At 38.1% G+C, this 126902-nt stretch overlaps 5 protein-coding genes and 2 long non-coding RNA genes across 13 annotated transcripts; 5 read left to right on the top strand and 2 right to left on the bottom strand.

Moving 5' to 3' along the window:
* Nucleotides 1-7503: 7503 nt before the first annotated feature.
* LOC136266696 (uncharacterized) lies at nt 7504-26550 on the bottom strand. 2 transcript variants are annotated; one of them, XM_066061692.1, is made up of 11 exons: nt 21554-21605; nt 21465-21502; nt 19084-19233; nt 12590-12775; nt 12474-12544; nt 8599-8715; nt 8365-8548; nt 8217-8316; nt 8058-8161; nt 7862-8002; nt 7504-7810 (listed from the first exon to the last, which is right to left on the bottom strand). In XM_066061692.1, exons 2-11 carry the CDS (start codon nt 21468-21470, stop codon nt 7691-7693), a joined length of 1179 nt encoding a protein of 392 aa, XP_065917764.1. In that variant the 5' UTR covers nt 21471-21502; nt 21554-21605; the 3' UTR covers nt 7504-7690. The 2 variants fall into 2 exon arrangements, with proteins under 2 accessions (XP_065917764.1, XP_065917763.1); XM_066061691.1 differs by lacking the exons at nt 21465-21502; nt 21554-21605 and adding an exon at nt 26034-26550.
* Nucleotides 26551-30450: 3900 nt separating this feature from the next.
* LOC136266494 (autophagy-related protein 16-1-like) lies at nt 30451-102513 on the bottom strand. 2 transcript variants are annotated; one of them, XM_066061509.1, is made up of 20 exons: nt 102444-102513; nt 84169-85089; nt 71069-71094; nt 66298-66439; nt 66023-66087; nt 65358-65448; nt 64933-65010; nt 64170-64222; nt 60405-60507; nt 58127-58238; nt 57772-57842; nt 53188-53259; nt 52024-52086; nt 51913-51970; nt 50178-50238; nt 49728-49781; nt 36525-36586; nt 34672-34798; nt 34185-34271; nt 30451-30753 (listed from the first exon to the last, which is right to left on the bottom strand). In XM_066061509.1, exons 2-20 carry the CDS (start codon nt 85075-85077, stop codon nt 30663-30665), a joined length of 2325 nt encoding a protein of 774 aa, XP_065917581.1. In that variant the 5' UTR covers nt 85078-85089; nt 102444-102513; the 3' UTR covers nt 30451-30662. The 2 variants fall into 2 exon arrangements, with proteins under 2 accessions (XP_065917581.1, XP_065917583.1); XM_066061511.1 differs by lacking the exons at nt 71069-71094; nt 84169-85089; nt 102444-102513 and adding an exon at nt 69626-70239.
* Nucleotides 78658-79181, top strand: LOC136266926 (uncharacterized). The gene is made up of 3 exons (XR_010706379.1): nt 78658-78775; nt 78830-79040; nt 79093-79181. It is a non-coding gene; the product is annotated as an uncharacterized lncRNA (long non-coding RNA).
* LOC136266925 (uncharacterized) lies at nt 79290-81291 on the top strand. 5 transcript variants are annotated; one of them, XR_010706377.1, is made up of 5 exons: nt 79290-79479; nt 79735-79799; nt 80269-80480; nt 80899-80963; nt 81023-81291. It is a non-coding gene; the product is annotated as an uncharacterized lncRNA (long non-coding RNA). The 5 variants fall into 5 exon arrangements; XR_010706375.1 differs by lacking the exon at nt 79735-79799 and adding an exon at nt 80144-80208 and having other exon boundaries at nt 81023-81290; XR_010706378.1 differs by lacking the exons at nt 79290-79479; nt 79735-79799 and adding exons at nt 79860-79888; nt 80144-80208.
* LOC136267491 (uncharacterized) lies at nt 91674-94887 on the top strand. Its single transcript, XM_066062658.1, has 2 exons — nt 91674-94556; nt 94621-94887. Exons 1-2 carry the CDS (start codon nt 91674-91676, stop codon nt 94885-94887), a joined length of 3150 nt encoding a protein of 1049 aa, XP_065918730.1.
* On the top strand, nt 94978-97146 carry LOC136267490 (uncharacterized). Its single transcript, XM_066062656.1, has one exon. The coding sequence runs from the start codon at nt 94978-94980 to the stop codon at nt 97144-97146; it is 2169 nt and encodes a 722-aa protein (XP_065918728.1).
* Nucleotides 102514-112553: 10040 nt separating the features above from the next.
* LOC136267489 (uncharacterized) lies at nt 112554-114278 on the top strand. The gene is made up of 5 exons (XM_066062655.1): nt 112554-112633; nt 112695-112710; nt 112993-113304; nt 113356-114025; nt 114070-114278. Exons 1-5 carry the CDS (start codon nt 112554-112556, stop codon nt 114276-114278), a joined length of 1287 nt encoding a protein of 428 aa, XP_065918727.1.
* The last annotated feature ends 12624 nt before the right edge of the window (nt 114279-126902 follow it).

Raw genomic sequence — 126902 nt, 5'->3', positions numbered from 1 at the left:
ACAAGCAGTAGCCATTTGAGCAATTGTTTCTGACAAAAAGTGGCCTAAACAACCAATTTCAATGGGAACAAGATTGACAGTTAACCCAGAAAGCTGGAGGTCATATTGCAAGGAGCTATATCGATCTTCCTTTCTAGCTCTAGCAGCAAGAAGATGTTGCTGGGTATTAGTTGGTACTGTCAATTCGAACAAACAAATGGAATCATTAGAAACCAATACCAAGTCAGGCCTGCTGAGGGTGGAGGAAAGATTGGTTGGGATGGTACTAGGGGGGCTGGAACTAGCTAGATAACCTGGAAGGTCAGCGTAAAGTTTGAATGTTTCAGGTAAATGCTGTTGGAGCCCATGAACAAGGACCTGTAAAACTGAATCATGTCTCCAGGTATACCTGCCTTGATCTAGAGCAGCAGGACAGCCAGTCAAAATATGGTTTGTTGTGGGTTGAGGAGCTTGACAAAGAGCACATCTAGGATCAGTAATGATGTTCCATCTGGCCAGGTTCATAGGGGTTGGTAGAGTGTCACAACCAGCACGTAGCAGGAAGGACTACTGTTTTTCAGGGAGGCCATACATCAATCTCTTCCACAGAGGGCAAGCTTGCTCCAGAGTTACAATATCTAAAATTTATTTTGAACATTTAATTATTCCAGTTTTGATTTCCAATATTCAATGTGAGCAGAACGTAAGTTGTGGCGAGCATGGTTCTTGAAAGTTGCAGAGTGAATGTTGGCAACTGAAGCCTTAGCAACAGATAAACAGTCAAGGACAGTGGAAGAGATATCGGATCTGTTAGCTAAAATAGAATGTCGCAGCTCTATAATCTGTGGATCAACTGACCGTTCAATAGCCAGAATGTATGAAAGCTTGGCTGATTGCTTCAGGTGTGGTAAAAAGGGGAGATCCAACACATCCGGGTGGAAAACAGTTCCAGGAGTACAATTTCTGGGGAGGTTCAACCAATTTTTCACAAATTTCAATACTGATGACTGTGCTGAAATAATAGAAGACATGGTAAGCCTCTCAACAGCTAAATGAAAATGTAGAACAGAAGACACAAAGTTTTTTAAGATCCATATCTTATATTCTCCCTGAACAGAACACTTATTGATGGATTGTAAAAATTGTAAAATTTGTTGCTTCATGTTAGCAGAAGCTACCGATTGAGCAATAGTTGGAGAAACACCAATAGTGCGACCCAGAAACTTAGTACAATCTACATTACAGATATTAATGGTATTCCCAGCCACCACTGAAAATACAGTAGAGGAAACCATATGATGACCATTAAAGTAAAGGGAAATACACTTCGGAGGTTGAAATTCAAAACATATGTCTATTGCCTTTAGGACAAGTGATGATAAAGCCTGCTGATGAGACTTGACATCTTTGGAGATGACAGTCAAGTCATCAGCAAAACCCTTTGCTCTATGCATTGATGAATAACAAATCTTAGGTAGAGCAGCAGCTGCACTAGTAGAGGTTGATGGTTGGGTATTAGGTTTATCAGAGTGATAAACTTTGCGATATCTGCCTGCATAGCACCATTCCACAGTGTGAAGATCCACAGACTGCTCACTATCACCATTATCATAAACTAGATCACAGGAGCCATCACAATGATAAGAGGTCACGATTGCTCTGTACCAACCAGATGGTGAATCATCCGAGGAATCAGACCATAACACATAGATTGCAGTCTCAACAGGAGGCAGCCCAACAGAGTTGGCAGTCTGTAGGTGAGCAGAGTAGCCACAATACTCTGATGTGGAGAGATAAGCTAATAACGGATTAATGGCTAAGTTGAATAACAAAGGTGATAAAGTATCACCCTGGAAAACTCCTCGTTGAATAGAAAATACCGAAGTGTTCCAGTTCTTGGTAGACACATATGCTGACAATTTTGAATTTCTCTATTAGGTACCTTCTTCTAGACTAGCTGATCTGACTCCAGGGTGACTTTTTTTGTAGCTGAACTCCCTACAGAATAACTTGTAATGTAATATAATTCTATAATGGACTAAGTTATAAACGTAGCTGAATGCTCTATTAGGGTGACTGTTCTATTAGAGTATCTCGATCTCGCATATGCTACACGTAGTTGACTTTGGAATCATAACTCAGTGGTTTGTAATCCGATTCTACTGTACTACAGCAAGTACTTTCTATGATAATTATTTCAGCTACACACCAATTTTCAGCTCACTGCTCTGAGCGGTTTGCCTGGTAGGCGTGAAAACTAATAGTATTTTTATTCATAAAAATTAATCGCGTAATTTTGACACAGGTTGGGCTTTGTGTCATATCTCGATGGCCTTTAACTGGATTCCTTTCAAACCACAAAAAGGCACTCCTACGATAGTTACTCTATCTACATTGCAATTTTCAGCTCATTCCTTCAAGCGGTTTACCCTGTGGGCGTGACAGACCTTCGACCTAATTTTACGCATATAATCGGTCATAACTCCGTGAATATTCATCGGATTCCTACCAAACTTTGGTACTGAGATTCGCCTTAATGAGCCCTTTACGTGTGCCAAATTTCAGCTCGATTGGAGCACGCATTCGTGTTTTATGGCGGATTTTGCAAAGTGTGTGAAAAGAAGAAGAAAAAAACCCAAACTTAGGCCGCTCATATCTCGGAAATGGCTAGAGCGATTTTCTTCAAATTTGGAATGTGGACTCCCCAACCTAGCCAGCACTTCTGTAAACAACTTTGGTTTCAATCGGATAAGGAATCACGGAGCTACAAAGGTGTGAAAATCGCGTTTGCTTTCTTCCTGTAAATATACTCACGGTGTGGCGCGCCGGCTTCTTGGGCCGCACGACACACTACCGTGTGTCTTGATTCAGTGACTGCTCTATTAGAGTTTCTGACTGCTCTATTAGAGTATCTCGATCTTTTTTAACGGAATTGTGCATTCTGCAGATTTTCCTACTGTTAAAGCTTTATAGACTAATCACCTAAAAATGCTAGCATAATTCTTGATTCCCACACATATCTATTATGCCGGCATAATCGCCGCTTCCCTACCAATAATTCAATTCAATTCAATTCAATTATTAGCTTTATAGTGCAATGTTACAGGTGTACATGGTTGTACAACAATAAAAGTGAGTTTGTATACAATTGCACTAAAGGTAATCTGGTAAGTACCAGATCCCATAACTTAAATTAAGTACTTATCATTACTTATATAATTACAATTAGCTGCTAAATGTATCAAAGTTAGGTGGCTTGGGATGTTTGGAGCAGATGCTACAAGGACATGTAAAATGGAAACTATGCTGGTTGTCTGGATCGAAGTTTCTTATAAAATGCTTCCATAGGATTTTAGTTAGGGACCCGCCGATTATGCTGGCATAATAATGAGCATAATAGGTGCCTGAAAGCATTGAGCATAATGCTAGCATAATAGGCAGAACACTTGTGCATTACCATAAATTCTTGCTTATCAAAATATATATCACAGAAAAAGATCGATATACTCTAATAGAACAGTCAGAAAATAATAGACAGCTGACTGTTCTATTAGAGTATATCGATCTTTTCCGTGACTTGGATTTTGACAAGCAGGGATTTAGAGTCTATGCTTCAGCAACTTACTGTTTTCCCATAAAGTGCAAATTTACTATAAAAACATGAGAACTGAGGTATAAATATTGAGCATAATTTGAGCATAATAGGTAAATATTGAGCATTAATTTAAGCATAATAGGCAAAATTTTGAGCAGTGCAGCATAGCATAATAGGTAAAATAATGAGCATAATCGGCGGGTCCCTAATTTTAGTTAGTTGAAATTTAATGGTAACAAAGGGTTGAGTTAGGTCAATTACTGGTAAGCTGTTGAAGGTTCAAGGAAGTCTGTTAAAGTAGAAGTTTCTTTGTTGATTAGATGATGTAAAAACATGTTCAAGTTTGTTACTGGAAGAAGACCTAGTAGAATGATGACAGAATTTGATGAAGGTCTGGATCTTGAAATGATCAGATGGATTTTGAATTGATTTTATGAAAAACAGAATGTCACACTGGTCATAAATATACATCAATGGTAGTAGGTTGAGCTTGATAAGGCGAGTTTTATAATCAGAAACATAATCGTTGAGGATGTATTTGGTAGCTCGGCGCTGTATTCTTTCAAGAGCAGAGATATCTTGGATAAGGTGGGGATGCCACAATGGGGAACAATACAGGAGCTGAGACCTTACTAGTGCTATGTACAGAGTTCTTTTAGTTGTAGTGTTAATAGAATGGCTGAATGTACGTCTAAGCAATCCTAGGGTTCGATAAGCTTTGGATGAAATGTGGTGATAGTGGTTTCTCCAGGACAGGTCAGTAGATAGAATGATACCAAGGTCACGATGGGTGTTACCAGATATTATTGAGGAATCGTCAATGTTGTAAGAAGTTGGGAACTTTGTATTAAAGGAGAGGTGAATAAATTTCTTAGTGTTAAAAGATAGGTTTGAGTCTTGAGACCAGTCAAATAAGGAGTTGAGGTCATCCTGGAGTTTGATGGAATCAAGTAGTTCAAAAATGAGTTTGTAGCATTTAGTGTCATCTGCAAAAGATAAAGCATTGGAGTGATGAATGGATAGATACAAATCGTTGATGAAAACTAAGAACAAAAGTGGGCCAAGGATGCTCCCCTGGGGCACACCTGATAAAACTGGAAGTAGAGTTGAGTAGGAACCATTGAGTCGTACACATTGGTATCTATTATAGAGATATGATTTGAACCACCACCACAGGTAGCCAGTAATGCCAATTTGCCACAATTTTAAGAGTAGTTCATTGTGAGGAACTCGGTCGAAAGCTTTGGAAAAATCTAAATAGATTACTAATATCACCTAAAATCCAGCCTTCACGCTTTTCAGTATTAGATAGAGCTCAATAATATGCCTTCATGGCAATCTTCAATAGAATATATATATTTTTTGTTAATATAGATGACTTTATGCTTGATACTTTCAGCCACACATAACTCGGCTACAATCTTGATTTCTTCACTGTTTGACATCACTTTTCACTGCTTGAAGGTTCTTCGTTTACTAGTTTGTTAAGCTACTTTACTGTAGTTGTACCCAGTTAAACTGATAGTAGTTATACCGATAGTAAAGTATCACTAACTTTAAGTACATGGAACATATTGTTTTACTAAGTTTTTAAACTCTCAGTAAAACATCAGTGAATGTGGGTTTACTGAAAAACTACTAAAATAACAAATAATTAACTGTTCCATATACTGGGGATATGCCACTCTAGTAAACTAAGAAACTTTAAGCAGTGTCTGCCTGAGACGTGCTTTTTCACCAATCACGGCAGCTACATTGCGTGCATCATGGACTTAGTATTCTCCACTACCAATTCGCAGTAATTTTTGGTAGCACATCATGGCTTCAGCACCAACTTTCATGAGAATCATCCATGACTTTCATAGTAGGCGGATTGATTGCAGAGGTGCTTCTTTCATTGTTCTTCATTTGAAAAATGGATGGAACAACAAAGCAGAAAATAAAACAGTATGGCCCACTTCACTTTTCAGTAATTGATAGTCAGACCACATGTTTAATATTAGTTTTCATGGCTCCATTCTTTCCTTTGTTATGTGCTAGTTATATTTATGTAAGTAAACAAACAAGTACATATATATAGAAGGAAAAGTTAGAAATCGTACATTTGAGTATGGATAGGAATAAAAAAATCAATGAAACAGGGAGGTCATCTATATCTGCAGCTACACTAGTGAACATTAAAATCATTTAATTCATAACCGTGTTTTCAGTCTTGTAGCTGGTAAAATATGGGTTGTAGTATAGCTGCAGTGTAGATGACTTCCCTTGTTTGGTTGCTTTTATAATCCTTACACAAATTTCTAATACTTGTGTAATTATATGCTGTGGCTATGCAGCCACTTCAATTCCACCTTAATGTGTTTTAATTTTACCATTAATTTTATGCTATATATATGCTGCAGTGCTAAGAACTTCATTTCCTATGCCTGGAATTGTTATTGTGTTCATAATTTTTAATGTTATTTATTAGAACAGCCTAATAGGTTGTTTTTTAGCTATGCTCTGAGAGCACAACAAAAAGTAATATAATACAAGTACCTACTTACACAACAAAACAAAATTACATCATTTAAATCTTTCATAGTTTTAGTGCTGTACATGCAGTGCTTTTGGCAACTGGCCTTTCCCCTGTATGTCAAAGATGGTTTTCCATAATTAGTTCTACCACTGGTCAAATAAATTGTGTAAATTTCTACCAGAGCGACCAGTAACATCCACAGCGTACAAAAAAATTCCATGTAAATGAGATTCTTAAAAACCTGAAAGTATGCCTTTCAGTTAAAGATACATACATCATAAGATAGAAGAAAGGAATGATGATGTAAACATATTTCTAAATGATGAGTGCCAGTAGAAGAATTTGATGGTATAACCATAATGCATACAGTATCACAACTAAGAATATAACCTTGATAAAGCAACTGTATATGGAATTCTAGAAGAAGCTGGCCTAACCTGATTTACAGTAAAGACTAAACATGAGCTTTGCCAAGTTTTATGTTAAGTTGATCCAACCACACACTCAAATACTTAACCTGCTGTATTATAGTACCATCCAATATTATTGTGAGATTCAACCCTCCAGTTCTCTAGCAGGAACCAATGAGCTAGGTAAAAACTACCATCATAATTATATACCCTATAACACATGTAAAACTCCCCAAAATATTTAGTGTATACGCTTGTGTATACCCAGGCCTTCTTTTTGTGGACAAAATCAAGTAATAAATGGTGCAAGACCTCTCAAGGTACACACATTTCTGTCTACGAGGATTTTGACTCCAGCTATTATTGGGATACTCTGTGCAAATCATGTTGTACTATTACATCTGTACAAGCATCACTAACATTATTGTATCTCATACATTTTAGAGCCTTTTATATAGCAATGATAAAGCCAATATTCATTACACATATAACACTATGGGCTATGGCCTTCATTGTATGGTTTACCTGAAGTGGGGATTCTTCTCCACAATATCAACATTATCAATAGCTTATTACTACTAGAATAGCGGCACAGTAGTAAACCATTAGTCACCTCAGGCAACATCCCACCTTGGTGAAACTGTAGTGCTAATTTAGTATTGTTAATACGGATATCTTTAAAATCCATTAACTGTTCAAATTTTACCATGAACAGGCACTGTACATTCATACTTTGATGTGAGGAGTATGTAGAAAATGAATTCCATGCAAACATGCATTCTATTTATGTAATTCTATTTATGTAATTCAATAATTCAATATACCATACGTGTAGTTGTACGTGTGTGATTTTATTACCTTTCTATGATAAAAATAATGAATGCTGCATAAGCTTGCAGTATTTCGTTGATACTGCCCCATTATTTTTTAATGAAAATTCTTGTCTACACAGTTTAGTTAGTCAAAAAACATTTGATATACTTTTTGTTATTTACAGTGCACGTGCATTATACGCTTTGAACACAATAATATTGTGGTGTCAAATCAAAAACAAAATGTATGATACATGCTCATACAGTGTGATTAATTTGTCACATAACATGACTAATATTTAATGTTGTATAGCTACAGAACATGTACCCTATAACAATCTTAGTGCAAAATAGCTTAGCTTGTTACAGAAATGCTTCACACAAAACTAGCATAGTTGTACTCCCCAATTTGGCAAAGCAGCAACAGGATGAACAAAAAGCCAACAATTAATAGATACACCATCCAAGGGTACACAGGTACTCCAAATATCTTACCCTGTAGAAATGTACAAACCTCATTATGATTAGTGATACTTTTATCTATTACCTTCAATTTGATTGACATTGTGAAAGTAGAGAAAGAGTCTAGGTCATGTTGGGTTGAGTCTATATGGTAGAAATCCCCCCTCCCTCTTATAACTGGAGCACATTCTAATAGATTTTTCCCTGCTTTGGTAATCCGAGCTGCCTACAAGTAATACCTTAACTGAGTAAGCCAATAACAGGAACATGGTTTCTATTACCTGTATCAATGGAATAAACACAAGTAATGTCCACAACATTGTTGATATTGTGGCTACTGTAGTCTGGCAAGCGTTGTGTGTATTTCTCCCCAATTCAATCACACCTGACATTAAGTGGACAGGTGTGGCTTTATGTGTATAATATACTTCCTTACTTACCACTCAATGCAAAGCTTCCTAGATTAAACATGATTAAAGAAACAATGTTCACAATTGCTCCATTTATGTTGTCCAGCAGATCTTTAGCAGCATTGATTTCCTATAAGAAAGATAACTTGGTAATCAGATACATAACTTGACTGCTCACTTGTATGGCACCATCAATGGTAACTTCATTTTGCACAATCTTGACACTGAGTCCATACAATGCATAAATAATGAGTTCACTCTGCACACAATAGTTGACTATTGCCATGATGTACACTGAGTCAAAGAATATGAAGCCTAACAGACTAATGATGACTAAAACACACTTTCCACCACCACTAATTCTGTGTAGAATATTTTCAAAATTAGTTATATAGCATTGACTGTTTCTTACTCCATTAAAGACCATTTTACAATGACATCTTTATCAAAGAACTGGAAAGCGAAAGCATGTCCAACTCGCAAGCAAAATGATACAAAAAGGTATGTCATACCCAAAATGAAAAATATTCTAAAGTAAAAAAAAGAATGGACACAGATTTTCCACAACTGATAATTCTGATAGAGTAAATGCAATAAGGAAAGAATATTATTATTATATAGTATGTCTACTATAAGTCATGGAGATCATCACTTGCAAACTTGCCCCCACTTTAGAATGGCACTAGAACAACTGATGTGTGACATGATGTGTTATGTCATAACATGTGTTATGTGTTGTCGCAATATGAACCTATGATGCAATCTGTATATTGTGTTACCATGGCATGATATATACTATAATGAGGTGTGTGTATGTCTGAGATGACGACATGAACTGACAATGCCTCAACCAGCTACTTAATTTTTCTCCCAAAGTATGCTAGTTCAGTATGGTCCCTAACAAAGCACACACTTAAAAATTACCTCAAAGAGTAGGCTTGTGCCAATTATGCCAGTATAATTTCAAGCATAATAGGCTAGCAAAAGCATCAAGCATTATGCCAACATATCAGAATGATTTTCAAGATTTTTAATTAAATGCGCAATGCGTGCACCAAAATACAGCAAACATGAATACACTACACCTTAATACTGCATTTAATATCAAGAAAATATGCAATGTTATAATTTTTATTGTTTCTTGGCTGATTATTTACACTTCATGAAAAAATCGAGATACTCTATTAGAGCAGTCACTTACTCTAATACAACAGTCAGGAAAGACTGATATCTATATCTATATATAGTTGAAAATCTAATTACTTACATTCCATTCAGGTCACTCATTTATCTTGCCAACCACTGGAAGTATTGAAGTGGTTTTTGTGTCTCACGAAGTGCTCATCATCTAATTTCAGCAAGTTTATTAAAAGACGTTTCTAACTGCTGCCGTTTGCCGTCTACAGCACGTTGAATGCATGGTTGTAGAGCAAAACTCACTGGAATTTTTGTACAAACCACATGGTGAACCGCAAGTAAACACCTAAGCCATTCAACTTACGCACACCTTTATAACCAGGTTTTACTCATGAACCCTAAATGTAGGTAGTTTGGTTAAATGGGTAGGGCATATACTTCACAACTGTCATGTAGTGAGTTCAAGTCCCAGATGGAGCAACTTTTTTTTTTCACTTTGGCAATCTTTTTAGCTACAACTTTTTTTTTGCTTTTGGCTACCTTTTATATGCATACTTTTTGATGCGCCTTCTATTCTGAAGCAACATTGTTATGTCGTGTTACATGTGTAACTATAGCTAAATACCAACATTTTCACCAAGTGCTTTTATAGGTGTTAGCACTATACAGGTGAATGACATGACTACAAAATATTATACAGTTATAGCAACAATTTATAATGTGCTATAAACTCCTAGGAACTGTAAGTATTCCTTTAATGCATTAGCTGGAACTTACATGGTTCAGTGCTGTACACATGCTTTTTAGTATTTTTAGTATGTTTGCTTATATATATATAATTAGTATACTAAAATAGTATAACTATATTATATGGGCAGACATGCACAGGTGACATTGTATCACCCTACTTGAAACACCATCACATTTTATAGCGTTTTGATATGTACTTCCAATAATTTTCAGCTTGGTACAACTGGTTTTGTCTTCTTTCACTGTGTAGATTTCATGGCACCTTTCCATTTTATTTTGCAAGACTGTACCTTTTTTCAGTTTTCAGTGTTTGTAAGCTTTGTGTCACTGTACATAATAGCTGTGTCCATTGCACGTGCATGCAATATATGATTCATTTTGGATGGTACAAATAGCTACCAAACTTTGCAATACAAAGTCTGAGACTCATGTTAAAAAGTCTAGCTACTGACTAGAGGAATAAAGTCATGCATGTAGAGGATAACTTAAGATTGAGTTTCCTTTAATGTTACAGTTCTCTCTCTTCTGCACTTATATAACAGCTTCAAACACCAAGCACTAAAGTGCATACTTGATGTTGAATTAAAATGAATGGGATATGACTATAGTATCAGTACAGGGAACACATATTATAGAAATATGATCTGCCATAGCTCCATTTTAAATAAGCATTAAGTCAATATCATACATATAACTTAATGCATGTTTTGTTACTGTACGTTATTGATAACCAGGACAGGTACCATGTATATATGCTATACATTATACTACTGTACATGAAATTAACACTGCATATTGATAGCTTGGTTCCCATTTTAAAATTTTATTTTATTGGAGAAATAGTACTGCATGTAGGGCAGGTAGCAATGCTAGTACTCTAATAAAACAACCAGCTCTAGAGTATAATCTTGATTTTGAAAGCATAATTTTGAGCATAATTGGGAGAATTTTGAAAATAGGCTATTTTCAAGGCATGATTTGCTCAAGCCTATCAAAGAGCACACTTGCTTATGAGGAACACTCTTAAGAAAGACACTATTAACATAGGAAAGTTGGTGAATACTCAAGCAAAATCATTCTCAAGGTACACATAACATACATACTGCTTCCTTGATTATCTGACCGATCAGGACATGTTGAGATAATCAAAAAGTTCAGAAAATCAAAGCCTATTCATTTATATACAGAGCCCTGTTCAAATACTCTAATAGAGCATACATCTTAGACAAAATACTCTAATAGAGCAGTCATTTCTACTGTTCGGATAACGAAGTGTTCAGATAGTAGAGGTTCAGATAATTGAGGGAAACTGTACCTACAAAATTTTGAGGGACATAATTTTCACGGATTTTGTGGCTAGAAACCCATGGAATATGCTTTTATATCTTTCTATCATTCTTTCTAGCAAATCTTTTTTTCTTTCCTTACCTATTATTTCTGAAATATATTTAAACCCTAAACTTTCTCCTGTTATTCTGGTTTATACCAGCAGTGTTTGAGAGGTGTTTCCAGGTGAATTTTATGTTATACTGTAAGTTAAACATATGAATTATTTCTGAAAATTGTTCTATTATTCCGGAATGATTCTTTTTACCACCTAACTATTATTCCCTAAATTATTCCAGGGTCCCTGCTAAACTGTCTACAAAATTTTCTTCTAAAAAAATAAATAAAATTAGCTCTATACTAGGCAACTACAAGTGGTCCACAAAAATAAAACTTCAAAATTCCTGAAATTCATCAATCCACAAAAATTAAATACCTTGAAATTGTTTGTGTACAGCAGTTTTTTTACACTGATTTTTGTATGATTTTTCACTCTACCTCATTGTTAATGACTATGTGGTTAACTCTATTGAAGCACCCACACACAGGCTTAGTTACACACTATAAGGATATCTTCTTCACATTATTAGCACCTTATGAAAACATTGCACACTTTAAAAATTTAATTACGGCATTTCATCACTGTTTGATAGTAGGTACTGTTGCTTATGCTACTTTATCAGTATTCACAACACACACACACACGCCCACGCATGCACATACACAACCATGCATGTACACACACACACACTCATGCACGCACATACACAATACAACTATCACCACATATTATAATAGGGATATATTTATAATCAATCATATTGTATGGTATTGTAATAGGTTATTATCTGGCATAACATGTTATGTACAATGTTAACTGTGCTGTTTACTCCAACAATTGTAGCAAAAATAAATATATATATATATGAAGAACTTGTAGCCAGTCACTAAGGTTAATGCACTGTTGCTTTAGTGTAGAGAAGAATTAGTCTTAAGTTTATTAGACTATTTTGATAGCCTGTTATGAAATGCAGCCACTTGCTCTATATTGCTAATGCAGTAAAGTTTACTCACCTTATTGTGCGCAAGGCATCGAAATATTTTGAATGTAGAGAAGTTGTAAAGTTAGGGCAGTGCTTTACAGCCTGTCAATGGGAGTCAGTAAAAGTAAACCACTAAGTTACACCCACCATGTCAGCTAACTTTTCAAGGTTATCCTGAACATCCAAAGTGCGATAACAATAGACACCATAGATGTATGTTACTAGCAGTAAAATGTCAGGGATGACAAAAATACTAATCATGTTTTTATCACAGCTTATTTCACATGTTCCATTAGTACCATTAGTTCCGTTACCACAATCAGGAGGTGAAAACTGTTGAAAACAAAAATGCATACTTTATTAAAGTAGACACATGCCCAAAACTGACAACATGCCAAATGTGTGAGTGTGCGTGCTTGGTGTCTTCAAGAGAATCATGTAAATGTCTCAATTTGTCTGCATGTAAGTAACAGATTTTCAAACCCAAACACTTCATGTTATTGCAAACAGCCAAGCTGTAAAAAAAGAGTGCGGACCCCAAAAAAGGGAAGGGTGAAAAAAAGATGCGAAATCCAAGGTGGTGACCAAGAATAGGCTTGAGCCAATCATGCTTTGAAAATTGCCTATTATGCTTTTGAGCAGTGCTCAAAAATCCAACCTATTATGCTCAAAATTATGCTCTCAAAATCCAGAATATGCTTGAGAGATGACTGTTTTATTAGAGTATATCTGCATTCCTGACTGCTATATTAGAGTAAGTGACTGCTTTATTAGAGTATCTCGATCTTACTTCCATAAAGTGTGAATAATCAGTCAAGAAATAGTAAAAATAATAACACTGTAAGGTTTTTGATATAATAATGTGCAGTGTGTTCATGTTGTGCAGTGTGTTCATGTTGTGCAGTACTTTTGGTGCGCATTGCGTGTTTTAATTAAAATTCTTGAAAATCGTCCTACAGTATTATGCTGGCATAATGCTTGATGCTTTTGCTAGCCTAATATGCTCGAAATTATGCCGGCATAATTGGCGTAAGCCTAGCCAAGAAATGGCTGTGATGGTAGGTTAATGGCAAAAATTTTAATTACAACAATGCAGGTGAATTTGCGTTGCCTCCTCCAACTAGGATTTGGCACCAAATTCACCTGGATTGTCATAATTAAAATCTTCGTCATTAACCTACCATCACAGCCATTTCTTGGCCGCCACCTTGGATTTCACATCTTTTTTCACCCTAGCCTTTTTGAGGCCGCACTCGTATTTTACAGCTTGGCTGTTTTGGTTTAGATATATCACTTCTTTTTGTATTGCAAGCCACAAAGCCAGCCATAAACTGGCTTTGGTGCTTCCTTTTAACTTGTTTTTTTCTTTACTGCAGGAATTGTGGAACAAAGGAAGTAATTGTGTGTATAGCTTTTGTCTGATTAAATATTTGTATATTTAACACTGAATGATTATCACATACTGTAGTTAATAAGGTGAATTCTTACAAAACTGAACTGTAGTTGAAATTCTCATTGTTTGTAGCTGAACTGTTTTCAGGGTGATTTGTTTCTAGCTGAATTCTCCACATGGTGGTTTCTTTGTAGATGAACTCTCTACAAGGTGACTTCTTCTAGCTGAACTCTCTACAGGGTGATTTTTTTGCAGCTGAACTCTCTACATGATGGTTTCTTTGTAGCTGAACTCTCTACAAGGTAACTTCTTCTAGCTGATCTCTCTACAGGATGACTTGTTTGTAGCTGATCTTTCTACAGGACGATTTGTTTCTAGCTGAACTCTCTACAGGGTGATTTGTTTCTAGCTGAACTCTCTATAGGGTTATTTGTTTGTAATTGAACTCTCTACAGGGTGATTTGTTTCTAGCTGAACTCTCTATAGGATTATTTGTTTGTAATTGAACTCTCTACAGGGTGATTTTTTTGCAGCTGAATTCTCTACATGATGGTTTCTTTTTAGCTGAACTCTCTACAAGGTAACTTCTTCTAGCTGATCTCTCTACATGTGAGTCTTTTCGTAGCTGAACTCTCTATAGGGTGATTTGTTTGTAGCTGAACTCTCTACATGATGGTTTCTTTATAGCTGAACTCTCTACAAGGTAACTTCTTCTAGCTAATCTCTCTACAGGGTGACTTGTTTGTAGCTGAACTATCTGCAGGGTGATTTGTAGCTGAATTCCCTACAAGGTGATCCTTCTTGCTGATCTCTCTACAGGATGACTTGTTTCTAGTTGAACTCTCTACATGGTAATCTGTTTGTAGCTGAACTCTCTACAGGGTGATTTGTTTGCAGCTGGACTCTCTACATGATAGCTTCTTTGTAGCTGAACTCTCTATAAGGTATAGCTTCTTCTAGCCGATCTGTCTACAGGGTGATTTGTTTCTAGCTGATCTCTCTACAGGGTGATCTGTTCTTAGCTGAACTCTCTACAGGGTGATTTGTTTGCAGCTGAACTCTCTACATGATGGCTTCTTTGTAGCTGAACTCTCTAAAACGTAACTTATTCTAGCTTATCTCTACAGGGTGATTTGTTTGTAGCTGAACTACCTGCAGGATGGTCTAGCTGATCTCTCTACAGGATGACTTGTTTCTAGCTGAACTCTCTACATGGTGACCTGTCTTTAGCTGAACTTTCTACAGGTTGATTTGTATGCAGCTGAACTCTCTACATGATGGTTTCTTTGTAGCTGAACTCTCTACAAGGTAGCTTCTTCTAGCTGATCTCTCTACTAGAGACCCGCTGATTATGCTGGCATAATTTTGAGCATAATAGGTGCCTGAAAGCATTGAGCATAATGCTGCATAATAGGAAGAATATTTGAGCCATACTACAAATCTTTGATGGTCAAAATACATATCACAGAAAAAGGTCAATATACACTAATAGAACAGTCAATAACTCTAATAGAACAATCAGGCAGCTGACTGTTTTATTAGAGTGTATCAATCTTTTCTGTCACATACATTTTAAAGAGCAATGATCTCCTTCAGTCATTTCTTATGTGCACATAGCTGTATATTTATTGGGAATTGAGGCATGAAGCTTGAGCATAATTTGAGCATATATTTTTGAGCAGTGCAGCATAGCATAATAGGTAAAATTTTGAGTATAATAGGAGGGTCCCTACTCTCTACAAAGTGACTTGTTTCTAGCTGATCCCTCTAAAGGCTGACTTGTTTCTAGCTGAACTCTCTATAGGGTTATCTGTTTGTAATTGCACTCACTACAGGGTGATTTGTTTACAGATGAACTCTCTACAAGATGCTAGCTGATCTCTCTATTGTGTAACTTGTTTGTAGCTGAACTCTCTACAAGGTGACTTCTTCTAGCTGATCTCTCTACAGGATGATCTGTTTGCAGCTGAACTCTCTACAAGGTGATGTCTTCTAGTTGATCTCTCTACTGGATGAATTGTTTCTAGCTGACCTCTCTACGGGGTGACTTGTTTCCAGCTAAACTCTCTACAGTGTCTTCTGTTAAGTTTGTAGCTGAGCTCTCTCTTGTTTCTAGCTGATCTCTCTATGGAGCTATAACTTTTTTGTATAGCTGAACTCTTTACAGGGTGGTTTTTTGATTGGTTGTTGAACTCTCTACGTGGTGACTTGTTTGTACTACAGAGTGAATCGTTTGTAGCTGAACTCTCTACAGAGTGACTTACTTGCAGCTGAACATTGTATAAAGTAATTGGTTTGTAACTGATCTACATAGGGTAGCTAACTTGTTTATATAGATGAAATTTCTACTGAGTAGTTTCTTTGTAGCTGAACTCTCTACACAGTGACTTGTTTGTAGCTGAATTCTCTACAGAGTGACTTGTAATGCTGTAGCTGAACTCTCTACAGGGTGACTTGCTTGTAGCTGAATTGTCTATAAAACATTAACTGGTTGTAGCTGAACTTTCTACAGAATAACTTGCAATGTAATATAATTCTATATGGAGTAAGTTAAAAGTGCAGCTGAATGCTCTATTAGGGTGACTGTTCTATTAGAGTATCTCGATCTCACATTTGCTACACGTAGCTGGCTTTCAAATCATATTCATAACTCGGTGGTTTGTAATCCAATTCTTCTGTACTACTGCAAGGACTTTCTATAATAATTATTCCAGCTACACACCAATTTTCAGCTCGTTGCTCTAAGCGGTTTGCCTGGTAGGCGTGAACATTAATAGTTTTTTATTCATAAAAGTCGATCACGTCACAGGTTGGGTTTTGTGTCATATCTCGATGGCTTTTATCTGGATTCCTTTCAAACCACAAAAAGGCACTTCCACGATAGTTACTCCATCTACATAGCAATTTTCAGTTCATTCCTTCTAGGGGTCTACCCTGTGGGTGTGACAGACCTTCAACCTTATTTTACGCAAACAATCAGTCATAACTCTATGAATGTTCATTGGATTCCTAACAAACTTGGTACTGAGATTTGCCTTAATGATTCCGTTAAGTATACCAAATTTCAGCTTGATCGAAGTATGCATTTGCGTTTTATGGCAGCTTTTGTAAAGTGTGCGAAAAGAAGTAGAAATAGAAGAAAAAACCCAAAATTTGGCCGCTCGTATCTCAGAAATGGCTGGAGTGATTTTCTTCAAAATTGGAATGTGGACTCCCCACCTAGTCGGCACTTCTGTAGCAAATTTAGTTACAATCAGATAAGGGATCACGGAGCTACAAAGGTGTGAAAATCACATTTTCTTTCTTCCTGTATTATACTCACGGTGTGGCGCACAGGCTTCTTGAGCCACACGACACACTACCATGTGTCTTGATGAACACTTAATAAACTGCGATAGCAAACACCCATGCAGGCTAGCTTCCTTATATGCTATTTTGCTAATTCAAAGTAGTGTGTGCTCATCTCTGAAAATATTTAATTGGTTTTCCAATCCAATTGCTGCATTAGTGTTTTAATATAAAACTTCGGATTTGGCCTCTTATGATAACAGGAAATCTAATATAAAGTTCTTTGACTAGAATGGTTTAGTTATTGTATATATTATATAAGGGATTAGGTGGGACTTATCTGGCATTGCCTACTGCTTAACAAGATGGGTCTGATCACTCTAGAGTTATAATCATGCATGGAATGCAGCTGAAAAGAATGACTTCCCAATAATGCATTAATTTCTGACAAGTAAATACAATGTAATGCTTGAAACAGTTTAACAACAGCACACTTCGCATTTTACCAAGATTCTAGTAGGCAGTAATAAAATTATCAGTTTCAGCTACAAAACTTTAAATACCTTCCTCTTTTCTCCTTTTAAAGAACACCCACTTGGCAATTACAAGACATAGTTTATTCACAAAATTTTACGACAAATATAGCACTTGGCCTTGCCTCTTGCAATATTACCACTCTTTGAGTGCTACGTATATTTGATGTATAGTACAAGCCTAGGTAGTGCTTAATTGGTATAGAGAACTGTCAACTTGAGGTACACACAAGAGCGACAAGACACACGAAACAATTAGAAACTCACAAAGCAGTCTTATCATTGGTAGAATAGGCATTGTACCTATGTTGCACCTTTTCTGCACCTGTGTTGAGCCTACATTAATCTTGGAGATCTTTTCAACATCTAAAAGTTTTCGATTGTGGTACATTCAGTCACTGATCAAAGTGGTCATTCTGCCTCAGTCTTAGCTGTGTTCCACCCATTATGCAGTATTATGTACAAATACGAAAAGTGTTAATCCAGTCACATGACAGATATTAAAGTACTAAAACCACATGATGTGTTCTGCAAATGAAAGCCTATACACTAATGGAGAAAAGAGATGGGGTACAAGGGGACAAAAGAAATTCCACGATACCTACTACACCATGCATGATATTAAGGGATAGACCCTCCATTATGCACTACTAAAATAATAATGATACTGCAATAAAGCAGTCTTCCCATCCTAGTTGTCTGCCATTCCAATGAACTGGTGCTGATAATGATTAGCTCCAACATGGCATGGTCTGGGAGTACTAGATTAACCATGTAATCCTCTGTAGTAACTGTAGCCATGACCACTGCCTTAAGAATTTGTATAAGAAGACATGACAGAGAAAGCATTAAATTAGCTAAGAAGATACTGTGTTTTATAAGTGTAACCAACTCAAATGTGTTATAGTAATGTTTATTGAATTAAAGTGAACACTGGCAGCTAAGTGTCCAGTGTTTAAGAATTATGACCATCTCAGCAAAACCTAGTCTAGTTCGCACAACTTTAGAATTTCTTTTATTTTCTCAGCATTATCTGCATAATCCAAGGAATAATTCACCAAAATTTTAGTCGATTATGGTGAGTAGTTTTGGAATTACAGCACTAGAAAGTAGGAAAAGCAAGGAAATTGATTTGTACAGTGACTATACTAAAAATAAACTACAGGTGTTTAGATTAGCAGCTATAACGTTTGGATGAGTCTGCAAAGTTGGAAATTAGTTTCAGTGTTCACCATGGATTGGCAGATCAGCCAAGGTATAATTTTAGCCCTGCAGCCACTTGTGCATAGATGTATTTAAAACTTGCACAATTTTCTTTGTAGCAGCGTAATTTCATTTTCTCAATATGCATGCTTGTGTGAACTAGACGGGATTTTGCTGAGATGGTCACAATTAGCACACAAACTAGCTTTTATTCAATCACTTACTTCATTCCTTCTGAAACAAGAGAGCAATTCAACAACTGAAGTAGCCAAAATCATTAAAGCTACAAAAATCGTCCAAATCCATCTCAAACGGTTCTTGCAACGGTCTTGATTCTCATTATGATCTTGATTTTCAGGGTACCACCAACCAACCTACAATAGTTTCACATGATATTCAGTAGCAGATGTATCACACTTATATACACCCTGAATCTGAGATCGGAGGAAGGCTGAACCCAGAGGGGAAGGGTTTATCAATGGTAATCTCAAGGTCGACCATGATATTCTTATTTTAGGGGATGGGGGGGACATTTATCCTCTCCTTGAAGCTTTTTTCCCCTTCTTGAACCTTTTCTCTTGAAAGTACTACAATTTTCCTGTTTTACAGTCAGCCATTTGATCAAAAGTACCTCGAAATCCTATCTTATAATTATTCCCTAAATTTTCTCACTTTGCTAAGGATCACCTGCACATTCAATCTCATGTTAATTGTTTTTTTGTTTTTATTAAATCTCACAATTGCTATATTCCAAAGTTCTCTGTTTACACTGCAATAGTTATATGAATAAACTTCCTTCTTTTGATTACTATTCTAAGTTCTATAAAGGAATTCAATTTCCTTGCTACCCCATGCCCCCTACCTCCACTGGAATTTTATCGCATATGCCCCTCTTAATTATATTTTCACTACCTGGGACTTTTCCATTATCACAGCATTTACCCACTGCCAACCATCATCAAGATTTTCAGAAATATCTATAAAATTTGTTCAGCAGTTGAACTCTTAATGGCTTAAGCGTGGTGCAAGCTATTAGCCTGCACTGACATGGGTGGTTAGTTGTACTCATGTGGGTAACTGTCTGCCCATTAAAGGTCATTAACCTCAATAGGCATGACACACATCAGTGTGTTAGGTGCCCTCCAAGGTGAGTATTTATGTAATAGTTAGACTTCAGACCACAGGGGTCTAAGTAATTTAGTAACCCGATGGCCCTGTGTCGTGGCGCCTGAGCGAAGCGAAGGCGCTACTACAGGGCCTGAGGGTTACTAAATTACTTAGACCCCTGTGGTCTGAAGTCTAAGTTATTTAGACCCTTTATGTAGTTGTTGTACCTTAACATTGTTGACAGCTGCTTGTGACAGAGAAATGTAGCGTTCATAAGTAGAAACAAGCCATTACTCCACCCGTAACAACAGTTACGGGTTTAAAATTAATTTTCAGGTGGCGATGCGTTGCCAACGCTACCAGTCCGGGTGCGCGTAATAAACATGAAAAGGGTCTAAGTAAACATGAAAGGGTCTAAGTAAACATGAAAAGGGTCTAAGTAACTTAGACACCTCCAAAATCCACCAAATTCACCACAAAAAGGGTCTAAGTAACATATAAACCATGGCTACAAGGTGTATTGCACTTATATATACCCTGACTCCAAAGTCAGAGGAAGTTTAGCTATTGATATACCCCATGGCAAAGCTGAGGGATTATCAACAGTAAACTTCCAATGACTGAGGAGGAGGGATGTATATAAGTGCAATACACTGATGGTTTATACCATGTGTCTAAATTAACCTGCACCAGACAACATACTAACAACCCATACACACACAACTAACTTAATTAAATAACTTAAAGTAGTTTACAAAATAGATTAATGAACGACTGCTGTACGATAGTACTGTATAGTAGGGGTTGGTAAGAAATCAGATGGTTTCGTCGATTTTCGCACCTTAAAAAACAGCTTTGCAATAAGTTTTTCCCAAAAAAAAACACATGGAATGCATTAGTACTGTTATAATGATGCTGTACGAAGTGAAAAGTAGAATGTTTCGATGTACAGTGAGTTTTAAAATTTTCAAAATTCACCTACATCAAGTTTCATCTGCCTGCCTGCTGTCAGACCTGGTAGTGCTAGGTGTACAGATCCAGAAATTTCAGATAGCCAAGGTAATGATGGCGGATTCACGAATCAGTTGTTCTGATTACGTTCTGTCCGCTGCACCATGCTGTTTACTTTCATCATTCATTTATTTCTTTGTTCTTCTCGAAGGATAATTAAGGCGCTTAATAGTTGCGGCACACGCCACAACCCAAACATGTCATTTTAACAAAGTATGAATGCGTGTGCGTACAGTGGTGTAGCCAGACTTTTTGCCATGCCTGGGCACTGGGTGGGCAAGCTATTCCACTCCGTGCAACCCACATACACATGCCCATCTTCGTATGGACATCAGTAGATATTCAAAATGTGCTGTGCATCACCACCTACGCATATACTCTACCTACACTAAGATAATAACCGACCACTAGCTAGCTATCAGTGGTGTCTTAAAACCAGACTAGCAGGAAATTTGCATGAAAGCATGGAGCACTTATAGTAGAATACCTGCATCACGTGATGACTTTAAACTGGAGATAATCAGTCTACAAACAGAAAAAAGAAATAAATGCTGACTGTATACAAGTACTCCATACCGTCTGAGCTATCAGTCTAAGCCCCAGTATCCATACACACAACTTGAACGGGTTCCCACATTTCATAGTATCAATTCGAGTTTTCATCAAGGCTTTCATTCACACAGTCCACACTTCACCACAAACACAAAGACACACTGTCTGCACTGTCCCTATCTGTACAGAAAAAAATTTTGTCTTTAGTCCTTTATCACAATGCTAACCCGCATTTTAATAATGTGATCTCGTTTCTATTTATTGCTTTCATTAGCCATTAATACCACAATTAATAACTTACAGTAAAACCCCAGGGGGAAACCTGGTTACTGCTGGCCAGCCAGAAAGAAAGTGAAGTGGACACACAGTAGGTTGTGTTAGCTATTCTTGTATATTATAATTAAGTGATTGTTCATCTGTGATTCATCCCACCTCCTCAATTACTCTGGGTAGCTAATGGTAGGGCAAAGTGACTTGAAGCCCGGGCAATGTCCTGGCTTGCCCAGGTCTGGCTACGCCACTGTGTGCGTAAGATGAGGGTGAACGGATGAAGTACCCAAGGAGTTGTCTCTAGCATTTATTAATGATGGGGTACTCTTACTTACCAGTTTAACTTTTTTGTGAGGTAGCTAGCTAATAATGTCTTTGTGGAGCAGATCCACCTTGGGATCCGGACTTCTAAAAGCAAGGGTTCCGCTCTTATAATGGTGGACTCTCCAGCGATGTTTTACTGTAAAATCATCAACATTTGGGCCATTAGAAATACACCTGAAGCCTTAAACAGTTGCTGTAATGGCTTCAAAAGACAAAACGATAATTATTTTAGAGGCACTTATTGCGTACAAAGGTGAAAGAGCTGCTTTAAGTGGTATTTATACTATGTGGAAAACAAAAGCAGTACAATAAAGCTAGCTAGCTAGACAAAAAAGTTAACAAACTAGCTATTTAAAAAAATTTAAATTTCAAAAGGAAGTAGGGGTTGATATAATATATGATACACACTACAAAAAGTACGGAAACAAGTTTAAAAATGTTACAGCTGAAATAAGAAATGATCCAGCAGTAAAAAGCAAGGAAACACGATTAGACGACTACTTGCTAAAATGAGACACACTTTAATGCCTACTTTTGGCTAGTATCTTGAAATGAGACCATCAAATTAGTCAAAAGTAGGCATTAAAGTGTGTCTGATTTTAGCAAGTAGTCGTCTAATCTTGTTTCCTTGCTTTTTACTGCTGGATCATTTCTCATTTCAACTGTACATGTGACATTTTAAACTTGTTTCCATACTTTTTGTAGTGTGTATATTTACTGTATATTATATCAACCCTTACTTCCTTTTGAAATTTAAATTTTTTTAAAATAGCTAGTTGACTAGGCAGCTATACGAGTACTAATACAAGGCAACTACAAGGCCCTTTTACTACCTCCATCTTTTGGTCTTTTGAAATGCATCTTATTGGTGACTAAAAGCAGCCCCAATCATATTAAAACTTTGTGACAAACTCTTTCACGCATTACATAACTCTACAGTATCTATTGTACTTCAAAACAAACATCAGTAATTACCAACAACACAATCTGATTGGTGTTATTTGTAACACGATACAAATTTTGAATGCTAAAGTGACCAGAACCCTACTCTATGTGAAGGAGCGGGCACCACCAAAATAGTGCCATTCATGGAAACATTGAAGTGCACTAAACAGCAATGTTAACGCTACTGCCCATTTATTCACAAATCACTAAAATTAAAATCTGTGCTACAGAAACAGTAAGAGGGATCACTGTATTATTACTAGTATATTAAAAATTATAAATTTAAAAATGAAGTAGGGATCCAAGCGATAAAAAGTAGTGAAACAAGAGAAGAACAATGGTAGCTATTACAGCATAATTAAGTGGGAAATCCCTACTTTGGCATGGTATAACAACTATTTTGTGTTCAATGCCAAATTAGGGATTTCCCAGTGAGCTATGCTGTAATAGCTACCATTGTTCTTTTCTTGTTTCACTACTTTTTATCGCTTGGATCCCTACTTCATTTTTTAAATTTATAATTTCAATATACTAGTTTGTTTAGTTTTTTGTTAAAGCATACAGCTAGCTACAAACATACATGACTGTTCTATTAGGGTGACTGCTGTATTAGAGAATCTCGAGTCATATGTGCTTGCCCAAAAAGGGGTGTATATAGTCATCATGGTTTTGACCAATTATTAGACTAGAGTATCTCAAATCAACCTATATACCGACTTGAAGGTGTGTGGTCACAAATGCAGCTAGCGTAAAAGGGGCATGGTCATCGTGGTCTCGATCGATAGATCGATAATACATAGAATAAAGAATGGGGGTGATCTTGTGACCTATCGTGGTGTACTGGTACCTCCATACAGTAACATAGTCTAAGCACCTTAAATAATTTTGTGGCGTCTATTATGCTGCTTAAAGAAAGTGTTGATATGGAAAATTAACGCCTCGATATGGTTTCATTGGATGAAGAAGAAGACAAGCAGCCTGATTGAAGATAAAAGAAAAGACTAGGCACACAGGGCATACATTCGTCGGAACCCCAAAAGGCACATCCCACTGGTGAGTTTATTGTTGTGGTGTAAAATGGTGACTGTGCGCTGCTTCGTTTGGGTTCTAAGCTTGCAACTGTGGTCAGTGAGTGAGTGAGTAAGTGAGTGAGTGAGTAAGTGAGTGAGTGAGTGAGTGAGTGAGTGAGTGAGACGAAATTTCAAGTTTTAACGATTTTGAAAAAAATTCAATATCCGGCCACCAGTAAGCATTTTCTTGTTTTTAATGCTTCATTTGATGTTAGATGGACTAATATTATTCCATAAAGGTGATTTTCGTCGCATAAGAAGTTTCAAAGCTGGTTTTTAAAGGTGGTATATTTGACAGCGTGAGTCACTTTTGATGCAAACCCTACTTAAACAGTACTACCGTACTGTTTAATATTAGCCTCCAGTTTTGATTTATACGGATTTGATCACCCAGAGTTGGAGAAACTATTGAGGTGTTTTTTCATTACTAACCCTACATTAGGATTTTAATTTTTCTAATGTGACAAAGTGCATCATAGGTTTTTGCCCTCAGAAGACATTGTAGCTACCCCTCTGTAAATTTAATTCAATTTCATCTACCAGAACTCATCATTTGTCAATAAGTCCACCACAGTCAACCATCAACTCTCGTCGTTATTCATTCTTCGTTACTACTGTCTTTCTATGGAATTCTGTGTGCCATTACACATCCTCAATGATCCAAACCCAAAATTCTTCCGGCATTCATTACACCATTATATGTGACTGTCTCTGGGAAAACCATTCTTATTGCCCATTTAAAAGTATCGAGAAATGTCGGTTTTAAATATTCAGAGTGTTGTAGTTGGCCAATGGTGGTAGCTACGCATACCAAATTTTCACACGTTTTGCAACAATTTCTCACCTTCCTGATCATCCACTGAAGAAGTAGTCAATAGCTAAGTTTCCCACCATTTTAGATAGTTTTAAAACTGAGGTTGACTGAGCTGCAAAAAGGGTGGAGGCGGGCGCCCTGGAAGGTGGTCAAAAATTGAAAAGAAACCTGTTGGGATGAATTAGGCCAAATTATGGGCCATTAAGGGCTCAGAACTGGCTAAAATCAAAGGAAATTTACAGCACAGGTCATTGTCCAATGCCAGTAACTGTACGGCCACACACAGCCATCTCCTGGTTGGCCAGGGCTCCATCAAGACCCCAGACCACTTGTATGGCTCGCCACCGTGCTTTAAAAAAAGCAGCCAGCAAAAGCAGATCACTTTACTCTGGTTGACTGTGACAGTGAAACTTGATAGTGCATTCATTAAGCTTTGTTTGTGTGAAAAAAATCAAATTTCCTGTCTTGGGAAATAAGAACGGTTTTCGTAGCTAGATCCAGTCACATATGTATGTTAATTGATGTTTTTGTACTACTGTGTAGCTCTAGTAAGGCCATCATTATTATGTTGCTTGTTTCCCACCCAATGAAACAAAAATTGATGCGGGCAGGAGGTGATTATTGATTATTAATTACACACTTCACTCCTGTTATTTTAATCTCTGATTGCTCTATTAGAGTATCTCGATCTTGAGGCTACAGGACTGTGCACCCAAACACTACGTTGAACAAGAGTGGAGGGATGGTGCGGCTACCTAAAAAATGATGCAGGCAGTGACAGGAAACAAGGAATTTAATAATGATGGCCTAATCTTATTTGTTTGTTGTATTTTTGTAGTTGTAGTGTTCTTTTTTGTGGATGACGCCTTGCCTTTAGTGTATGCCTTCCATTGTGGTAAATTGATAATAATCTAATCTTATGAGGTGTACAATATAGACCATGTGTGATGTATGGGGCATACGTGGTACGCTATAAATCATGTACTCAATGTCAATAAGACGATAAAGACGTACGTCTCCACTTTTGAGGTATTTTAACAAAGGTCAGAGGCCACAAGTCACAAAATTAACGCGTACGTACCAGTTTCAAAGATATCCGGAAACCTTTCACAATCCTCTCGCGCTTCTCTTCACAGTCATTTTCAGAAATAGAAGCATAACGGCGTAGGTCATTAGATCCCTGAAGAATTGACAATTCTTGCATCTCTTCTTCCATTCTCAGATATTACGGGCAGTCATTCATTCCGGCAAAAATAGGCGGGGCCGGCTGAGCATTGTGTCAGTGTAGAGTAAAGCCCTATGAGCCTTATCCGCAATTACGTCACAACGCAAAAATGGCGAAAAGTGTGGGGGCCTTTTGTACAGAGAGCCATTGGGAAGAAACCAAAAGCAGACCGTAGGACTACTCGAGAAGTACGAAAATGCGTGCCCCTACATAGTAAGATAGTTAATAAGCCTCACCAGAGTTTTCTCATGCTTTCTTCACGTGGAACATCTCGAAACGTTACCCCTTCCATACAAAGTATCCCACTTGGCCCCCACACTTTTCGCCATTTTTGCGTTATTTTCGCGTTGTGACGTAATTGCGGATAAGGCTCATTAGGGTATACCACGCTAATACCGTGACGTAGATACATAATTATTTATTTTTATTATTTATTAGCATCGGTACTTGCCCTACGTGCAGGACCATTTCACATTTCACATTAACCACAACAGCATGAACCCCCGAATTGCATGGGAATGAAACATTAAAGATCATGTCCTAAAGTAACATGCATGCATGCATGGTGATTTCTTGTATAAACCTTATTCAACCATCATGCAAGCACTAATTAAAATGATGTGAACATGGGGTTAACTAAACAGCAGAATTGCTAAATTATCAAGACATAGCTATGCAAATTATGTGGTGCTGTCCTTACCATGCATACAGGCACTGTAATAATGTGGTAAACAAAGAGTATTAAAGCAGTTGTAGCTATACTGCAAGCAAAGGTTTGAGCAGATTAACACACAGATACACACTTCCTGGCTATAATTTAGGAATTAACATCACAAAGAATTGGAGTTACAAAGAGAAGACACTTAGTGTGCATGGGACAAATACACAGACAAACCAATACATTTACCTATATTCATGGTACTTTCACATTCACATTAACTGCAATAACATGAATCAGTGCTTTAGGAATGAAGCATTAAAGATCATGTCCTAAACTGAGTAGCATGCATGGTGATTTCATGAATCTTATTTTACCACCATGCAAGCCTAATAATTAAAGTGATGTGAACATGGAATTAACTAAACAGCAGAATTATGTGGTGCTATCCTATCATGCAGGTATACTGCAATAACATGGTCAACAGTATTTAAAGCAAGTTGTAGCTAGCTATACTGCAAACAACTGAAAGTTTGAGCAAATACACAAGTACACACTTCATCACATCACAGAGTTACAAAAAGGAGGCTCTTATATACTCTAATAGAACACATGGGACAAACAGACAGACTGCACACAACTGATTGGCCTACTCATGCCTGCCCTATATACTATCAAATATGCTACTTATATACTTTTCCAACAGTCCATATGTGGTGTAGCAATACCAGGATGCTATGAACTTACTATGAGAAAAAAAGTTCAGTTAGAAAAAGTATGCACCAAAAAGGTGTGTAAAACGGAAAAAAAAGTTTTGTCACTGGCGGGATTGGAATCCACACCCTAGCTCCCCCAGCTACACAGCAGCTAGTAACCGCAACAACTTCAGGGAGGTGCTTTACCAGCTGAGCTGTTTATCGTGTGGTTAGCAATGGAATGCAGCTGAAGTTTTCTCGACATCATGGCCTTCAAGGTGCTATAGTGGACAAAGGAACACACGTAGAAGCTTGCAATAAACTTTCCTACGTAGCAGATGGTGAGCGTTTCATTTCGCGTGTGAATCGTGTCGATGCGTGCACAAATTGCCGAGTAATCATTGTCAATAGCTGACACATGAAAAAAAAAAAGTTGTCATGGGCAGGAATCGAACTCGGAACCTCTGGCTGGGTTAACCAGTGGCGGACTGTCTAGACGCCCACAGGGGGGGGGAAACTGGGGCATTTTTCCCCGGGCCCCAGCCTGAAAGGGGCCCCAGGCCAGGAGGCCCAATGAAGGGCCCCTTGTAAAAAGATCGATATACTCTAATAGAGCAGTCAGATCTAAATACTCTTAATAGAGCAGTCACAGTATTCTTTAGAGGAGCAGTGTAGTAAGCTTATAGATAAGGAGATATGGTTGTGAGAGGTAGCTATTGTCATTGTTAGCAGGTCATGACTTTTTTTTTTTTTTTGGTCTTCAACTTACAGCTTGGGTAAAGTTGTAATTCAGAATGGAAACCTCCTTGCCTCTGGGGCCCCACTTTAACTCTTTGCCCTGGGCCCCTTAATTTCTCTGGGCAGCCCTGACTTCAGCCTAGCTGTAGCTAATGAATTTTTTTTATTTATTGATTAGCAAAACCCATCTGAAGTCGAAGACAAAAAAAAAAGGTCACAACCTGCTCTTCAATGCCGTAATTGTGATTTCATAAAGTTTTGCCAGTAGAAAGTCCTACTATAACACTCTACGTATAACTCGTTTTATTTTATCACCCACACAACAAGTCAATAAATTTGGGGCACGTGCTATTCTCAGAGGGGGTTTCAGTTGAAAGTCTGAAACCATTGCAACCCCCCTGTATCCACCACTGTTAACAGTTCTATGCGCTAACGCTTTGGCTGTTTGTTCGTGGTTTTGACAGGAATGTAACTCAAGCTTTCCTCGGCACCTTCAACGCTTTATAGAAAACGAAAGGTACCACGTAGCGGCCGGTTTGTAACAACAAACTTGGAGTTGCCAGATGATGAGCGCTTAATTTTGTTAAAGTCCTGTGTCGATACATGCTTTGGTTGATGAGTTATGGGCATTGGAGACAGACAGACAGACAGCTTTATGTATAGATTTACAACTTTACATGTAAACAACAATGATGCCGGTACAGGGGAATTTGACATGTTGACGTAGATCATAGTAACTTAAGAGTTTGTTACCAATATAATAGACATGGTCTTGTAAGATAGTGGTCTTTAAGTTTGGGCCACCCAATTTTTCAAGCAATTTTTAATTCAGAAGGTTGCTATTGATGTTCAGCGTGGCAATGCTGCTTCTGTAATAGCAACAATTCCATCGTTACAGGATAGAGCAGAATTCAAGTTGCCTCTCTGAGCGTGTAGACATTTTCTTTTATTATTGATTTATTTTTGACTGAAAACTCTTATATTAGCTATTTCACTCTTGAAGCTGAACAAGGGTTTTATCTATGGTACATTTATATGACAATTTGACCATTTTGTCTTCCATTTACATCCACTGTTTTTGCTTGCCTGACTTTGAGGCATGAATGTTTCATATAGCTAGTTGAGGTTTCTATGTTGCATCATTAATATTCTAACACCTCCTACTGAGCATTTATGATTATGTGATGTTTAATTATAAATAAATTAAAGCTACAGCTATATACATAGCTCAAGAATAGTTATCCTTTGTGAGTGAAATTGTGACTGAATTTGACAAAATTAAACCAGGCACATCCAATTTGTTGACTTTGACCAACTGTAACACAACCAGGTAGCATGCAATTGACCTCAAGTTTTCACACAATGCTCCCATAACAATACAAAACTACAGGGGAAAATGTGAAGCTGATGGCACACTCCTACATTGAGTTATGTCTCAAAGTCATAAAACTGGATGTGCGTGGAAGCCTGGTTTTGTCAAATTATTTAGGCTATACGTATGTGGTAATTGGGATTTTGCTCAGCCAGTCACATAATTATATCAACAGTTATAGCATGGAAGGGGGCCAGCTGAAGGAGATGACATTCCTCTGTTGAATCAGTGCTGAACATTAGCCAAATAATCCTGGAAATTGTTAACTACAATTATGACTAAATGTGAGGGAGAACATTTTTTAAGGTTGAGCAATACTGTAATAAAAATTTTGCTGATTTGCAAACAATTCCAAATATGAATATATCATAATCACTGCTTCAATTACAATACAAACTACTGTTAGAGTATAAGTCTATACTATATGTTTTCCTTCCTTAAAATTTTTTGCTGATCTGGAGATTTTGGAGGCTAACAGTAAATTTTATTCTTGAAATATTTAGACCTCCATGCATGGCCATGGTATAGTTACACCTATGAAATACTTATTTCTACACTCTTATTTCTCCTTCTTTACCCTAGCTGTTTATTTCTGGTCTCAGTTTGTATGAGTCTCTGCAACCTGCATGTGGTATAGCAACACCCCTAAAAATGGCATGGAGGAAAAGATGTCTTGGTATACAGTATGCCTCATGGATATTGTCCATAGCTATACATACTGTGTAAATCTTGTATGTTCATACATAAAGTTAAGTTATAGTTAAAGCACCGCAAAGTACAAGACAGTGATGAACTACAGTTACTCAAAATCTTAAAGCAATATTATTTTTTTTGTGAACTATAAGAATGCAAACAAGTCCAGTTTTTGGTCATATACTGCCCCGTTAACTACAGTATAATGATGTATATACATCACACAATAAATATGCTAGTTCTCAATACACAATTGCAATGTACTGTGTTTGCAATACACAATCCAACAGCATCTAGTGCTACATACGTAATATTAATATGCTATAAGTTCACTTCCAAAAAATTATCTTCTTGCTCTGGACAACACCTGCAACTAGTTGTCCATTAGGATGCCATACACATCCCACACCAGGGTAAATACTGAAAGAGAAACAATTAATATTCTCATCATTGTATCATAATGCGTATATGTATTAGCAAGTTTGAATCAAAGCATTGTAACATGTACTGTACATATGCTTATGTGACCTCATGTAAATTTCACTTATGCAGTTCAAATTATAGCAAATTTCTAGGTGTAGCAAATACATGATGAAGAAATTCATAAACAATTGACACAAGCATGAAAACAGTATACAATGGACCAGTTTACATATAGAGAGAGGTGTCCTGCCACAGGAAACCACCTGTGTAACCAGCAGCAGAAAATTAACTCACTCTGGAACAATAAACTTACCAGTGCGGTCCTGCAGAGATTTTGAGTGGTCAGACCATCCACGGACTTCAATGGAGGTCATAGTCATGCACACTACATTTTATTGATCTGATATATAAAAAGATCATATGCTTTCATGTGATGCTGAACTCATGTGCTTATGTATATGCTAGCATGTGTCAGCATGCCAAGCTAAAGGGGTCTGGGGTCATGCTCCCCAGGAATTTTTTAAAATACATGCTCTGAAATTGGCAATTTTACATACAATATCCCTTCATAACTAACCAGTAGCTAATTTTTACTTCATGATACAAATATTCTGAAAGTGCATATGTTTAATTCTTTGCAATGGCGGATCCAGGATGGGGAATTTGGGGCAAATGCCCTCCCCCCTTCAAGAAATTGCATACAAGATCGAGATACTCTAATAGAGCAGTCAATTACTCTAATAAAGTAGTCACAATGTTCATGAGTCAGTGCAGCTTACTTAGGAAGCTATAAATAGGATTTTACATCATACGTGATATAATATATTTGGTAAAAGATAACTAGCTATTAGTGGTGTGACCTTTTTTTTTTTTTTTTTTTTTTTTGCTTTTCAACTTTTTTTCAGCAAGGTGCCCCCCCTATTTCCAGACTCTGGATCCGCCCCTGCTTTGATACAAGTTTGAGTGTTTATACCAATGCAATGCCATGCAGATGACTCACTGTAACTTTGAAAAGTAATTTGAAGACAATTAACATAGGGCTTAGACCAAGCTGTGCATTAGAACAGTGGAACCTCTCTTATCTGGACGTCCATTATCAGGGCACCTCCATTGTCTGGATAGCCCAAATTAGTCATTTGACTTGTAGACTATTGACCATAATGAAGTTTGGGTTAAATGAAAGCACAAGGAGGGAGCCTAAAGGTTGCTGTTTACCTGTTAGGTGGCTTGTTCATTCTGCTAATAATAACTATAACTTAGTTACTAAGTTATAAATATTTTTCACAGTCCAGGAGAGTGACCATGAATGCTCTGTAGTGACTTTCCCCTCTCTCGACTAAACTGCATAGTACAAATTGATAGCAATAAACAGTTACTTCAACATATTAGCATGCATTTCTTAGTTACAGATCTTTCTGTGGTACGGACAGTAGAATGTACTAGACTGCTCAGATAAGAGAGGTTCCACTGTATATTCTATTTCTATACTGAATGCACTAGAGTATTGCAATGACTGTTCTATTAGAGTATCTTGATCTTTGTGCAAATTCAACGAACTGAAAAGTGGCCCTGAATATACTAAAAAGTTGTCGGTACATAGTGTATGTGCATGATGTAAAGCAACACAGGGGTGGTGACAAGGTGTGCTGATAGCCCGGGAATAAAATTTTTAATAGAAAAAAGAAAAATAGCAATACTCATGATAATCAGTACACAAATTGCTGGCAGGTAAAGTATGTGTATAATTATAGAGTCTATATCAGAACACATGATAGCATATCGTGTGGCCAGTGCGAACACACAACAGACAAGTATGCATTGTACAGGAACCAAAAAATAATAATGCCGTTTTCATGCATTCATTGCTTGATGTCAGGGGCGTAGCCAGAATTTTTTTGAAGGGTGTTCGGATTTAAAGTGGAATGTTTTTAGGGGAAGGCCTGGGTGCTTCCCCTAGACCATGTTTGGACGAAAATGATACATACACAAAATGTTCCCTTGGGCAGTAACATTAAAAGGTGCTGTTAGTGCATCTAACTAACTAAAACCTACACACTGCTGTTTGTGCAGCTTATAGAAACTATAAACCTATTGTAAAATTAATCTCAGTCGTTCACTTCCAGACAGCATACTGACAGCCAACTTCAATTTCCTAGCACACGGAAGCCCTCCACACTCGAGTCCCTTAGTTGGCAATACTTCTTTCCAGCTATACATTATTCTCGGCCACCGGGTCCTCCTGACTTGGCTTGTATATGTTCGAGACATCACATGCCCACAACATGTAACAAATAAACAAACCATTCATCAAGTAAATATACATCAACAATTCACATGCAGTTTGTGCTAATCTGACACATGTATAACATGACCACTCTAAGTTTAGCAGCTGCTACCTCGTAATATGTCTCAACCGACTATTGAACAGTCCTTCGCCATTTCACGCACGCAATTTCAACCATGCATCACGTGCGCAATTGATCATGTGACACAATAGATATGCTGTGCAGTGGTTCAGCAGTAATGTGATGTGACCCTCAAGAGTAGAACAGAGGAACGTCAGTGGGCAAGTACTGTAGCTACCGAAGAGCTCCAGGGCTGTAAGATTTGGTGAGATTTTTAATTTAAAAAAATTCTGCTTCTGAAAAGGGGGGGGGGGGGTTCGTGCAAACCATCCGAACCCCCCCCGTCTACGCCCTTGATAGTGCTTGAACAAAAATCACCTAGGAAGCTCGATACTTGATAGTGCTCGAACAGAAATCACCCAGGATACTCCCTCATAGTAAGGCACCTCCTATTCCAAATTTGAGTTGAATCCACCCAGGCATCACTAAACTATGTACTTTCAAATTCATCTTCTTAATCTTATTTTGATTCTTCTTCTTTTCACTCAAGTCACCATGTAGAGAGTCAATTCAGTTACAAATTGTTGATTTCATTGTAGCTATATATACATAACACCCTGTACAGGGTTCAGTTGCGTCACAAATCACCCTAATAGCTACATGATAATCATTTTATTCAGTTTTAAATAAATACACAGAATCACAAAAGTAGCAGCCTTCAATGATTCCTGTAGTAAAGGAAAACAAATTAGAAAGAAGCATCAAAACCACTGGTTTCAGGCCTTGTAATTACAAAAAAGTGATATCTATACAAAAACAGTAACCTGTAATTTCTGTGAAAAAAAACAGTGCAGCCCTCCAAGGTGAAAAAAGTTATGAAATCAAAGGTGGTTGCCAAGAAATGGCTGCAATATATTAATACCAATCGTATTTAATGATGATGGGTTTTAGTAAATGAGTTGACAAATTTAAAATGATTGGTATTAACATCATTGCAGCCATTTTTTCGCCACCACTATTGATTTCCTAACCCTGCATGGCCTTTTTAGAAGGCCGCACCTTTTTTCACAGTTTAGTATTTACTTCTGTTGTTTAAGGCATTTTTGACTTCCAGTGATAGTCTCCCACACAAACAATGTTGAACCAGCAGCAACAAACTGACCATCAGGACTATACAAAATGAAAATTGAATATAAACATTTAATACTAAACCAATACTGTACTATTCACACATTATACATTATTTTACCTACTATATAAACACTGGGTAGAAATATTGTGGCTATTAATGAAAGCTGAAGTGGTCAATATTATGTCAGTTCCCAAACATTAATTTAATTTATTTGGGAAGTCCCTAGAGTAGAAACTCCTAAGAATATAATTACATAGTAGCTGCATACTTGTGCGGCTTTCCATAATATCTGTACCAAGGTACATGACATGTGTACGGAATGATAGATAAAAATGAACACTAGCCATTTTTACAAGCATATCAAACAGCTGTAAGCAGCTCCTCCACAACAAACTCATGCAAGATAATTTTTATGAATAATTTATTCTGTAAGCTTACCTGAACCGAGCTCTGCACCACCCTACACTGACTCCAACTGGTGCTAAAGTAGTATGGATGCGATTCTGCCTCAGGTCAATGAGTGTTAAGATATCATCTTGTGTGCAACAGAGTAGCAATGTCTGATCTGTAAAAGTGAAAAAAAAACATCTGTGACCACATTGTGTATATATGTGAGACTATCATCGCAAGCACAATAAATAGTATATTGTAACATTGAAATGAGTAAAATAACTGTAGTCCAACCAAAAAACTAATGGGACATTGTGGGGGGCTGTTTCTGGTCAACATAACTTATTCTGTAAGATGTTGTAATTTATGTTTACTAAGTAATAGTTAGAGACCCACCACGAGGATCTTCGTGATTTAAAATCCCCAAGGGAAAGTGGAGGTTTTTTAAAGCCATGAAGATCTGAGTGGGTGGTCTCTAACTGGCTTAGAAAATGGTATGGGTGTATTTATAATAGTATATGGATTAATTGATTGCGGGTTTAGTAAAACATCATGTCATCATATCTTGCACAATATGCAAACCTACAATCACTTTCTACATTGTTATATATAAAACCAAGAGTACATAATATTATGTTCTTTTGATAAAACGAAGCTCACTGATCTGCTCTGCCTCCTGAGGGAGGCATAGCAGATCAGTGATGAGTTGTGAGATCTGCAATGCTACTTAGCACATCAGTGATCAATAGTGAGGTGTGCTGAATGTGTTGACTCCCTCAACTGGAGATAGGAGGTCTCATTTTAGAGAACCTCTCCAGAGGTTTCTAACCATTTTAGAGAACCTTTCCAAAGGTCTCTTAGGGATTTTAATGACCTCATTATCTCCCGAATATCAAAGGGTTTATGCATACCATTTTCTAAAATAGGTTTTAGTTTAGTAAACTAAAACAACACTATTTATTACTGTACATGTGTACGTATGGAAATATCAAGTGCTATCCTGCTAGGGACCTGTGAGAAGGCTAGCCCTGGAGTCAGAAACATGTATCTAAAACTGTGAAAAATGGAATGCAGAAAAAATCCCAGACCCAGTGATGACTCGATCCCCCTATAACATGCAATCTAGGCGTGCACCAAGGGAGCCACAACAGCTGGGATCTGAGATCTTCTCTGCATTCAGCCACTATTTAAACATTTACTTCTTACCATCAAAGGATTTTATATTAAGTGAAATTCAGGTAATATTTATTCAAGAAATTCACTTGGGTCATGCTCATGTACAAAGTAAGTTAGGGTCTGGGATTTTCTACATTCTTCACAATACATGTTTCTGACTCCCTGTAATGTACTGTGATATGCCAAAAGGCAGCTGCTAGGCTATTGTGACATTGAATGCACCAGTCAGTTAGTAGAAAATCCCACTAAAAATAGAAAAATAATTTTAAAATTGTATCAAGTTTTAGGAAACATTTCAGGTCATACTGAAGGCACTTTTGGGCTTGGTTATACATAACCAATACTCCAAAGGTGCCATGAAGGTATTCTGAAGCTTGATATTTTTTTGGCCAGAAAAGTCCAAACCCTGATATACAGTACTTCATACTGTATGATATAGCATTTTATGGCTATACTTGGCAATGCCTACGTACTTCTAAAACAGTTGACCCTTCTCACAGTGTTGTACTGTATTTCCTTGTATAAAAGCCACATTCAAATAAACGCCTGAAGGCCAGGAGAGTGATGTTATTTACCTATGATTTGTAAAACAGCAAGCTTTAAGGAAGGCTTTCACAGAGACAGTATACAATAATTCACACGGTAGTATATAAAACAGCAGACAATATGTAAGTTGAGTCTTAGCTGCACATAATCAGTATACAAAACAATGGTCATAACAATACCTGGTGATAAATCCAAAGAGTTCACTTTTCCTGTTAAAACGATACTGCTGTACTTATCTGACCTGGATAAGAAAGATTCAATGCCCACATTTGCATACTAAAACTAGTAGCAGTCACATCACTTAGACTACTTAATATGTGACCTAGTCTGGGAAAATCGGTCTTATCACTTTACAGTATCAAGAAGTGCCGGTTTTAAGTATTTAATGTATTGTAACTCGCTAATATCTGTACCAAATTTCACACGTTTTACACCAATTCCTTACTTTTCAGAGCATCCACTGTACAAGTAGCCAACAGCTAAGTTTCCTGCCATTTTAGATAGTTTTTAAACTGAGGTTGGCTATATTAGGCGAGCTCCAAAAAGGAGGGAGATGGGGGCCCGGAAGGAGGGAAACAGGCTGTTCAAAAATTGAAAATGAAGGCTTAGCGATGAATTAGGATTGGGCCATTCAGGCCTCACAACTGGCTAAATGAAAGCACATTACAGCACAGGTCTTTATTCAACACCACAGTACTGTACAGCCAAATATGGCCAACCCCAGGCTGGCCAGAACTCCATTAGGGCTGGCCTGAGCTCCATTAGAGCTCCAGCTGCTCGTACGGATAGCCACTGTACTTGGGAAAAGTAACCACCACTCAAGTCTAGCTGATTTTGGTAATGAAATGTGATAGCCTATTCATGTAGCTTTGTGTTAATGGTAATAAATCAAATCTGCTAACACGGGCGATAAGACCAGTTTTCCCAGACCCAGTCACATATGTGACCGGATTTGTGAAAAGGAGTCTTCCACACACATCCAATTTCTCGACTTTGACAATTGATAACTTCAGATGGGAAACAGCTATTGACTTGTAATATTGGTCAGAAGTGAGCACCCACAACGCTGAATTGACTGTGAAAATTTCAGGTTGGTATGCTACTTGATCACAAAGTTATGGTCTCCCACGTTTACGGAATTGGATGTGTGTGGAAGACCCCTTTTAGCAAATCCGGTCACATATGTAACTGGATTTTGGAAATCAGCCTTAATGTCACATTTTACAACTCAAACATCTACAATCAATCCAAACTACGTACCAATCAGCTTTACAATGATTAAGAATCATTAGTCAGTACTTTGAATTACAACAAATTCTGAGAAATATCTGAACAGGTGTACAAGTGCTTTAATGGCGGTGACACAGTAAAGTATCAATTTCTAAGTATTTCACATGTAACATTAAATTAAGAGTGATTTTCCAAAATCCAGCAGGGGCTAAAAAATGTGGCTAGTTGTGGCCAAAGAGCTAGTTATAAATGACTTTTGGTTAGTTATATAGCTAGTTCTAAAATATAGCCAGCTGCACCACAGAAAAATCTAACTCAAAAGTTATAAACGTATACTGGTAGCTGTATAATTCACTATGTTAGCCTTGATAACACACATCATACAGGTTTTGGCAATGGAAGTATTTTGTCTCTTTGGCAAATGAATTCATCCTGTTGGCAATTGAATTTGTCACTTTGGCAATTGAATTCATCTGTAACAAGTTTGGAAGCTAGAGAAAACACAAAAAAACAAGATGTAGCAGCTGCTACAAGACCTTGTTCAAGTACAACTGTTGTAAATTACTGTTTATAAGGTGATAATTTTTTCACTACAACTTCTTCAGCAACATTCACAACTGTACTTCACCATTAGTGATGGGTGTGATCACTTGTAAACAAGCTAATTAGCTTTCCAGACAGCTACCAGCTTCACATACAAGCATAGGCAGTGGAGATAGGGGGGCCATGGCCCCCACTTTTGTTTGCAAGAAAAGTTTGAGATACTCTAATAGAACAGTCAGGATCTGGATACTTTAATAATAGAGCAGTCACATTATTCACAGAAGCAATGTAGCAAGTTACTTAACTACGTATGTGTAGTTATAGATATAATTGGTGAAGAGCAGCTATTGTCAGCAGATAATGACCTTATTTTTTTGGTCTTCAACCTACAGCTGGCCTGGCCCCTTCACTTTTTGGCCTGCTCCACCACCAGCACCTTCAATTACCTTCTAGTGGCTCAAGCATAACTCTCCATGGCAAAAATGATTCAGAGTCACTTTGTGATAATGGGTTGCTTTAATTTAATTATGACAAATTCTTGTGCCAATGCAATGAATTCTAAGTGACAAATCAATTACCGAAATGATGAATTCAATTGCCAAGGGAACAAATTCATTTACCAAAGCAACAATTCAATTGCCCAAACCTGTAATCAAGCTGATGTAAAATAATCATAGTTCATCACTATTTCAATTTCATCCATGTTACATAATGGTTGTGATCAAAAGATTTTACTACATTGTGTGGGTGCATTTACATGTACTGTAATATTCCAGCTCTTTTTTATGAATGAAGCTATAATCATGTTATTCCATCTATGACAGCTGTGGAGCTTAATGTATCATTAAACAAACCAAAAGAAAACTGTCTAATTGGTACAAACACACTTATTTTACTTGCTTTCTTATACACTGTAACCAAGAGTACATAATATTTATATGGCCAATATTATGTACTCTTGCTGTAACAATGTCGACCATATACTGTAACATTACTGTAACGACAAGTTATTTTCTTATACTCCACATATACTTGACAGGCAGGCTTTGTATGTAATTGTCTGTGTTGTGTGTGTTACAACCTACTCCATCAGTAGTATGTATGAGTCCATGACAATGTGATAAACATACCACTCTGTCTGTACTCTAATGGAAACATTTAGTGTCCTAGGTGGCATGTGAACTTCTGTAAAGGTATGTACATACGTACTACATAGATGTGTGTCCACTGATACTGCTAGGTCACATCCTGGGTATGTGTTGTAACGAAAAGTAAGCAACCAATTATTAAACAAGTTTCATCTCTTCAATCATAACTCACTGTAGGAGTGTTCAACAAAATTCTTTTAGTGGTGGTACCCAATGGTGGTGGTGTGATTTTTGTAGGCCATATTGTTTAAATAATATACAGCATGTGTACATGAACGGCACAGTGTGTAAGGGTGCATGACTAAGATACACATACACAGTAACACAATTGACTTGCACATTGATTAACTGGGTGGAATTCTTAAGACATAAGAGTATTGCATTCATAATTGGTTGTAGCCCATTTCACAGTGATATGTGTTTCCCCAAGTAACTTTCCCACACATATCACTGGGGACACATGTTTCCTCGTACACATATCACTAACTTGCTAGAGAATCTACAAGTCACAGTGATATATGTTTCCCTGGGTATTGTGTTCCCCAGATAGCTAAGGCGTATATCTCTACGGATGTGTGTTTCCTATATTGTAAAGTGTCTAATGTTCTCTGCATATAATTTAATGGCATTCTAACCAGTATAGAATTTGCATGACTTCCATGGCTTCAGCCAGCCATTGCTAAATTCATGGTAATTGTAGATATGCTGACAAACATAATCACAATAGTCTGATGACTTTAACTTTCATCTACTGCCCAGCAGATATCTTATCCAGATACCTTGCAATGAATTATAAAGTGACTGGCAGTACATAACTGACTGGAAAATCTCTACAGCAAAAATCTGAGTAGTGCTAAATACGCATCTCTCAGATATAAAATCTTTTAAGTACAAATCTCTCAAGTAGTTCAAAAATCTCTCAAGTGAAAGTCAGTCTCTCAGGTAATTACATAACTTTCAAGTAAAATTTCTCAAGTAAAAATCTCTTAAGTAGTTTAAAGTAGATACTCTCAAGTAGTCAAAAGCCTCTCTAAAATCTATCAAATAACTAAATTAAGTCTCTCAGGTGAAATCTCTCAAGTAGAATCTCTGAAGCAGTCAAAAATCTCCCAACTAAAAAAAGCTCTCATGTATTTTAAGTAACTGAAGTCTCTTAAGTAGTTCAAAATCTCACAATCAGTCTAAAGTAAATATCTCGAGTTGTCCAAAATCTCTCAAGTAAAAAGCACTCTAGTAGTGCAAACCTGTACAGTGAAAATCTCCCAAGCAGCTAAAATTTCTTGAGTACAAATCAATTATAACTTATCATGCACAAAGTATCAAAGTTTAATGTACATGACTTTTGTTATTCTGACGCAAATGCATGCACAACAGATATAGCTATAATATGCAATGCAGCTCTTAGAATTGCACCGAATTAAGACCAACTGCTTGCCTTCACATTTATATTGTAGCTTAAAGCTAACAGCATGTAGCAGGATAGTATTTTGTGTTTCAAGAAACATACAAAGAATCAGAAGCGCTTCAGTCCCCACGCTACTATAAGAGGTATACTAGTTAGATATCTGCAACTTCACAATTGGGATCCTGTTCACGATAGGTTTGCAACCACACTCATCAAAATCTAGGTGGACTAATAGCAATAGAGTATGGATACCACACCTCTTAACAATCTAGCTTTTTACAAACAGTAAGTAAGATGACCTCACACCTTATTGGTCTAGCTAGGTGCACACCCCTCGGCTGACTCGAGATACTCTAATACAACAGTCATGTGTGATACTCTAATAGAAGCTGTACTACAACAAAAATTAAATATATTAGTATGTTTTAAACTGTCAATTTAAAAATGAAGTAGGGATCTATGCAATAAAAAGTAGTGAAATAAGAGATGAATGATGGTATTACAGCATAGCTCGGTGAGAAAGTCCTTACTTTGGCACATTAGTTATAACAATTATTGTCAAAGTAGGGACTTCCCACTGAACAATGCTGTAATACCATCATTCATCTCTTGTTTCATTGCATAGATCCCTACTTTTTTAAACTAACAATTTTTTTAAAAAATACTAGTATTATTGTGCATATTTACTATCTAATCCAAAACAGCCAAGCTGTAAAAAAAGTGTGCGGCCCTCAGAAAGGCTATGGTGAAAAAAGATGTGAAATCCAAGGTGGCGGCCAAGAAATGGCTGTGATGGTAGGTTAATGGTAAAAATTTTAATAACGACAATTCAGGTGAATTTTTGTGCCGCTTCACAAAATTTACCTAAATTGTCATTATTAAAATTTTTACCATTAACCTACCATCACAGCCATTTCTTGGCCGCCACCTTGGATTTCACATCTTTTTTCACCATAGCCTTTCTGAGGGCCGCACACTTTTTTTACAGCTTGGCTGTTTTGGATTAGATTTCATTTCTTTTTGTATTTGTATACCCCAAAGCCGGCCTATGGCCAGCTTTGGGACTTTTTTAACCTATGTTTTTTTCTTTACTACAGGAAGAAGAAAAGATGAAGTAGATGTACTTTAAATATTTTATCAGTAAATGTACAAATTATATATGTGACTGGGCCTGCGAAAATAAGGCATGTGGGCACATGATTTTTGTCTTCTTTTTCAAACTTCCATCACTCATAACGTTTTATACCATTATGCTATGGCAATGAAATTTTCAGCTCTTAATCAGCATTTAATTGACATTATGTTGAAATTTACAGAATGCAAATATTCTGTTCCAGTACTGAGATATGACCTTTAGTGTAACGAGGTGTAGTTTGTGCCCACATGCCCTGTTTTCGCAGGCCCGGTCACATATACTGTATAATACATATGTGACCGGATTTGCGAAAAGGGGTCTTCCACACACATCCAATTTGCCAACTTTGACAATTGATAACTTCAGCTTGGAAAGAGCTATTGCCTTGAATTTTGGGCAGTGGTGAGCACCACTATAGCTGAATACATGGTGAAATTTTCAGGTTAATATGTTACTTGAACACTGAGTTATGGTCTCCAACGGTTACAGAATTGGATGTGTGTGGAAGACCCCTTTTCGCAAATCCGGTCACATAATATTATATTGATTACAGAAATCTCCATGGTGGTTTCTTTGTAACTGAACACTCTACAAGGTGACTTCTTCTAATTGCTCTCTCTACAGGGTGAATTGTTTGTAGCTGAACGATCTACAAGGTAACTTCTTCTAGCTGATCTCTCTACAGGGTGATGTGTTTGTAGCTGAATTCTGTATAGGTGATTTGTTTGCAGCTGAGCTCTTTACAGAATGGTTTCTTTGTAGCTGAACTCTCTAAAAGGTAACTTCTTCTAACTGATCTTTCTACAGGGCAATTTGTTTCTGGCAGAATTTTCTACAGGGTGATTTCTTTGCAGCTGAACTCTCTACAAGGTAATTTCTTCTAGCTGATCTCTCTACAGGGAGATTTGTTTGTAGCTGAACTATCTACAAGGTAACTTCTTATAGCTGATCTCTCTACAAGGTGATTTGTTCGTAGTTGAATTCTGTACAGGTGATTTGTTTGCAGCTGAGCTCTTTACAAAATGGTTTCTTTGTAGCTGAACTTTCTCCAAGGTAACTTCTTCTAACTGATCTTTCTACAGGGTGATTTGTTTGTAGCTGAACTATCTACAAGGTAATTTCTTCTAGCTGATCTCTCTACAGGGTGATTTGTTTGTAGCTGAATTCTGTACAAGTGATTTGTTTGCAGCTGAGCTCTTTACAGAATGGTTTCTTTGTAGCTGAACTCTCTACAGGGTGATTTGTTTGTAGCTGAAATCCCTACAAGGTAACTTCTTCTAGCTGATCTTTCTACAGGGCGATTTGTTTGTAGCTGAGTTCTCTACAGGGTGTTTGTTTGCAGCTGAATTCTCTACATGGTGGTTTCTTTATAGCTGAACTCTCTACAAGGTGACTACTTCTAGCTGATCTCTCTACAGGGTGATTTGTTTGTAGCTGAACTCTCTACAGGTGATTTGTTTGTAGCTGAACTCTCTACAAGGCGATACTTCTAGGTGATCTCTCTACAGGATTCCTTGTTTCTAACTGAACTCTCAACAGGGTGATCTGTTCATAGCTGAACTTTCTACTGGGTGATTTGTTTGCAGCTGAACTCTCTAAATGGTGGTTTCTTTGTAGCTGAACTCTCTACAACGTGACTTCTTCTAGCTGAACTCTCTACAAGGTGACTTGTTTCTAGCTGATCTCTCTACAGGGTGACTTGTTTCTAGCTGAACTCTCTACAGGTGATTTGTTTGTAGCTGAACTCTCTACATGATGGTTTCGTTGTAGCTGAACTCTCTACAAGGTGACTTCTTCTAGCTGATCTTTTTACACTGCATATTTGTTTGTAGCTGAGTTCTCTACAGGGTGATTTGTTTGCAGCTGAACTCTCTACATGGGAGTTTCATTGTAGCTGAACTCTCTACAATGTGACTTCTTCTAGCTGAACTCTCTACAGGGTGACTTGTTTCTAGCTGAACTCTCTATAAGTGATTTGTTTGCAGCTGAACTCTCTACATGGTGGTTTCTTTGTAGCTGAACTCTCTAAATGGTGGTTTCTGGTTTCTTTGTAGCTGAACTCTCTACAAGGTAACTTCTTCTAGCCGAACTTTCTACAAGGTGATTGAGTTTTTTGCAGCTGAACTCTTTACATGGTGGTTGCTTTGTAGCTGAACTCTCTTAAAGGTGACTTCTTCTAGCTGAACTCTCTACAGGATGATTTGTTTGCAGCTGAACTCTCTACGTGGTAGTTTCTTTGTATCTGAACTCTCTACAATGTGACTTCTTCTAGCTGAACTCTCTACAGGGTGACTTGTTTTTAGCTGATCTCTCTATAGGGTGACTTGTTTCTAGCTGAACTCTCTACAGGTGATTTGTTTGCAGCTGAACTCTCTACATGGTGGTTTCTTTGTAGCTGAACTCTCTACAAGGTAACTTCTTCTAACTGATCTTTCTACAGGGTGATTTGTTTGTAGCTGAATTCTCTACAGGGTGATTTATTTGCAGCTTAACTCTCTACAAGGTGACTTCTTCTAGCTGAACTCTCAACAGAGTGATTGATTTTTTTTGCAGCTGAACTCTCTACATGGTGGTTTCTTTGTAACTGAACTCTCTACAGGGTGATTTGTTTGTAGCTGAACTCTCTACAGGGTGATTTGTTTGTAGCTGAACTCTCTACAGGGTGATCTGTTCATAGCTGAACTCCCTATAAGGTAACTTCTTCTAGCTAATCTTTCTACAGGGCGATTTGTTTGTAGCTGAGTTCTCTACAGGGTGATTTGTTTGCAGCTGAACTCTCTACATGATGGTTTCTTTGTAGCTGAACTCTCTACAAGGTAATTTCTTCTAGCTGATCTCTCTACAGGCCGATTTGTTTGTAGCTGAACTCTCTACAGGTGATTTGTTTGTAGCTGAACTCTCTACAAGGCGATACTTCTAGGTGATCTCTCTACAGGATTCCTTGTTTCTAACTGAACTCTCAACAGGGTGATCTGTTCATAGCTGAACTTTCTACTGGGTGATTTGTTTGCAGCTGAACTCTCTAAATGGTGGTTTCTTTGTAGCTGAACTCTCTACAACGTGACTTCTTCTAGCTGAACTCTCTACAAGGTGACTTGTTTCTAGCTGATCTCTCTACAGGGTGACTTGTTTCTAGCTGAACTCTCTACAGGTGATTTGTTTGTAGCTGAACTCTCTACATGATGGTTTCGTTGTAGCTGAACTCTCTACAAGGTGACTTCTTCTAGCTGATCTTTTTACACTGCATATTTGTTTGTAGCTGAGTTCTCTACAGGGTGATTTGTTTGCAGCTGAACTCTCTACATGGGAGTTTCATTGTAGCTGAACTCTCTACAATGTGATATCTTCTAGCTGAACTCTCTACAGGGTGACTTGTTTCTAGCTGAACTCTCTATAAGTGATTTGTTTGCAGCTGAACTCTCTACATGGTGGTTTCTTTGTAGCTGAACTCTCTAAATGGTGGTTTCTGGTTTCTTTGTAGCTGAACTCTCTACAAGGTAACTTCTTCTAGCCGAACTTTCTACAAGGTGATTGAGTTTTTTGCAGCTGAACTCTTTACATGGTGGTTGCTTTGTAGCTGAACTCTCTTAAAGGTGACTTCTTCTAGCTGAACTCTCTACAGGATGATTTGTTTGCAGCTGAACTCTCTACGTGGTAGTTTCTTTGTATCTGAACTCTCTACAATGTGACTTCTTCTAGCTGAACTCTCTACAGGGTGACTTGTTTTTAGCTGATCTCTCTATAGGGTGACTTGTTTCTAGCTGAACTCTCTACAGGTGATTTGTTTGCAGCTGAACTCTCTACATGGTGGTTTCTTTGTAGCTGAACTCTCTACAAGGTAACTTCTTCTAACTGATCTTTCTACAGGGTGATTTGTTTGTAGCTGAATTCTCTACAGGGTGATTTATTTGCAGCTTAACTCTCTACAAGGTGACTTCTTCTAGCTGAACTCTCAACAGAGTGATTGATTTTTTTTGCAGCTGAACTCTCTACATGGTGGTTTCTTTGTAACTGAACTCTCTACAGGGTGATTTGTTTGTAGCTGAACTCTCTACAGGGTGATTTGTTTGTAGCTGAACTCTCTACAGGGTGATCTGTTCATAGCTGAACTCCCTATAAGGTAACTTCTTCTAGCTAATCTTTCTACAGGGCGATTTGTTTGTAGCTGAGTTCTCTACAGGGTGATTTGTTTGCAGCTGAACTCTCTACATGATGGTTTCTTTGTAGCTGAACTCTCTACAAGGTAATTTCTTCTAGCTGATCTCTCTACAGGCCGATTTGTTTGTAGCTGAACTCTCTACATGATGGTTTCTTTGTAGCTGAACTCTCTACAAGGTGATTTCTTCTATAGCTGATCTTTCTACAGGGTGATTTGTTTGTAGTTGAACTCTCTACATGATAGTTTCTTTGTAGCTGAACTCTCTACAAGGTGATTTCTTCTATAGCTGATCTTTCTACAGGGTGATTTGTTTGTACCTGAACTATCTACATGATGGTTTCTTTGTAGCTGAACTCTCTACAAGGTAACTTCTTCTAGCTGATCTCTCTACAGGACAATTTGTTTGTACCTGAACTCTCACATGATTGTTTCTTTGAAGCTGAACTCTCTACAAGGTGATTTCTTCTAGCTGATCTTTCTACAGGGTGATTTGAGAACTTTCTACAAAGAAACTTCTTCTAGCTGATCTCTCTACAGGGAGATTTGTTTGTAGCTGAACTCTCTATACATGATTTGTTTGCGGCTGAATTCTCTACATGATGGTTTCTTTGTAGCTGAACTCTCTACAAGGTAACTTCTTCTAGCTGATCTCTTTACAGGGTGAATTGTTTGTAGCTGAACGATCTACAAGGTAACTTCTTCTAACTGATCTCTCTACAGGGTGATTTGTCTGTAGCTGAACTCTCTACAAGGAAACCTATTTTAACTGAGCTCTGTACAGGGTGAATTGTTTGTAGCCGAACTATCTACAAGGTAACTTCTTCTAGCTAATCTCTCTACAGGATGATTTGTTTGTAGCTGAACTATCTACAAGGTAACTTCTTCTAGCTGATCTCTCTACAGGGTGATTTGTTTGTAGCTGAATTCTGTATAGGTGATTTGTTTGCAGCTGAGCTCTTTACAGAATGGTTTCTTTGTAGCTGAACTCTCCACAAGGTAACTTCTTCTAGCTGATGTATCTACAGGGTCACTAGTTTGTAGCTGAATTCTCTACATGGTGGTTTCTTTGTAACTGAACTATCTATAAGGTGACATCTTCTAGCTGATCTTTCAACAGGGTGATTTGTTTGTAACTGAACTCTCTACAAGAAAACTTCTTCTAACTGATGTCTGAACAGGGTGAATTGTTTGTAGCTGAACTCTCTACAGGGTGATTTGTTTGTAGCTGATCTCTATACAGGTTACTTATTTTTAACTGATCTCTTGAATTCTGTTCAGGGTGACTGCTCTATTAGGATGACTGCTCTATTAGAGTATCTCGATCTCGCACTTGCTACACCAAGTTGGATTTTGTGTTTTAACTCCGTGGCTTTAAGTCTGATTCTTCTACACCATTGAAGAGCCTTTCTAAGATGATAACTCCATCTGTACAGCGATTTTCAAAGCATTACCCCAAGTGGTTTATCTGGTAGGCGTGGCAAGCATAATAATAATAATAATAATAATAATAATAATAAAAATTAGCTAATCTCGATTGCGTAATTGTTACACACTGTTGATTTTTTTGCTGTATCTTCCTGGTTTTTAGCTCGATTTCTTTCAAACCACAAAAGGTTTGAGGTTCAATAGTTAACCTATTCACCCACCGATTTTCAGCTTCTTCCCATACGCGGTTTACCCTGTAGGCGTGACAACATATTAGTGTCATTTTTCGTGCATAATCGCTCATAACTCTTTGCCTGTTTATGATATTCCAGCCAAAGTTGGTACAGAGATGCGCCTTTATACCCCCCTTCTGTGTGCCAAATTTCAAGGCAATCGGATAACGCGTTCGCGTTGTATAGCAGTTTTTGTAAGTGTGCGAAAAGAGGAAGAAAAATAAGAAGAAAAAAAAAACGAACTAAGCCAATTTGTGAAGTCGCATATCTCAGGAATTCCTGAAGCGATTTCGCTCAAATTTGGAATGTGGAGTACTGAAGTTGGAGGGAATGTACACAGCAAAATGTGTCTTGTTTCATCAAGGCAGCACAGAGCTACGGAGGTGCGAAAATTGCGTTTTCTTTCTTCCTGTCAATATACTCACGGGGTTGCGCGCCGGCTTCTTGGGCCGCACGACACACTACCGTGTGTCTTGATTTAAATACATGAGACATAGATGCAGGTGTCAACAGCTTCCTTTTCAGCTATCCTAATCTATTCATTAATAATTGCTATAAAATATCTTTTTTAGTCCAGTAGTAGCACGTGGTAGCTAGTAATAACAGTATATAGGAGCAGTAGGCAGTACCTAGTAATAGGAGTAGAGGCAGCAAGCAGTAATTGCATGCAGTGTAGTAAGTAATAGTATACTGTAGTAGCAGGTAGTATATTAACTGCAGTATACGGTAGCAGCAATACTGAGTTAATAGTTATATGTGAGTAGCAGCAGTGTATATAGCAGCTACAGTAGCTAAAATTAATAGTAAGATATCAACAGTAGCCAGTGGCGGATCTAGGAATTTATAAAGTGAGTTTCCAGTTTAGAAGGATGACATATCCACTGCATAGGAGACGGGAGGGTGCTACAGTTGGGGGTGCCCAAAATTTATGGTGGTAGTAGTAGGTGTGTGAAGCACACCAAGCATGCTAATTCTAGGGGAGTCTGGGGGCATGCCCCCCAGGACAATTTTGAAAATTAGGTGTCAGGAGATTGAATTTGGAGGCATTTTCAGTGGTTTTAGCTGTTCATCAAATACTAGTACTATTTTTAATACATGCTAGACTGTTGTATTAGGGTGACTGCTCTATTAGAGTATTTCGATCGTGATTGACAAGTTTCTGGAAGCTCAAGTAACGACTATTGCACAATACAGCTTTGAGTTGGGGGTGCTCAGCACCAAATAGTTGGGGGTACTGGGAGTGCTCTTCTGTCACATATGCACTGAGTGTGTGAAGAAGCACACTCACAATGTGCATGTGCTAGGGGGGTCTGGGGGCATGCCCCCCAGGAAATTTTTGAAATTTAGATGCTCTGAGACTGCAATTTTGGTGTAAAAAACAAATATTTACGAAGTCTATTTACAGAATGTTGAACACACACATTGCTTATTATAGGCGTACGCCGCAATAATTAATTAAAATACTCAACTGTTGCATAATCATTTCTCAAAGGGGATTTCTGTGGAAACCGTGAAACCCCCCTAAATCCGCCACTGGTAGCCGAGTAGTAGTAACGAGCAGCAGAAACATCCAGTAGCTAGCTATATAGTAGTAGCAAATAAATTCTGAGATGAACGTGTGGGTGTTGTGCATGGTATAAAAAAAAAGAAACTGAAAAAATCATGGCAAGGAAACATATATCACTAGTGTCTTTGTCAGGAAAACATGCATCCCTAGTGATATGCATGTGGTGAAACACGATGCTTGGGGAAATATATCACTGTGACACTGGTATCAACAAATTGTGATAAGTTTTCCATAGGATTGTCACAACTAACTACAGGTCATATACCCATTGGACTCCTATGTGTTTTATATACTAAAAGTAAAGTCTTGCTATTCTGGGACTGCTAGTTGGGGAACAATGTATATACATAATGACAAGAGTACATACGTAGCATTATTTTAGAAGAAAATATATGTATTCAGCAAAATATCCCCCCAAGAAGTGCTCATTATCATACCACAAACTCCACTAATAGTTGTGACAATTAATCTACATTGTGATACACAACACTGAATAGCATGTATAACAACACTCTAACCTCACAAAGTAGCACTTACTGAATATCCCAAAATCTGATCTTTTTGTCAGTATGTCCACTGATGATTGAAAACCTGCAGTGAATAAGTAGGAAAAAGACCTTTAAAACTACTTTTGTTTAGAGATAAATTCTGAAGGTTTCAACTTTTCATGCACTGAGAATTTTTATGATTCTCCATAAATCAAGCATGTATAAAATGATCACTTGCTATTTTTATCTCTAGGCACATCACTAAAACTTTTCAAGAAAGTGCATTCATCATAAGGCATTGCTGTGATGAAAATAATAGTTTATTCTTTATTTTATTGCATTGTTAATTGCTTATTTATTCCCACTTCCCCGTGAATGCATTACAACACCACTGCATAAAATTGTAGAGAGAAATACAAAAGTTTCATGATACTAGATAACTGTCAGCTTGATTTGATATTTCCAAAACACACAAACACACACACACCTGCATACTTACCTCATACTTTTTCCAACTATCAGATCGGTACAACCAGAACCAGCAAACAGTGTCTTGGGAGCTGTGTATAGCATAAATGTACACTTGCATACAACTAGTAAAAGAATCTGTTACATTGGTTGGAAGTCTAATTTAATAAATATTACTAGCCATTAACCGTCATAACATTGAAAGCCTATATAAATCATGCATCAACATTAATCACCATCCTTTTAATCACTAACATTGTTTGTTATGTCAGGCGATACATACGTGTCAAACAGTACGGTAGTACCATTTAAGTAGGGATCCCCTCAAAAGTAACACACACCACCTAAACTTCGATCTTTAAAAACCATCCTAGAGACATCTTATATGATGAAAATTACCTATATAGAATAAGCAGAGAGCACACGCCATTGGAACTCTAAAAGGTACATGCCACTGTTGAGTTTATTATTGTGGCATAAAATGATGGCAGCATGTGCTGCTTCATTTGACCTCCAACTTTGCGACTGTAGTCAGGCAGGCAGGCTGGCAGATGAAAATTCGAGTTTCAGTGATATTTAAAAAAAATCTATATCTGGTTGCCTGTGAGTATTTTTTTTGTTTTTAATGCCGTGATTGATATTATTGCACTTGTCTTTCCTTTTATCTTCAATCAGACTGGTTGTATTCTTCTTGATACCATGAAACCATATCATGGCATTAATTTTCCAGATAAATGCCTTCCTTGAGCAGCATATTTAAACAACACAAAATTATTTAAAGCACTTATGCTCAGTAGATACCTGTAGATTCAAGGCAGTGCCAATTTTATCGATCTTGGTTGATAAATGATGGGGTCCATATATCTATTTTACTTGATAATGATGACCACACACCCTTATTATTGGTCTAACGTATTTAAAATTCTAGCACAGTTAAAATAAGAAATAGTTTCATACCTACTGGTAGGTGAAGGCTGACTCAAGGTACAGTAGTCACCCTAATAGAACAGTCACACGTGTATAGCTGTATGCTATAATAAAAAAATTTAAAACTAGTATATTTGAAAATAATAAATAGTAGGGATCCAGTGATAATAAGTAGTGAAACAAGAAGATGAATGATGGTATTACAGCATAGCTTGGTGGAAAATCCCTATACTTTGGCAATGGACAAAATGATTGTTATAACAAGCCAATGTAGGGATTTTCCCTATGCTGCAATACCATTATTCATCTCTTGTTTCACTACTTTTTATTGCTTGATACCTACTAGAGTTCTAGTATTTGTTCGTTTCCATACCGCAATTAGTTTAGCCGCACCGTGATGAATCCTCGAGAATATTTGAAGAATGAACTAAAGACTGAGCTGTATGTACAGGGAACAGTGCTCCTTCAATTGAAGAATGCTCAAAGGTAGGGTAATGGCGACGCAGTGAAAATTCGAAGCGATACTCTGCCTTTGGTTCAGTGTTTATTGGTTTCTCAGATGCTCTCCCCCAGAGTTATCTTCGAGGTTAACAGCCACACTTCTTTGCGCAACAGAGCGATGCTCTTCGTGGTGAACTTGAACATCGAGTTGAACGCACGCCCTTGTGTCTGGGATAGTCTTTGCGGTTAAATGCGAAAATATACTAGCCAGTCTGTACGTTACGTGGAAAAGAAGCCATTTAACTTCTGCGCAATCATCTATTACAGGACTATACGGCGTTAGACACTCTCCTCTCTTATTATTAACTCTTGATTATGTACATAACTGGTTTACTTACAAGTGTCAACATGATGCAAGTCCCAAATCTTTAGGGTTCTATCAAGACTACCTGTAACCTAAAAAAGTGTATTATGTTTACCAATTCATTACTATCAAATCACTTATGTACCACTCTTTCTGCATCCAGAAACTTTGCACATAAAACTTTGTCACGGTGACCAGTCATTGTTTGCTGTTAAGAAAAAAGTGTATAATATACAAAATGCAATATATATATATTATGAGATAAAATAAGTCACATATATATACAAAACAAGAAAATATTCTGGTAGCTACTTCTAAAAGTCTGGTGTGATTAAACTGACTATCCACTGCTACATATTTAAGAGATTAATTTCATGATTTACAAATTACCACTTTTTTGTTGCTAAAGAAGCATAACTCAAACAAACCGCTTAAAACCACAAACACGGTGTTAACTGTTTTATGACTTGTCTACACAGGTATTTTTTACAAAATTATTGTCTTGTACGGCTCTTATTTTGTGTCCATATAAGAAGGCCATGCTTCATTAATTTTAACTTGATGTGATACACTAGTTCTGGTGCATGGCATAGAATACCTATGCTGCTGTCATTTTCCCATCATTAAAACAATTGTACATTTTGCTAGGAAAACTGCATGCTCATGCACACTGTATTTAGAATACAGTTTCACATTTAATTGGCACAAAGTATACATCTTAGAGTAAAGCTTACCTGCATGTTTGCAGAGCACTTACACTGGCTACCTTCAACATAAGATTTCTAAAATGTGGGTTCTAGCTACAGCACATGCATGAATGTACGTATGTACACACGCACACATACAGTGGCTTATTTCATGGCACATTAGTTCTTTAATTTCCAACTAATTTATTTATAGTGGGTCTTAGGTGCTTTTGTATATGCTACTATGAAGTTTTCAATTTGTAACAGAGAAGTAGTCATGCATGTACCTTTTCAGTTACTTTTACCTCACCATGTTTCTTAAATCCTAATTAACTGCACTGGAACCAAATTTTGATTGCTGAGAAGTACAAACATACATTTCAATGGTTAAAATTGGGTGCATGCCTACAACTGGCCACAGAGCAGGTGTGGGTACACACCTGTGTTCCTGGTAAGACTGTCTGTTTGTATGTCTGTACATAACCAACTCTACTTTGAAAGCATGCACTATTCTATTGTTTGCCTTTGCAGTCACTTTCAATCAATAAAAGAAAACTATATTATACTTCTTAATATCCAATAGTTACATATGCATGATCTGTACACTAATGCTTATTGCTTACCATAACATTTTGTGCTGAAACTGACCACAGTAATGCAGTTTGGTCATTGGAAGTTGCTAAAGTGTATTTCTCCTAAAAAGCATACAACAATGTAAAGACATGCAAGTGTAACTTTATCATACAGTATAATATTAGAGTTTGGGTTTTTCCTTCCCTTCAAAATCACCCAAAAAACAACCTCAATTTTCCTTTGAAACAGCTTCATAACCAAGCCTTCAGAGCTATCCCAAATCTTTCCAACAAGTTTCTATGGAATTTTTCTAATCATATGTGAATTTTCCTCTGACTGTCTAACTAACTAACTAACTAAATAACTATTGAATGAACTAAATAACTATTGAATGAACTAAATAACTAAGTGATGCCTTCAGCCAAGTATATCTCAACTAAACATCAGGCAATGCAAGAGGGTGACACACAGTCACTTGATCACAGGCTTGGGGTCAAATATATGAGTATTTGTATTTATCTGTATTTAAATACTATTTTTGAGTATTTGTATTTTGAAGTTTTGAAACAACATGTATTTGTATTTGTATTCAAATACTTCATGCAAAAACTTAAAATACTTTCTGCAAATACCTTGCTTCTGAAATTTCTGAACAAATAGAGGAAGAATCTGAATCTTCGGCTAAGAAAATAAAAATCTTTTTCAGTGATTTAATAAATGAGTCTGACTCTGTAACTGCAGATACTTCCAAGGATTTAAACACAATTGTTGAAGAGTACTTATTTTCACCCTACATACCGCAAGAAGAAAACCCACTTGTATTTTGGAAAGTAAATCAAACAAAATTTCCACCTTTAGCCAAAATGGCTTGTAGATTTCTCTGCATACCTGCAACCTCAGCACCCATAGAAAGACTGTTTAGGTTAGCGGGTAAAGTCTTTCACCCTGATCGATGCCATTTAACCAACACATGATTTGAGGAATATATGTTTATAAGATATTTATTCAATAAGTTAAGTAGCTAGCTAGTTACTAAGCTATTATGAGTGGTCAGTTGCTTTTACCAAACACTTGAAATTTTATTAGAACAATATTAAAAAAAGGTGTATACTATTGGGTGGTTGTGTAACGTGTGGTTTAGATCACAGTACAGAAGTATTTTTAAAGTATTTACATGCTATTAAAGTATTTGTATTTGAAATACATCGTGAGTATAAGTATTTGTATTTTGTATTTCATACTTTCAGAATATTTGTATTTAAAAACTTTTCAAAGTATTTGACCCCAAGCCTGCTTGATCACTGTAGAAAGATCTGTGACCTTTGGCCAAACTCCAAGTCACAAGTCAAAACCACCAAATTCGTGTTGAATCAACAGTTAAGGATAAAAATTTCCAACCCACAAAAAGTACTGAACTATTGTTGCTAAGTTGCAGGTCACAGGGAAATTTTGGTCAACAATTTGATCACAGATCTACCCACAGCATGTACCTACATTACACCCCCTTGCTACGGGCTTGATATTTTCACTGTTTGATGTCGCTTTGCACATGCATCATGGACTTGTCTTTGTCCTCCTTTGTGTCCCAGTTCTTTTCGCTGACATTGCAAAGTGTCAATTTGTGGTAGTGCAATACTGCTTCCATGTGGCTTTGCTGGTACAGTGAATTTTAGTTGGGTTTGAATTTTCCATGATCTGTGGATATTCGCACATCGATAGTTCTTTAATCTCCATAGCAACTTTAACAATGCTACTTATTTTCTGGTTATTATTGTTATATCATAATTAGAGCAATATTTTCTGACCAATTATCAGTTCCACTTTCCATTTTATTTAATAAGCCTTTCCAGTCTGGTGTTCTGCCATCTGAATGGAAAATTGCTTTTGTTACCCCTATTTATAAGAAAGGAAGCAAACATTTTGCTTGTAATTATAGACCCGTCATTCTTACATCTACAGTAGTAATGGTTATGGAATCCATTATTAAAACTAATATACTACAACATCTATACTCCAATAATTTGTTAACATGCTAATGGTGGAAACACCCTGGGGTGGTGTGCATTTGTCATATTCAAGCAGTGCACACCCCCAGTGTGCAATCCCACTTACCATATGCATGTATTTAGTATGTGTGCATACAAAGGGAAGTCATCACATGCTACCACCAAATCGACACCTTTTGCTGTCAACCAAGAAGAATGGGACACAAAGCAGGACACTGGTAAGTCCAAGAAGAATGCATTGTATGTACTGTGGTATGCCAAAAGGCACCTCTCAGGCTGAAGTGACATCAAACAGTGAAAAAATCAAGCCCGTAGCCTTTGCCATTATCGAGTTACACTTATCTGAAGGCATCAGTCTGATTCAGTCAGTCAGTTACCCAGTCAGCAGAAAATTCCATTTAATAATTTAAAAAAAAATTCCATTGCAACTTGTTGAAAGCATTTCAGGTCGATCTGAAGGCTTGTTTGGGCTTAGTTTTACCTAACCAATACTGCCTCATTGTCGTCAGGGAAAATTTAGGCTGGTGATGTTTTTTTGTGGGCCACACCTACACCTTTGTGGTCCTGTATTATATGTAGAAACAAATTATAGCCATAAACAACCTCAAACTTTTAGTTTAATCTGACTTCAAAACAACTACATATGGCCTTCGTTGTTTCACCTCGTGGGAGAAGTGTACATAACCCCTATGCCACACCCCTAGATATCTCTCCACTTTTTGTTGTATATGTTACCTGTAGTGCTCATGGTTACCTAAAAAAGATGCAAAAAATTGAATGGCAAACAAAGAATGCAGATTGAGGGTGTAATTGCATAGACGGTTGAATTTATATGAATTTGCTGGTGGTAAAAATACCATAACTTTGAAATGGAATATGCTTTGAACGTGCAACAAGTATCAACTTGTTTCTTGGACAAAGATCTTCAATTTGGCACCTAGTTTGAACAAATTGAGTGTTGTATGGGTGGTATAGAGACAAAAGTTATTATTTTAAGCATAAAATGAACTGTAGAGGACACCAAGATCAAATCTGCGATGGCTCCATATCACTTCATGGTGGGTAGGTATTGTATGCAAAGTTTCATACTTTCTTCACAAAGTGTACAATATTTTGCTATGCCGCTCTACTATGTTGTTGCTCTTAGATGTGGATAAGATCCTGCTAGGCTCCCTCAACATTTTGCTTGTGGAATGAAGTTCTGTTAATTCTCATGCCCCAAGGGTGGGTTTCCATCTATTTGTCATAATGAGATACGTGACTTGACTGCCAGTTTGCTTATCAAAGTCTGCCATGTAGCCCCATTTGCAACCATTTATTGGTGAGTAATTCATCCTTGCTTCATCAAACACCAAAGATGGTGCTTGTATAGATATTGCTGCAAATGACCTTTGGGGAGGTTGATGTGAGAAGACATATGTTGATGTAAAAGTTTAATCCAACTAACCATTCCACCAATGCTAGGGCTGTACATAGGAGACATGAAATGCATAACAAGCACTCATATGAGACTTGAATATGTGAAATAGAATATGGCTCATTTATTCCATTGATTTTCTCACTTACTGGAGGAATGGCAGATGAAGTGGAAACTGTGTTTCATAAGCACTTTGCCTCTCTCCTTTCCAACAAGTGGGATACACACTATGCTGCTGTAATGGGATGGATGAGGTGCTGCATATCTTTTTCCCTTCTACGTTCTGCCATCAGATGTTTACAAGGATCTAGATGCTAAGGGATACTTTTGTCAATCTCTAACATCACTGCCAAGTAACCTAATCCAAGCTGAAACCAGACTCTCATCATTCATGTAAATTGTTTGTTTCCTTGTATTCACTCTTTACTTTGTAATGCCACAATTAATGTTGTTCTTCTATGGAAGGATTTTAAAACCAACCATGCATGCATTGCATGTTATCACTATCTTAGATTAGCTTGCTCTTTTGATAATTAAAATATATTGGTAAGGTGAATAGTTTCAACGACTCCCACCTTCAGGAAAATGGCCACTATGTTTACATTGCTACTGGAATGAAAGAATGCTATACAGAAAATCTGAATGCCACTGTAGCTTTAATGCTTATCGTTCATATTTTCCATAGCAATTGCCAGATAGTAATATTCTTTATTTGTATCGCTGTGTTACGGGCAGAACATAGCTGGAAGACAAAGCCACTGCATTTTTCTGTAATTGATTGTCAGGGTGCATGTTCAGTCACAAAATTAATAACATGCCTGGAGTCACTCTAATGGAAATATGTGCAGATTCAGTAGTCACACTATGTTATAAGAAGGAAAAATTAGAAATATTAATTAGGGATCAAAAAATAAAAAAAAGTAGTGAGACAAGGGAATAGCAAAAAAGTTGTGAAACAAGAGAGGTTGGCTATACCTTCAGATATACTAATCCCTAATTCAGACATGGTTTATAGCCTGAAGTATAGAGATTAAATGTCCACTACTATATCTGCAGGTATAGGTAACCTGCTACTTCTTTGCTATAATACCCTTGTATTATTACTTTTTGTTTGATCCCCTACTTTATCCTTCTACTTGTAAAGGTGTTATACACATTATTATTATGGCAATACATACACACATACTAAAACACATGTACTCAACACTAACCTGATCATCAAATTCAATAGACATAATTGTACCTTTGCTTCCTATCAAAGTGTTTACTATTGAGCAATTTCCTATAATGACAAAAATGTCTGACACAGAAGAGCATGAGACATCAAACTGGTTGTATGTAAAGCACTGCAATTATTGAACTTCCATCTTGTTACAAAAAGTCAATTCACATTGTATTTCCTTTCTTAACAGGTACCTTGTGGTCAATGCATACCCACGCACTCTCTCTCTCTCTCTCTCTCTCTCTCTCACACACACACACACACACACACACACACACACACACACACACACACACACACACACACACACACACACGCGCAGACACGCAAACACACACACAGACCTGTGGTAGTATCAACACTCCATAACTTAACAAGTCTGTCTGATCCACCAGTGGCAAAGTAAGTACCTCTACTACTGAAATTACAAGCACTGATTTCTCCAACATGAGCATCCTAATGAGGGAACACACAAGTTCATTTATTTACAATGTAATGCAAACTATAGTGTAGCTAGTAGAACCTCTAAAAAGGACACCTCACAACTTGATAATTCAGGCATTTGTTCATGCTCCCATTTGCATACACATATTACATCAGGATGCTTCCTTATGGAAGACAATGCTACAGCATGGTCCAAATGTGTCCAGAAAGGAAACAATTATTAAACTGACCAAGTTACGTAAAACTAGCGATGTGTATTACAATGTCTCATGCAGTGAGTGTACCATGCCAAAAAATCTGGTCAACTTTGGTTACATGTAAATACCTTTGTCCTTTTATAAAGAAAATCTGCAAGCCATACAATTGGTCTGAGGTTCTGACAGAGCTCAGGCTAACCAAGAGACAGCTGGAACTGGCTATATGGTGTATGTGCTATTATTAGAAATGTGTCAATTCTACAATCATGTGCAATAATACAAACAAGTGTACTCTCTAAAATACTAGTGCTAAATAAAAATCAGTATTATAGTGATACATGGTGTGTGCATGTGTTAAGTGTCAATGTCGTAGTATATGTTATAGCGCACAGCTCTGTTGATTAAAAATCACCCATATGTACTGTAAATATTTATCATCATTTTAGCTGGTCTTGAGAATTTACTCGCCCATAAAAACAAGTTGATGTTGTGCTACTTCTAAAAACCAGGCGCCATGCAGCTAGCTAACTCATCTGGAATAACTATAGACAGTATATACTACTATGAATTAACCAACTATGTATTACTACTTTACAATAGGGTAGTTTGGGTTGTGCAATAATATAATTAGCTATTTCTCGTATTTCGTAATTCATGAAATATTCGTAATTCATTCAATTACGTTGCTATGCACTGCTAAGGAAGCATTTGTTAAATAAACCACTTTTACCAACATATTACACACAAAACTATCTTCTAAACTGTTTTATAGTGTGACTAACGTGTTTTTTCCCACAAATTCTCTCGACAAAGCCTCAAAGCTGCTCTTCATTTTCGTTCGCGTACGTAAGGGATACGCCCCCTTTCAACTCGAAGCGATAGGCTATTCCTGGCAGTGTACGAGGCCTGCACCGTTGTTTTTCAGTTGCTAAATGCCTGAAAACCTCAAGGGGAAGGTAGTCTGAGGAAAGTCACCACACCCGTATTTCAGTCCGCTGAAAAGAAACCACCTCAGAGCAAAGTTCACCTGTGCAAAAGTTTAATACAGACTTCATTTCACTTTTACTTCTTACGTAAAAGCTGCTTTTACCGTTATGAAATGGTTTTGCTCACGTGGGTGCGTACGGACAAACATAGGTAGATAGGTACATAGGTACATAGGTAGATAGGTAGATAGGTAGATAGATAGGTACACACACACACACACACACTTTTACGGAAACAATTACAGTAAACCAGGCGCACGCCCACAGCGGGCCTTTGGCCGGCTGTGGGCGTGCGCCTGGTTTAATAATGGTGTTCACATTATAATACAGCTTAGCAGTCACCTTCATAACAAAGCTTTGTAGCTCAAGAACTTGTCTGACAAATTTACTCTCACAATAAAATGATATAAAATCGGTTGTTGGGTACTTTGATAGTGGATACTGTGGCAGATAGCAGGGGCAGTGGAGGAGGCCAAAGAGTGAGGGGGCCAGGCCAGCTATAAGTTGAAGACCAAAAAAAAAAAGGTCACAACTTGCTGACAATAGCTGCTCCCCACCAATTCCATCTCCTTATTTATAACTACACATACGTAGCTAAGTAATTTGCTACACTGCTTCTCTGAATACTGTGACTGCTCTATTACTATTAGAGTATCCAGATCCTGACTGTTCTATTAGAGTATCTCGATCTTTTCTTGCAAACAGTCTCCACCGCCTATGGCAGATAGGGAAATGTTGTAAAATGTGTGAAGATTTTGTAGGCTTTGTTTCAAGCACCAACATTTCAAAACTGGTATTTTTCAGTACTTGGACTTGGAAATAGATGACTGGTTTTGTCAGTCTTGGTCATACAATATGTATACATATGAAATCTTTCACTTATTAATAAGTGGGGATCTGCAAGAATTCTACTAAAAACTTGCATAATTACACATGATTAATAAGTTTGAGCTCTGCTTTTCCCGCACAATATGTGTTACTTATATATAACTTACTAGTGAGTTAATAGCATTCTTAGGACACACTGATGGTAGGGTAGCATCTCCAACAACCTCTTTGCCAGTTGTGTTACTAGGCTTTTTCTTCGTTGTTTTACTCCTGTATATCAGATTGAGCAGAAAACAATAGGTCAGGCATTTAATGAGGTAATCACAGCAATTAATAAACAAAAATAACCAGGAAAGTTAAAGTGAAAGCACCTTAATACATGTATATACCATGCATTTAACTTCAGCTATTGAACTGTGTATGTAACAGTTACGTAGCTGCTAAAAAAATAATCATGAATTGAAAATGTATACCAATAGCCAGACCATGCAGTAATTAGTAATTTCACAGTGCCCATAATCAACACAAAGCACTCCGTGCACCAATATTGCTACCAATAGATTTGCATGGCAAGATTACAATGCATCTTCATCACCAATTACAATGTCACCTTGCTTCTACAAAACACTAAGCAATAAGAAACCATCTAAGTGTGCATGTTGAGATGCAGTACAGTAGACTCTCAGTTATCCAACCTCCATTTACCCAAAATTGGAAGTGGCTGTTCTGTTTGAATATTCTGAGTACAGGTGTATGTTCTATTAGAGTATTTCAATGGAAGTCTATATACGTATAAATGCATGGCTACATATCCAAACAATTTACTTGTCTGTACGCTTTTGCCATTGCCTGAGATCATTGATGGCTCCACTGTACTTGTGACATGGTTTTGGTAGTTCTTAGTCTTTTTATAGCACCATGGTGCAATACACTCTTTGACTACTAAAATTTTGACTAGAAGCTTTGTTTATCTCCTTGTCTTCCTTCAGTGCTACAATTTTTGTATATGCATGTAAATGTATTTAATTACACAACCTTGGTTTGTGTACTCTTTACCTAAAATTAATTGAAATTCATAGGAACATTGTTCAGTGATGGAGTACATAATACAAGGGCGGATTTAGGGGGGGTGCTTGGGGTGCTGAAGCACCTCCCCTCCAAAATTTTACAATGAGCAAGTTAGGAAGCTTTTAGAAGCTGTACAGCAGGTGCAGCTGCATTTTATACACATGCATGGGCAATGAAAAGATGGAAAGAGCAAGAAGAATAGCTAATCTTATCCAAGAATTACTAAGAGGGGTTCAAAATTATACTTCTGGAGTAAGTCTTACCTTAGAAGTTGCTAAATCCGAAATACTCTAATAGAACAGTCAACTACTCTAATAGAACATCTAACATTAAAACTATAATAATTATTTTCAAGAAGTTACCAGAGTGTAAGCTGAAATTAAACCTATTCTTCTAGACCTGTGCACTGCTACCCTCACCATTGTACCAAACATCCTGTCATATACCAATCACTTCAGGTAAAAGATTTATACCTTTAATGTACTATAAATTGTATAAAACATCATCAATTGAAAAAGAACTTTTCTGTCAAACAGTTTAAGTTTTTTAGGCTCTGCTACAAACTTGATTCTTGGGTTGAAATTCTTCTCTTGCAAGTAAAACAGTAGTCATATATAATAGTGAATTTCTTAGCTTTTATAAAGTTTACAAGGCTGAAACATCTGAGAACTGTTCATTTTTGTTTCCCTTACTTGATCAAATCCCATGCTACATGTGTATAAATCTAGCAGCTTTGGAGTTTGCACTATCAAATCCCTTGAAGCTCAACTTTAAGCTTAAATGATACTGCAGCATTTATGTTGTCATGATCATTGTGTGCTAAAAAGGGGTTAGTTGTGGCCAAAAACTAGTTGTATTTGTAGACTAGTTGTAAAACAATTTTAATGATGGATGGATCCATCATTTTAAAAGTTAGATTGAAATAGCAACCTGCACTTCAGAACAGTGGCTACATATGAAGTAGATCCAATCTGTGTTTAAAATATTCTCCTTGACCTTGCATTCAATAAACTATACTGTCTATACACTCTTTATTCTCTTTGACGAGCCACTATCATACATTTTCTTAAAATCCAATAACAAGAAACAGTGTATAGTTCTATTTTTAAATTAAAATTACTTCCAACTGAACTCCTTCAATTGCAAATTAAAATTACTTCCACCTGAACTCATTTATCTTGTACCCACATTTGGTTAAAAATAGCTTCTAGATTTAATCTTGTGATAGCCATTTTCCAAAAATTTCCAGGGGTCCAGAGTATATATGCCCCAGATCTAGAGCCCCTCTAGCTGGAGAATTATATACAGCTGAGTGCACATGCACTTTATACACTGGTGAGTCAGTCTACTTGTCCTCTCCACTCCCACTTACTCTCTCTACTGTTTGGACAGCTAGTGTAGTTTGTACAGCTGCTGATACCCATATGTTTCCACTACTAGTTTTTTAAGATGTTAGTCTAAGATTGAATTTTAGCTACATGGCTGCACCCTTTAGTTAGATTGACAAGCTGTAGGAGAATAATGGTATCATATTAACAAAGTGACATCATTTTCACTCAAAATTGCTACCAAATTCAATCTCAATAGGCCAAATTTGCAAAATGTTCCTGAGGGGGCATGCCCCCAGACCCCCTAGATAGAGCATGCTCTACATGCTGAGTGTGTTTCTCACACTAATTGTATCAACTACCTTGCTACATATATAAATGTCCATGTTAGCACCCCCCCCTTCTGAAATCCTAGATCCGCCCCTGTAATATACTGCACAATGAAGGTAAATTATTTCATTTTCCTCCATAAGTACTAGTTGAGTTGAGCCCTCAAAAATGGTAATTTTAATAACTCATGGTGAAATTACTTGAAGTTTGGCTCATTTGTAGTGAGTGTACACTGCTTGACCGCTAAAAATATTTTAATTCAAATGTCAGAGTTTTCACCATACAGGAAGCCATAAATGAGAAGCCACAAATGCATTGTCCTTTACAACCCTTTTCTGGCTTGTAACGGAGCCAAACCACATGAGTCTGCTCTTTATACCTTCACTGTCACCTTTAATCATTTGTTTTCTCACTCATCATGTACATAATATTATATACCTAAATGGACAGTAATAGTTCCTCATTTTAGGGCTATATGTCCTACTAGTACTCTACCATAGTTGTACCATCTAAAGGTATCTAAGTAGCTTGCGAATCAAAGTCAGGCTAGGGATGGATTTTTCAAACCCCGTTTGCCCCATTTCACTTTAGTCAACAATTTTACTTAGCTCCCTTGGCTCGTGGTAACACCTCGTACAGGCTTTGCCTCAAGTGTTCTCCCTACAGTGCCTAACTGGTAAAGCAGATAAAGCAAACAAACAATATCGGTCAATGTTGTTTTCTATTTCCTACCATATTGTGGGATCTAGAAAAGGTTGCTTGAATGAATGCGCAGAGTGACAGAGAGAAGAGAAGAAAAAATGTTGCATGAAAAATACACTTGTAGACAAAAAGCACACAGGAATAGAAAATAAATAGCTCTATGAAACAATCAAAATTAGTACACATCGTACACTGTATGTGTTTTAATGACTAAACATTTTGTAGGTTAGTTATAACAACCAGCTAAAAGGCACGAGTCAGTTGAATAGCATAAGAGTTATGATTGTGGTTTACAAAAACGTAGAATTTATTCAGTATTACCCCTTTGAAGGAGCAGTCTGCATAAAAAACAAATTCCTAGACAATAAATGCTTTATTTGGCAAAAACTGCTTTAGGATCTTGCAATAAATTCATTTCAGAATAGATATAAATTATTGGTATAACACATACGTACTACATAATATATATATATATACACTGTATATGTTGTTTGATTAACATACTTCTCATATGACTGAATTGTTTCCTCTGCTGGTACAGTTCTCGTATCTAAGCTCTGCAGCAACAAATATACCTTTAGCTACAAAAACTATTTGATTCTCATATGTGGATAGAATTTTCTTCATTGTGTATAATGGTATGGATGATATGATTAAAGTCAAAGTTACTGATGAGCCAATGACGCTTTGAAAATACTAAATGCTCTGCTTAAAGATCAAGCCTATTATGCTTTTATTGTGATGGAAAGATGATTGTTACATTGTAGTGTATCAATATTATCAGACTTTACTATTAGAGTAAGTGACTGATCTTTTTAGAGTATCCTGATCTCATGTAAGGTGCTAATTAACCAGTCTAGACATGTTATTACTTGTTCTCAACTGCATAATGCATAGTATGTTTATTATTTGCTCCCTTTCAGATGTGCGCATTGTGCATTTATTTTAAACATTACAAAAACTGTCCTAATATGTATACTGGATGCTTTTGCTAGTTTATTATGCTCAAAATTACATTGGTTAACTGCTAATTGGTACTATAGTTATCACTACAATATTTAGTTCAACAAGTTGATTTGATAAGCTTTTGAAAATTATTACCACAGTTTACTGTGTATTCTGGGGTCACTAAACAATGGAAGAACCTTGTAGGATACAAAGAAACACAAGAAAATGTATTGAGCAAATAATGTCAATTAAGTCTAGGAATTCAGTAAAAAAATACTACAATGTGAGGTATATTTGTATACATACGTATTATGCTTACCATTTTATCTCCTTCCTGGTTACTTTGTTCAGCATTACTAAGTATCATCTGCAGTGCTTCATACTCCTCTCTAAATTTCTGTCATTATACAACATTTTGGACATTAATTATAATTTTTGCATGTATGTGGGTGTTCATTTTGTATTCGTGTGTATGTGTCTGTGTATGCATGTGTGTGTGTGTGTGCGTGCGCGCGCGCGTGTGTGTGTGTGCGTGTGTGTGTGTATGTGTCTGTGTGATTCTGTATATACATGTGTATGTGTGCGTGCGTGTGCATGTGCATGTGCGTGTGCGTGTGTGTGTGTGCGTGTATGTGTCTGTGTCTGTCTGTATATGCATGTGTATGTGTGCGTGCATGTGTGTGTGTGCGTGTGTGTGTGTATGTGTGTGGGTGTAGTTTGTATGTGTATGTGTGACAAAGTCACCTGTTGTTTACAATCCATTTCCTTTACTGCATCCTGTAATCGTCTGTTTTGCGCCTTCAACAAATCTACATTGCCTTTTCCTTCAACGGCTCTTAAAGACATAATGAACAACTATTATTAACATGATGGGCACAAACCCACAGCCAGCTGTGACTGGTGCATTTCTGACTTCAAAGATAAAGATGACAGAACTCAGTACATTCTAACATGATAGGGTAAGTAAGTATGTACTAATGTTAGTTATATGTATGTACATTTGAGCATTGGAAATACTGTGCAAAAAATATATCATGAAACTGAAATGAATTTTTAATATATTGTCATAATTCATGCACATTCCCTGAAAGGAATTTGGCGCATTCCTTTACATAAATTCAATGAATAACACGAACTGAAATCCTATACAAAATGCTTGGAATCCCATGGAATCCAAGTGGAATTTGGCAAATGGAACCTTCAAAATCATAGATTTTTCTGTATATTTCTGCATACTTTCTTCATTAATGATACGTAATTCTGAAACCAATTTTAAGCCCAAAACGTTGATATTTACAAGCTGGAATTTTAATTCAAAATCTAGAATCCTATGGGATTTGGAAAATCATACAAGGATTTTAGTCCCTTGGGGTTTATGGTATAAGATGCTCTAAATTACTGACGCTTACTTGGTATCAGCTGATTTTAATTTATCACATAAATCTTTAGTGAGCCCAGTAGCCTTCTCTAGTAACTAAATGCAAGTATAGGTACATACCAGTGAATCAAATCTATACAGCAATGTGTGTACCCACACACATACACGCACGCACGCACGCACGCACGCACGCACACACACACAACACACACACCCACTCACACACGCACGCACACATGCACACACACATTGACATACATATGTACAGTATATGCTGCATGGCATATCTAAAAAACTGCTACTCACATTTTGGGTCTCCTTCACACTTTCAATTATCTCATTTGTTATCTCCATTACATTGCTCTTTTTGTCAACAAGGTGGTGTTCCAAACTATTTATGCTCTTGTGACCTTGTGTTAAGTCTCCACTACTTGGTTCACTTTCTACTCTGAAGAATTAAATACAGTATAATTATTATACAATAAACGTAATACATAGAACATGAACAAAGTTTTAACTGTCTTCATAGGATTAGAAGAGCATGTATACTATTCCAAGTTAAAAATTGTAACAATTAAAAGTCCACATTTAAATTCATCACAAATATACAAAGTAACAGAATCAGATCCAGAAGCCAGCAAGAGGAGTACTTTTCTTGGACCATCATACAGTAGTACTGTATAGTAGGGACATCAAATGTGTGGGCGTGGCCCATGATATAATATAACCCAAAAACCTGCTTTGAGTTTTTCTCACAACAACATGACAGTATTGGTTAGGTAAAATCAAACCCAAAAGTGTCTTCAGCTTGGCCCGAAACATTTCCATCAAATTGCTACAAAATTTTAAAAACAAAATATATTAAACAGAATTTTCTAATGCCTGCCCGCCCGACTGCCCACCTGCCTGCCTGATGCGTTCAGTCAAGCACAGCGGAATTCTTTCACAGAAACATTTTTTTGGTATATTGATAAATGTACAATGCTTGCGCTATTGTCTTACCTTTTGTCCTTCTGTACCATGGCCATCAGTCAAGGTTCTAACAATGAGTGTTAATAGACTACAGTATGGCTCCCATCTACCAGTGTATATTACATCAAACTATTTGAATGCACCTGGTTGTTGCACCAAACTATTTGAACACACGTGGCTCATTGGTTTTCAAAGTTGGTAGTTGATATCGATCAGTGAGAGCAACTCGCGGTGAACTAGCAACGTGTAAGTCAATAAATATAGTTTAGTAACAATGTTAAAACTGAGTCGGGTCATCCAGGTCCCACTTTACAGATTATACGGGTCTGACCCCACAATAAAGCCTGCATGCTGAATTAAATGTGGATGTGTTACTACATGTTATAGTGTAGCCCTGCTTCTTTTGTGAGCCATGCCCACTTAATGTTTAGTTACGCTACCACTCACCTATTTACGTGCTCTGTTCCTCGGATCTTCATTCTTCACATCCAGCAATCCATTGATTGAGGAGGGGGTTTGGTAAGTGCCAGGGGGACTCATCTGCCATGGTATATGGCCTAGGCAAGGTTATGTAATTCCAGCGGGGCCAAAGTAGGAAGTACTTTTGGTTTATTGATGCTTGGGTAATGAAAGAGTTTAGAGCAGAGAAGCGTCTCTGTCCTAAACTCTTTACAATAGAGGCCATAGGTAGGTCATGATATGTATTATGTATATCGTGATCTACCCCCCAAGCATCAAGGTTATTTATTTAGACCGTGTAATGTGCAGAAATGATGATGGTGGCAACGTCTAGTAATATGCAAGATAAGCTATGCTTGCAGCATACAGAAGATGATGATGATGTGCAGGCTGAGCAACGGTGACATACAAAACAAGCAGTGGCAGTGACATACGTTGGTATACGGACAAGCAATGGTGACGACATACATATCAAGCATGACAACGTAAACATTAGGAAGACATAACGTACACGCAAACTAACATGCAACTAACAACCCAATGGTGTGCCCCGTACCAATTGCCTGGCAAAGTTGTGGAACACATCCTAACCATAGAACTACAGATATATGACGAAGACACTGTATCGTGTACACATTAGAGCAAGCACTGTGTTTCGAAACAATTCCTGTTGAAGATGTATAGGTTGAAGTATCCTTTAGTGACAATAAAATGGACTTTTCTTTGGGACTATTATAAGACTCGAGGGGTATGGTGTGCAAGAAGCTGGCACAACGCCATGAAACTACTATGCAAAGTTCTAATATGTACTTGGCTGCTTTTCAACATACAATTTATGATAACCATGTGTTTGTGTTGTTGTTTTTACAAAGCAACTCTTATTATTTCACATTTTACTGGGGGTGTACCAATAGAGAAATTTCTGAACCGATCCAATATAAAGCGATATACTGAGTCAGAACACCGATACCGACCCAATATAATAAAGTGCAGCTATACATTTAGATTAGAGGAAACTGAGAAACTTTAACTTGCCATAAGATACACTTAGTAAGTAGTTCCAAGTGCTAACAATCACTGCCAATGGTTGATTGTCTGTGGTGGTGTGGCCTCAATTGACAGCCCCAATTAACAGCCGAGGCCGTGAGGCACCCACAAGTTTATTTATTTTTTATTATTATTATTATTTAGTGCGTGCTCCCACCAAGATAAGTCCAAATCACTCCGTATTTTTAATGGCTTGTAGCAGGAGCTTACAAGCGCCGAAGGCGCGAAGGAGCGCGACACTAGTGGTTCCAACATTTGACTAATTACTTAAACCTCAGTCCATGTAGGGCATTCATCCTATATTCGCTGCTACTCAGTGGTTTATTGCATCATCACTTTTAAGCTGTTAATTTTCAAAGGAAGCCATGATGAGTCAAGTACTTGTGTGCTATTTGTAAACTAAAAGGGACTGAACAACTCTTAACAATGAACTAAGTAGCCATATGTTTTGTAAGCTCTCTGTGCTGTACTGAGGACCAGAAACGGAGTTGTGTTGAAATAATTCTTTTAATTACCCTACCAGTATTACTGACACTCTATGGCTGCATATTAACTGCTAGCACCTGTTAACATAACCAAGCACAGCCCAGGAAATTACTGCTCTCTTTATAAGGGCATGTTTCATTAACAAAAGATAGAACACAGCTATATCCTGAGTGTCATGCTCCCCCGCGCCCACAAGCTTCTGCTTGTAGAGATGGCTGGTTGTTTCAAGCTGTGTTTCTAGTTTATTCATCCCATGGTTACTTTTATTTTATTATTATTTTTTTTTTGTTTTATTTTTTTTATAGCTCTCCACTATGATCATTTTTGTATGGTTATAACAAAGAATGTCTGCTATGCGCGTATTTCTATGGCTTCTCGTAGCGTAGCACTTCTTTTCAAGGATAAAACTACTGTTTCCCCAGCTTTGTTTGCTATATAACAGAGGGTATAATGTGGCTTTACCATGGCAAAGACTATTTGGGTATATTATATTGATTTTGGCAGCTATATTGAGACCAACCGATATTGGCAAAAGACAAAATCGCCATATTGGCCACTGATACGATGTACCGGTACGTCCCCACTGATTGTATACAAATATATACAGTGTGTGTGGGGACAGTGTGCAAGATTATACTAGTACACCAATTGGTGTTATACTGTTGCTTACCCGATGCAGCATCTTGTTTGAGGCCGCTTCACGATAGTCGTGGTGTTTGTCCTCGAAGATTCTAATTGATTCCCACCACGTGATTTCCCTGCATTTTTGTTGATTAGGTGGCGTCCGACGAACTGGTTATGGTATAAGGTGGAGCTGTAGTTACTGTTGGTATTGAGTCCAGCGGCGTCGGAGCTGTCCCAGGCGACCGTGACACCGTGCGTGGGCCAAGGTAAGCAACTTGTGGAAACGACCCTGAAGGTGGCTACTAGCATTGTAGTATCGCATCTTGTCGCGTCGTCGTCCTGTCCGGAATACTTGTTCCATTAGGCGGCCCTTCCTCCGGCGTGACAAAGCTCTTCGCTTGCTCAATCCAGCAGTCGACCTTCCCAAGGACGACGAGCTTCCCTTTCCTCAGTCGGCGATAACTACGAGTATTCATCTTGAAGATTAAAAGCCACTGTAACTGGCAAGATTTGTTACAACAGGTATGAATTACTGCCAACGTGTTCTGCTCACTTTGTTGCGCATGCGTTGTTCTTATTGGAGCCCACTGTTGCATGCTAATATTTTGGGTACTTGCGCAGCCTGCGCTTCACAACATTAACTGTGTTTAATAACTTAAACTTTATTTATATAAATTACTATCTGTAGACATATAGTAGCATGCCATTCATCAGTCTGTAGGCATGCATGAATCAATGTCCATTATTGTTTGCAGGCTTATGTAGAGCCATGCCCACTGATCAGTTGTTATTGTATGAGTCATAATCTAGTAAAATATAATGCTGTGATTTTAAAATATTGTGATTGGTTTTGTGAAAAGCAGGCTATTTAGTGGTCATGAGCTTGCAAAAACAAAAACAACTTCACAAACAAGTATAAAAAACAATTTGGAATTTTAAATTAGAGTAGGGACAGTGTATAGTGTTGTAATAAAAAGTACTGAAGCAAGCTGGATTGGAGTAGCTAGTACGTAATGTCCAAATGCTGTAAAACTGAATATCCCTACTGTGCTACACTCAATGCACAGTAGAGGTATTCACTTCTTATTGTTTTACAGTATTTGGACATTACGTACTAGCTACTCCGATCCATCTTATTTCAGTACTTTTTATTGCAGCACTATATACTGTCCCACTCTAATTTAAAATTCCTAATTTGTTCTTATACTTGTATATATTAGCCTCTAATAAGCTGGTTTTACTATATATTTCATTAAACAATAAAGATTTCATGTACAGTCTATAACTATGATTTTCACAATTTTACAGTATATTATAAGAGGCTTAGTATAGAGGATAACTGTGTTGTAGAAGTATACTAATCCCCAGTGTACATGTACATAATAATATTATAATATTGTACAGTATATACAAAATATATGTGTGTCTACATACATTATATGCAGTACATAGTTTGAATAACACAAATATTATATATCAAACATATTACCTTTCAACAGATAAATGGTTGGCTTCCTACACAAAACAAAGAAACATGATGCTGCAACAATGAGTTGTTATGTATCTGTACAAAAAACTAAGGAAGCTATGTAATTTGTGACCAGATATGTGAAAAGGAGTCTTATAGCCTTTCCAATTGCATACACCTGGCAACCCATAACTTGACTTGTGAAAAAGTTATTACTCTGAAATTGATTACTTTACATCTCTAACATAGTGTGATATTTTAAGGTACAAATGTCAAGGAGTTGTTACTGGATATTTGGAAAGGCTAAAATACCCTCCTTTTTGCAGATCCGGTCACATTAAATTTACTGAGCAGGCATCCGCATATAGCTATTTTTTTGATTTCAAATACAGAAGAAACACAATGAGCTGACAAATTTAAACCTTGAGGCTGCTCTTCATTTTCTGCATTTGCATGTGAGTATTCAACTTACAGGGTGTTACTGTTACTGGTAGTGCAAAAGGTCAGATATATAATTTTTAGACATCACTATAATTAAGGCATTTAAAACACCAGTGTTGGGACAGTTACTTTTTAAATGTAACTCGTTACATATTATATTGTTTACAGCTGAACTATTTAGTTACAGTTACATATTACCAATATAATAAAGTAACCATAATAATATTACTTATTACTTTGTGTCCACAGCCTTAAGCTGTCATGTGTGAAACTACTACTTTATCACGTGACATGATTGCATTGCTGGACAATGTGCAAATCTTGGTTATAAGCAATAAGCTGGTGAATTAACTTCATTCAGTAGGCTTCATAGTGGCTAGGTGTTACTCAGTTAATTACTAACGAGATTAGAAACTTCGTTATTTAAAGTGATAATATTACATAATATTAGACTTGTTACAGTAACTTCATTACTTAGGTAACGTGTTACATTTGCTAGTAAATTAACTTGAGTTATATTACCTGGTTGTACAGCATATTTCGTTATATTACTTCGTTACCACAAAAGTAATAATTATTACATAACAGGATGTAACGCGTTATCCCCAACACTGAAAAACACCTTGTAATACCTTGGTGCATGAAATAAGATATACATGCAGTTTGTCAAGAATGGGATGTGCAAGACAGAATTGCTATAAATATGTAGTAGTACTAAAAATATTAAACTGAGTTTCCTACATTGATACAGAAAATGTAAGTACAAATTCTTTAGCCTCATAATTCATCAATAGTCATTAAGAATTAGCAGATTTTAATCAAACAATCTTTGCTGGTTTAGTCTGACTCACCATGCAATGGTCCCTTGTTGAGTTTCTTTACAACCATTACAATCATTTGTTTAATTTAAAATATAAATAAATTTATTGATTTCTGTTTCTGCTAAAACGTTAGGTCTCAGTCGGTATTCCCCCAAATATAAATTACTGCTTGCAAGCATTGCTGATACCAAACAAAGCTGAGCACACCAAAAATCTGCTGCAACAATGAAACATGATGCAAAAACACTGAAAAACACCTTGTAACACTGAAAAACATGTTTCAGTTTCTATAGAACATGTTTCACTGAAACACATCATGTTTCTATAGTCTACAAACCAAATTTTAAGAAAATCGCTCCAAACATTTCTGAGATATAGCAACCAAAATTTTATTTTAATTTCTTCATTTTTTCTTCTTCATTTCACACATTTTGCAAAATCTGCCATAAAACACGAATGCATGCTCCAATCAGGCTGAACGTTAGCACACTTGAAGGGCTCATTACAGCAAATCTCAGTACCAAGTTTGATAGGAATCCAATGAACATTTTTTATGGAATTATGACTGATTATTTGCATAAAATAAGGTCGAAGTTCTGTCACGCCCACATGATAAACCCCTTGAAGGAATGAGCTGAAAATTGCTATGTAGATGGAGTAACTATTGTAGGAGTGCCTTTTTGTAGTTTGAAATGAATCCAGATAAAGGTCAGCAAGATAGGACACAAAACCCAACCTGTGTCACAATCACGCGATCAATTTTTACTGTGGTGAATATTAGGCCAGGCAAACTTGATTATTTGTTTCTCATCCACAAAAATTCGGATTTTCATGTGGGCGGGAGGTCATTTTTCATTATTCATTATTAAAGAAAATACTCCAAATCAAGCTGTCTGTTACTATAAAGGTTAGCTAAAGAACTAGTACTTACATTTCACCACCGTTTCTGAGATGCAGCCTTAAAACACATGTGCACATGATTGATATCAGCAATAATGAATTAGAGGTGGTGGGGTATATAGGGATACAGGCAGGGATGAGAAACAATTAATCAAGTTTGCCTGGCCTTAGTTTTCACGCCTACCAGGCAAACTGCTTAGAGCAATGGGCTGAAAATCAGTATGTAGCATCATAAAAGTCCTTGCAGTAGTACAGAAGAATCAGATTACAAACCACTTAGTTATGATTCGAAAGTGAACTACGTGTAGCAAAAGCAAGACCAAGATACTCTAATAGAACAGTCATCCTAATAGAGCATTCAGCTGCCGAGATACTAAAATTGAACAATACCATGTAACTACAAATAAAATGCACTAGCGATTCAGACCATTAAAAGTCACCATGTAGAGAGATCAGCTTGAAACCAAATCATCCTGTTGAGAGTTCAGCCACAAACAAACCACCTTGTACAGACAGAGTTCAGCTACAAGCAATTAAGTCACCCTGTGGAGATTTCAGCTAAAAACAAATCACCCTGTAGAGAATTTGGCTAGAAAAACTCACGCTGTAGAGAGTTCAGCTACAAAGAAAATACACATGTGAATTTCTTTAATTGTGTGTAAAACGTTGTTTCACAATAGCTGCTGCTTGGTATGTAGTTTAGTGATACATAGACATAGCAAAAAGGCTGCATATATCAAGACACACGATAGTGTGTCATGCGGCCCAAGAATCCGGCGCGCCACACCGTGAGTATATTAACAGGAAGAAAGAAAATGCAATTTTCACACCTATATAGCTCTGTGATCCCTTATCCGATTGGAACCAAATTTGTTACAGACGTGCCGGCCAGTTATGGGAGTCTACATACCAAATTTAAAGAAAATCGGTCCAGCCATTTCCGAGATACGAGCGAACAAAAGTTCGTTTTAATTTCTTCGTTTTCTTCTTCTTCTACTTCTTCATTTCGCACACTTCGCAAAATCCGCCATAAAACTGGAATGCGTGCTCCAATCGGGGTGAATTTGGCACACTTGAAGGGCTCATTAAGGCAAATCTGTGTACCAACTTTGGTAGGAATCCGATGAACATTCACGGAGTTATGACTGATTATGTGCGTAAAATAAGGTCGAAGGTCTGTCACGCCTACAGGGTAAACCACTTGGAGGAATGAGTTGAAAATTGATATGTAGATGGAGTAACCATCGTAGGAGTGCCTTTTTGTGGTTTGAAGAGAATCGAGATAAAGACCATGGAGATATGACACAAAACCCAACCTGTGTCACAATTACGCAATCAATTTTTATGAATAAAAAAACTATTAGTTTTCACGCCTACCAGGCAAACCGCTTAGAGCAATGAACTGAAATTCGGTGTGTGGCTGGAATAATCATCATAGAAAGTCCTTGCAGTAGTACAGAAGAATCGGATTACAAACCACTGAATCATGATTCGAAAGCCAACTACGTGTTGCAAATTCGAGATCGAGATACTCTAATAGAACAGTCACCCTAATAGAGCATTCGGAAACGTTTATAACTTACTCCATCAAAGAATTATTACATTGCAAGTTATTCTGTAGGGAATTCAGCTACAACCAGTTAATCTGATAGACAATTCAGCTACAGGCAAGTCACCCTGTAGAAAGTTCACCTAGAAACAAATCACCCTGTAGAGAGGTCAGCTAGAAGAAGTCACCTTGTAGAGAGTTTAGTTACAAAGAAACTATGCACCATGTAGAGAGTTCAGCTGCAAACAAATCACCCTGTAGAGAGATCAGCTAGAAGAAGTCACCCTGGAGAGAGCTCAGCTACGAAAAGATCACCCTGTAGAGAGTTCAGCTAGAAGAAGTCACCTTGTAGAGAGTTCAGCTACAAAGAATCCATCATGTAGAGAGTTCAGCTGCAAACAAATCACCCTGTAGAGAGTTTCAGCTACAAAAAGATCACTCTGTAGAGAGTTCAGCTAGAAGAAGTCACCTTGTAGAGAGCTCAGCTACAAGAAATCACCATGTAGACAGTTCAGTTGCAACCAAATTACCTTGTGGAGAATTCAGCTGCAAACAAATCGCCCTGTAGAAAAATCAGCTAGAAGAAGTAACCTTTTAGAGAATTCAGCTACAAAGAAACCATCATGTAGAGAGTTCAGTTACAAACAAGTCACTCTGTATAGAGATCAGCTAGAAGAAGTTACCTTGTAGAGAGTTCAGCTACAAACAATTCACCCTGTACAGAGATCAGTTTGAAGAAGTTCTTTGTAGAGAGTTCAGCTACAATGAAATTGCCCTGTAGAAAGATCAGCTAGAAGAAGTCACCTTGTAGAGAGTTCAGTTACAAAGAAACCACCATGTAGAGAGTTCAGCTACACCTGTAGAGAGTTCAGCTACAAACAAATCACTCTGTAGAGAGATCAGCTAGAAGAGGTCACTTGTAGAGAGCTCAGCTACAAACAATTCAACCTGTACAGAGATCAGCTAAAGAAGTTACCTTGTAGAGAGTTCAGCTGCAAAGAAACCATCATGTAGAGAGTTCAACTATAAACAAATCACCTTATAGAAAGATCAGCTAGAAGAAGGCACCTTGTAGAGAGTTCAGTTACAAAGAAGCCACCATGTAGAGAGTTCAACTATAAACAAATCACCTTGTAGAAAGATCAGCTAGAAGAAGTCACCTTGTAGAGTTCAGTTACAAAGAAACCACCATGTAGAGAGTTCAGCTACAAACTAGTGACCCTGTAGAGACATCAGCTAGAAGAAGTTACTTTGTAGAGAGTTCAGCTACAAAGAAACCATCATGTAGAGAGTTCAACTACAAACAAGTGACACTGTAGAGACATCAGCTAGAAGAAGTTACCTTGTAGAGAGTTCAGCTGCAAAGAAACCATCATGTAGAGAGTTCAACTACAAACAAGTGACACTGTAGAGACATCAGCTAGAAGAAGTTACCTTGTAGAGAGTTCAGCTGCAAAGAAACCATCATGTAGAGAGTTCAGCTACAGTACAAACAAATCCTGTAGAAATATCAGCTAGAAGAATCCACCTTGTAGAGAGTTCAGTTGCAAAGAAACCACCATGTAGAGAGTCAGCTGCGAAGAAACCATCATGTAGAGAGTTCAGCAACAAACAAATCACCATGTAGAAATATCAGCTAGAAGAAGTCACTTTGTAGAGTGTTCAGTTATAAAGAAACCACCGTGTAGAGTGTTCTGTAATAAATATACGTATTATATATATATATACATATATATATATATCCACCCCAAAAACACCTTCGCTGTAAAAAAGGCGCGCCCAAGAAACTACAAGTACCTGGAACCCAATGTAAAAAAACAAAAGCAAAACAGCTCAGCTGAAGTGAAGTGAAAAGTAACTGGTAACTTAAAGAGCTGATATCTGAAGCGGCCAAGAATACAATTACTAAAGTTTAATCCATGCAAGAACACCTTGGCTATAAAACAGGTGTGTACATGAAAGTAACTGGCAACTGAAATAGCTGATATCTGAAGCGGCCAAGAATGAATGGTCATATACAACTAATTCAAAAATTTAACACTGAACCTTTATAATTCAACTGTGTTCTATATTCACTCTTGCTGCATCGTAAAGTAATTTCTTTTAACTCTAATTGGCTGGTAATTTGGCCGCCTTTTTTTGCTCTATTATACTGACTATTAAAAAAAGCGGCCAAATTACCAGCCAATTAGAGTTAAAAGAAATTACTTTACGATGCAGCAAGAGTGAATATAGAACACAGCTGAATTATAAAGGTTCAGTGTTAAATTTTTGAATTAGTTGTATATGACCATTCATTCTTGGCCGCTTCAGATATCAGCCATTTCAGTTGCCAGTTACTTTCATGTACACACCTGTTTTATAGCCAAGGTGTTCTTGCATGGATTAAACTTTAGTAATTGTATTCTTGGCCGCTTCAGATATCAGCTCTTTAAGTTACCAGTTACTTTTCACTTCACTTCAGCTGAGCTGTTTTGTTTTTGTTTTTTTACATTGGGTTCCAGGTACTTGTAGTTTCTTGGGCGCGCCTTTTTTACAGCGAAGGTGTTTTTGGGGTGGATATCACTCATTTTTGTCAGTGATAGACTCTACATTTGGTTTAAAGGGTAATTTTTTTGGAAATGAGCAATTAACATTAATGCAGAATATTATCGTGGAGGGTCAGTAAAATCCATACATAATAATGATTGTTTCATAACACCGTAAATTCGGAAGTATGAATTTACGGTGTAGTATGACTGTTCTATTAGAGTAAATCTATCTTTACTGCCTGCATGTGATGAATATATCTCATATCTGTGCATGTTAAATGCTTCAGACACCTAATTAAACTTGCAAGTGACTAATTAGTTTACAGTTGCTACACAGCTATAAATACATTTGTAATTGTTATCACCATAATCATTTATCATGTTATAACCATTTTTTATTATTTCGGTCACAACTTCAGGATTAGAGCAGCAGAGAAAGGAATAGAGGACTCAACCATCAAGACTTGTATATGGGAGATGGAACAGTATTGCGATGGACAATGCCGGTACTAACCCCTCAAGGGTGTTGCAGTACAGTATAGATGCAAGACCAGAACCTCGATTGTCACCTTTTGACTGTGGTCACAATTTCAGGATAGGAGCAGCAGAGAAAGGAATGGAGGACTCAATCATCAAGACTCGAGGAGATGGAATAGTATTGACAATGGTAATGCCAGCACTAACCCCTCAAGGTTGCCACAGTGCAGTATCGATACAACCACTCCAACCAGTGCATAAGACCAGAGCCTCAATCATCACCTTTTGACTGAAATTTTTATACTTGATGAAGCAATAAAACAAAAAAGTTGTAGTACTTATACTTTCCTGAGAGAGCATGCCCCCAGAGTCCCAGACTCCCTTGCCTGTTCAGCAGAATAATAGGATTGAGCCTTACTACCACTTTCACCTTTATTCTTGGCCTGAATGTACATATCGGCAACATAATACAGTAGCTGTAGATAATGCCCCTAGGCAGAGCTATAGGGGTGGGAATTTTTCCCTACTATCACACTATCACAGTAGTTCTTCTCGTAGTTCTTTGCCTGGCCATCATCAACTGCTGTCAAAACATTAGTGTCGTCCCCCAGACCCTTCCTCAAGCATGCTTATCACACAAAAATAACTTAGTTTAGCAGTGCAACAATTATTGACAGCATATGTACACTTACCGCATTGTTGAACCATGTATACCACCAGAATCCACCGGATTGACAACTAACACGTGATCTATTTAGGGGAAATCTCGTGGAAAGTCCCTAATTACCTTAAGTGGACACTCGTGATACGTGGTATTAAATTGAATGGTTTAAGAATGTAACTAGATGGTGAGGCGTACTTTAATCGGCTCGACTTTAATGAGAAACTCGAGCCCCTCGTGAAAAACTACATCGCTGAAGCAACGCTTGAAGAAGTAAGAGTCAAGAATACTGATCGAGGTACTCTATGATATATGCCGGTCTTGAATGCTAACGAAACGAGGAGTGAAGTTTGTGCAACGTGTCACATCGCCACACACTGATTCACCGTGTTTGTGCGATAGGGTTTATGGACCTGTCCACCAGATGCTGAAAGGAAATTCATTCCACCACATGTTGAAAGGAAATTCATTCCAACTTGTGAAGTTATTGATATACTCATTGTTGGGGTCCACGGGGACATCGATGATCATTTACCAGTCAGCTGTAAGTAATGTCACAACAGAAGGAAAGGAACCATTTCCATACCCCGGCTATGGCATACTGATTTTCCTGGTCAGTTTATGTACACTCAACCACAGATCGAAATGTAGAACTTTGGTTGCAGGTGGAAAATAAACACCTTTTTACTCAGTTACAAGAGATTCACCCAGCTGGGATAAAATGTTGAAGTGGATGCCATTAGTACTAACTTGTTCATCAGGTATTGGACAATTCCAAGTGTCCAGATTATACAGTTGTCCTCATGTTCAAGTTTACACATTTAGACAAGTTCCACAACGTCCTATAATCTATTGCTATATCAGTGTGGAATAACGCTTATATAATATTTTTCATATTCCAGGCTTTAGGTTTATTGTATTTAACACCTGCTTGTTGGTTTTTGCAGGCCATCTGGTCATACTGGTTTATCCACTAGCAGTTGAATGTGATCATGGTACATATGTAAGTTGAGACCATGCAAGAACAAAGATACAGGTGTCATGAATTTCAGGCCAGTTAACGTTCAGAGGAATTGTATTATTGCAATTGTTATTTTTGTAGTTATCAATTATCAGTGACCAGTTTGTGATAGTGTACTTTTGTTTGACCAATGACCTAATGTTCTGGTTTACATGCTTACCCAACAGTTATGTTACTCACTTAACCTGCATATGGGATATATATTTTTTTAGTTCATTTTGATTATCCATCCTTTATTAGTACAGCCTGGCATATCGATTTTTTGCACATTCTCTTTTTAATTCAGTGCCTGCTGGATTGTTTTGTCAGATATCGAAACAGGTGTCTTTGGTGTTGCGACCGATGTTCCAGGTCAGTTTGCATGTGTGTTTAATTTAAGGTTGACTTCAGTGCCTGCTTATTCTTTTACATGTCTCGGTATCGAGTGTCATGAATTTCAGGTCAGTTGACGTACAGAAGAATTGTATTATTGCAATTGTTGTTTTTGTAGTTATCAATTATCAGTGACCAGTTTGTGATAGCGTACTTTTGTTTGACCAATGACCTAATGTTCTGGTTTACATGCTTACCCAACAGTTATGTTACTCACTTAACCTGCATATGGGATATATATATTTTTAGTTCATTTTGATTATCCATCCTTTATTGGTACAGCCTGGCATATTGATTTTTTGCACATTCTCTTTTTAATTCAGTGCCTGCTGGATTGTTTCGTCAGATATCGAAACAGGTGTCTTTGGTGTTGCGACCGATGTTCCAGGTCAGTTTGCATGTGTGTTTAATTTAAGGTTGACTTCAGTGCCTGCTTATTCTTTTACAGGTCTCAGTATCGAGTGTCATGAATTTCAGGTCAGTTGACGTACAGAAGAATTGTATTATTGCAATTGTTGTTTTTGTAGTTATCAATTATCACTGTATACTAGTGATGTGAATTTGCAGGTCAGTCTACTCAGATGTATCGGGTATAGTGTTGATGGGTTCAAACAAATATCCAGTGTAGACTGTAGTGGCATCAAGGGTGTTAATTTCTAGGTCAGTTTACATGTTGTGATGTTAGTGTTTTTTTCCTAGTACCCAGATGTTAAGTGTATTGTATTTAATGCCCACCTGTTATGTTTTTAAATTATGGTATATCAGTGTAGACAGTACAACAGTAAGCCTTCTGTGTTGTAGTAACTATTTGTTTCATAATTATGCTGTTGTCCTGGAATGGCACAATTTTTAGGCAACCAGTGTGAAGTCCAGTGGTACAAACATTGTATTATGACCAAGTTGTGATAGCGTACTTTTGTTTGACTAATGTCCTAATGTTCAGGTTTGACATGCTTACCCAACAGTTATGTTATTCATTCACTTAGCCTGGGTTATAATTTTTGTTCATTTTGATTATCCATGCTATTATTGATACAGCCCGGCATATTGATTTTTTGTACATTCTCTTTTAATTCAGTGCCTGCTGGATTGTGTCATCAGATATCGAAACAAGTGTTTTTGGTATTGCGACCAATGTTCCAGGTCAGTTGCATGAGTGTTTAATTTAAGGTTAACTTCAGTGCCTGCTTATTCTTTTACAGGTCTCAATATCGTCATGCTGACATACAAGAAATCATCACTATTGTTGGAACTGTTTTTAGTCAAGTCTTGATGTGATGTTGATTAACGTTGTTACACATTGTTGTATGTTTACCATATGGCAAGAAATTTTCATGGCCATCATGAAATTTGAATATTGTGTAAGTTGTGTGGAACAACCCCAACTCATACATGGTCACTGGCAAACCACGAACCACATTCGAGCCACAACACCACCAACCACATTCGAGCAATCCATTACAAAATTTTGTTGCACCATTTGTGTGTGCATAATACTTAATAAAAGCCACAACACAAGCTACATGGTAAACACTACATAGAGGTGGTAACCCCTAAAGGCTTGTTACCTTTTGTATTCGCCTTTGTGGTTAATCTATTAAAAATTACATGTAAATAGAGAATTGAAGAGTATATGCTTAAAGCACCTTCGCTAGTGATTTTGTTCTTCACACCATAAGACAACTGGCGATTTATAAACGCTCGCATGGGGTGTGGCACTAAATGGAATTTAAAAGATTTCTGCTTAAAACGCCATCCCTAGGGAACTTACGGTTCAGCACGCTGTCACAACTTGTTTATCAGGCATTAGAGTTTGTGTCCACGTCGTGCCTTTAAAAGTTATTGTAGGGATTAGAGGTTTGATTGAAGAAAATACGTGTATAGGCAAACCAGGATTGGATAATGTCAGTGCTAGATGGACTATACAAACACGACTATGTTGACTGGTATAACGTGACAGTAGTTGTAACACAAGGTAGAGAAATAAAGTGAAATACGCCTATTTTTTATTTTGCGATGGTTACTTTTTTTATTTTAGCGAGGTCGCAAGAAAACTATGATGATGACGACTCCTAAAGATTTTTTTATCACGTAACGCAATACAAATCTATTGAGAGATGTTGCGTAATCTAGGACTAATATTGCAAAACCGGCCCTACACGTAAATAACTCACAGTAGTGGCCGCGCGTCTTTTAATTGGGCGTGCGCTTTGTAGTTTCTTGGCCGCGTGACTCACTACCGTGAGTCTTGATAATTTGTGCATTTACTGATAAAATCAGAAATATTTAAAGTATTTAACATCTGCTTCATCTTTCCTTCTTCCTGTGGTAAAGAAAAGAAAATCCCCAAAGCCGGCCTATGGCTGACTTTGGGGTATACAAACACAAAAAGAAGTGAAATCTAATCAAAAACAGCTAAGCTGTAAAAAAAGGTGCGGCCCCAAAAAGGCCATGGTGAAAAAAGATGTGAAATCCAAGGTGGCAGCCAAGAAATGGCTGTGATGGTAGGTTAATGGTAAAAAATTTAATAACGACAATTCAGGTGAATTTGTCCTTGCAGAAATGGCTGTGATGGTAGGTTAATGGTAAAAAAATTTAATAACGACAATTCAGGTGAATTTGGTCTTGCACAAATTCACCTGAATTGTCGTTATTAAATTTTTTACCATTAACCTACCATCACAGCCATTTCTTGGCCGCCACTTTGTGCTGCACAAAATTCACCTGAATTGTCATTATTAAATTTTTTACCATTAACCTACCATCACAGCCATTTCTTGGCCGCCACCTTGGATTTCACATCTTTTTTCACCATGGCCTTTTTGGGGCCGCACCTTTTTTTATAGCTTAGCTGTTTTTTGATTAGATATATATATCTAATACAAAACAGCCAAGCTGTAAAAAAAAGAATGCGGCCCTAAAAAAGGCTATGGTGAAAAAAGATGTGAAATCCAAGGTGACGAGTGGCACAAAATTCACCTGAAATGTTGTTATTAACCTACAATCACAGCCATTTCTTGGCCACCAACTTGGATTTCACATCTTTTTTCACTTGGCTGTTTTGGATTAGATATCACTTCTTTTTGTATTTATATACCCCAAAGCCAGCCTATGCCCGGCTTTGGGGCTTTTTAAATCTTTACCACAGAAAATATGAAGCAAATTTTAAATACTTTATAACTAATTCTGATTTTATCAGTAATTGTACAAATTATACATATATATATATATATTTATTACATGTCAATTATTCCGTACAGAATAGCTTGTTTGTAGCTGATCTCTCTGCTGGGTCACTTGAAATGTAGCTGAACTATCTACAGGGTGATTTGCTTGTAGATAAACTCTCTACAGGATTTTCTCTCTACAGGGTAACTTGTTTCTAGCTGAACTCTCTGCAGGGTTATCTGTTTGAAGTTGAACTCTCTACGGGGTGATTTGTTTGTGGCTGAACTCTCTACGAGGTGATTTGTTTCTAGCTGATTTCCCTACAGGGTGACTTGTTTCTAGCTGATCTCTATACAGGGCAACTTGTTTACACAGTAGCTGAACTCTCTACAGAATGGTTTCTTTGTAGCTGAACTCTCTACATGGTGACTGGTTTCCAGCTGATCTTTCTATATACAAGTTGACTTGTTTCTAGCTGATCTCTATACAGGGCAACTTGTTTACACAGTAGCTGAACTCTCTACAGGATGGTTTCTTTGTAGCTGAACTCTCTACATGGTGACTGGTTTCTAGCTGATCTTTCTATAAGGTGACTTGTTTCTAGCTGATCTCTCAAGTTTGTAGCTGAACTCTCTACATGGTGGCTTATTTGTAGCTGAACTCTCTACAGGGTGATATGTTTGTAGCTGAACTCTCTACAAGGTATGTAACTTGTTTCTAGCTAATCTCTCTGCAGGATAACTTGAACTCTCTACAGAGTGATTTGTTTGTAGCTGAACTCTCCACACTACAGGGTAACCTTTTCTAGCTGATCTCTCTATAGTGTGATTTGTTTGTTGCCAAACTCTCTACATGGTGACTTGGTTCTAGCTGATCTCTCTGCATGCAGGGTAAATCATTTCTAGCTAATTTCTCTACATGGTGACTTGTGTCTACATGAAAAAATTAAAATGTGGGCAGTGACAATAAACCGTAAATTAACTTTGCCTGTTCTTACAATAACATGACACAATTTCAATTAAACAACAGGCATCACTCAGACCTATCCAAAATATACACCTGGTCTAAAATAAAGGCCCTATTCATTTATAACCCGGGTCAAAATTCTGGGAAGGAAATAGAAGCCTGGGATTTTAAACAAGGAAAAAGACACATGTTTATATAATTATCTGTTTCAAACCTGTAATGACTCATGTTCCAGCAAAATAGACTGCGCAGCAGATAGCTTTAGATCTGGTTGCAACTCTCGAAGTATCTTAGAAACACCACTAACAGATGGCCTCAGCTTTGGCTGATCTTCTAAACACTGCAAAATAAGTTGTTTAAGCTTTGCAGGGTCTTGAATAAGCTCCAGGTAATGCTCTCGTCTCTCTATTTCTGAATAAGCTACCAATTTCCCTGTACTTTCATCAATCTCTGTCTTGTCTTTAGGAGTAGGCCATATATGAGTCATCACATGAATTGTTATACAGCCCAAAGAGAACACGTCAACTGGTTTACCATACTTTGGTCTAACTACAAGAGCTTCGGGAGGCATAAAAATGAGAGTGCCAGGAGCCTGGGTGGCTGATTTGTTTTGATTTGGATTAATAAGTTTAGCCACTCCTAAATCACTGATTTTTGCAACCAAATATTTTGTTAGCAGAACATTGTTAGAGGAGAGATCTCTGTGAATGATACCTTGAACATGAAGGTAATTGAGGCCTAGTGATATGTCATGCAGAATAGACATCCTGAGCTTTAGGGAAACTTGAATTGGTTCATGGTCCCTCAAATATTGGTTCAAACTACAGTCCATTTTCTCCATTACCAGCCATGGTAAAACAGAATTTTTATGGGGGTAGTGGATACCTAGGAACTGGACAATATTGGGGTGATATAGCCGACTACAATGAAGGCATTCTTGAAGAAATTGTTGCTTTAACTCTTGTAGACTTTTTGGATTAGAATCATCGATCAATAGCTGATGAACTTCTTTGGCAGCACAGAGTGTAGACACTTCTATTACACGACCATAAGCTCCCTTGCCAATTACTCTGTTAGTCTCAGTCACACCATCCAACTGTAGCAGCAGACTTACATCTTCCATTATGATTCTAATCTATTATGTTACATTGGAGTCAATATAAATTAATTTAAAATAATTATTACACTTTATAGTACCACAAATCATTATAATGTGTGGGATATTGTAGGTTTCTCATGTAGGCTAAACCCATGTCTTATGTTCAGAAAATTAGAGAACTTTTTGTAAACAAAACTCTGCACAACAGTATAATACTTTAATAGAACATTACCTACTTCAAAACACAAAAAGTGATGATTGTTCAAAATTCAAGTAGGTACCTCAGTTCCAGACAGTTACAGTTAATGTTACACTTTCTAAGACAGACATTGAGCCACTGCACTAGTTTATTTAGAATTGACACCTCAATGTCTGGGTTAAATAACAATATGCAAGCTCCACTGGTTGTATACGTACATTCACTGGACTGGACTTATGTTTTATTTAATAGTAAAATTGATATTTGGGCAACTGGTTAAGTTTATCTAATCCAAAACAGCCAAGCTGTAAAAAAAGTGTGCGGCCTTCAGAAAGGCTATGGTGAAAAAAGATGTGAAATCCAAGGTGGCGGCCAAGAAATGGCTGTAATGGTAGGTTAATGGTAAAAATTTTAATAAAGACAATTCAGGTGAATTTTTGTGCCGCTTCACAAAATTTACCTGAATTGTCATTATTAAAATTTTTACCATTAACCTACCATCACAGCCATTTCTTGGCCGCCACCTTGGATTTCACATCTTTTTTCACCATAGCCTTTCTGAAGGCCGCACACTTTTTTTACAGCTTGGCTGTGTTGGATTAGATTTCATTTCTTTTTGTATTTGTATACCAGCTTTGGAACTTTTTTAACCTACGTTTTTTTCTTTACTACAGGAAGAAGAAAAGATGAAGTAGATGTACTTTAAATATTTTATCAGTAAATGTACAAATTATATATACTGTATAATACATATTTGACCGCATTTGCGAAAAGGGGTCTTCCACACACATCCAATTTGCCAACTTTGACAATTGATAACTTCAGATTGGAAAGAGCTATTGCCTTGATATTTGGGCAGTGGTGAGCACCACTATAGCTGAATACATGGTGAAATTTTCAGGTTAATATGTTACTTGAACACTGAGTTATGGTCTCCAACGTTTACGGAATTGGATGTGTGTGGAAGACCCCTTTTCGCAAATCCGGTCACATATATTGATTACAGAAATCTCCATGGTGGTTTCTTTGTAACTGAACACTCTACAAGGTGACTTCTTCTAATTGCTTTCTCTACAGGGTGAATTGTTTGTAGCTGAACGATCTACAAGGTAACTTCTTCTAGCTGATCTCTCTACAGGGTGATGTGTTTGTAGCTGAATTTTGTATAGGTGATTTGTTTGCAGCTGAGCTCTTTACAGAATGGTTTCTTTGTAGCTGAACTCTCTAAAAGGTAACTTCTTCTAACTGATCTTTCAATCTACAGGGCAATTTATTTCTGGCAGAATTTTCTACAGGGTGATTTCTTTGCAGCTGAACTCTCTACATGGTGGTTTCTTTGTAGCTGAACTCTCTACAAGGTAATTTCTTCTAGCTGATCTCTCTACAGGGAGATTTGTTCGTAGTTGAATTCTGTACAGGTGATTTGTTTGCAGCTGAGCTCTTTACAAAATGGTTTCTTTGTAGCTGAACTTTCTCCAAGGTAACTTCTTCTAACTGATCTTTCTACAGGGTGATTTGTTTGTAACTGAACTATCTACAAGGTAATTTCTTCTTGCTGATCTCTCTACAGGGTGATTTGTTTGTAGCTGAATTCTGTACAAGTGATTTGTTTGCAGCTGAGCTCTTTACAGAATGGTTTCTTTGTAGCTGAACTCTCTACAGGGTGATTTGTTTGTAGCTGAAATCCCTACAAGGTAACTTCTTCTAGCTGATCTCTCTACAGGGTGATTTGTTTGTAGCTGAACTCTCTACAGGTGATTTGTTTGTAGCTGAACTCTCTACAAGGCGATACTTCTAGGTGATCTCTCTACAGGATTCCTTGTTTCTAACTGAACTCTCAACAGGGTGATGTGTTCATAGCTGAACTTTCTACTGGGTGATTTGTTTGCAGCTGAACTCTCTAAATGGTGGTTTCTTTGTAGCTGAACACTCTACAATGTGACTTCTTCTAGCTGAACTCTCTACAAGGTGACTTGTTTCTAGCTGATCTCTCTACAGGGTGACTTGTTTCTAACTGAACCCTCTACAGGTGATTTGTTTGTAGCTGAACTCTCTACATGGTGGTTTCGTTGTAGCTGAACTCTCTACAAGGTAACTTCTTCTAGCTGATCTTTTTACACTACATATTTGTTTGTAGCTGAGTTCTCTACAGGGTGATTTGTTTGCAGCTGAACTCTCTACATGGGAGTTTCATTGTAGCTGAACTCTCTACAATGTGACTTCTTCTAGCTGAACTCTCTACAGGGTGACTTGTTTCTAGCTGAACTCTCTACAGGTGATTTGTTTGCAGCTGAACTCTCTACATGGTGGTTTCTTTGTAGCTGAACCCTCTACAAGGTAACTTCTTCTAGCCGATCTTTCTACAAGGTGATTGAGTTTTTTGCAGCTGAACTCTTTACATGGTGGTTGCTTTGTAGCTGAACTCTCTAAAAGGTGACTTCTTCTAGCTGAACTCTCTACAGGATGATTTGTTTGCAGCTGAACTCTCTACGTGGTAGTTTCTTTGTAGCTGAACTCTCTACAATGTGACTTCTTCTAGCTGAACTCTCTACAGGGTGACTTGTTTTTAGCTGATCTCTCTACAGGGTGACTTGTTTCTAGCTGAACTCTCTATAGGTGATTTGTTTGCAGCTGAACTCTCTACATGGTGGTTTCTTTGTAGCTGAACTCTCTACAAGGTAACTTCTTCTAGCTGATCTTTCTACAGGGTGATTTGTTTGTAGCTGAATTCTCTACAGGGTGATTTATTTGCAGCTTAACTCTCTACAAGGTGACTTCATCTAGCTGAACTCTCTACTGAGTGATTGATTTTTTTTGCAGCTGAACTCTCTACATGGTGGTTTCTTTGTAACTTAACTCTCTACAGGGTGATTTGTTTGTAGCTGAACTCTCTACAGGGTGATCTGTTCATAGCTGAACTCCCTATAAGGTAACTTCTTCTAGCTAATCTTTCTACAGGGCGATTTGTTTATAGCTGAGTTCTCTACAGGGTGATTTGTTTGCAGCTGAACTCTACATGGTAGTTTCTTTGTAGCTCTACAATGTGACTTCTTCTAGCTGAACTCTCTACAAGGTGACTTGTTTCTAGCTGATCTCTCTACAGGGTGACTTGTTTCTAGCTGAACTCTCTACAGGTGATTTGTTTGCAGCTGAACTCTCTACATGGTTTATTTCTTTGTAACTGAACTCCCTGCAAGGTGACTTCTTCTAGCTGATCTCTCTACAGGGAGATTTGTTTGTAGCTTAACTCTCTACAGGTGATTTGTTTGCAGCTGAACTCTCTACATGATGGTTTCTTTGTAGCTGAACTCTCTACAAGGTAATTTCTTCTAGCTGATCTCTCTACAGGCCGATTTGTTTGTAGCTGAACTCTCTACATGATGGTTTCTTTGTAGCTGAACTCTCTACAAGGTGATTTCTTCTATAGCTGATCTTTCTACAGGGTGATTTGTTTGTAGTTGAACTCTATACATGATAGATTCTTTGTAGCTGAATTCTTTACAAGGTGATTTCTTCTATAGCTGATCTTTCTACAGGGTGATTTGTTTGTACCTGAACTATCTACATGATGGTTTCTTTGTAGCTGAACTCTCTACAAGGTAACTTCTTCTAGCTGATCTCTCTACAGGACAATTTGTTTGTACCTGAACTCTCACATGATTGTTTCTTTGAAGCTGAACTCTCTACAAGGTGATTTCTTCTAGCTGATCTTTCTACAGGGTGATTTGTTTGTAGCAGAACTCTCTACAAGGAAACGTCTTCTAGCTGATCTCTCTACAGGGAGATTTGTTTGTAGCTGAACTCTCTATACATGATTTGTTTGCAGCTGAATTCTCTACATGATGGTTTCTTTGTAGCTGAACTCTCTACAAGGTAACTTCTTCTAGCTGATCTCTTTACAGGGTGAATTGTTTGTAGCTGAACGATCTACAAGGTAACTTCTTCTTACTTATCTCTCTACAGGGTGATTTGTTTGTAGCTGAACTTTCTACAAGGAAACCTCTTTTAACTGAGCTCTGTACAGGGTGAATTGTTTGTAGCTGAACTATCTACAAGGTAACTTCTTCTAGCTGATCTCTCTACAGGATGATTTGTTTGTAGCTGAACTATCTACAAGGTAACTCCTTCTAGCTGATCTCTCTACAGGGTGATTTGTTTGTAGCTGAATTATGTATAGGTGATTTGTTTGCAGCTGAACTCTTTACAGAGTGGTTTCTTTGTAGCTGAACTCTCTACAAGGTAACTTCTTCTAGCTGATGCATCTACAGGGTCACTAGTTTGTAGCTGAATTCTCTACATGGTGGTTTCTTTGTAACTGAACTATCTACAAGGTGACATCTTCTAGCTGATCTTTCAACAGGGTGATTTGTTTGTAACTGAACTCTCTATAAGAAAACTTCTTCTAACTGATGTCTGAACAGGGTGAATTGTTTGTAGCTGAACTCTCTACAGGGTGATTTGTTTGTAGCTGATCTCTATACAGGTTACTTATTTCTAACTGATCTCTTGAATTCTGTTCAGGGTGACTGCTCTATTAGGATGACTGCTCTATTAGAGTATCTCGATCTCGCACTTGCTACACCAAGTTGGATTTCGTGTTATAACTCCGTGACTTTAAGTCTGATTCTTCTACACCATTGAAGAGCCTTTCTAAGATGATAACTCCATCTGTACAGCGATTTTCAAAGCATTACCCCAAGTGGTTTATCTGGTAGGCGTGGCAAGTATAATAATAATAATAATAATAATTAAAAATTAGCTAATCTCGATTGCGTATTTGTTACACACTGTTGATTTTTTCGCTGTATCTTCCTGGTTTTTAGCTCGATTTCTTTCAAACCACAAAAGGTTTGAGGTTCAATAGTTAACCTATTCACCCACCGATTTTCAGCTTCTTCCCATACGCGGTTTACCCTGTAGGCGTGACAACATATTGGTGTTATTTTTCGTGCATAATCGCTCATAACTCTTTGCCTGTGTATGGTATTCCAGCCAAAGTTGGTACCGAGATGCGTCTTTATACCCCCCTTCTTTGTGCCAAATTTCAAGGCAATCGGATAACGCGTTCGCGTTTTATAGCAGTTTTTGTAAGTGTGCGAAAAGAGGAAGAAAAATAAGAAGAAAAAAAAACGAAGAAACTAAGTCAATTTTTGAAGTCGCATATCTCAGGAATTCCTGAAGCGATTTCGCTCAAATTTGGAATGTGGAGTACTGAAGGTGGAGGGAATCTACACAGCAAAATTTGTCTTGTTTCATCAAGGCAGCACAGAGCTACGGAGGTGCGAAAATTGCGTTTTCTTTCTTCCTGTCAATATACTCACGGGGTTGCGCGCCGGCTTCTTGGGCCGCACGACACACTACCGTGTGTCTTGATTACTACTCCAAACATATATAGAACATGCAGATGAACTACAGCTAGCTACCAACGAATAGAACAGCACAGTATTTAAACTTCGGCTACTTAATTTTATGGACTTATAGATGCTGTTAGTATGCATGATCCTACAGGAGTTAAAGAATTTATATACCTAAAGGGCACAAGCTATTCAGATCATAAACTCCTGGCACAAGATTAGTTCCTGATGGTGTAGTCATCATACACTGGAAAATCATAACAAGATGCTTGAATGTAAATAGATGAATAAAAGCTATCAACATCAAAGTATTGATAGAATAACAACAATTACAAGTATGCACTTGGTAACACTTGCACCCAATGTAGGCATGGTAAGGAAAAATACATACAAACAATACACATCTATAAATTTAGAAACTAAAATATTCTCAAAGAAGAAGTGATGGCAATGGCTGCTGCTTTATCAAGAACTCTTTTGCAATGTGAAAATTGTTGGTTCATAACATATTTTCATAGCATAGCAAGACACAGTCAATTTCCAGTGTGTTACTCACAGGAAAACCAAAATGATCAAGTTCTGCAACTACATGTTGGTGTTCTGTAGTTTTACTGTTTTGCGATTATGTGCTGCAGTAAGACTGGCTATAGGCAAGTAAGCTCCAATGAAGTCTTTTAAGTTCTTCATTATAAACAGTTGATGTGGACTCACTGTCACAGACTGACTATAATTATAGGTTTCATTGTATTTAGAAATACTTTTTGTTGTAGACGCATGCGTGTTCATTCATGTATTGAGTACGTTGGCTTTAATAAGAATTCGAGTTAGTGTATCGATCAATAGTCCCTCCGGATCCCCGCTATATTGGACATTCAACTGCTCCTTTGACTCGTCGTTCACGACATTTTGGTGCTGTGACCAGGATCCGCTCCCTTACGCTACTTTGTAACCAGAAGTTCAGACGTCGTGGTACCGTGGCATTCATATACGGTACCCCGTAAGGCAAGCGGACCTTTTTAAGAGAACCATTGTTGTTGCTTTTCTTTCGTAGTGAACATACCAACAGGATGGAGGGATTGACCAAGTTGCAAGGCTCGCGCAAAGCCTTTCGATCCCATCTAACGCGCATCTACGGGAAGGTAGAAGCATTGGACTTGACACAACCACTCACCAAAGCCATCGCCACTGATGTTACAATGTATATTGAACAAATGAACAGGAAAGCAGAAACTTTACGACAGTTAGATGCAAAGATTTCGTCCGCGATTGAAGACGTCAGCGAATTGGAACAGGATACGTTCGAAGCTGAAGGGATACAGGATACAATAATCGAGAAGACAGTTCGATTGAAGCGATACCTGGAGCAGCAACCTAGTACTACAGTGGGCACTGGAACAGTTCATAGCGTATCCCACACTTCATCGGCCAGTCGCCTTCCAAAGTTAGTTTTACCTACATTTGCTGGCGAACCGATTAAGTGGCAGAGCTTCTGGGACTCCTTTGAGGCAGCAGTCCATCTCAACAACAGCCTCACTGATGTGGAGAAATTCAATTATCTTTGGGCTCAATTAGAGGGTGAAGCAGCCAGGACAGTGAGTGGATTCACACTGACCAACACCAACTATGAACAATCTGTTACGTTGCTCAAGGCAAGATTTGGTCAGCCACAACGAATTGTGAATGCACATATGCAAGCCCTGCTTGATGTACAATCCCCCTCCAACACGGCTGCTAGTCTTCGACAGCTACATGACACGATTGAAATCCACATCAGGGGTTTAGAGTCGTTGGGAAAGGAAAGGGCATCATTTGGAGATCTTCTAGTCCCAATTGTGTTTGGAAAGTTACCTCCACCCATCAAACGAAATCTGACTCGGGAACACCCTTCACAGGAATGTAATATTGATAAACTCCGCCAAGCCATCGAGAAGGAGATCATTATCCTTGAGTCTGGACTTGATGTTCAAGGGGAAAGGAGTCAATCTACCTTGACAGGATCATTTCACACTAGTACACACAAGAAACAGCCAAACTCACTTCCAGATGACAGAAGAGCAGTAAGTTCTAAGCCATCATGTGTGTACTGTAAGGGCCCACATTCACCTTTACACTGTAATACAGTAACTGATGTACATGCAAGAGTAGACATTGTGAGGGGAGAGAAACTATGTTTTAATTGTTTGGGACACCAAAAGGCTGCACAATGTAATTCTAAGAATCGATGTAAAGTTTGTCATAAGAAACACCATACCAGCCTATATGGAATGGATGGTGGCCCCAGATCAGTACCCGCAAACCAACATCACCAGACTGTTGCATCCCAGCCTTTGCAAGGCACACTACGTACGACCGCTCAAACCTTTGTGCCCAACCAACCATCTGATTCAACTAATTCCAATCCCACCCAACAGATTAGTACCAACTTAGCTACAACCACACACTCCTTACTTAGTAGTAATCAGAGCTCAGTGTGTCTATTGAAAACAGCCATAGCATTGGCGAAGGGTGGTACCAACATAGCTTCCGCTAATATTTTGTTTGATGAAGGGGCACAAAGATCATTCATAACACAAGCTTTAGCTGACCAACTACGAACAATCTCCTGTTACAAGGAGGATCTGTGCATCTCGTCATTCGGTGGAGAGACCACCGCCAATACTGCAGTTGACGTCGTCAAAATTCAGCTTGAAACCAACTTAGGCGACATAAACATTTTGGCACTAGTTGTCCCAAAGATTGCTACACTCCTACAGTACTTTGCTAGCACAAATCTACATGAGCTTACCTATCTACACGGACTACGACTAGCTCATCCAGTTGGCAATGAAGAAAGGTTTGATATCTCCCTACTGATAGGTGCTGACTATTACTGGGATATAGTGGAGGATCGCATCATAAGAGGCAGGGGACCCACAGCCATGCAGTCAAAACTAGGGTATTTACTCTCCGGACCATTACCACTACCTGTACAGTCCAATGTCACTGGTGTTCTCCATGCTTGTACCACCCAAGTGCTAGACTTGTCTGACATAGATGAATCAGTCCCAGTTCCCCGTCCCAATTCTTCCCTGCAATTTGCAAGCCAACCTTCAGCAGTATTCATGAAAGCCTATCAACGTGATTGCATTTCACGGGACAAGGATGGTTCGTATATTGTTGGTTTTCCCTGGAAACTAGACCATCCCATTCTCCCAACTAATCTAACCATCTGTGAACGTCAAGCAAGAACATTGGCAAGGAAGTTAGGACGTCAACCAGAGCTGCTCAAACTGTATAGCAATATTATTGCTGAACAGGAAGAACGGAACTTTATTGAACAAATTTCCCCGTCAGTCATCCAGAACACCAGAGGAGTACACTACCTACCACACCACCCAGTGCAGAAGAATTCTCCAACAACCCCTGTGAGAATCGTCTACAATTGCAGTTTTCGACCATCACAATACCATGCAAGCCTCAATGACTGCTTAATGGCTGGTAGCCCACCTTCAATTGACCTGAGTAGCATATTGCTACGTTTCCGTTTACACCACTATGCCCTATCAACGGACATCGAGAAGGCTTTTCTTCATGTAAGACTTAAAGAAAATGACAGACACTTTACTCGATTTCTTTGGTTATCTGACCCAAGTAATCCAGACAGCCCTCTCATCACATACCGATTCAAGGTGGTACTTTTCGGCTCAACCAGCTCCCCATTCATGATGAATGCAACCTTAGATCACCATCTCAATTCTCATACTTCAGAAGTATCAACCAATATGAAAGAAAATTTTTATGTTGACAATATTATTTCTGGTTGCCAATCAGAGGAAGCCATTATCCAGTATTATACAACAGCGAGAACCATCATGAGTGAAGCTAACTTTAATCTACGCTCTTGGGCATCAAACAGTCGACAGTTACAGATAACAGCCCAGGCAGATCATACACTTGACTTGAACACCACAGTTAATCTTCTAGGATTGCAGTGGAACACTTGACACTTGCACAGATGTACTTAGCTTTCCACAGCGGGAGATTAAACCCAATGATACAACTCCTGTCACAAAACGAAGTGTATTACAAGGAGCATCACGTCAATATGATCCCCTTGGATGGCTAGCTCCCGTTACCATCCGTGCAAAGTTGTTTATACAAGAACTATGGAGGAAACAAGTTGCTTGGGATGACCCTCTAGAACAAGAACTTCAGAACGATTGGTGTCAGATAGCAGCAGATGTAGAGAATGCAGCCTGCATAGTTTTGAACCACAAGTACTTTGCCTTGTCATCAAGTTAGTCTATTTATTTGCACGTGTTTGCCGATGCAAGCACAAAAGCATATGGAGCGGTGGCATATCTTCAGAACACAGAGAATGTTGCTTTTGTGATGGCAAGGTCACGTGTTGCACCACTTAAGGACCACACCCTACCCAAACTGGAGCTAATGGCAGCAGTCACAGCAGCACAGCTTGGAACGTTCATTCTATCTGCACTGCAACGACACTTATCAGAGATAACTGTTCGACTTTGGAGTGATAGCCAAATTGTCCTCCATTGGATATTCAGCACCAAAACACTCAAGCAGTTTGTAGCCAACCGAGTCAGGGAAATCTGTGACATATTTCCTACCTCAGTGTGGAAGTATTGTCCCACAAATGATAATGCTGCAGACCTTTTAACCAGGGGAATTGCTGCAACCCAACTGACATCCTCACAGCTTTGGCTCAAGGGCCCAACCTGGTTACAATCTGAATGTGATTGGCCCTCATGGTCACTCACTTCTGTCCATCATATCCACACCACTGAAGAAGTTGAACCAATTACCTCTAACACAGAACAACCAACTATCCCCCAACCAGGATTACACCAGATTATAGACATAACCAGGTACAGCAAGTTAGCACATCTCTACAGAACTACAGCTTATGTCTTACGGTTCATCAACAACACCCGGAAGGCATCTCAGAAAGAGAATGGAGTCATCACAGTTACTGAACTCAACACTGCACAGAAGCTGTGGATTAAGTCAGCACAAGAACAGGTATTTGCAAATGAACTTGTGGATCTCAAGTCGAAATCAACAAAGCGACTACCCTTAGTCCGACAACTTCGTCTCCAACTGAACAAAGATGGCCTAATTTTCTGTGGTGGGAGGATACATAATGCTCCTTTATCCCATTTGACGAAGTTTCCACTTCTGCTACCGAAGAAACATTATTTCACACAACTCATTATTCGTGATATCCATGAAAAGCATTGTCATGCTGGAACAAATAGCACAGTGACATACCTGCATGAAATGTACTGGATTCCAGCAGCCAGACAGTGTGTGAGATATATACTGAAGCAGTGCGTTGTGTGTAACAAGGTTTCCGGAACCCATTACAGAGCACCTGACCCACAACCACTTCCAAAGCACCGAGTCCAGATGATGAACCCCTTCAGTGTAACGGGTGTGGATTTTACTGGTGCACTGTACATTCGAACAACAAATGGAGAAGACAAGGTTTATATATGCTTGTTCACATGCGCCAACACTCATGCTGTACATCTGGAGGTGGTGAGTGATCTGTCAGAAGAGACGTTCTTACAAGCATTTCGTCGATTTGCTAGTAGAAAGTCATTGCCTCAACTCATGGTGTCTGACAACGCCTCAACATTTATGGCAGCTGCTGAAGAACTGAAGCACTTGTTCAAGTCAGATAAGGTACATGAAGGTTTAGCAAGACAGGGGGTAGAGTGGAAATTCATTCCTTGTCGAGCTCCATGGTATGGTGGGTATTGGGAGCGTCTCATTGGATTAACTAAGAGCTCACTGAAGAAGACGCTTGGCCGTGCACATGTTACTCTAACCAGCTTACAGACATTGGTAGTGGAAATAGAGGCACACCTGAACAACCGTCCATTAACGTACGTCAGCTCAGAACTGAATGACCTGGAACCCTTGACACCCTCACATCTTCTTTACGGGAGGTTGATAATCACCACGCCTCATCCAACAGTAGAACGAGAGGAAATTGACGACGAAGACTATACCATCAATCCTTCCTCACATTCCAGTCTTAGTAAGAAGGCCAAGACTCAAGCGCTCATCATTGAACATTTCTGGAATCGTTGGAAAAGAGAATATCTCACATCACTACGAGAAACTCACACTGCCAATGGAGCGAATAAGGAGATTGTGAAGGTTGGTGATGTAGTAATTGTACATGACGATTGCCCGAGAGCCAAGTGGCGATTAGCTGTAGTCAAGGAATTACAGAGAGGATATGACGGATTTGTGAGATCAGTTAGCATTCAAACAACCACTGGCGTAACCACTAGACCAATCATGAAGCTTTATCCACTGGAGGTTAACATAGAAACTACAGTAGAGAATAATACTGATGATGACCGTCCGTCTAATGATGATAATAACCCCCATGATTCATCCTCGTCTCCTACTGAAGAACCCCAGACGCCTGTACGACCTCAGAGAAGGGCTGCAGCTAGAGCTAAGGACAAGATGACTGAATGGAGCAAAATATTGCGGCGCCGGGAGGATCTCACAGACTGACTATAATTATAGGTTTCATTGTATTTAGAAATACTTTTTGTTGTAGACGCATGCGTGTTCATTCATGTATTGAGTACGTTGGCTTTAATAAGAATTCGAGTTAGTGTATCGATCAATAGTCCCTCCGGATCCCCGCTATTTGGACATTCAACTGCTCCTTTGACTCGTCGTTCACGACACTCACCAGCAGAGTGAGTGGGATAGTAACAGGAGAATCTGATGTACATCATAATTAGCAAACAACATGACATCACGAATACAAGCTTGTAGTATGGTCATGAGAAATGATAGGTGGTGGTGATCATGACATGGAGAACATTTGTTCCAGTTCATATGTGGCAGTGACCCCCAACTTAGTGTATAAAGTTGACTGGGTATCGGATGAAGCTTATAACACAGGCAAGAGATGAAATCCCAGTAAAAATCAGTTCCAAAACTCTGATCCGGCTTGCTAGACAGTGCTGTTTTCCGATTTGCACTGCATAGAATAGGTTTGTAGCTTCTACTCGCACACTTTTGCTTCCTTGAGGCTGTTGCCAGTGATTTAGAGCTTGCAAGCTATTTTGATATCAACAAGTTGTGCTCTGCGGGTTTGGCTAAGTATCTTTTGATGTACAAGGTAGTCCTTCCTACAAGGAAGGACGAGCTTAACCAATTGTGAATGGAGTTTAAAAATCCAATAAATCTTAGTCTCACCAGCCAGCCTGTATTTTTCTTTGGTCATTTGGTCGACCAAACGAGAAAAGAAAAAGATACAGGCTGGCTGGTGAGACTAGTCAAGGGGTAGTCACTACCAATAGTCCTGTAGAACCATCTGTGACAGGGAATCAAGTGATAGAGTTAAATTTGCTGTTAATCAAATGATATAGAAGTCCTCAAAAGTGGTAATCAATATAGCTCAAAAGCATAGATTATCCCTACTAGGGAATATATAATTTAGCAGCTGAGTGAGAATTTACACAAATATGTGGTAAATTATCCGTTCAAAGCAATCAAGGCCCCTTTTAAGGCAAAGTCAAGCAAATCAAGATACCTTTTGTTGATCAAAAACCTTGATCCCGATGGAAGATGGTTCTAGTCACCCAGGTTCTACCCCATAATCTGTGAAGTAATCACAATCAAGCCATGTCAAGCCTTAAGCAAGTGGAAAAATCCTTATTGTAACGTGATGAGCTGGCTTCGCTGCCGTCTTGGCTTTCCACTTTTGCACTCAAGCATCATGAGCATCAGGGGTTGTCATTTCTCCTCCAGTCATCCCCTTAAGGGTTATATTGCAGCCTCAGTTGACCTAGTACTGGGGGCAATACCAGAAATTTAGTACATTTTTTGGTCGTGTGCATTAGTGTAGACAACCTGTGTAAAATATTCATATAATACAATCACTTTTGAATGCGATGTTTTTAAAGCTATGCATATGTTGGAATAAATGTCTAATGATTGAAACCAACACATTCCAAAGGGTTTGAAGCCATTTAGTCCCTAACCACAATATTATCTTGCACTAACCTCAAAACTTAGTACACTTTCAAAGCCATACTGTGTATGTAGTGTGTGTCTGTGTCTGTGTGTGCATGGTTTAATCATGGCACATTTATACCTCATAAATTAGAGTGTTAACCACATCAAAGGGATACTCGAAATAACTGTTTGTTTGCTTAAACTTTCTCAGTTAAGGAACATGATGTGAGATATAAACTGTTTGTTTCTTTGTTGTTTTTTTCAATTTCTGTTGTAATTTACAAGTACATGTTCCTTTATAGCCTGCAGCTCGTCTATACAAAACCATTCATCCGGAAGCCACAAGTCACTGACTAAACTGATGATTGTTTATAATGTGCATGCATGTGTGCGTGTTATTGCATTTTTAAATTAATTGAGTTAATTGACTATAATGTAGTCTGTATCACAGCGCGTATGCCATAAGTGTCTTGTCCTGTAGGAAGCTGGTCTATCACATCATATTTCAGTCGTTTTGCTTTGTTATTATCGCTAGCATAACTAGTCGAGCAATTTTTGGTCCAAATTTACACCAGATTTAACCTTAGATGGGTAAATTCTCAAAAAAATCTTCTGTGGGGGCATGCCCCAGACCCCCTTAGACGAGAGCATGCTAAAGCATGCTCTAGGTTTTGCACTGTGTACGTGCATATATGCTCAAAACTCCTTACTTTAAAACAGCACCCATCATAGTCTGCTGATTTTATTACAAGCATTCTCTAGTTCGATGTACGTGATTTCAATATACCCTGAAAAGTAGACTATCTCATTTGGCGCCAGTTTCAGCTAGCTACTACTTTCGTAGTTTACTTGCTGGAGAAAACAGAACACCTATAATTAGTTGGATTGAGCTTTCTAAGTAAGGTCAGTGCTGGATTTGCCTATTAATGACGAATGACGTAGGCAATACGTCATAGACTGAAGCAGTTTCTAATTTGTTGGAGCACCGCTGGACATTTATGGACGGCCTGGAACCACAAGTAGATGGCTGTATTTAGCGAAGGTTATAGCCTACGCTTTAATAATAAGGTGAAAATGATTGGTTACATACAGATTCAACCGACTTCGTAGGGTGAGTGAGTTTATTGTATGTTAAACCCATACATTTGGGCCTACCGAACCATAGTCTGTATTGCCACTTGTAGACGGACTTCAATCCTACCAAATGGGTCATTTAGCCTCTATTATACAAAATTTCATCACCTTCACTGCAGAGCGGAAATTGTACACCGCTATTTGAGATGTATTGCCAATCCAACACTGTATGTCAATTTAATTTTTAATCAGTAGGCCCATGACCTCAAATTTCTGGTATTGGAGGGATGCCATCATTAATTACAAAGTAGCTGACAAACCGGTTTAACAAACAGCTCGCATAAAGATCTCAGAATTGCAATATCATCAGACCTATCTTGGGATCAATACTACTACAACAACATAATTCCTAAGGCCTACAGAATGTTGGGACTGTTCCATCGCAGCTTCAGCAGGCATCAAACAGTGACAGCCAAGAGAACTTTGTATATTTCTTTAGTGAAGATCACAAGTTACATACTGTTCAGTGATTTGGAGACCTAACCTTATCAAGGACATCACACTTATTGAACAGATCCAGAGGAGAACAACAAAGTTTATTTTAAATGACTACAGTTCTGATTACTTTGATAAACTCAAACAACTCAACCTACTACCTTTAATATACCCTTTTGAGCTTAACGAGATAGTGGTTACGCTAAAGTCACTAAAGTATCCCTCTCCTTCTTCCAATATCACCGACTACATAACTTTTGCTGATGGAAATACCAGGTCCTCCTCAAGTGGCAAAATGATTCATGTTGGAAACAATAATAATGCAAGTAGACATTTTTCTTCAATAGAATACCTCGCTTGTGGAATGCCCTATCCCCTATTGACTTATCTTTATCTATTAAAATTAACAAGACAAGAATATATAAGTTTCTATGGTCACATTTTTTATCAAACTTTAGACATGACAATCCTTGTAGAGTATGTTTTCAAATTCCGGACACCACATAATAACAGGCTGCACCTAAGAAGATTGATTTAGCCATTTGAAGCAAAGAAAACAATAGCTGTGACATTTAGAATCAGAAGCCTACAGAAAACTTTATCAGTAGAATTGCAGTCAACCCAGCATGTGATTGATTAGCTAGCTAATGTACTTGTGATTTGATTTTTGTAGTAGCTACTATATAATATGTATGCATTATGAAATCTTTTTTATTAAAATGAGTCATTGATGACTTCAAATGCCATAACATACCATTTACCAAAGCTATGCACTGGAATTTGTGCATTTTGTAGCTGGCTATAGTCCATGTATTGAGGGCTAGCTACTTGGCACCTTTATTACTGCATTAAAGAGGGAGGAAGGGACTGACTACCCGTTGCCAACCACAGGGGCTGACTACATAGAATGATGTACATGGACTGACAAGTAGTTAGCTAAAAAGATAGTGTTTCTTTGCAATGTGGAAGTAATTCCTTGTTGCCTGGCATATGCATCACTCCTCTGTTAATCGATGGTCTGGAAGGCCTCGAAAAGTGCAGCTCTCTAATCCACAGTGGCTGCGCTATATGCTCCTATAATTTTTATGCAAGAGCAATTAATGCAAGTACTTCAAAGTAGCGCAGTTTCAATTGTAGGTAGTAGCCTGGTCCAGTTGATATAATGATGTCCATGTGATGGTGTCCGTTGAATGGCCAGTTACTCTACATTTCATTTTTTAATGCCTATGTAGTGGATGTTCCAACACACCCCACCCCCCTTAAATGTAACTCTTTAAGTATAAGTAATTTAATTTTTATAAGTAATGTAATATGGTAAATAAATGTTTTGGGTTTTAATGGCTGTTATTCCTGAGCTAGTGGACCATCAGTATTGTACCCTAAAGATTTCATCGATTGTACATCCGTTATTCTATAGTATGCAGTACTGTAAAGTTATAGTAAATTCAAGCCTCAGGGTTCTTCTCTTCTATCCTTTGTTCTGTAAGTTCTGTTGTTTTAGTTCTGTAGGTGTAGGGATAAAACCCTAGAACATCTTTGCTTGGAGATACAGTGTGGTGGATGGATGTGCCATTAGGGCCGGTTTTTCTATCCTTTAAAAAAAGCCTTAGCTATGGTTTTTAAGGAGTCATAGACATAATAATAATAATATAGATTTAATGTACATACCTCCATAAGTGGAGTATAATCGTACATATCTGAATTACAATTATATGATTGTGTGTGAATGTATATTAACATTATTTGTTGTCAGTTAATTACAAGTGTGTGCATGTGTGTGTGTGCAAGTTGGCTTGAAAATTTTCCACTGAGTTTTGATTGATAACATCTCCTGGCAAAGTATTCCAAAGTTTAATTGATGATGGCATATATGAATATTTGTATGTGTCCACTCTTGTGTACGGCTGCATGAGGTGACCACGTGTATAGTGACATGTTACTGGTACTAGTATATTGTCATCAATATCAACATCAACAATATCGTTAATTATTTTGTAAAACATTATCAGTTTTGCATTTGTTCTTCTGCTTTGCAAACTAGGCCATCCCAAAGATTCCATCATTTTAGTCACAGTACACAACGTTGCCACTAAATCAATAACGCTATTTATTTTAGACTTGTGCGCTAGCAAGCAAAATGCCGGATGGGCGTGGTTATAAATAACATGGACTGCATCTCAGTTATAGTATTGATATTCGCAAATGAACAGGAATACATACAAATATGCGTTAATTAACATACAACCTATATAGCACAACGAAACACTTACCGTAGGTAACAAAAGTTCAGCTATCTACTGGTACACTTCAGTCATTTTTCACGTGATGCTTGCTTGCGATTTCAAGTCACATGATTCATGGAGCACAGTATATTTGACCTTACGTGCAATGTCCCCAAAAGAAAGAAAAACGATCATTTATCCCTCAGACACATAAATACATGTGCAAATACCAGTAGCCACGGACAGAATACGGGGGTCCAGAATGATCTAGTGCCTAAACTTATGGACAGAGGCTTAGTGCAGTAGCGGATCCATGGGGGTTGGGCACCCCCTCCCCCCACCCCCAAATCATACAAGTCAATTGATGGACCAGTCAGTCAAATCACACGTAACATTGAGAATCCTCCGCAGTTGCTTAGTGAGTATAAAAACTAGCTGCATCTGCAACACTATCCCATGCATGGGCACACTTGGAATGCTATGCAATGAAATGCACATGGTCCTACTTCAAAAACTTCAGTCCTAAAACATGTGAAGCAGCTTCAGCTTCAATACACCTGCTACCTTGGTATACCCCCTTGCCAAACCCTGGATCCACCTCTGTATAGTGTCCAAACTTCTATTTTAGTATCAGTATGTTTGTATATCCATAAACTAACTGATACCATCCACCATCTTGCTGGAAACCATGAAATAAAATGACATACTTTTGATTTGATTTATGACTTTACATACAGGTGTATGATAGTACTCTAATTTCAATACTCAAATACCCTAAATAGAACAGTCAATGTGGCATGCATGAGCTTCATTAAAATTTAAAAATAATGGAAAAAATTGCATACAGCAGGAATCAAACCAATGACCTCTCACTTTGAGAGTTACCACTGTACCAATTGTTTCCAAGCTGTAGTGCTTTTAAATGCCATACTAGACATATACTTGGTTCTCTCCAGACCTGAACTTAATTAAATAGCATATGCATATTATTTATATTTCACTGCTTGCCCACACCAGTATTTACTCTGTGGTCACATGTGACCGAGGACGCATTCATGCTATTGTGTGTGTGTTATTATTATTAATACTTTACAATACACTAAACGTATTGAGGGTCAACCAACAACCCGTGTTGGCAGCCCAAAAAAGTTAAAACTTAATTTACTTAATTACAAAACTAAAGTACTGAGAAATTGCTAGATACACCTACGTTATAACAACTGCGACAAAAATGATACGTACAAGGATTGTCAGCTGAAAAATGAAGTGTGAAGTGCTGATGTAGATAATTATAGATGTTGGCTTTAATGACTGATAGTGGCTACACATCAAACATTAGTATATGAAGTGAAGCATTGAGTTATTATAAAAGTTGACAAATGAGGTCAGGTAAATGAACTTTACCAATGGGTGGCCTGGTGGCAAAAAAGTTTCTGCGTGAAGCTAAGATGGCATCTGATAACAGTGCCTTTGTCTTCATGAAATAAGATGATTAGCTACCAAACTCAATTGGTGGATTTTCCTGATAGAATAAAGGTAATAATACATTACACAAGTACTACAAAACTTTTATCGTTCAAACGTAATCGATTATATATAGTGAATGGTGATGTGGTCATGTTTGTTAAGATAAGAGACGGACTGCACGATTCTGTAAATGTTGAATTCTGTAGTTTGTTGTGTTAGAGATGTACCCCATACTGGCAGAGCATAATTCAAGTGAGACATGACCAGTGAATCTAGCAAAAGTTTAATAATATTATCAGGGAGAACAGCTGCAGACTTGTTGGATTTTATGAGATACAGATAGTATGACATCTTCCTACATGCACTGGATACTTGATCATTTCAAGTCAGCTGACTGTCAAAAACTAATCCGAGATACTTCTGTTTGTATAGAGGTGCTAAGGAACTTCCTTGTGGAATTCCACCCTTCATTGGTTTCCATGAAGAAAACTGGTTTTCAATGTGTTTAAATTAACTCTATGATGATGAGCAGTTATATAGATAGTTTTAAAACTAATAGCTAGTGATTGATATTCCAAGTGATAACAGCTGTTGGAGCAAACTGCAGTGATCAAGGGAATCAAATGCTTTCCATAAATCTAAGAAAACAGCAAATACAGAATTGCCTCTATATATAGAGATGAGAAGTATTTGTATCTATACAGTAGAATAAAATTATCTTCTGTAGGTTTGTCATGTTGATAAGCTCCTTGATGAGGTTGTAAAAAGGTTATTACTCCTTTATGGACTGGTGTTATGTGAGACTGTTACCATTTCTTTGAGATAATTCCAGAATGTAGCAATTCATTGTAAAGCTTAGTTAGAGGTTCAACAATCACATCAGCAGCCTCTCTTAGAAAGTAAACTTACTAACAGCTTATGGTTGCTAGAAACTGCAACAGTTTGAAAACAAATCATTGATTGACTCCAATGAGACTATAAGGGAGTCACTCAAGCTTTCTTCTAGCTAGGCCTATATAACAATTACTGATTCAATCTATACTGATGTGGAACCACATTTGTGCAGCGTATATAACTTGGACATTGGCCATTTATTGTTTGTACAAAGTTGGTATAAAAATTTCAACCTACATATACCATGTACAATACTATTAGTGCTCCGGCTCTGTCCAGCTAGATAAGCTAGACATTTGATGAGCCTTAATCCTTTATGGTATACTTGCAAGATGATCACAGGACCAGCATAATTTTTATCAATTATAAGTCACCTTAGGTACTGAGAAATGTCAGATTCTGTTGAATACCTGCACAAAATCTAACGGTTTAGCACTGGTAATGAAACTGTATATAGTGCAACATCTTGTGGGACAATATTATAACGTACAGTGAAGGTGAATGATCAGTCAAGTACATACAAGCCTGTATCTGGCACCATAGTATGCATGGTTATATTACTTTGATATAATTGAGTCTTTTTCTGGCTAAAGTGACAAGTTGTATAGTTTTGCAACTTAAAAAAGTATAAATCATGCATACACTTCAGAGAAGGTGCTTTCACTTCAATGTTAGCTTCCAGTGTCAAAACACCAGTTACCATCTATACAGAAAAATGGCTATGCACTGTTAAGCTCTTCAAATTATAGCCATTCCACTCTAATAAAATAAGTCAATATAGTACGTACTATTTGCCACATTGTCTGGCTACAGCATTTGATAGAATTTTATATGCATAAGACCTTGTGCTCACCGTCAATAGCATTAAATAATACATACTAAATTTCTAAGTACTCCCATCCAGCTATACAAACCATAAACTAATGTATGCATACTTTAATCCTGCATAACTGAACAAAACAGTCTGAGAGGAAATCTAGTAATATACAGTTATACATATTCCAACATGTTCTATATAAGTATAATAATTACCAAATTGCATTAGTAAAAATGCACAAAAGCCAGTAAAATATCAATCATGATGGTGACAATTTATCTCTTCCAGATGATCATCTTCTTGTGACGCTCAACACTGGCAACTACTTGTCCATTAGGATGCCAAGCACATGCTACAACTGGATGACTGCAAATGATAGAAAATACTTCCATAAAGTGTGCAAGAAACAATAAATATTGCAAAAAATGAGGGTTAATAATATTAGGCTTGCATTACACAAAAGCCTCAGAGCTTAAAAACTTGAAAATTTCTGCTGACCAGGAATTGAGTAGTAATGTGTAACCTGTGTATAATGGTCACCTTTGGACCAGAAAGTTTTGGCTTTTGTATACAGGTGGTTGTTATAGAGGAAAAGCGGTCAACAGCATTTTAGTGGCTATGACTAAGTAATCACTATTAAGCTCACACCAACCATAATATTATACTGTTTATTAGTACAAAAACGGCAAGCTGAGTTTGATGTGAATGTTGCTTTGAAACCAGACAGATAGTGTTCATTGAAAGGTAGGAAGTGTGACAATTGTAATTTATTAAAACTGGTGCCAATCGTGGCGCCACATTATTGGTTGAGGAAGTTACTACTTGGGACTTTGTGACAGTGGCAGTTACACAAAGGTGACCGCTTAATTCAGGTGACTAACATAGGTTCCACTGTATAACAACTTTGTTCAGCAACTACTAACACATGCCACCATCTTGAAAAGCAATATCACTATCAGTCTACATCCCTACCAGAAGCCATTAGCTTTATCAAAGTGAATATACTACACTTGGTAATGCTTGTGGAATGAGTGATCCTCAAACATGCACAAAATTAAAAATTTGTACATACATATATGGCATACACATTACCTGTGTTGTTTGGGATTATTGTGACTTCCAAACGTTCCATCAGATGAACCAGCAGCAACATACTGACCATTAGGACTACATGTGTAGATAAAGGTAACATGGTGTGAACATATCAGGAACATGCATACACTGTTAAGGGTACTCTGTACTGGAAGCATAAATGGCTCCATCTTCCACTCATGGAGTTGCAAATGTAGTTGACTAGTACTCGTAATTTTTAAATGTAAATTGCACCCAATACCGGTGGCCAATAGATCACTTGCATAAACTAGATCATGCTTATAAAAAAGGATGCATAATTCTTTTAACTACATACGTGTAACAATGCCATTATTATATGGCGGATAGCTCTAATATCACTAAGATTAGTTATGTATAAAAACACAGTACAACATGTCAGTATACTGTTACCTGAAGCAGGCTCTAGACCAGTCCACATTAACCTTAAACCCATCAGCAAGAAAGGTTGCACTGATGGAGTTTTGCCTCAAGTCAATTATTAGCCTTAGGGTATCATCTCGTGAGCAGCACAACAACAATCTCAGGGCTGGTGGAAGCTCTTAGTGGCTGGTCAGGCAACAAGCCAGGTTTTGATTCAGGGATTGTGATGAGTGTGTGAACCTCTAGGGGGGTATGGGGCATGTCGCCCCAGGAAAATTTCGAATTTTTAGTGTTTGTAAACCACATTCTGAAGCAATTTTAGCACTTTAAGAGTTGATTTTAAGATATTGCTTCATACATACACTGACTTTTGTAACTTCCCTAGCTGTCACACTACCTTTCTATATATTGTAAAGTATAACTTTATTTATACAATTGATCAGGTTTTTACAGGCTTTTCCTTCTTACCTGTACCCCCAATAATAATAATAACCTACCTCTCAGCAGAGCTGGAAGAACATCCACCGCACTGGTCATCACGTGCTTCGATCATTAGACGCACAAATATAACAGAGCAGTTTCAAAACCATGGTAACCAAAAATTATGCAATGGACCACACCCAAATCCAGCGCCATGTTTTTGTACCAGACTGCTTGATGTTGCAAGTTGAATTCCTCGCTAAATTCATGTCAAGACTTATTAATACGTAAGTAAAATAGATGCCAGTGAGAATAAAGTATGTAGGAAAGTTATTAGGCATTAAAAGATACGTACTGCCTCCCAACAGGGTAGTTTTGTAGGAAAGAGAAATGCGTAAAAATGGATTTGGCCAAATTGCGACCTATTCACTGCCCAAAGGTGGTTAAAACTAGAGGAAACGTGAAGTATAGGTCTTTATCCAGCACCACAGCAGCGTACAGCCACATCCAGCTATCCCAGGATTAGCCAGAGCTCCTGAAAGGCACGAGACCGGTGATGGTGTACTACCAAACTGTGATAAAACACCAGCAAAAGAAGACTCTTAGTAGTGAATTTTGCTAGAGTTAAGTTTTATTGTCGAAATCAACCATAAGTTAAAGTTTAGCGGTCTTATTTTGGTGTCTGCTTTTTCACACGAAGTGGGAATCCTAGCACATGAGCAATTCTGGCTAACTCAGGGATGGCTGGATGTGGCTGTATGCTGCTGTGGTGCTGGATAAAGACCTATACTCCCTAGTTTTAACCACCTTTGGATGGTGAATAGGTCGCAATTTGGCCAAATCCATTTTTACGCATTTCTCTTTCCTACGAAACTGTCCTGTTAGGAGGCAGTATGTATCTTTTAATACCGAATAACTCACCTACATACTTTATTCTATCACTGGCATCTATTTTACTTATGTATTAATAAGTCTTGACATGAATTTAGCGAGGAATTCAGCGAGGAATTCAACTTGTAACATCAAGCAGTCTGGTACAAGAACATTGCGCCGGATTTGGGTGTGGTCCATTGCATAATTTTTGGTTACCATAGTTTTGAAATTGCTCTATAGAGGATAAACAAGTGGTAATGTGAAGTCGGCTGCACATGCATTAAAGGTTAGAATGGTTGGTGTCTGTCTAGAAACACATAAATTGGTGTATGTCATGACGACGTAACTACTATACGGAGCTACCTCATTAGTGTGTAGCTTTATTAGCTTAGCTAGGCATGCGCTCACATGACTGGCTTGGGCTGTGAAAATCTGCTACGGCAGTGGCCGTAGTGCTTCCACCAGCCCTGAATCTCTCATCTGTTACAATAATGAAATATTAAATAAGACAGCCTTTGTATGTATATTCCATGCACACAACTATATTCGTGAGTTAGATAATGGTACAAACGTAAAAATATTACCTCAATTGCATACATGTAAGATGTAAGATCACAATAGTCATAGTACAAAATGTGAATATTTAAATTGCACTTTGTGTATTAAAGTAAATTGAGCAATACTTTCTTTTGTATAAGCACTAATTGCAGTTTACTACATGAAACCCTACAGTATTTCACATGTAACCCCATACTACATACCCCATACTACATACCCCATCTAATGTCCTGATACAGGAAAATCACTACAAGCTAGGAGGAGCCCATAAATGCTGCTACAAGATGAGGTGCTTATGAGCTCTATCGCTACATGCATTAAAAGTTACATACCTGGTGACAGGTCTAATGATGTTATCCTTCCAGCAAGAGTGATCTCATTGGCTGAACCAGACCTAGTAACCATAGAAACATTGTAGTAACTATTTACTATTTGCATAATACCAGTGACTGCTCAAGTAGAGTAGTTTGAGAACAGTAGGAGTTTCATAAAAGTAGGCTCTATTGAACAGAGTTCACTTGCACGTATATGAGCCTATACGTGCAGTGGACTCCAGCCTCAATTATCCAAACACATCTTGATTATCTGAAAGCCAAAATTGAATATTCATTTGCAGTATTTTTCCAATAGTGTGCTTCTATTAGAATAAGTGGATGGAGCTCTGGGCATTAGTTATCCTAACAGTAGTGTAGTCAACGGTGGGCTTGGGTGGGCATGTATGTGCCCACCAAACTTTCCCTAGGACAGCGGCACCCGTTCACTAATTACAAACAAGAAACGAGTAGTACATACCCATATTTTCGTTGTAAATCAACAGCTGATATTGAGACAAGTTCAATAATTACATCACGTGATCCAAGTAGTTTCGATGCTTTCTATTTAATGCACAGCACCACGTGATCCAAGTTTTAGGCGGGCATGAGGAAAAAAGAATCCAGTTTTCCACATCTGCGGAATACTGATTTGTGAGGAGTAACATGATTCTGCTGTTGGTGAGGTGATAAGTGGCCAAAGTGATTAACAAAATCTAAATTCTCGGATGTTACCGCGTTAGACAAGTTGGTTGGAAATGCCGGAAAGCAGATTCAGTGGTGACTGAATTAAGCCCATATAACTATTTTAAGAGTCAGGTTAGAGTAGAATGGGTTGTGTACAAGTGCAGATGAGCTAAAAGAGAACAAGACAAAGAGGTGTAATAAGTTAGTTTTCATTTTTAGCTTCTATATCATTCATGCAGTAACATTAGACTAGTAAACAAGCTGCAGGAACAGCAGTGTGGTGTATTATTAGCTAGCTAGTTACATTTATGCACTTCTGAAACAGTTTTAAACCAAGTGTACGTAGAGTCCACTAAGGATGGACTCGTAGTTTGTGCTAGATAGCTGCATGAGGTGAAATGTGTGGGTGAGTGTACCCACCCATCCCTGAAGGGCTGGCTACGCCATTGTATCCAAAAAATCACCTTTCTAGGAATACAGATATTTGGATGACTTGAGGATCTACTATAGTTACATATGTGTTCACATAATCTAGTAGATGATCATATGAAGGTTCCACCACAAATTCTACAATATATTTTGAAATAACAGTAAGATGTAAGGCATGTAGTGGTTTAACAACACAGCAAGACTCACTGTATATCCCAAAATCTAATCTTCTTGTCAAAATGTCCGCTGATGATCATACGCCTACAGAAAATAAACCTCATCACTACAGTATATGTGACCGTCTCAGCAAAAGCCCTTGTTCGCACAATTAAAAAAAAAAATTTATTCACTTAACAATATCTGCAGTGTCCAAGCAATGGATCACCAAGTTTCAGCCTTCTGTGGTGTGTGGTTTTGGAATTATAGCACTAGACAGTAGGAAGATAATCGATTTGTACTGCGACTATACTGAAAATATAGTACAGGAGCTTACAATTCGCAGCCATAATGTCTGTTTGGATTAGTCTACAACGTTGCAATTTGTATAGGTAATCACACACATTTGAGTGCAATTTTGGCTGTTACGAGTACAAATATTCCATAATTGCACAAAAATGTGTGTGATTACCCACATTTGAGTGCAATTTTGGCTGTTACGAGTACAATTATTCCATAATTGCATGAAAATGTGTGTGATTACATAGTGCCCGTCCACGGGCGTTACTATTCAGTGGACTGGACTACTGGACTGGAACACTGGACTGGACTACTGGACTGACATATTTTAGGTTTTTGCACATTCTATGGTTGGATTTATGGAATCTTGCTAGTAAGCACCCTTAGGATACTTGCATCCCACTTCTAAATGCTGAAGACAAGCAGTGGAATATGCGAAACTATAAATTACTACCATTCATTATGCCACTACACAGCATCAGGCTTGTTGTAATTGTAATGGTAATTAATTACTAATCATTACCATTTTTTCAAGTAATTACTGCTAGAAATTGTAATTAAACAGGTAATTAATTACTAATCATTACCAAATTTTGTGTAATTGTAATGATTAAATCTGGTAAGTAATTACAACAAGCCTGCACATCACTTATTCCTTACCCTGCTGTGTAGTAACACTGCAGGCAGTGCAGGGAATGTGACAGCAATAGTTAACCAGCAATCAACTTATCAGTAGACAATATCCTTCGAGATATCCTTAGAGCAAGCTAGTCTCGCTGCCAGACTTCTGTTTCAGTGCAAGGGCTAATCAATTAAAGATTATAAGCGCCCGTGCTGAAAAATCTTTAATTGGTAAGCCCCTGTATTGAACTAAGGTCTGGCCATGCGGGATTAGCTTGATCCTCAAGCTTGCTCTAATGATATCTCGAAAGATATTGTCCACTGGAAAGTTGATCGCTGATTAACTATTTATGTCACATTCCCTGCACTTCCTGCAGCATTACTACATACCAGGGTAAGGAATAAGTGCTGCATAGACTAGTTACAGTGTATAGTGCAGTATATGAGCAGTAGTCAAACTATTCAGTACGAGACAGTTTTCGCATATTCCATTGTTAACTTCAGTGTTTAGAAGTGCCCTAAGGATGCTTACTAAGCAAGATCCGATAAATCCAACCATAGAATGTGCAAAAACCAGAAAATATGTCAGTCCAGTAGTCCAGTCCACTGAATAGTGACACCCATGATACTAGGCCCAGCAGTTAACTTGATAGAAACATGATTGATTTTTAATAGTAACAAATAGTTTTCTTGTCAGGGTGCAAAAGGGGTGTTCCTGAGGACTTTTTACATGCCTCCTCTTCTTAAAACACTTAGTGCAAGCTCCATATGCTCTGTAAAAAAATTGGTGCTTTTATCAAAAAGTGAATGAATATTTGGCTTAGGCACTGGACTACAATGAAGTTTTGTGCATCGAAGCCTTGTTTTGTGAACTTCAGTCACAAATTACATATTGTGGATCACGTGCTCTATATGAATACATTTATTTGGTTTATACTCAATTAATTGCATACCTTCCATATCCATAGTTGTAGCAAGTGCGTGCGTGTAACAAAACAGCAACCACTACACATTTTTGTGGCTAATTAGCTAGCTGGACAACTGCCAATTCACACTAGCAATGGATGTTTTTCGTTTCTACTCGTGTAAACTCAGATTCATTAAACACCCTGGTGATCAGTCTAAATATTATAGCCGGGGGTTATCGGGGCAATGGCAGATCCAGGATGGGGCATTTGGGGCAAATACCCCCCTCAAGAAATTGCATACAAGTGTCCTGAAGACATGACTTAGTATGTAACATTTACTATGTATTGTGGGTTTTGTAGTGTAATATTGCTCACGTGTATGTAGTGCGTCAATAAGAATAGTGTGAGCACGTTGTCGCTGTATTGCTCTATGGTACGCTACTATACTAACATTGGTGCTGTGACTGAAACCGACCGATTTACCCAGCTGAGATTCAATGGCAGAAGGTCAGCGTCTTCGTGTGAAATGACGCGGCCTCAAAGGAAGCATAACGAAGCTGACGGGGAAAGTTGAAGAGGCGCTCACCACTGAACTGGAAACCGTGAGCACAGAATCTGTCCCCGATTCAAGAAGAGTACTGGTGTCTACCACTGTTGAACAATTAAAATCAAAACTTGCACAGATCACCGAATTAGATGAAGCCATTGCTAAAACAATTCTGGAGGAAGAGGAACTAGAAGCAGAAATATGTGATGCTGACACCTATCAGAGTAATTTAGAGCAACAGATAGCATTTTTGGTGGAATTCACTGTGAAAGCCAGTCAATCGCCAAGAACACGACCTCCCACCCCCCCATCCTCAGTGAATGATGCACCACATTTGATTTTGACAGAATTGACAACAACTACAGAACCTGAAGTGACAGCAGCTACCCTGCCAGAGACTGAAGTAGTTAAGAATACACTTCACTCCGACACATCTTCAGCAGCACAAGTGAGTAGTCACACATCAGATGTAAATGAACACACAAGAGGTATGCATTAGACCTATACTAGGCTTCCCAAGCTGCCACTGCCAACCTTTGATGGGAATCCCTTACAATGGCAGACCTTTTGGGATTCTTTCTCTGCAGCAGTAGACTCTAACCCGTGCCTCACGGGCATACAGAAATTCAATTACCTTCGTGCCCAGCTAAAGGGAGATGCATCACGTGTTATTAGTGGCTTCCCACTATCTAATAACAACTACTCACATTCAGTGGAATTGTTGAAGGAAAGGTTTGGTCAGAGTCACAAGTTGGTAGAGGCTCATATGGATGCATTGCTGAATGTGCTGCCACCATCTAACAATTTAGAGAGCTTACAGACATTTTATGACACTTTGCAAAGCCACATCAGAGCACTATCAGCATTAGGCGAGTCATCCCAATCATATGGAGCCCTTTTAACCACTTCTGTTCTGAGAAAACTACCTCCTAGTGTTAAGATGAATATGGCCCGTGATCACTACAATACCAAGTGGACAATTGACGAATTATTAACTAGAGTGTTAAAAGAAATACACATCCTGGAGGCTGGTCTACCTACTGGACACAACCACTCCGACACTCGAGGCTATGCTACTCCAACCACAGCATCCTTCTATACAGACACCTACAAGACACCACAGACTCATGATATACCAAAGAGAGATCCAGTGTGCGTATTCTGTAAGGGTATGCACAAAACCAGTTCATGTACCTCAGTTACATCCCCCAAGAAAGACTTGACATTGTGAAGAGTGCTGGTTTGTGCTTCAACTGTCTGGCACGGCATAAAGTATCTCAATGCACCTCTAAGTTCAGTTGCCGTGAGTGTCATAAGAAACATCATACTAGCCTCTGTCTCGCCTTCACCACCAATGTAGAGGCACCTCCGCCTAATCAGTCACAACCTGAACCTGTACCAACTCCCACAGAATTTACTTAATCTTCCACAAATTCAACCATGACATCTACAAATTCTACTGCCACTAGTTCATTTACCACCATGACCCCCGCATCATTGTCTGCATTTTACAGTAGTGTCTGCCTCCTCAAAACTGCCATTGCGGATGTATCAGCTAACTCAACAACTGTTGAGGGCCATATCCTATTCGATGAAGGGGCCCAACGCTCATTCATTACCCAACAGCTGGTCGACACTCTACAGCTGCAACCAATCCAACATAAACTCTTCACAGTGTCCTCCTTTGGTGAGCAAATTTCTATGCCAACAAGGTTTGCTGTCACAACAATCTCCATTCATACATTGAATGGAAGTCAGATCCCTATTTCTGTCCTGATTGTTCCCAAGCTAGCTGCACCAGTTCGAAACTCCATCAGAACTCACCTCAATCAGTTCTCTTACTTACAAGGGCTAACATGGGCTCATCCAGTGACTAGTGATGAGAATTTTTCCATATCAGTTCTCATAGGGGCGGACTACTATTGGCAGTTCATTCAGGACCATCTAGTCCGTGGTGATGGACTGACAGCTGTTCAATCCAGATTGGGGTATTTGCTCTCAGGCCCACTTCCTCTACCACAACCAACTTCTACAACTAGCCTTCATATTTCAATCCTTTCCTGCACTACAGAGAATGCTAGAGATAGCAGCCCAATTGACACTCCATTTTGCAACTCAGAAGTGTTTTCCAAGAATGAGACACCTGCAATAGCCTGTGATTTCTACTCTGTGACAACTTGTATGAAGAATGACATTAAACAGCTACCAGTATCAAGGTCTCCAACAACCTTGATTACCACCAGTGCTGTAAATGGTATTGAAGATAACCAGAATTGCAGCTCCATGCTAAGTGAGGGATCTAGCGAAGCTTACTGTCCTCCCAATTGCCAACCAAAGACAGAAGTTCTTAGACCAAGCCCTTACAATCTACCAGTAGGTGGCTACAATCCTACACTATCCAGCTCTTCCCCAGAAAGCCTATTCCAGTTTGAACAGATTCCCAAAGCAAACACTATCCGTCTTGTGTTGGAGGATGCTGATCCTTGTAAGCAGTTTGACACTCTGGAGACCACTACTAAACTTGGAAAGAGGAGCCATGAACCAATGAAGTCTGCAACAACTACAGCTCTTATAACTTGTGATGAAGCCAAGAGAGGACAACACAAAATTAGAGCATGGATTGACCCTCTACGTGCCCCCCGGAGGATGTCCTGAAGACATGACTTAGTATGTAACATTTACTATGTATTGTGGGTTTTGTAGTGTAATATTGTTCACGTGTATGTAGTGCATCAATAAGATTAGTGTGAGCACGTTGTCGCTGTATTGCTCTACGGTATGCTACTATAATAACAACAAGATCGAGATACTCTAATAGAGCAGTCCATTACTCTAATAAAGCAGTAACAATGTTCATGAGGCAGTGTAGCTTACCTATGAAGCTATAAATAAGGATTTTATTTTACATAACATACGTGATATAATATATTTGGTAAAGAATAACTAGCTATTATTGTTGTGACCTTTTTTTTTTTTTTTGCTCTTCAACTTTTTTTCAGCAAGGTGCCCCCCTCTTTCCAAACTCTGGATCCGCCCCTGTGGGGTGTATAGTACAGTAGCTAAGACGCAGATGCATGCATATAGGCACTACCCAATAGCCACGTTGAGTGACATTTCAAGACACATCACGGCACGAAGTCACGAGAACAGTGACTAAAATTAGAGGTACAGCAGGCCAGGGTTTAGCAGTATAACATAAGTTAAAAGCAACAACACTCTACAACACCATATTATATATTATTTATTTATTGTTAATCAGCAGGACCATCCATAACCTATGACAACACCCACCAGCTGTCTAGAAAGGCTTCGTTTTTCGCAAACAGGCTTCGTTAATTCAGTTAATAGCCTCGGTGACCTTAGGCAATCTTACTTGATGTGTACACCTCCATGTCAGTACTGTGATGTGGTTACATGTGCGAGATCCAATTTTTTGCGAATCGATTGCAAAAGTTTCTGCTGAATTTATATTTTCGAGTAAGCAGAGCGTCTGTATTAACTTTGTCATAGAAATCATTCGTGTCTCGCAGGTTTCACACGATTAAAAGCAGAAAATTAATTAGCTAAGCAGCTTCGCAAAAATTGGGCCTCGCAACAATTTTGTTTTTATCTGATTTAATTACCAGTTAGGCACTGGGGGAACATGAATCTGTGTGACGAGCTAGACTCCTTTATGTGATGTGTACAAATAGATGTATATATAGTGCATGTGACCAGTTTTTGTGTTTTATGTACTTGTCAATTTCATGCCCCACCCCCCACCCCCGGGAGTCTCCACACCCCAGGTGGGGATTTGACATTGCTTCTTGTCCCCACCCCTGGGGCAATTGACAGTTGTCCAATTCACTGACCGATTTTCAGTAGTTGCATTTCTAAATAGAATCGTACTTGCTATAATTTTACTAGTTACAGGTGTATACCAGGTTTATTACTAGTCGCATGCATGAAATATGCGCTTAGTCGTCCTTGAGGTGTTGTCAAATCCCCTACTAGGGGGTGGGTACATAGTGGGGATTTGACAGCCGATTTTGCCCCAGTAGTGGGGAATTTGACGCCACGATTTGTCAAATCCCCTGTATTCCGCCCCCTCGGGGTCGGGCATGAAATTGACAAGTGCATTAGGGGACAATTTATAGTATTTTTGGAAGGAAATCCAAGTCATCGGTGTTAGATAATAGATATGAATCAATGATCTCAAGTAGTGGTATGGGGAGTTAAGGGAAAGTAATATCTAATCCAAAACAGCCAAGCTGTAAAAAAACAGTGCGGCCCTCAAAAAGGCTATGGTGAAAAAAGATGTGAAATTCAAGGTGGCGGCCAAGAAATGGCTGTGATGGTAGGTTAATGGTAAAAATTTTAATAACGACAATTCAGGTGAATTTTTGTGCCACTTGGTCTTGGCAAAAAAATTCACCTAAATTGCCGTTATTAAAATTGTACCATTAACCTACCATCACAGCCATTTCTTGGCCGCCACCTTGGATTTCACATATTTTTTCACCATAGCCTTTTTGAGGGCCGCACTGTTTTTTTACAGCTTGGCTGTTTTGGATTAGATTTCATTTCTTTTTGTATTTGTATACCCCAAAGCCGGCCTATGGCCAGCTTTGGGACTTTGTAAACCTGTCTTTTTTTCTTAACTACAGGAAGAAGAAAAGGTGAAGGAGATGTACTTTAAATATTTCTGATTTTATCAGTAAATGTACAAATTATATATATAATACATATATTTATCATAGAACTCTCCATGGTGGTTTCTTTGTAACTGAACACTCTACAAGGTGACTTCTTCTTGCTGCTCTCTCTACAGGGTGAATGTTTGTAGCTGAACAATCTACAAGGTAACTTCTTCTAGCTAATCTATCTACAGGGTTATTTGTTTGTAGCTGAATTCTGTGTAGGTGATTTGTTTGCAGCTGAGCTCTTTACAGAATGGTTTCTTTGTATCTGAACTCTCTACAAGGTAACTTCTTCTAACTGATCTTTCTACAGGGCAATTGGTTTGTGGCTGAATTTTCTACAGGGTGATTTCTTTGCAGCTGAACTCTCTACATGGTGGTTTCTTTGTAACTGAACTCTCTACAAGGTAATTTCTTCTAGCTGATCTCTCTACAGGGAGATTTGTTTGTAGCTGAATTCTCTACAGGTAATTTGTTTGCAGCTGAACTCTCTACATGATGGTTTCTTTATAGCTGAACTCTCCACAAGGTAACTTCTTCTAGCTGATCTTTCTACAGGGTGATTTGTTTGTAGCTGAACTCTCTACAAGGAAACTTATTCTAGCTGATCTCTCTACACGGAGATTTGTTTGTAGCTGAACTCTCTACAGGTGATTTGTTTGCAGCTGAACTCTCTACATGATGGTTTCTTTGTAACTGAACTCTTTACAAGGTAATTTCTTCTAGCTGATCTCTCTACAGGGAGATTTGTTTGTAGCTGAACTCTCTACAGCTGATTTGTTTGCAGCTGAACTCTCTACATGATGGTTTCTTTGTAGCTGAACTCTCTACAAGGTAACTTCTTCTAGCTGATCTTTCTACAGGGTGATTTGTTTGTAGCTGAACTCTCTACAAGGTAACTGATGTCTCTACAAGGTCACTAGTTTTTAGCTGAACTCTCTACGTGGTGGTTTCTTTGTAACTGAACTCTCTACAAGGTGACTTCTTCTAGCTGATCTTTCTACAGGGTGATTTGTTTGTAGCTGAACTCTATACAAGGAAACTTCTTCTAGCTGATCTCTCTACAGGGAGATTTGTTTGTAGCTGAACTCTCTACAAGGTAACTTCTTCTAGCTGATCTCTCTACTGGGAGATTTGTTTGTAGCTGAACTCTCTACAGGTGATTTCTTTGCAGCTGAACTCTCTACATGATGCTTTCATTGTAGCTGAACTCTCTACAAGGTGACTTCTTCTAGCTGATCTTTCTACAGGGAGATTTGTTTGTAGCTGAACTCTCTACATGATGGTTTCTTTGTAACTGAACTCTCTACAAGGTAATTTCTTCTAGCTGATCTCTCTACAGGGAGATTTGTTTATAGCTGAACTCTCTACAGCTGATTTGTTTGCAGCTGAACTCTCTACATGATAGTTTCTTTGTAGCTGAACTCTCCACAAGGTAACTTTTTCTAGCTGATCTTTCTACAGGGTGATTTGTTTGTAGCTGAATTCTATACAAGGAAACTTCTTCTAGCTGATCTCTCTACAGGGAGATTTGTTTGTAGCTGAACTCTCTACAAGTGATTTCTTTGCTGCTGAACTCTCTACATGATGGTTCTTTGCAGTTGAACTCTCTACAAAGTGACTTCTTCTAGCTAATCTCTCTACAGGGAGATTTGTTTGTAGCTGAACTCTCTACAGGTGATTTGTTTGCAGCTGAACTCTCTACATGATGGTTTCTTTGTAGCTGAACTCTCTACAAGGTAAGTGGGGTCTCTACAAGGTCACTAGTTTGTAGCTGAACTTTTTACATGATGGTTTCTTTGTAACTGAACTCTCTGCAAATTGACTTCTTCTAGCTGATCTCTCTACAGGGTGATTTGTTTGTAGCTGAACTCTCTACAAGGTAACTTCTTCTAACTGATCTCTCTACAGGGAGATTTGTTTGTAGCTGAACTCTCTACAGGTGATTTGTTTGCAGCTGAACTATCTAGATGATGGTTTCTTTGTAGCTGAACTCTCTACAAGATAATTTCTTCTAGCTGAACTCTCTACATGGTGGTTTCTTTGTAGCTGAACTCTCTACAAGGTAATTTCTTCTAGCTGAACTCTCTACATGGTGGTTTCTTTGTAGCTGAACTCTCTACAAGATAACTTCTTCTAACTGATCTTTCTACAGGGAAATTTGTTTGTGGCAGAATTTTATACAGGATGATTTCTTTGCAGCTGAACTCTCTACAAGGTAACTTCTTCTAGCTGATGTTTCTACTGGCTGATTTGTTTGTAGCTGAACGATCGAAAGGTAACTTCTTCTAGCTGATCTCTCTACAGGGTGACTTGTGTGTAGCTGATCTCTATACAGGTTTCTTATTTTTAGCTCATCTCTTGAATTCTCTTCAGGGTGACTGCTCTATTAGGATGACTGATCTATTAGAGTATCTCGATCTCGCACTTGCTGCACCAAGTTGGATTTCGTGTTATAACTCTGTGGCTTTAAGTCTGATTCTTCTACATCATTGATGAGCCTTTCTAAGATGATTACTTCATCTGTACAACGATTTTCAAAGCATTACCCCAAGCGGTTTATCTGGTAGGCGTGGCAAGCAGTCGTTTTTTATTAGCTGATCTCGATTGCGTAATTGTTACACACTGTTGGTTTTTTCGTTGTATCTTCCTGGTTTTTAGCTCGATTTCTTTCAAACCACAACAGGTTTGAGGTTCAATAGTTAACCTATTCACCCACCGATTTTCAGCTTCTTCCCATACGCGGTTTACCCTGTAGGCGTGACAACATATTGGTGTTATTTTTCGTGAATAATCGCTCATAACTCTTTGCCTGTTTATCGTATTCCAGCCACAGTTGGTACCGAGATGTGCCTTTATATCCCCCTTCTGTGTGCCAAATTTCAAGGCAATCGGATGTGGCGTTCGAGTTTTATAGCAGTTTTTGTAAGTGTGCAACAAGAAAAAGAAAAATAAGAAGAAAAAAAAATGAAGAAACTGAGCCAATTTTTGAAGTCGCATATCTCGGGAACGCGCGAAGCGATTTCGCTCAAATTTGGAATGTGGAGTGCTGCAGTTGGAGGAAATGTCCACAGCAAAAATCGTCTTGTTTCATCAAGGCAGCACAGAGCTACGGAGGTGCGAAAATTGCGTTTTCTTTCTTCCTGTCAATATACTCACGGGTGTTACGCGCCGGCTTCTTGGGCTGCACGACACACTACCGTGTGTCTTGATGTGCCTCTGTTTTATTATGGCATAAATCTTTTTGTCAGAAAGAATTCCCTAGATTTTGCATTTATATCATTGTTTTCTGAACAAAGTTCATTGAATAAAACCCAACACAGTCAACAATATCATTAAGGTGTGAGACCCCGGACTTATTATATACTCCACACTGTATCAACACTTTATATACAACCAACAATAGGGTTTCCACTCAAAATAGGAAGGTGCTTCATTTTGTTGTTTCTGGAGATTTTCGCACAGATTTACCCTTACGATAAAGCAAACAAGTGCTAATTTGTTACTGGAATGTTTGCAGTAGTTGCTATCTAATCCAAAACAGCCAAGCTGTAAAAAACAGTGCGGCCCTCAAAAAGGCTATGGTGAAAAAAGATGTGAAATCCAAGGTGAATGGCTGTGATGGTAGGTTAATGGTAAAAATTTTAATAACGACAATTCAGGTGAATTTAAGCGGCACAAAAATTCACCTGAATTGTCGTTATTAAAATTTTTACCATTAACCTACCATCACAGCCATTTCTTGGCCGACACCTTGGATTTCACATCTTTTTTCACCATAGCCTTTTTGAGGGCCGCACTGTTTTTTTACAGCTTGGCTGTTTTGGATTAGATTTCATTTCTTTTTGTATTTGTATACCACAAATAGACCGGCTTTGGGACTTTTTTAACCTGTCTTTTTTTTTCTGTACCACAGGAAGAAGAAAAGATGAAGCAGATATACTTTAAATATTTCTGATTTTATCAGTAAATGTACAAATTACACATATAATACATATATTTATTACAGAACTCTCCATGGTGGTTTCTTTGTAACTGAACACTCTACAAGGTGACTTCTTCTTGCTGCCCTCTCTACAGGGTGAATTGTTAGTAGCTCAACAATCTACAAGGTAACTTCTTCTAGCTGATCTCTCTACAGGGTGATTTGTTTGTAGCTGAACTATCTACAAGGTAACTTCTTCTAGCTGATCTCTCTACAGGGTGATTTGTTCGTAGCTGAATTCTGTACAGGCGATGCGTTTGCAGCTGAGCTCTTTACAAAATGGTTTCTTTGTAGCTGAACACTCTACAAAGTAACTTCTTCTAGCTGATCTTTCTACAGCGTGATTTGTTTGTAGCTGAACTATCTACAAGGTAATTTCTTCTAGCTGATCTCTCTACAGGGTGATTTGTTTGTAGCTGAATTCTGTACAGGTGATTTGTTTGCAGCTGAGCTCTTTACAAAATGGTTTCTTTGTAGCTGAACTCTCTAAAAGGTAACTTCTTCTAACTGATCTTTCTACAGGGTGATTTGTTTGTAGCTGAACTATCTACAAGGTAATATCTTCTAGCTGATCTCTCTACAGGGTGATTTGTTTGTAGCTGAATTCTGTACAGGTGATTTGTTTGCAGCTGAGCTCTTTACAGAATGGTTTCTTTGTAGCTGAACTCTCTACAAGGTAATTTCTTCTAGCTGATCTCTCTACAGGGAGATTTGTTTGTAGCTGAACTATCTACAAGGTAATTTCTTCTAGCTGATCTCTCTACAGGGTGATTTGTTTGTAGCTGAATTCTGTACAGGTGATTTGTTTGTAGCTGAACTCTCTACAAGATAACTTTTCTAGCTGATGTCTCTACAAGGTGGCTAGTTTGTAGCTGAACTCTCTACATGGTGGTTTCTTTGTAACTGAACTTTCTACAAGTTGACTTCTTCTAGCTGATCTTTCAATAGGGTGATTTGTTTGTAGCTTCACTCTCTACAAGGTAACTTCTTCTAGCTGATCTCTCTACAGGGAGATTTGTTTGTAACTGAACTCTCTACAGGTGATTTGTTTGAAGCTGAACTTTCTAAATGATGGTTTCTTTGTAGCTGAACTCTCTACAAGTGAACCTCTTCCAGCTGATCTCTCTACAGGGTGATTTGTTTGTAGATGAATTCTGTACAGGTGATTTGTTTGCAGCTGAGCTCTTTACAGAATGGTTTCTTTGTAGCTGAACTCTCTAAAAGGTAACTTCTTCTAACTGATCTTTCTACAGGGCAATTTGTTTTTGGCAGAATTTCTACAGGGTGATTTCTTTGCAGCTGAACTCTCTACATGGTGGTTTCTTTGTATCTGAACTCTCTACAAGGTAACTTCTTCTAGCTGATCTCTCTACAGGGTGGTTTCTTTGTAGCTGAACTCTATAAAAGGTAACTTCTTCTAACTGATCTTTCTACAGGGCAATTTGTTAGTGGCTGTATTTTCTACAGGGTGATTTGTTTGCAGTTGAACTCTCTACATGGTGGTTTCTTTGTAGCTGAACTCTCTACAAAGTAATTTCTTCTAGCTGATCTCTCTACAGGGTGATTTGTTTGTAGCTGAATTCTGTACAGGTGATTTGTTTGCAGCTGAGCTCTTTACAGAATGGTTTCTTTGTAGCTGAACTCTCTACAAGGTAACTTCTTCTAACTGATATTTCTGCAGGGCAATTTGTTCGTGGCAGAATTTTATACAGGGCGATTTCTTTGCAGCTGAACTCTCTACATGGTGGTTTCTTTGTAGCTGAACTCTCTACAAGGTAACTTCTTCTAGCTGATCTCTTTACAGGGTGATTTGTTTGTAGCTGAACGATCTACAAGGTAACTTCTTCTGGCTGATCTCTCTACAGGGAGATTTGTTTGTAGCTGAACTCTCTACAGGTGATTTGTTTGAAGCTGAACTCTCTAAATGATGGTTTCTTTGTAGCTGAACTCTCTACAAGTTAACTTCTTCTAGCTGATCTCTCTACATGGTGATTTGTTTGTAGCTGAATTCTGTATAGGTGATTTGTTTGCAGCTGAGCTCTTTAAATAATGGTTTCTTTGTAGCTGAACTCTCTCAAGGTAACTTCTTCTAGCTGATGTCTTTACAGGGTCACTAGTTTGTAGCTGAATTCTCTACATGGTGGTTTCTTTGTAACTGAACTCTCTACAAGGTAACTTTTTCTAGCTCATCTTTCTACAGGGTGATTTATTTGTAGCTGAATTCTTTACAGGTGATTTGTTTGCAGCTGAGCTCTTTAAAGAATGGTTTCTTTGTAGCTGAACTCTCTACAAGGTACCTTCTTCTAGCTGATGTCTCTACAAGGTCACTAGTTTGTAGCTGAGCTCTCTACATGGTGGTTTTTTTGTAACTGAACTCTCTACAAGGTGACCTCTTCTAGCTGATCTTTCTACAGTGTGATTTGTTTGAAACCGAACTCTCTACAAGGTAACTTCTTCTAGCTGATCTCTGTACAGGGAGATTTGTTTGTAGCTGAACTCTCTACATGATGGTTTCTTTGTAGCTGAACTCTCTACTAGGTAACTTCTTCTAGCTAATCTCTCTACAGGGAGATTTGTTTGTAGCTGAACTCTCTACATGATGGTTTCTTTGTAGCTGAACTCTTTGCAAGGTAACTTCTTCTATTGATCTCTCCACAGGGTGATTTGTTTGTAGCTGAACTCTCTACATGGTGGTTTCTTTGTAGCTGAACTCTACAAGGTGATTTTTTCTAGCTGAACTATCTCTTTCCATAGTTGCATGAACTCCCTACAAGGTAACTTCTTCTAGCTGATCTCTCTACAGGGTGACTTGTGTGTAGCTGATCTCTATACAGGTTTCTTATTTCTAGCTGATCTCTTGAATTCTCTTCAGGGTGACTGCTCTATTAGGATGACTGCTCTATTAGAGTATCTCGATCTCGCACTTGCCGCACCAAGTTGGATTTCGTGTTATAACTCCGTGGCTTTAAGTCTGATTCTTCTACACCATTGATGAGCCTTTCTAAGATGATTACTCCATCTGTACAACGATTTTCAAAGCATTACCCTAAGCGGTTTATTTGGTAGGCGTGGCAAGCAGTCGTTTTTTTATTAGCTGATCTCGATTGCGTAATTGTTACACACTGTTGGTTTTTTCGTTGTATCTTCCTGGTTTTTAGCTCGATTTCTTTCAAACCACAAAAGGTTTGAGGTTCAATAGTTAACCTATTCACCCACCGATTTTCAGCTTCTTCCCATACGCGGTTTACCCTGTAGGCGTGACAACATATTGGTGTTATTTTTCGTTAATAATCGCTCATAACTCTTTGCGTGTTTATCGTATTCCAGCCAAAGTTGGTACCGAGATGCGCCTTTATATCCCCCTTCTGTGTGCCAAATTTCAAGGAAATCGAATAACGCGTTCGCGTTTTATAGCAGTTTTTGTAAGTGTGCGACAAGAAAAAGAAAAATAAGAAGAAAAACGAAGAAACTGAGCCAATTTTTGAAGTCGCATATCTCGGGAACGCGCGAAGCGATTTCGCTCAAAATTTGGAATGTGGAGTGCTGCAGTTGGAGGGAATGTACACAGCAAAAATCGTCTTGTTTCATCAAGGAAGCACAGAGCTACGGAGGTGAGAAAATTGCGTTTTCTTTCTTCCTGTCAATATACTCACGGGTGTTACGCGCCGGCTTCTTGGGCCGCACGACACACTACCGTGTGTCTTGATATAGGCTCAAAGACAATATGTGACCAAGTCTGAGAAAACCGGTCTTATCGCCCATGTCAGCAGATTCGATTTTTCACCCAGGACAAACAGCTACATGAATAAACTATCTAATTCCACATTTAAAATCAGCTAGACTTAAGTGGTCTGGTTTTGCTGGCTGCTTTTCCCGAACCCAGTGGCGATCCATACGTGTGGTGTGGGGCCTTAATGGAGCTCTGGTCAGCCTGGGAATGACTGTATGTGGCTGTACAGCTCTGTGGTGTTGAATAAGTACCTCTGCTGTGAATTTCCTTTCCTTTTAGCCAGTTTTGAGACCTCAATGGCTCAAAACTTGCCTAATTCATCCCTTGGCCTTCCTTTTCAATTTTTGAACACCATCTTGCCCACCTTCCAGGGCCCCCGCCTCCCACCCAATTTGCAGCTCGCCTGATACAGTCAACCTCGGTTTAAAAACTATCTAAAATGGCAGGAAACTTAGTTGTTGGCTACTTACACAGTGGATGCTCTGGAAGGTAAGGAATTGGGTATAAAAAGTGTGAAAATTTGATGCACATAGCTTCAACCATTGGCAAGCTACAACACACTAAATACTTAAAACCGGCATTTCTCGATACTTTTAAATAGGCGATAAGCCCGGTTTTTTCAGACTAGGTCACATATATTCCTGGATTGACATGGTCAACTTTTGGTTGAAGTCACAATTACTGCATTTGCTCTAAAAACAGGATTTAAAAGGTTTCCCATCTTCTGATTCATTTCTCTGTTGATCTTAGAAACAGTTGTACTGCTTTTGGCCTGAAAGATTTAGTTGATCATTATAAGAAGCAGGCAGCTATAGCAGCTAAGAAGAAAGATTATGTCCTGAACAGAAGGTCAAAAACAACAAAGTACACTCACTAAGCAGGCGGATGAATACATTGAAGCTGACGTAGTAACAATGGCCCAAAGTCCAGCAAATAAGATAACCAAAGGAAATATCCTCTGCTTTCAAGGTTGGCAAAAAACATCCTAGGAGTACCATCTTCCTCTGTGCCTGTTGAGAGACCCTTTAGCATTGCAGGAAAGGTATTTACTACTGAAAGATTTCGCCTTACAGATGGCAGATTTTCACAATTGTATTAGGTGCAACCAAAACTACATAAATGCAATCATGAACAGTGTAAGCATAATCTGTACTTGTACTTAAATACTTTCAAAAGTACTTGTACTTTACTTAAGTATTTCTCTTAAAACAATGTCATGTACTTGTACTTCAACAAATGTCAAAGTACTTGTACTTTACCTAAGTACTTTCACATGTACTTCACCCCATGCCTGCCCTTGGGAGCCCTAGCTCCTATATCCTGTGTAGCTACACTCCCCTGGAATGGAATTGTGCACCACTAGAGTAACCATGTAGTGGCTGTAGGATCTTTCTATTGTTAATATACTGGTGAAGTTTGTGAGTTTGTATAAAAGCATGCATCAAAGCCTAAAATAGGCTTACCAGTTTCAAGGGTTACAGGGTTTTCATAGATGCAGTATAGTGCACAGTTTTATCTTACAAATATAATGTAGCACATAATAATAAGTAAAAAGCAAAGTATATATAGCTGCATGATCATAAACTGTTGAATGATAATTGTCATCTCAAGACTGCCACTTGATGCTTTGCAGGGCACTGATGTAACAAGGT

This window comes from Dysidea avara, chromosome 9, assembly GCF_963678975.1.
Source record: "Dysidea avara chromosome 9, odDysAvar1.4, whole genome shotgun sequence".
Taxonomy (NCBI): Eukaryota; Metazoa; Porifera; class Demospongiae; order Dictyoceratida; family Dysideidae; genus Dysidea; species Dysidea avara.
This window is presented reverse-complemented; position numbering and strand designations above follow the sequence as displayed.

What these genes read in the sequence shown, in the direction of transcription:
- LOC136266494 (XM_066061509.1), bottom strand. Translation starts at nt 85,077, where the DNA reads ATGGAAGATGTAAGTCTGCTGCTACAGTTGGATGGTGTGACTGAGACT. An exon ending in GTGTGAAGGAGACCCAAAAT is followed by an intron (nt 66,088 to 66,297) that starts GTGAGTAGCAGT and finishes ACTTGCATTTAG; the next exon opens with TTACTAGAGAAGGCTACTGG. An exon ending in CTTGCATCATGTTGACACTT is followed by an intron (nt 50,239 to 51,912) that starts GTAAGTAAACCA and finishes TGCTATACACAG; the next exon opens with CTCCCAAGACACTGTTTGCT.
- LOC136267491 (XM_066062658.1), top strand. Translation starts at nt 91,674, where the DNA reads ATGGAGGGATTGACCAAGTTGCAAGGCTCGCGCAAAGCCTTTCGATCC. An exon ending in CACTTGACTTGAACACCACA is followed by an intron (nt 94,557 to 94,620) that starts GTTAATCTTCTA and finishes AGCTTTCCACAG; the next exon opens with CGGGAGATTAAACCCAATGA.
- LOC136267489 (XM_066062655.1), top strand. Translation starts at nt 112,554, where the DNA reads ATGGCAGATCCAGGATGGGGCATTTGGGGCAAATACCCCCCTCAAGAA. An exon ending in ACACATCTTCAGCAGCACAA is followed by an intron (nt 113,305 to 113,355) that starts GTGAGTAGTCAC and finishes GGTATGCATTAG; the next exon opens with ACCTATACTAGGCTTCCCAA. An exon ending in AGTGTGCGTATTCTGTAAGG is followed by an intron (nt 114,026 to 114,069) that starts GTATGCACAAAA and finishes ACATCCCCCAAG; the next exon opens with AAAGACTTGACATTGTGAAG.
- LOC136267490 (XM_066062656.1), top strand. Translation starts at nt 94,978, where the DNA reads ATGGCAAGGTCACGTGTTGCACCACTTAAGGACCACACCCTACCCAAA.
- LOC136266696 (XM_066061691.1), bottom strand. Translation starts at nt 26,168, where the DNA reads ATGGAAGAAGAGATGCAAGAATTGTCAATTCTTCAGGGATCTAATGAC. An exon ending in CTTGTTTCAGAAGGAATGAA is followed by an intron (nt 12,776 to 19,083) that starts GTAAGTGATTGA and finishes TGTTTTCAACAG; the next exon opens with TTTTCACCTCCTGATTGTGG. An exon ending in CAATGTCAATCAAATTGAAG is followed by an intron (nt 7,811 to 7,861) that starts GTAATAGATAAA and finishes ACATTTCTACAG; the next exon opens with GGTAAGATATTTGGAGTACC.